The sequence below is a fragment of the Semicossyphus pulcher genome, unplaced genomic scaffold, assembly GCF_022749685.1.
Source record: "Semicossyphus pulcher isolate SPU_LCO1_2020_fin unplaced genomic scaffold, fSemPul1.0.p SCAF_15, whole genome shotgun sequence".
NCBI classification, from domain to species: Eukaryota; Metazoa; Chordata; class Actinopteri; order Labriformes; family Labridae; genus Semicossyphus; species Semicossyphus pulcher.
In genome coordinates, this window is record NW_027211659.1 from 4,021,930 (window position 1) to 4,151,635 (window position 129,706).

General features: G+C 40.7%; 5 protein-coding genes across 7 annotated transcripts; 2 read left to right on the forward strand and 3 right to left on the reverse strand.

Moving 5' to 3' along the window:
* Positions 1-11,068: 11,068 nt before the first annotated feature.
* nms (neuromedin S) lies at positions 11,069-15,952 on the forward strand. Its single transcript, XM_069662562.1, has 7 exons — positions 11,069-11,141; positions 13,018-13,064; positions 13,557-13,607; positions 14,686-14,712; positions 14,797-14,853; positions 15,210-15,284; positions 15,799-15,952. Exons 1-7 carry the CDS (start codon positions 11,069-11,071, stop codon positions 15,826-15,828), a joined length of 360 nt encoding a protein of 119 aa, XP_069518663.1. The 3' UTR covers positions 15,829-15,952.
* A 209-nt stretch (positions 15,953-16,161) lies between these two features.
* pdcl3 (phosducin-like 3) lies at positions 16,162-18,984 on the reverse strand. Its single transcript, XM_069663242.1, has 6 exons — positions 18,926-18,984; positions 18,239-18,356; positions 17,889-17,979; positions 17,568-17,711; positions 17,197-17,405; positions 16,162-16,722 (listed from the first exon to the last, which is right to left on the reverse strand). The coding sequence occupies exons 1-6, from the start codon at positions 18,929-18,931 to the stop codon at positions 16,574-16,576; spliced, it is 717 nt and encodes a 238-aa protein (XP_069519343.1). The 5' UTR covers positions 18,932-18,984; the 3' UTR covers positions 16,162-16,573.
* A 1,916-nt stretch (positions 18,985-20,900) lies between these two features.
* Positions 20,901-45,757, forward strand: LOC138592543 (TBC1 domain family member 8). The gene is made up of 20 exons (XM_069663375.1): positions 20,901-21,206; positions 28,982-29,092; positions 29,297-29,415; positions 29,505-29,733; positions 29,988-30,228; positions 33,692-33,899; positions 36,955-37,152; positions 37,350-37,499; positions 37,600-37,750; positions 38,705-38,919; positions 39,032-39,149; positions 41,023-41,308; positions 41,535-41,682; positions 41,806-41,904; positions 42,061-42,129; positions 42,223-42,493; positions 42,846-42,911; positions 42,994-43,080; positions 43,180-43,289; positions 43,449-45,757. Exons 1-20 carry the CDS (start codon positions 21,080-21,082, stop codon positions 43,830-43,832), a joined length of 3,387 nt encoding a protein of 1,128 aa, XP_069519476.1. The 5' UTR covers positions 20,901-21,079; the 3' UTR covers positions 43,833-45,757.
* Positions 45,758-46,360: 603 nt separating this feature from the next.
* neb (nebulin) lies at positions 46,361-114,784 on the reverse strand. 3 transcript variants are annotated; one of them, XM_069662925.1, is made up of 143 exons: positions 114,724-114,784; positions 113,908-114,009; positions 113,483-113,575; positions 109,641-109,697; positions 108,205-108,312; positions 107,943-108,050; positions 107,567-107,671; positions 107,375-107,479; positions 107,148-107,252; positions 105,539-105,643; positions 104,804-104,908; positions 104,597-104,704; positions 104,023-104,139; positions 102,878-102,979; positions 102,676-102,783; positions 102,468-102,572; positions 102,262-102,360; positions 101,596-101,700; positions 101,365-101,472; positions 101,138-101,251; positions 100,168-100,365; positions 99,931-100,038; positions 99,151-99,249; positions 98,958-99,062; positions 98,671-98,778; positions 97,559-97,870; positions 97,250-97,456; positions 97,035-97,139; positions 96,816-96,923; positions 96,411-96,722; positions 96,086-96,292; positions 95,840-95,944; positions 95,625-95,732; positions 95,219-95,530; positions 94,898-95,104; positions 94,696-94,800; positions 94,506-94,613; positions 94,108-94,419; positions 93,792-93,998; positions 93,579-93,683; positions 93,384-93,491; positions 92,957-93,268; positions 92,649-92,855; positions 92,450-92,554; positions 92,146-92,253; positions 91,737-92,048; positions 91,421-91,624; positions 90,449-90,553; positions 90,225-90,332; positions 89,654-89,965; positions 89,338-89,541; positions 89,065-89,169; positions 88,763-88,870; positions 88,354-88,665; positions 88,041-88,244; positions 87,803-87,907; positions 87,590-87,697; positions 87,120-87,431; positions 86,806-87,009; positions 86,564-86,668; positions 86,112-86,219; positions 85,714-86,025; positions 85,415-85,618; positions 85,213-85,317; positions 84,624-84,731; positions 84,219-84,530; positions 83,916-84,119; positions 83,723-83,827; positions 82,859-82,966; positions 82,430-82,741; positions 82,112-82,315; positions 81,886-81,990; positions 81,603-81,710; positions 81,189-81,500; positions 80,913-81,017; positions 80,166-80,264; positions 79,940-80,041; positions 79,705-79,812; positions 79,299-79,610; positions 79,103-79,207; positions 78,904-79,008; positions 78,707-78,811; positions 78,504-78,611; positions 78,276-78,386; positions 77,885-78,082; positions 76,799-76,903; positions 76,603-76,707; positions 76,412-76,516; positions 76,210-76,317; positions 75,997-76,110; positions 75,677-75,874; positions 75,326-75,430; positions 75,126-75,230; positions 74,927-75,034; positions 74,661-74,768; positions 74,430-74,537; positions 74,215-74,319; positions 74,007-74,111; positions 73,825-73,923; positions 73,623-73,727; positions 73,404-73,508; positions 73,200-73,304; positions 72,265-72,369; positions 71,817-71,921; positions 71,592-71,696; positions 71,374-71,478; positions 71,086-71,190; positions 70,607-70,708; positions 68,281-68,382; positions 68,093-68,200; positions 67,884-67,988; positions 67,693-67,797; positions 67,490-67,594; positions 67,272-67,376; positions 67,024-67,134; positions 66,836-66,946; positions 66,588-66,689; positions 66,175-66,279; positions 63,507-63,620; positions 63,264-63,368; positions 62,600-62,704; positions 61,339-61,443; positions 60,371-60,481; positions 58,797-58,907; positions 57,805-57,918; positions 57,622-57,726; positions 56,924-57,028; positions 56,417-56,521; positions 55,876-55,968; positions 54,900-54,992; positions 54,252-54,344; positions 53,554-53,646; positions 53,133-53,225; positions 51,668-51,760; positions 51,260-51,352; positions 50,808-50,900; positions 50,003-50,095; positions 49,475-49,582; positions 48,336-48,522; positions 48,089-48,181; positions 47,636-47,776; positions 47,422-47,525; positions 46,361-47,238 (listed from the first exon to the last, which is right to left on the reverse strand). In XM_069662925.1, the coding sequence occupies exons 3-143, from the start codon at positions 113,552-113,554 to the stop codon at positions 47,065-47,067; spliced, it is 19,290 nt and encodes a 6,429-aa protein (XP_069519026.1). In that variant the 5' UTR covers positions 113,555-113,575; positions 113,908-114,009; positions 114,724-114,784; the 3' UTR covers positions 46,361-47,064. The 3 variants fall into 3 exon arrangements, with proteins under 3 accessions (XP_069519026.1, XP_069519024.1, XP_069519025.1); XM_069662923.1 differs by lacking the exons at positions 46,361-47,238; positions 47,422-47,525; positions 47,636-47,776; ... (9 more) ...; positions 54,252-54,344; positions 70,607-70,708 and adding an exon at positions 70,004-70,108 and having other exon boundaries at positions 54,582-54,992; XM_069662924.1 differs by lacking the exons at positions 46,361-47,238; positions 47,422-47,525; positions 47,636-47,776; ... (10 more) ...; positions 54,900-54,992; positions 70,607-70,708 and adding an exon at positions 70,004-70,108 and having other exon boundaries at positions 55,657-55,968.
* Positions 114,785-118,861: 4,077 nt separating this feature from the next.
* Positions 118,862-128,720, reverse strand: arl5a (ADP-ribosylation factor-like 5A). The gene is made up of 6 exons (XM_069663150.1): positions 128,395-128,720; positions 122,002-122,062; positions 121,710-121,857; positions 121,372-121,455; positions 119,701-119,852; positions 118,862-119,512 (listed from the first exon to the last, which is right to left on the reverse strand). The coding sequence occupies exons 1-6, from the start codon at positions 128,438-128,440 to the stop codon at positions 119,464-119,466; spliced, it is 540 nt and encodes a 179-aa protein (XP_069519251.1). The 5' UTR covers positions 128,441-128,720; the 3' UTR covers positions 118,862-119,463.
* Between the last annotated feature and the right edge of the window lie 986 nt (positions 128,721-129,706).

A 129,706-nucleotide genomic window follows, 5' to 3' on the forward strand; every position in this document is an offset into this window, starting at 1 on the left:
CGCACTCTGTACGATAAATTTACAATTGAGGCCAAATTACTTCACAGGTTATCAGAGATGAGGTCTATTTGCTGTAGAAATCTAATCAAGGACTGTCTGCACCTCCCTGTAAATGCAAAAGGAGGTTGTAGAGGACTGATGGCTCTTTTTGAAGAGGCAGCAGCCAAAGAGGAAAATGAGAATCTTACTCCATATTTTGCATCTTTACAATTCAAAAGAAAAAGTACCCTCTTGGATGCCTCTATGGTAGATAAAGTATGATTAAGAGCCTTCTACTGAGGCATGATTGGCTGGGTGTTGACACATCACAGCTAATGCTCCTACGTGTCACCAATCAACACTGCCTCTCAATGTCTGCCGGTGTCAGAGGGCACACTCTGCACTCCTTCAGTCGTCCACAGTGACAACACCTCTGACTCACATGAAAGAGAGCTTCTAATTAGCCTGGATGTCAGACCTGGTGCTGATGTGAACTTTACAACAGGTTGAAGTCCACAGGTCAGAAAACCCAGAAAAAACTTGGATGGGACCAAAAACTTAAACAAGAAGGCTGCTCATTGTGTTTCAGTCATGCACTTCTGCGTGCCCCAGGAGACCTCAATGCTACACCATGTCATCGCCTTGCCCTGCTAATTAGCTCATGTGTTTTCTTCTATTGCATTATTCAATCATTATTTCCTGTTTTATTTTGTGTTAATCACTTCCTTTGATTGTTTTCACCTGTATATTTAGTCTGTCTGTCCCCATGGCAACATTTTAGTGATGGTCAGACCTGTTTTTCTGATCTTAGCCTGTTTTTTAGACTTCCACTTGCTGTTACTTTTCTTCGTGTTGGTTCCAATAATACAACTAAGCAGAGTCATTTGTTAGCTACTCCCTGCCACATTTCAGTCCCCCAGTTTATAACAAAAAATGTGCGTACAAATGTGTCGTCTCCAATCCCAAACTTTCTCAAGTGTCGACATTTTCTGAATTTTCTCCAATTGGAAAGCTGCTGCAGAACCACAGAGCACATTATATAACGTCAGTTTAACAGTATTTGTAGGCAATGTAGTGCTAACAATGACTAGTGAATCAACTCTGACATGTGAAATCAACAGAGGGCCCCTTTTTCATGAGACTACATAACATAAGATTAACTTTATTGTTCACCTGAGTGGAAATTCATCTTTGGCTTTCCCTAATGTAAGCATGACACATCACTAAAATATAAAATGTACAAGTTTATCCAAAAATGATCTGTATAGGTTATACAAGAGGTCGTCTTGTCTGGAGTCCCACGTCCTGTGTTAAATGCCTGTATGGTTGACCCCTGCATCCCTAAATCAACAGGAGCAGCTCAACTCAACCTCTGAATGAAGTGGCTTTGAGGTATCTGCAGTTATATTACTCTATTTATCTGTAGTATCACTATTTAACTGAGGTTTCCTTTACTAGACTGCTATTAAGACTCCTCATTTAGCACACCAGCCATATAATGTAAGTATGTGTCAATGGACACAGCGGGTCGGAGGAGTGTCTTTGTTTCTAATTTAAGCTCTGGGGGTCATTTTCTATCCTTTTATATGTGTATTTAGTGTTTTTGCAATTTCCTTTTTTCATCTTTACATTCATGTATTTGTCTTGCTGATGTTGGAAAACGCAAAATAGAAAATTGATCACTAAAGACTCCTGATTTAGCCTTAAACACAATTTACCGTTCTCCAGTGCAGTTTAGCCACATATCCAGATCCTTATACAAATAAATGTTTTCTTGATGTATTTATAGCTAAATAAAAGACACGTCTGCATATAAATGAGATGAGACTAGTGTTCTAGGACTTTTTTCCCCTCCATAGTTAATTTTGGCTTTGAGATGTATGGTTAAAGTTCCTTTATATAAGCTGTGAGTAAAGTGCTTCATCAGACTGGGTCAATACTGTGTTAGTGTGTTGTTAACTTTTACTACAGGTCTAAAGATTTGTTATTAAAAGTACAAATCATTCTGCAGGTTGAACGGAGGATTCATGGTCGTTTTTATCTAACAAGTTTGTCAAACTCAAATAAAACACCCTGAAAGGCTTCGGTTTGGCACTGCGAGAAGGGAAGTTAACTAATGTACTACTGAAAACAGTTTAAACAGACATGGCATGTTTTCTAACTGTCACAGTGCCTAATGTTTACATGTGAAAATACCTTTCATGTATATATTAAGTTAAAAGTTTCAGCACTCTGGACAAATGTGGAGTTGTATTACTGTAAGTCATTTGTTAAACTTCCGAGAAGACGCCCCGGCAAGTTCGAAAAGCAAGTGGTGGCATGCGTCACCTTACTACTCAGTGTGTTGATTTTTTCACCCCTCTGTACATGATGATATTAAAACGACGCATGGGAAATGATCAGGCAAAGAACATGTCTGCTTTCCTGTTGTTTTGTTCTTCCATCCAACTGTTGCACAACGTACGTCTGTCTCTCCTCTCTCATTTCTGCCTCCACCTCGACAGCAGAGGTTGTTTCTGTCCTGTGACTCACGCTGACTGCTGACGCTACTTTGGTCACTGTGCTAATGGAGAACATCTGTCTCCTGCCACATATCCGAGCCGCTGCTGAGGAAGACTCTACAGTGCTGATGATGCAATGCACGCTGAGACGCAGCAGCAAACAGTTGCTATTTAATTAAACACACATTCACATGTTCAGTAACTGTCTCCTGGTACAAGAAGTTAATTAGTTTGGTTGTGGCTTGATGAGGTACTAACATAAAAACATCTGATGCTTTTCTGCAAAGAGCACATGTATAACGCATTAAGAGAGCCACTGCTGTGTTAGACTGCAATAATACTGCACTGAGCTTCACAACAGAGGAGCAACCAATCATATTTACTCCAGTAATTTGAGGTACTTTACCCTTTATTCTACTTTATACTCCCCTACATCACTAACAAGTCCAGATCTTTGCAGCAATCACAAGAACTCGTTCCGAGTGTCCATTTTTAACACTATTCCCCAGAGTCTTATTGACAAGTTAATGTTAAAAAGGCCATCCAGACGGGCTCTGACACTGACGTCTACAGCTATGTCTCAATTCAGGGGCTGCATCCTTCGACGGAGCGGAGGATGAGCCATTCCTAGCCTGCGTAAAACGCTAAAGCTGATGGGAAATGAGTCTGGTCTACGGAGGATTTCCTGTTTGCGTCACCAGCTGTTCCCACCCTTACCCTAGCGTCACCAAACAGCGTTGTTGTCGCCTAGCAACAAGTAGCTTGCGGGCTAACTAGCTAGCATAACTAACGTCACATAACCTTATATTTTAAAGATAATCTGTTTCAAGGCCCCTTTCGTTTTTTTAAAAGTATATTACGCTAGCTGTTCGACTGAGTTAAAACCAAAGACATTTACATTTTAAAGTGTATTCCTCGCAAGAGTCCACCATCTCGTTTGAATTGGCACACAATGAATCTCATGATAAGCTGGGAAAGGAAAAGGAGGACGCATTTGTCAGTTGCTCCTGAAGGCGCCTTCGAATTGGGACAGCCTTCAAAGCGCCGCTGTGACCCGATTGACCTTCAAATACGTCCTTCGAAGGATGCAGCCCCTGGATTGGGACACAGCTTTCATATGTGTGCTTTGCAGCAGCTAGCAGTTTGCACATCCCAGACATTCATACAGCATCTGGGATATGCATTGTGCCTTTTCACTTTTACTCTTAATAAGTCTTTGTTGTCAGCTATTTCAGACTTTACAAGTTATAACCAGTGAATGGATATGTATTTTACACTGAGGTCCAGGGCATTTGAATGTAATTGCGATTATTTTGACTCATATTGCAATTTCGACATGATTTGCGGGAACGATCATTTTTACATCATTATTTTCATTTAAATTGAAAAACATGTTTAAAGTGGGATTATGGGTTTCTTTTTTTGCAGGGATCTGTACCAAACAAAGATATTTGATACTTATGTCTGTATGTGTAGAACATCTCTGTGGCCGATATTCAAATAGTCTTACTTTGTATTTTAAGCTGAAAATGTTTTTAGTCTCAAATGTTGGATTTTACTTACTTCAAAAAAAGATCACAGCTGTTGTAGCTATGTGCCTTTTCCCCATCATTACTTTTGCACTTTCTCCAGCAAAAAAAAAGAGTCTAATTTGATCACAAATCAAGGCCATCAAAAGTGTTGAGCAATGTCCTCTGAGTTGTGTGTGTTTTAACGTTCCCTGTGCGGCTCTTGAGCTGCATCGACCCATGAGGCGCGACTTTAAAGGTGAGGTCTGCCGGCAGGGCAAGCTGAGTTATGGGGTTAATAAGGGACAGAGCATTGATGTGCCACAACAACACAGTCATGTGGACCCGCTCATTAATGCCAGAGCTTGAAAAACACCCTGAACAAAAACAATAATGAAAAATCCTACTTTTCTGTGAAAAGCCAATGCTGGAAAAGAGCTTGTTGTTTCTTCCAAAGACAAATTTCTTTTTTCCACTGACATTCAACTGGAATTATTTACATATAAAGATTGAGAGGGTTTTTTGCCTATAGGATAAGGCTGGTGTTGTGCCAAGAAAAGTCCGTCTTTAATACTATCAGACTTTTAGCCCCCTTCTAAAACTGTTAATCCTTTCGGAATCCACATCAGATAAAAACTATTAGACAATGTATAGAAAACAGAAAGAAAATGGGTTTTCTAAAAGGTAAGACTTATACTGAAAAAGTGTGCTACAGATGGGTTCACTGATGTATTTGACACATTACACAAAATAACACAAAAAGAGAATTATTGTTCCATTAAATTCATTGGTGATTTTGATCTTTTCACAAGTACAATTTAAAGCAGCAAATCGACCAGAAATGGAAAACGGAACGTTCATCTGTATTCTGTTTTGTCAGTTTGAGGAGGACATTGTGTGTATTCGCACAATCATATGCAATCAGACAGCAACACTTCCGCACTTTGGGAGGATGCAGCAGCAAATCAAACACACTCACACACAAGCACAGGCAGCAATCAGAGACTATCTAACATCTGAACATCTGAAAAAGCACAAAACATTCATACTGATGAAGCAGCTGCTGAGAAAAAACAATCAGTCTAAAAGGCTGTACTGGAAACCACCAGCCTGTGGGACGCTTTCCCATCATGCTCTATTGCTCATGAGTGTGTCCCACAGGTTGCAGCTGCTCATGCACAGCACATGTGTGTATATGACCACAGATTGATACATCAGGGGTGGTCGGAAGCTAACGGCTTCTTTTGTAGATGAATTCATAAGTCACCATATTGCCCTGAGACGCTAATGCCGATGTTACCAGCACACATGTTCGAGTTGTTAGCTGATGGAGGAGATAGGAAGGAAACAGAGAGAGAGAAGGTGTTCAGCATCTCCATATTGCATTTAAAAGTTCTTTCACTCAGATCTGATGTTTTTTTCCTAATCAAATACTAGCAGGAGCTAGAGAGTTGCAACAGGTAAATAATCATAGCCCTGATAACCAGGGCTGGCATTTTTCTTAAAGTGCTTGTGATTACTCTAATTTGGTATGAAAATATAGTTAATCTGAAGGATAAACATCAACATGTAAGGCTTTCCATCTCAGTATTCTGACATGACTGTACATCTTATAAGCAGCAACCTCCAGTACCCAAAAATAAAGCCAAGGCCAAAGTGCAAAAACCTGCAGTTCCTCTTCTGGCCACTTGAGGCTGGCTCCAAAAGTGAGTCAATCCCCACAGACCCCATAGTAAAATGCCGAACTTTACAGCAGAATGAAACACGTTTACAGCCTGATACAAAACATATTTCTGTCTGTATGGCCTATTTCCACATTAATGACAACTGTATGGGGGCCGAATGTTTATATAACTGACCCATCTAAATTATATACGTCTAATTGCTGTCCAAAAATAAAATTGAAGTCCTCGAGCCAGTGGGTAAGGTTTTTTTTTACTTCACCTATGCTAAAAATTATTGGAGATGCTTCCCAAAACTGGCCATAAAAAATTGATTTGGAAAAATAAGGCCCTATGCATAAAAGGGACACGGTTGGTGGTGACAGCAAGGCTGCTTGGTATCTGTACATCCACAGTCACATTTATGCAGAAGCCTCAATGACTGTTATGCTGCTTGTTAGCTTTCATCAAACAAATCCATAGTTTTCTTATCTTAGGAGAGAATCGGTCTGCCCAGAGAAAAGTACAGACAGGTAATGATTCTGATTATGTACATGATGGACATGAGATAAAATTAATAAAGAAAATAACATGATTATCATACAGTGTCATGACATTATCTCTACATTTTTACTCTCCCATTCATCTTTAATATCCTTTACTATAAATGTTGTCACTTTAATAACTGAGGCTCTTTAGTAAGATGTAATGAATGAGTGGATCTGCAGAGCTTAATGAAACACTGTTCACACACAGAAATAAGTGTGATAATGAGAAACCCCATTATACCTTAATTAGGGCACCGATATGACACAGAATCAGTGTTTACTGCATTGTCATGAAGGCAAAGAACTCTTTAAGGAGCATCTTTCAGGCTACTTGGGCTTTAGACTCACATAAAGCCCAGTGGAAAGGGCTAATTAATAAATTGGGTTAGTAAAGACAGGTGTAGTTAACAAGCCAGGGGAGACTAATGCTCCTCATTAATTCCACTGCTCAGGACAATATTTCATCCTGTGCAGAATAACATCATGTGGCTTTAACACATGCCCCTGCCTGTGACACAACAAGTTAGTAAAAGACAGGCTAAAGCATGGATTAAACTAACTAAGCTTAACTGAAGCTCTCACTACAGCATAATTATCTGAAGTTCCAGCCCCCTGTGCTTTATCATTGTGTTATGTCTTGGCTCTGTTCAGTTGACGTTCAACTACAAGTGAGGCCATTCTAGTGATTTAATGATTCTTTCATTGTTCTCTGCGTCCCAATGGACAGAACAGGCCTGGAAAATATAACAAAACAATGACAACATTTGTCCTGCAGTATGTGAGGCAGTGTCACATTTATGGGTTCATACAAGTTATGGGAAGCTCGTTGCAGGTCACCATAAGGCCTGTCCAAACATACATGAAAAATGACATATATGGTAAAGTTGTATTGGAGCTTTTAAAGAAGAGTCAATAATACAGTGGTTTTTCTGATCAGGGTGGATCATTCCGTAACTCCTTGGTTGGGTAAGTGCCACAGAAAGGAGCGTGTCCATCTTTTAAAATGAGAAAGTCAACGAGAAGCTCTTAAGCTGCTTCTCCGTGGCTCAATTACTCATACTTCCTTTGCTTTTGTGCAGGCCAATCATACAAGATGTGATTACCAGATCCTCAAACAGGCTGAACACAGGGAAGATTCAAGAGTCAACAGTGTTTGAGTTTATTTGCTTTTTTTTTTTTTTTATCTCTGCGCCACAACAGGGAAACTGGCTCAATCTGTCTGCTGAGGATTTTTTTACAGTTTACAGACATGGTTGATTTGCATGTAATACTTGTAAATCTTAGCCATGCAAAATGAAATAAAATGGGTGGGATAGTTAGACAAAATAAAATATTAGATTTTATAAACAAGTCCTTAAAATTTGAATTATGAAATTAAATGTCACGAGCATGTGACAGTTTAATGATTTTTATTCATTAAATGCACCTTTAGCCCTTTTTAAATGTGTTATATATTAAGACCAGTTCAGCTCAGTTTAATTTGTTACATAAGTTTGTTAGGCTAATTTAGCATTTTTTGGCTAATAAGTTAGGAATCATTTACTTAATTACACATCCAGAAGACACAGAGCTATAAAGTCATTTTTATTAATGTCTTTTATGTGTCAACCTGCTGAATAAAAGTCCAATATGTACTTTTATTTTAGCTCAATTTTGGTCCCCAACAACTTCTGCTAAATCAAAATTCTCTTGATCTGTTAAATGTGACACTAAAAACACTATGTGTAATGCAGAATATAAGGCCTAGTTTAAATATTATTTTTTGACTTTTGCCTTCATTATATAGGACAGCTGAAGAGAGACAGGAAATGTGGGGAGTAGAGAGAAGGGGAGAACATGCACCAAATGACCGGCAGGCCAGAAGTCAAACCTTCAATCAGCCTCTATACATGGGGCCCCTGCTCTACCAACTGAGCTAAACCAGTGCCCCTTAGTTGATAAGAGAGGACTGAAACCATAATGTGCCATAATAATAAGAAAATGAGCTAAAGAAGGCTAATAAACATGGCAAAGCTGAAGATAAAAGAACATTTTCTGACTAGAATAAGTGACGCAGAGGAAAATAGGTTTATGAAAGTCCAAGTGTGAAAAGGCAGGGACTCAAACTCTTCTATGGAGCTATTCAACTAAATATTGTCACCATTGACTTGCCTGTTATTTCCACAATCACACCCAACCAAAAACTACCACAAAGCAGAGCAGTGACCTGTCTGACATGGAAGCTAAACTGTGTGACAACAAGGCATCTTTACACTCTCCATTAAAAGGTCAGATTTGGGTGTATATCAAGTGCCAGTGTCGGGGGGAATGTGATTCTCAGTCTGTCTCCAGTCTACCCGATCTGAGCAGTTAATCCCTGAACAGAACAACATACAGTACAGTCTCCACAAATGAGCATAACCTGACAACAGGTCTGTTACCTGAGCAGTTGAATAAAACAACACAGGATCAGACTGTGGATCAACCTGTCTGATTTACTTAAATAGAAATCTTTTTTCACTTGTATCACCTAACAGAGGCAATGCAAATTAGTTTACATCATTAAGGCGTAAATGTGCCAGATTTAGCCAAATGGCTCTTTAAACTGTCCAAGGGCAGGGGATTATTCTCAGTTAGTCTCCATGAAATAACATTAAAAATCCAGTAAAACAAGACAATCAAATTATAATTAAATGACAATTATTAGCATACTTTAAAAACCCATAACATATGAGTGATGCTCAAAGCTGAAATCTATTACATCTTCAGCATTATTGCCCTCAGATTAAATGTGTCACATCCATTTCTGCTTTAAACATCCAGACACATCACAAAAGGAACATCACTTATTTTTATATAACAACAACTTGAACCAATGCACCTGCCACAATGTTTTTATTCAGATTTATTCACTAGTTACATCATACAATAAAAATCTACTAGAGCACAAGCGGGACTTAAAGCTTCATACCATAAAAATGCCATCTTCCTTGTCTTTCTATTAAATGTATCGGCATTATTCAGCATATTAAAACTAAACATCACATCATGGAGGGCATGTTGGTTAAAAGCTTCCCATAAAACATGCCTGAGTCATGTATGACTCACTTTGTTTATTTTTCTTACAGTTAGTCAGTCATTTTCCGTGTCAGTGGTAGTTTGAGTGTGTCATCTATATATATATATATATATCTCGGGCAAATTCAATTCTGTGCAATAGTTGACCAAAACAAATACATACAAAACTTATACCGCAGTTAAGTAAGTAATAAGTTGCATGTGATGTCGAACTAAGGTCGAACATCCAACTTCAAACTAACTTCACCGCGGTACAACAGCCACGAATCGTCACGGTACAAATCAAAGTCACCACAAAGATCATCTGTATAGTCACAAAATACTTCAGCGGGGAGCTAATACGACTGTAGTACTGCTTGGGTTGAAAACTTTATGGTAAAGCAGAGTCTTCTTAGGCATTGTGGAAACAGCGAATACACAAGTCCAGCTAGCTAGCAGCTGCCTGCTAACTTTAGCTAACATTTGATCGAGTTACACAGCACATGACAGAAGTACGGTAGCTTTCTTTCAGCTAACAACACGTACTTACCATATTATTGCTGCTCGTCCAGACAGTCCTCTACTTCTTCATCCTCCTGATAATTCTCTATCGATGGCATCACATTAGCATCCTGATAGTTGGAATTAGCCGTCTGTGAATCCTAGCAACCCACATCATCCACTTACCGAAATCAGGCGATTAGCACGAACTTATTTATTTTAGTGAAAAAGACTCATCCCTTTTAGTAACTTTATAAAGGTTACTACGTACGTTAGAAAATGCAGAAGTATCATAGGCTTATGTTGTCCTACACATTTAATCAAATCGCACAAGTCCAACGGTCAAAATCACGCACGTTACTGGAAACCGTCAATGATGTCATTACGTAAATGAAAGTATGCCTATACTGTAGTTTCATATGTTTTACAGGGAAACATTTGTAGGAAAATTACTGTACATAGTTCCTTAGTATAGTACACACAAATAATGGTGTCTTCTCCTCCTCTCTACAAGTAAAAAAAGGCAAAAAATAAAATAAAAACTGAACAGCTCACTTCCTAATATGCAACTGAGTACTTTATGACGCTATTATCCAAGTCAGCTGAGATGACGTGCATTGAAGTACAGCTTTTACATCACCATGTGATGAACAACAACAACATGTTTTGTCTGTCGAGAACCTTTTTTCTAAATTGTAGTACCTTCTTATAGCCCACTGTTTATCTGACTTTTGGATGGCTGTTTTCATAGTTTTTAAAGAGGCAATATGTGGCTCTTTAGGTTTGTATGACCATTGTTTCTTTTAAATAAGCAACTATTTGTACTGAGGTTTACAAAAACGCTCAAAAATGAGATTCAGATTTCAAAATAAAAGTCTCTTTTCAACTATTCCTTCAATGAGAATAGTTAAATTAGCTGCTTTTCATCAGGGTTGTCATCAGTTTCCCTCTCAAGCTGGATGAGATTCCAGTCATATTATCCATATCATCGACCTGACATTAGCACACCGTCCAGGTTGCATCAGTTCTGTTTAAAAAAACAGCCCAGTATTCCCAGTTCAATTCCTGGAAATAAAAAACGTGAGCGTGTTTAAAAAACAGGGAGGTGGGGGTGGAGGAGGGTGCCTTGGATTTGCGTAAGTTGATGACCGGGTGGGTGTGATTGGTCACCTCTGCGTAGGAGAGGTTGTTCGCTTTTTAACTGCTGCGGGCAGAGGGCACGGCATTCAGACAACAGCTGGTTATCTCAACGAGACCAACGAGGAGAGCCGAACTGAGCCGAACCGAGCAGAGGAATTAAGAGAAGAAAAAGAGCAGAGGGGACACACAAAGTCATGACTCTACCAAGTGTGCGACAACTTTTTCTTCTATGTTTAATCTGGTTTCTTGCATCTTGGAGCACAGCAGGTGGGTGATCATATTTGGATTGATTGACAGGTATGTTAAAACAACAAAATCGCGTCTAATTTAGCTTTTTGTCCTATTTTTGCGAAACATTCTTCTGGGTTTGATGTAGTTATGGAGGTCTTAACGTGGTCAGAAATTACTAAATGGACAATACATTTGGTTTTGAACATTTTTGGTGCAGATTAACTCTTTCTTAAATCACATTTTAGGCCAATCCTGTGATACAAAAGGTGCAAATTCCAGCTTATTAAAGAAAAACATTATCTTGTATCATATTAATAGTTCATTTAAAAAAAAGACCAAGTTGTTGTTGACTTATATTTACATTAATTACTTATTTCAACTTTAGACTGCAAAAGCAGTTTAAATTGTCTCAGATTAGCGTTTCCATATTACTTTACGTTTACCATCCATACAGCAGATGTAAATCAATAACGTTAATGATATTAATTATTAATTCATTATTTGTAGTTATTTGTGGATGCTCTGCAGTTTGTTTTCAGAGGGGTAATAGGTCCAACTGTCCGTTGCAGAGCTTTTCATGATCAATTAAAGAGCTTTGAAAAGGATGCTGTAAGAAGATATACACTTAATAGGTTCTGCGTGTTAAGGGCTTATTGCTGGCTCCTTACTGTAAAACATTAATGAGTCATAATTCAAGTCAAAATGTAAACCATTTATAAATGTTGCCCTTAGTTAATAAAGATGATGTACTTTACAATCCTATTCAAACCTTTTAAAGTAAAATAGAAATAAACTCATTTACAAGTAAAAACCTTCAAACTTGTAATAATGTTTGGATGAATAGCAGGAAACATAGGCAACGACTTCAAAGTAAACATACTCATTATGTAAAATGGCTCCAATCAGATTTTTATGTTACTTTATAAATTAATATGTAAAGAGCATATTCGTATTGTAGTGATCAAACTAGGCCTAATTTAAGTGACATAAAACATTGTGTTGTTAATCAAGTAAGATTGTTTTTCAGGATGATCACTTACATGGAAAATAGAATCTAAATCTACTGAAACCCAGTAGAGCTTTGAAATGAATCAAAAAGTACATTTCCCTCTATGATAAGATGAAATTTAAGTTTTGCGAATGGTCAAACAAAGTAAAAATAATTCCAAATCATACACGGCTTGATTAATAAATTATAACTGTAATTAATTCAAAAAGCAAGTTTCAAGAAAGCATCTGCTCAAGTTGACCTTATAGCAGCAGAGATGTCAGGATGGAAGTAAAGACACCTTGATTAAAAATTTGCAGCACAGTACCAAGGACAGAACTTAACCACATGAGATCAAACAAAACAAGATTTTTAAGTAACTCTACAAGGTGTAACATCAGCCCAACGTCTTGTGTATCACGTGTCACTGCATTGTTTTGAAAAAGGCTGAATGGTCTGCTAAAGGCTGAGGAGATGTCCAAGTCCAACCGGTACGCTTTGGCCTCGCAAGGTTCAGGGCTGATTATAAAGAGGGGATTAATGTAGAGCCAATGTTCATACATACAGCAATAAATGACATTATCAGTATCCTTAATGTGTGACTTTACAGTACTCTACAACTCCACAAAGAAAGTTTGTTGTGTCCTGTTGTTTTGCAGGAGCATAGACTTCATCATAAATGTAGTGATGTACCAAACATATATTGTGAGTTCTTATGGGATCATCATTTTTTAGTGAGTCTTGTAGCTACACGTAATAGTAGAAAGTACAATATAATAACTGTAAAGTCATTATTGTGCAAAAGAAACCAATAGAATTATTATACTGAAGTTTAATTACACAATGTTGCAGAGATTTCTCCCGGTGTATTTATTATCATGATGCCAGTGAGACTAAAAATCTTCACATGCTCTCTTCACTCAGATGCCAGTCCGTTCGATCGGTGGGAGGATGGGATAGCGTTCAGAAAGGTGGGAAACTAACACCCTATCACCTCCACAGTGTATCATTAAAACTTTTTCTCTTCTTTGCTCCCTTTTCCATGTGATTCTTCCGCCAATTATTAACAAATTATTTTCAGGTTGTGAGTAACGAAAGGCATGTTTTTATAAAGTTTTAAAGACGATTAAAGGAAATTCAGAGGAGTATTCTTTTGTCTCAAAACTGGATGTTATTGGGAATATTTCTTATTTCTTGGGGGTGGTTAAACAACACCTTCATGCCTCACAGTCTCATGTGATCACACAGTATGATCTGCTTAAAAGGTCAACATGCAAGAAGAAAAAATGTCCTTAGGTAACATCGATCTTTAGAGCAATGTGAGAGAAAATAAATTACATCTGTAAGGTAACTAGGTAAGGTCATTATTAGCAATAACATTGATCTTTTTCTCCTGTAAACTGTGGATATTGTGCGGCATCCATTTTCCATTATCAGTTTATATGAAGTGTGTTTTTCTGCAGGTGCGAGGAAGTGGTGATTATAGCGATGTTTTGTGGGGAAACCAGAATGAGGTAAGTACAAACACCCAAAACAACAGCAAGTAATGTAAAGGTAATTACATGCTAATGATTACATTTTATTAAAAAAAACACTCACAACAGTCTTTTTTTGCCGTTGTTACGCTCTTGGCTGAATGTTCCAAGTAAAATGCCTTTATAGCTGTTGAAGTCCTTCAATAGACAAACATTTTCTGCTGGGGTAAACGGACTTGAGCGGTTAGATGTGGTTACTCGGTCGGCCATTTTTTTGTTTTGAAAAAAAGTCTTTATTTACCCAGAATTCAATGCACCATAGTCCTGCGTAAGATAGTGAAGAACTAAAGTGCTTTGTGAAACGGATGCATTTAGACGTCTATCTGAAGTCTGACTGTTTGTTATATCTAAGCCATAGTCAGTCTATCTTTGTGAAACCGGCCCCTGTAGTTGTTTGTGCAAAGAATAAATATCTAGTGCTACTGATTACCGATCACCTGTGGTTTTGTTCCTGTAGCAAGCCATCTCCGCGACCGATACCATGACCCTCATAGAATTTTAGATCCCCAATGAGAATCATCAGCCTCCTCGAAAATGTAGTCCACCATCTCTTAACATATATTAAATATATATCAGATTTGTCAAGTATTTAACTGTTTTCATCATCATCACGAGCAATTACAAAGGGGAGAAAGTTGCTATAATGCAAGTTAGCTCACAAAATGTGAAAAGGGGAAAACGAAATAGAAACTCTGCAATGAAGATTCTGATGGGTGTCTGTAGGAAGAGAGATGGAAGATTAAAGAGCATCTGAGAATCAATGTTTAAATCATGAGTCGCCAGTTTTTAATCTCTTATCGTGCAGGTGACCAAACAACAGGAAGACAAAATAACACCATTTTTAACTTCATGGTTGTGACAAGCTTCTTAGAGAGAGGACTGATGTATTGATTGTTGTATTGCATTAGATTGTATAGGAGTCCCTCTGCTGTGCACCATGTGACAAGAATACATTAAAACAATAACAGTCATGCAGTAATGGTAGTAAGGGTGACTGAGTGAATGAATCATACAGTGATTTTTATTTGTTATTAATATGAAATGTGTTTCCTCACAGGAGCAGGTTCAGAATGTTTTCAAAAGAGTAAGTCAGCTCTGTTCATGTCTTTATTTCTGATATTTTGTCCCTAGCAGCTCACTGACTGTCTGAATCTCTCCTCCATTTCAGTTCCTGTTTCATTACTCTAAAGCACGTAACTCTGTGGGGCCTGTGCAGCAGGTGGAGGTGAGCAGAGGAGCAAACAAACATCCGCTGGTGTTGTCATCTTTTTAATGATCCATATCTGAAAATGTCAAGTCAAAATTAATGTCACTGATAGTTCTGCATCACTTTCCTGTTTAAAATTAGTATAATTTCCAATACAAAGTGTCTGACAGAAGTGAAGTGCGATTGGTTCAATCTGAGAGTTGAAACTTTATAAACAGCCTGAGGCCAAAACGCCCTAAATCTGGCATTCACACCTTTATACATTTTTGACACAGTGCTTTTACAGGTCTGATTGCAGCCTTGGTATAGCTTCTTTAGGTTTTATAAACTACATTGTTTCCTCTCACAGTTATCTCTCCTCTTTCCTCCTCTAGTCTCACTCAGTTCATCCTCTGATGCGACTTTCCCCCAAGCTCTCCAAGAGGAAAAATAAGAAGTTTCTACTTTTGGTAAGAAAGCAGCATACATGTTACCACTTTATATTTCAGTAGATTAAGGGATATTATGTAAGCCAGGGGAAATAATGATGTGTGTAGTTCAGGGACATAGGAAGCTTACCTGAAGGATGTCTTGTTTTGTGGGTGGTGCAGCAAATGCTTTGCGGTCTATGACCTTTGGCTGCATACAGCTTTCCTTAATAAGTTAAAAATGTTAAAGTTTTGGACCTGCAGAAACTACTTAGGGTTAAAAAATTACTGCACCTTCGAATTTTTACATCTCGTAACCTATTAGAGACGTCTTGAGCTCTGACTTATAAGAAGGTTATTTGTATATGAACTTCACACCTTTCACCATCAGTGAGGAACAACAGAACACAAATTCAAAGAAAACCAAAGTCAACACTTCCAAAAATAGTGAAGCAATGATTAAGAAAGTCAGCATTAATCACATTAAATAGCATCACTGCTGAGTTCGATTTACCTCTGACACTGACCTCTCTCTTTCTCCCTAATGAAACAGAAGATCAGAGGTCTGCCAGAGGGGATGTTGTAGAAGAAAAGGCTACAAAAACAAGAGAGAGAATCAGGTTTAACAGAAGAAGAGGAGCAGGCAGCCCTGAACATCTCACCCAAATCGACTGGTTGAGCAACAAGTCTCTCCCGACTGAAGTTTTGTAAACAGAGAATAAATTATTGTACTGATGGAAACATAGAACTGCACTGCCACGGCAGCCATGCGTCTTCCTGCGTCCAAAGTCAATGTGAACTGTTCCCAAGTACAAATTTGGCATGTTGGCTCTTCACAAGACACCCGTGTCACAAAATACAAAGTACTCAAAAATATTCCAAAAACATGAGAACTTAGGAAAAACACTGGCACTTATTATTGTGGCAAAGAGGTGAACATTTAATTCAACAGATTTGAATGTACATGTACATTTGTGACATAATTATCATGAAACGTAATAAAAAAGTTAAAATTTGTCTTCGATGCTTTTGGTGATGGAGTTGGCAACTATTTGAATTACAAAAGAGTGACTGTATGGCTGTTCATCCCACATTCAAACAGAGACGTACAGGAGGAAGCCTGGTTATGTGTCCTGTCCATGAGCCCTTGAGCAGGGCAAAGCCCTGTATTAGAGCGCCACCCACATGGTCAAAACATGAAATGTAAATGCTGATATATTTCGCCGTCCTTGCTCAAACCGTCGTCAGATGTTTTAAGGTCCTCTGCTTATTTCCCAAGGAGAAACCAAATGGTTTTTCTGGTTTGGAGAGACAGTTTAATTTTTTTTTGTTTAATAGTCCTCGTCCTCAGAGTCACTGTCTTTTCTTGAAGGTATCGAACACCTGATTGAGGACATTAACTTGTCCTCGATTTGCTTCTTGGGGTTTTCCTCCAGGTCTGTCTTCACCGCGCCACTCTCTGATAACCTCCACTCCAGCTCTGGATGGGACAGACAGGACAAATCAACACCTCAACACTCAAAAAATATGATTAAACAGAAAGAATGTGACTGTTTCACCTTCAATGGTGTAATACGTTTATACAGTTCAACACCCTCTAAAAGGGCCCTTAAATTAAATCCCTCCATACCTCTCTAAAACACTCTGAACACACCAATAAATATTACTGAGCGACAATGCTGAACAAGTCGTGACTTTAGGATCAGTTTAATTTTTTCTATTTTTTCATGTACCTTTATTTTAACAAATTTTAACACTATAACACAGTTATATACATCTTTATTTGCATAATATTAAATGTCCATATAAAATTTCTTCTCTAACAGAAAGTTTCAACAATTCTTCCAACATTTTACAGTTAAATCTGCATTACTTTATATATATATATATGTATATTGTGGTGGCCTTGAAGATTGAGGTTCTGCCGTTTTTTTGTAAGAAAATAATATCCTACCTTCAACTTTGAGGTTCATGCCCCCAAAGACGAGTGGTCCAATGAACTGCGCCTTCATCTCTCCCTCAAAGTAGACGAAGATGGTGGGCAGGTTCCGGTCTGGGTAGTTGGGGATGCAGGTGGTGGAGATGGACCTGAGGAACTTCGTCTGAGGGAACTTTCTGGCCAACATGCTCAGGTGCTGGTTGATGAGGGTACACAGAGGGATGCTGGGAAAGGAGAGGAAGGTTTTCACATCACTGAAAACAAAAACTCAACTACAAATATTTCCTTTACCTTTATATAAAAAAGATGTTTTATAAGCCTTCAAGGGTTGTTTCATTTTGTTTTTGCATACTTGTTTAAGTACTCATGTTTGTTGCATGACCTACCCCTGTTTGTAGAGGTGCAACACCACCCAGATACCCTCTCCAGCCTTGTTAACCTCCTTGACATAATCTTGCCCCGAGATTTCCGACAACTCCCCGAACACATTCTTCAACTGCGTTGCCTTCCACTCTGCAAGACGTTTCTGTCTGCAAGAAGACACATCACATATCAGTGGACTGTACAGTCACATTGAATGGCTTTCCTGTCACCAGAAAATTTCAGTAATCAATACTTTAAAAAAAGATGAAAATATTATAGACTTCTGAAAATACACACGTCAACGACTTTCTATACCAGACCCATGCTCGATAACGTCCACCCACCTGTACATCTCAATGGCAGCCTCATCGTCGTCACCAAACTCATCTTCATTCTCCTCCAGTTCTTCCAGAGTCATGTCCTCATATGTTTTAACTGTTCAGAGAAACAATAACATACACAGCAGCTGATTAAATGTTCTGCCAACAATCCAACCTCAAGTTGAAGGGGGTCAAAATAGATGACGGACAAATCATATTTAATACAATTAACATTATTTTCATAGAAAAATCTGTAAATAAAAGCAGAAAAAATATTTGGGTGACAATTTTAAACATGGTTTCTGATGTGGAAACGTATATCTTCCACATTAAGCAAAGATGCACTGACAGTAGTCCGCTACTGTCTCACTTACCGACAGATTGCTGTTGGAGAGCCAGCTCCTCCTCTTCATCCTCTTTAGGAACCTCTTTGGGAGGCAGAATGCCTTTCTTCCTCAGGATATCATTCCACTCTGTGTCTTCATTTGGGTCCTAGGGTTAAAACAAAGCATATACATTCTTTAACCTCTAGTGTGTGATGTATATCTGTATGTATATCTCTTTGTTGAATATCACAATATTTATGGACACAAACTCCCTTGCCAAATATACCAACTTTAAAACATTTTGCTTTATTTAGGTGGGATTAAAACATGGTGTAAGACTAGCACATGCATCTGAATGAACTACTGTTCAGAAGTCATTTCACATTTCCGCTAGGCTTTATCATTATTCGTTCGCAGCTGTTATTAAAAATTGGAATCAGTCAAAAAGTCCTGTATCATTACAAGTAAACTTTGACTTTTCCGAACCTGTAGTACCAGCTAATTTCATGCGAAAATGTATTTTGCTGTATCTCTTTGGCATGTAAGGAAGATTAGGCAACATAGCTAGCTAACAGAAGAGCTAGCACTTAAAACGCCCTGCTACATCCCTGGCTAAGTTTCAAGCTCTAGTCTGAAATAAATTCAACAAACGTCAGCGACATCAGTCGATTTAAAATCGTATCATTCACAAATGTCGAACAACAGCGTTTAAAATTCAAATAATTCGTTACTGACCTGCATTTTGACAGATAAAAGTTCCTCTCTGAAATCACACCACTGCTCTCCTCTCAGACACGGAAACAGAAGGAGCGTCGACCGACCGATTCCGGCTGAAAACAAAAACCAATGACAGTCTCAAATAACCAACAATACGTTCAGGGTTATAATTTAACCCATTTAATTACATTTATATTAAGTAAGACACAGACATAAAAGTTTCGATTTTTTACATATGGTGCTACAGCTCGTTAATTTTGGTTTAGAAAGACAGGGAACGGACGCTTGATCAGTGGAACAATAATAGAAGGGACACCAACTTCCGTCTGACGCTCAACGTGACCATATATGGAGTTGGAACGCAGCATTCCATTTGTGGAAACCAAACAGGTGCTGTTACTCACACACACACACTCACCAACACTCTCTCTCACACACACACACGCGGCATTTGTCAGCTATTATTGGAAATTAACAGTGTATGATAAATTCTACCTCACTGTATAAATAAATTTAATTTTCCAAAGAGTGACTGTAAATGAAGTAAGGTTTTTAAGGCTACGAGTTTGCCCAGTTCTCTACACAATCATAGTTGATCTATGAGATAGTCTTTTGAATTTTTGCATGAATGTACAGTAGAATATAGTCATTGATCTGTAAAAGTAGCCTGCAATATTTACTTCTGAAATGTAAAATTATGGCCTTCTGAAGTATCACAATATATGCAAGTGCTCATGTAAAAATACAAAATGCTGACAGTGCGTAAATGAACAACTTGTCAACATCTCATTTAAACGAAATTTAAATGACATGTCACCAAACAGAAAAAGCTAAGAGGGGGATATATTGTTAACTTGAAAGGTTTGGGTTTTTTTTTACTTAATATGAAAGCGAACAGGACTGTCTTAATTTGAATTTGGTGGCCTACCATGTTGAGATGTCGTAACCTAATTTAAGCTCCCACCAGTTTTACTTAGTGAACTTCCTCTTTTTCTTTTTCTGCTTTTACACTGAGGGGCCTACACACAGTGCAACTGTGGGCTGTGGCCTGGTAATGCTACTTCAGCAGAAGTAATTGGCCAAATAATTCAACCTGCAATGTACAGTCGGATATTGACTGTGCTTGGTGTGGACTTGAGGATACCAGAATATGAACACAACGTATAGAGAATTGGCAGAAACCTAGTCCAAAGTGATTCTCCACTTTCAAAAGTTTTAATCTAATGACATTCTCCACATTATTGCATATAAATCTAAGGATATGTAACAAGTTACATAAAATAATGCCTAAAAAGTAAAATTGATGTAATTACATTCTTATGCAGTTTGAAATTTATTTTTCAACACCAAGTGAATCAAATAGTCATAGAGCAGAAAATAAGGCATTGTCTTTCCTCATTCATTGAATGAGTTCATACAGTAAGTTTTTGTACGATAATGAGCGTAGTGAACACCTGAACGCTGTGTCAGAAGATCAGCCAATCACAAGAGGGAAAGTGGCTCTCTGCCGGAACTGGCGGAAGAGAAAGTTGGTGAAATGCGGAAGACAAAAAATAAAACGAAAAGCTCTCACTCCGTCCCTGTTTTTCAGGAACCAAAAAACGTCAATCTCTGCTTTTCTCTGTAGTTAAATTTACAATCAGTAGGCTAAATTGTGTTTTTACAATTATTTACAAAGCAAATTAGTTAATATTGTCAACTTTAGCCTACTACATGGGCTTGTTATTTTATTTTTGGCTTCACTGGAGACATTGTGTTTAGGTTATTTTATGTTATAGCTGGTTAAATAATTGTTTTTAATATCAATATATTCCGTCTAAAACTTTGGTTATGTTATTGTGAATGTGACTGTGATTTAAAAAATAATCTTCAGTCAGCAAAACTGCAAGAATCCGATTTCACTACACAGTCATCTTCCCTAATAGACGATCTTTGGTTGGTGTGTACAGCTGCTGTAAATCGGGTGTGAGGGAGCAGCAGACGTGAGGCGAGGAAGTGTGAAACCTGCAGCTGTTTGGAGCGCAGGAGGATCATGGAGAAACCCGAAATCCCGCCGCTGTAGGGTCGAGCGAGCCGCTCCTGAGGTGGAGGACGGGCGGGGAAAACTTTATACACCGCTACAAGGACCGAGACCGCGGAGGGCTTCCTCCTGGTCCCTCCCTGCTGGACGATATGTGGCTGAACCCGGAGGAAGTTCTGCTGAAAAACGCTCTGAAGCTTTGGGTGACCGAGAGGAGCAACGACTTCTTCCTCCTGCAGAGGAGGAGAGGCCACGGGGAGCCGACTGGCAGGTTCACAGGTAAGAAAAAAAACACCTTTTATCATGAAAAATAACAAGAAAAGAGGAGGCCAAAGGGTCAACACAGGCTGGACTACAGGTAAACAAAGACAACTTTCTAGAAGCCAGATAGACAGCTTTCAGGATAAGAGGTAAACAAAGAAAACTAGCAACAAAAAGAACAGGAAAGACCACAAAGAGCCTGCAGGTATGATCACAGGTAAACAAGGGGGCGTGTCCAATGGGGTTTCGAAGAAATTATAGTTAACAACATATTTATAGAAGCTTGTCTTGAATTATACGAAACTCAGGGTTCACAGAAAGCACCTGTTATTGCAGTCTCTGTTTCTCACTGTGGCATCTGCCTTGAAACCAATCACAAAACTATAGTTCCCTTGAGCTCACTCTGTGACTCCTTTGTCAACTTTCAACTGAGCAGCTTACCTCAGTTCAAACTTTGAGACTAGACACATCAAAAGTTTCTCACATCCTACATAATAATAGATTTAATGCGTGGTCTGAGGACCAGTTATTAAAGTAGAGAGGGGATTTTTTTTGCTGCCACGCCTACCTGTGGCGTGCATGGTGAAAGGAAAAAACTCTCAGTGGGTCAAAACTCAAGCAACACCTGTGAAGACTTAAAGAATTAAAGTGGAAATCCCCAACAAACTGAGACACCGTTAACCTTACGAATCCCATCATTTTGGTATAATTAACTGCACACTTCTCTACATTTTACGTTTATGTAATGTCAAGTCTCCTGCAGCTATCGTTACTCTTTAAACCAGGCATGTTTATGTAAGCCTTTGGGGTCTAAGATTAATGGAATGACTTAAATCTGAACCACGTTGATATTAACTCAGATCAAGCTTTTCATATAATGCTTTAGCTTTTCTTAGGATACAGTGCTTTTGGGTTGCTTGTAAAACAAATACATACAATATTCACTAAAACATATTTATAATTCTCTTACCTTTCTTGCTAATATGCTTTGTAATGGCTTTGAACTTGCCCATTTTCAGATACATGATAACAACTACAGCAATCCTTAAAGGGACATAAAGATATTCCTGCAACGATTATTTTCATTGATGATTTATCTGGCGTTTATATTCTCGATAATCAGTTAATTGTTTATAATATATAAATATCAGAAAATGGTGAAAAATGTCTCCTTCAAGCTGTCCGCAAATGTCGTATTTTGTCCTCAACTCAAAGCTTTTCGAATTACTGTCATAGAGGAGAAAGGAAACAAGAAGATTATCACATTTAAGAAGCTGGAATCAGCACATTTAAACTTTTATTGTGTTGAAAAGTTACTCAAATCAAGCAAGCGATTATCAAAAGGTTTTGCAATGAATCTAAAAGTTAACAACTTCTCTACTGACCATTGCATCTCTTCTTAAAACTGTGCAGTTACAACATGCTTATGTTTCAATGTGAATATTCTAGGGACCCTACAGACAATAATGCCGTATATATAACAAGACCATTGTTCACAATACAGACGCTCTCTGTCTTGTCTTTTCTTGGACTTTTGTCTGAAAAATCCCCAAACAAAAGTCCATTTACAATTTATCTATTTGTGGAAAATCTGTCATTTCCTGCAGCAGGATGACATCCTCAGGGATTCTGTTGCATGGGATGTTTGAAGGTGCACAAGTTCTTTCACTTCCCCATGCTATAATGTAAATGTTTGACCTTGTCGAGCAGGTTCTGTCCTTACATTTCGTGATGAATATACAAATTTGTGCCCACATGTTTGTTGCAGCTGTAGCCTGTCTGATTTTTCCCATAGCTGTGAGTTACACACGTTCCCACTGCTGCTTCCTCTGTCTCGCTTCCTCTCTGTGTTTTGTATCTTTACAATCTGACAGTCGACGGTACATTATGATGATGAGGGACGTTTCTTATTATTAAACCAGACGCTCAGCTCAAACAGGGTCTTCCTTATGTCTTCTTGATTGTGAGGAAATGTGGCCACATCTCTTCTCATAAAACAGAATAGTAGGAACTTCCTGTCCGGGGTTTGCTTTGTGTGTGTGTTTGTTCCTGCTGTTCCCATGACGAGAGAGGTCATAGGTCAAGTCCTGTTGTCACATCGTTCAACATTAACTCATTAAACTGCCTCCACTACAGCATTCCTTCCACACAGGCAAAGGGAACAACAGAGTAGAGTTGTCTAAGTATTATCATGAATCACACAGTAACAACTATATACAGTCAAGATTGGTTAAATACCTTACAGAGTGATTCATCTTTGTAGCTATTTTCAGTTTAGTTTTTGAACCTTAAAATAGAAAATATGATGTTTTTCCATTTAAGAGAAATAAGAAGATTTATGTCTAAAAACACACACGCGTACAGTATCATGCATACGTTTTCACTTCCTTTGAATTTTCCACATTTCGTCATGTTCTAACTGCAAATAAAAATGGATGTTATTGGGGTTTTACGTAATTGAACAGCACAGAAGAGTCCATAATTTTGAAATAGGAAAGGGGTTATAATATATTTAAAAAGTGGTACAAATAAAAGTATGAAAGCTTTTAGTGCTTTGCGGTGAAACCTCTAAGATCAGATACAAACAACTTTTATTTTTGCATCCAACAGACGTCTGCTAGTTTGACTGCTCTTGTTTGTTAATTAAACGGTTAAAAGCCCAAATATTAGGCTGCTGGTTTATCTCTGTTGGTAGAGCAGGCGCTCCATATTCAGAGGTGACAGTCCTTCATCGAGCGGTCGCAGGTTCGGCTCCCGCCTTCAGCCCTTTGCTGCATATCATCCCCCTCTTCTCCCCATAATTCATGTCTCTTTTCAGCTTTCCTGTCAATAAAGCAAAATAAATAAAATAAAATAAAAGCCCAAGTAAGTTGGCTTTTGAATTCCAGGTTGTAACGCCTTAAAATGTGTAGAAGTCCAAGGTCGGTCCAAAGCTAATTTGAACAAAATAAGAACGTTTTGGAGAAAAGAAAGTTTCCACTTCCTCCTAACTTTGCTCACATTTTGTTTCATAAAGTCTGATCTGTTCCACTGTAAAGATTTCATATATTATATCAGTTTTCTATAGCTGAGGTGATTGATGAAAGTAAAATCTCAAAAAGTCACAATTTAAAGACAGTAAAAAGTTTTTGTCCCCAAAAACATTTGTTAATTCTTTATAAACCGTACACTAAAAAGAAGTTCTGCATTTTATACTCCACTTAAATTTCCATAAATACAATAAAAACTGAAACTGAAATTTAATGTGGTCTCAAAGCCGTGAAATCAAACTTCTCAGCAGCTTCCCCCTTCACACCCGTGATGACATACTTTCGGGATTTCTGAGCAGGGCTGGGCAAGCAAACATCTGCAGCTGATCAGCACCTTCATACCAGTAGTTGTGTTTTTATTTCTTTTCAAATACTTTTTATGGAGCCTTTTCTTTGTCTTGAATGTGTCTGCATTCACCCTCTTAGTTTAAATATAATCCTCTCGCAAAAATTGATTTTCACAGCACGTTTCATAGAAACAAAGTGCTTCACATAGATTGAAAAACACTGACAGAAAATAAGAGCAAGAATTGACCGTGACAGATTGATTTTTTCCAGACTAAAAAATTACAGCAATGCAACAGAAAATGTTATAAACCAAGCACGACTAATAAGCCAAAAGCAAATCATACATAATAAAGACCAGGGATTAAAATGAATGTAAAAAAACAAATAACAACTCAGACTCAGGCTTCTACATCACTCCCAATTGCACGCTGGAATACAGAGAGAGCTTGCCACTTAAACAAACAACACAACAAACAGACATCACTCATTTTGATGCATTCAAGAACAAACAGACACCCCAGCCTTGCAGAAAACAGATATCTGTTTTGCTGCAGGCCTCTTAAAGGTTGACAGCAGCCTTTACGTCTCCACAGAAACATCCCCCCCCCCCGACTATGTGACCATGAGCAAAAGAAAGACGTTGATTCATATTGACTCTCTTTTTTTTGGAGGCTTCTCAGTGTAAACCCCTTCTGGGCTTTGTGGTGACAGACGGATGGCTTTGTGTTACCAGGCTGCCGGGTTCACAGCTCCAGGCAGGTCGACTCCGACTCTAAGATATGGTTTACAGTTGGCTGAGAGCCAGAGCTTTATCTTCACACTTCTCTGTCATGTGCTCTCTGCAGGCTGTACTATTGTGGATACAGGCTTGTCTAACAGATGCTGATGTTAGGGTGAAATATAATCACTATAGGTTAACAAAACGCATTCTTTATGAAGGAGGAAAAGCTTCTTAAACATCACTTTGACTCACTCTCACCAGACCGTAAAAGCCTCCATTGAATCCCACTTCTGATGACATACTTTCAGGGTCACTATGACAGTTTCATTGCAGGTTTTACAAGCGGAAAACCCTGAAGTTGTTGAGTTAGATCATAAACTCATCCTACAGTATGCAGGGGAACCGATACTCATTCCTCTTCCTCTTCTCTCTCAGTATAGCTTGTGTACATTTTGTCCTGTCTTTGTGTACCAGGCCAGACGAGCTAAACTCAGAGATAGAGATCACGTTCAGTCATACCTTTTGAAATGCAGGGTTTACTTTGCTGTTGTTGTCTGCCTGGATCTGGCTGATAATGCTGCCTTAGAAAGCTAAAAAGTTCAAAGTAAAGCTGGGTGAAAAATGTCTGAAATTAGTGAAAAGTTGGACTGATCTGATCAAAGTCTAAGTGCTGACTGCAGTGACTCCAGTTGTTGTAAAATAAGGACTACAACACTGAGTACCCGCCCTCAAGCACTAAATCAGCCAATAGCAGAGCATGTGTCACGGCTGCATCAGCTTCATACATACTCAGCTGTTATTATTGTATCTAATTTATGCTTTAATATACAAGAGCATGTAAGAAGGAAGCTATAAGCTATTTTCATTCCAGCTATGTTGTTGGATTTAAATCTTAAATGAGTCAAAGAAGAGTTTGGTTCCCTCCAGGTACTCTAGCTTCCTCCCACAGTCCAAAGACATGCTGGTTAGGTCAGTTGGTGACTGTAAATTGCCCGTAGGTGTGAGTGTGTGCGTGAAAGGTTGTCTGTGAGTCAGCCCTGTGATAGCCAGGCGATCAGTCCAGGGTGTTCCCCGCCTCTCGCCCAATGACAGCTGGGATGTTTCAGCCCCCCTGTGACCCTGGATAAGCGGTATAGATAATGGATGGATGAGTCAAAGAAGTTGTTTTACTGCTGTTTTCCCAAGAATACAACATTAACACCATGTTAATATACTTATAAACATTTGTATGTGTTTATTTCATATTCATTGTCAAAAACCCACCAGAACTCCTGTATGTTTGTGACACATTGCACATTTTATAACACCTGAATTTCCCCCCTGGGGATCAATAAAGGATTATCTTATCTTGTACTTTTTTCATGTTGTACAGGTAGTGTGGGTGTTTACTTTGATCAGTTTGTATTCATGCCTTTAGAAAATATTAGAAGTGAGTATGAGCTGCCTCTCTGTGTCATGCATTATTGATCCTGGAGCCCTTTATGAGCTCTCTTTAAAAACATATATTTCTATGCGTACTTGCTCAGGTTGTATGTTGGGTTTAAGCCTTTCTAGGCTCATCCAGTCACATGCTACCACATTGTAATGCATTTCTTCTATATCTCCAAAATAAAAGGGTAGAGTGAAACATATGCACAAATGTAAAGTATTTAATTGTTTTTAAGATCCCAACATGCTGACATTTTCGTCTTTTTTGTGTTTGTATTCTACCTGAAATATTAAAGCCCTGCCAATAGAGCTGTTATTAGAGGAGCATTATGGAGATTAGTGACGCTTAACAAAGATAAAGGCATGGTGACAGAAGCATCCACAGACAGAGCTTCAGGCTGCTCAGAAAGTGTAGATGTGCGTGCTTTCAGCCTGTTTCTTTTTCTTAATGATTTAAAGGCATGAAGTTGTTTACATGAATGGTTTTTAGTGGATGCAGCTCTTATTCCCCGCTGAATTTTTAGTTGAAAAACGGAACTGAATGACTGACTTGGTTAGAAGAAATAAAAGTTTATTACCAGTCTGAGGTTGTCCTGTTTTTATGGTAGACTCATCTAGACGATAAGACACAGAGACAGCACTTTATAGAGGAAGGAACAAACCTTAAGAACCTGTTTCTGCTGCTCCCTGTATTTATTCATTGTGTTTAAACTGCTGAGTAAAGACTATCTGTATATGTCAACAGATTCATTTGCATTGCAGGGACTTGTTGCAATACTGTTTACGTGGCAAAGATCCCAGCTGACAATGACTTTTTGAATCAAGGAATATGTTTTTATTATTGATATGTCTTAACTCTTGCACCAAACTTTACCAAGACAACTTTTTCAATGATTAACAAGTATGAGAAGATATCGTATAAAAGTATATGTTGATAAAACATAAAATGCATTTGTGATATAAGTTCGAACCGTTGGCCTAAAAGCATCATCATAATTTCAGATATAGCATTAAAACGAGAACTAAGCATTTATATTTAAAGGTTAATGGTAAAAAGAAATATTACGGCCGTCCTCTCTCGCCTCTTTCATTATGCATCTGTAAGACCTCTCAGCCTGCTGTGGACCTGTTGGTGTATTTCTGTCATGCTGCTGAGAAATATTGATGTCTGTGTTTGAACTCTTCACGTCTGCTCTCCGCGAGGCTACAAAAAGAAAGACTTAAATATGACACAGCTATCACAAAGCTGTTATATGGTCAGTAGTGAGGTGTGGTTTTTGAATAGCTTTTCCTTGAGTTGTTGAATCAGAATTTGTTGAGAAGAATTAAAATAAATATATGGTATAATCTACTTAAAATGAGAGTTAAAAATTAAGGTAGTAGGCTATGTGTGGATTCGGTTTTACTTTTATCGTCTTCACCGACTGTTGTAGCCATAAGACATCTTTACAGTATCACTCAATATGCTGTTGATGCGTTACAGTATGTTACATGTTTTTGTTACCTTATAAAACCTCTGCGGTGATGGCTTAAACATGTTCAAAGTTGATACGAGTGTAACGCAGCGTCCTGGGTTCGCCTAGCTGTGTACTTACTAATAATTATTTAAATAATAAACGGGACGATAGTTGATGTAACTGTCAGCAGCGAGCGCTGCCCTTTTTAATAATATCCCCCACTTCTAAAACAAACGTAGAAGAAGAACAATTATATCACGCCCTACGGCAACACGGAGGGACACGGTGTCTTACGTACAGGAGCACATCCTATATGTTATATCAAATATTGAACAGTCGGTTACATGAGGCTTGCGATTGCTACTGTGCAAAACGCTTAGCTAGCTAGCGTAGCTAAATAAGCCTATTATGTAGCTTTCTATGTAAGCTCATGTTTATTAGCTTGAGTGAACCATTTCTAATTATTACCTATTCGACTTTGCCAGATAACTTGATAATAACAACTTAAAGCAACATACCGGTAACATACTTTTAAAAAGAACTAATGGATGAGTATGCTACAGCTAGTTAGCTGGCTAGCTATCTCAGTTCAAAGAAGTTTCATATACTCAGTTTATGGCTGCTTATCATATTATTTTCTCTTTCTTGTGGCTTTTAGAAAAAGTAAACTCTACTTTTCTCAGGAGCTTGTTTTGGTTTTTGAGTCACATGGTAGGATAATTTAGGTCCACTTGAATACTGAGCAAACTACTAGAAATGGCTTTGTACACAGGCAGTAAATATATAACTGCTGCCTGAGCTCATGTCTCTGGGATGTGTTTACATTAGTTCAGCCCCAGCCTGATTCTCTGTTATGTGTTGCCTCTGCAGGTCTCCTGGTGGGGGCGCTGGACACAGTGCTGGACTCAAATGCCAGAGTCACACCCTTCCGCATCCTCCTCCAGGTTCCCGGCTCCCAGATCAGCTGGGTGATCGCCAGCGGTGAGCTCAACCGTCCTGCTGTCTTTCTTTATTCACAGCTGTCTTGTTTTATTAGTTCACCTTAGATATTGATGCCTTTTTTTGCACTCTGCAGTTTTGTTTTGCTTGGAAAGATTTCGGTGCTTTCCTGTAACCTAAACTCACTCATTTGATGTTTCGCAGCTGTTAAATCCCCTCCTTTGTTTTGTCTTTTTTGTCCACCAGGAGCTGCCATAGAGGAGGTGAGCAAGCACTGGGACTGGTTGATCCACAACCTGCTTCACTCTCTGTCTGTGTTTGAGAACAAGGAGGATGTCGCCAGCTTCGTCAGGGGAAAAGTCAGGGTATGAAACAAGCCCTTTCTTTGGATTTAAGTTATATGATCATGGAAACATTCATTCTCATGCCTTTGATGATGCTCCCTCCTTCATAGGGCCTTATTGCAGAGGAGGTTCAGGGTCGCCAAGCCGCCCAGGAGGAGGACCCGGCGAAGTTCAGGGAGGCTCTGCTGAAGTTCGAGCTGCACTTTGGCCTCCCTTCGTCAGAGAAGCTGGTGACGTACTACTCCTGCTGCTGCTGGAAGGGCCGGGTGCCTCGGCAGGGCTTCCTCTACCTCAGCATCAACCACATCGCCTTCTACTCCTTCCTGCTGGGGAAGGAAGGTCTGTACACCAAAGTGAGGGCTCTGATTTTCAAAGCAAAAGACTAAAGTCAGTTAACTCCCCTCAAAATATTAATGTATACTGATTAAAGAGGTGTGCGAAGGTAGAAATGATAAAAATGTTCAAACTTCTCAAACCAATCCTGCAAAAAAGTCAATGTCTTTTTGTCAAATTGTACAAGAGTTTCATGTTAAGTACTTGACCACACGATGGAAACACAGCTGGTGACCATCCTTCTCTTCTTTCTTCCCCAGTCAAGTTTGTGATTCCCTGGGCGGAGGTGACACGGTTGGAGCGGGTCTCCACCGGTATCATGACGGAAGCGATCAGGGTCAACACACGGCAGCGACAAAGGGAATTCTCCATGTTCTTGAACCTGGAGGAGACATTCGGGGTCATAGGTCAGCTGGCTGACATCGCTCTCAGGCGGCTGCTGGACAGCGAAGGCCTGGAGCTGGACCGGGTCCTGCAGCAGCCTGCACGCATCACCAAGAGGTCAGTGCTGGTCCTGGTGTCAGTTACCAGAACCTTTAGAACTACCTTAGTTTGTTGCAGCATGTTTTAGTTGATTGTGTTTTTTATGTGTGTTTTTGCCCATGTTTTTAATCTTAAGCACATTGGGTCTGCGCCTGTCGTATGAAATGTGCAGTGTAAATAAACTCGACGAGACTTGACTTCCAAAATGAAGTTGCTTGTGAAACAATGTCAAGAATGAGAAAAGAAAGCTACAGAGAGGTTGAAGCCTTTTCTCACCTCTGCACAGCTGCACAATCACAGCGTGGGGAGGGTGTGAATGTTGGTTTGTTGTGTTTGTAAACTTGCAGAAATGGTCAGACACAGTTCTCTCGCATCTGTTGTTGGTAAAATGTGGGTGGAGGGGGTTTCTGAGTCACGACCATCTGAAAAAAGGCACTGGCATCTAGAGATAAGCCCCACTGAAGATATTTTAAACTGCTCCGTTTGTCGGTGAACAATCGGCGTTGGGTTGCATGTTTGGAAACATTTTTTTTATGCAGTTAACTTTTAATTTATCAGAGAGAGAAATCACAAGTCACACTAGAAAACATCCGCTGCAGCATCACTTGTATCTGGACAATCTTTCAAGCTCTGTCCTGTATAATCTGCTTGCTCTCTTGTATTCCAGCCTTAACAGATAAGAGAAAAGACACGCATGCACACGTTTGATTCGCTGACATGGTGTCTTATTTTAGTTAGCAGATGTTTAGTTTTCTGTAAAGGCAACAAACCTGCCTTTAGTGCACAAGCAACTTTTACTCACGGTGCTCCTCCTAAAATAACCCCTGTGATATACTTACTTCTGTAAAAATGAAAAAACCACAAAAACCAGACAGGAAGTGGAGTTAAAAGTAAACTGAGCTGCAGGACAGATGGGTAGTGAACCTCATCACAGGATCTTTAATTTGTATCTGTGAAATGCAAATGTATTTACAGCAGATAAGGTTGATTGCTGAGCATGTATAACTGAGATGAAAAGTAAAAAAAGGAAGAAGGAATAGAAAGTATGCTGACACACAAACCACAGACATGAAGATCACCATGCAGGTGAAATGTCCTGCGAGATGTGAAAGTAACACAAGTAGGCAAGCTGGTCGTCCAATAAAGAAACAGCAGTTGCTTTATGACGATAAACTTGGGCACTCATTAACTTCTTACGCTAGATTTTTTAATTTATTATGCCTTTTATACACAGCAAATTACACTTGTTGTATATAGGATCTTTTTTGTGCTCAATAGGCATCCTTTAAACAAGAATGTAAGGGTTAAGTGTGAGTCCAAAAGAACAGAAACTGAACTCTGAAACTGAATCTCCTCAGGCCTCAAACCGAACACTGGCTTTTGGTCAAGTAGGGCAGAACGCTTCCTCTCCTGCCCGCCCTGAGGCAGCGCCCCCGGTCCAAATCTGGCCCCTCATTCACCCATATGTGCACAATGTGACTGTTTAATGCTTTTTACAGTGAATACCATGACACTGAAGGCCTCACTTCTCAGAGTTGGTGTGGAGTTACCTTCACACGTTGGTTTGTAGGACAGCAGTGTAACCAGAAAATGTGTTGTGGAACCAAAACCAAGTATCGCTTCAATGCAGTGCAGGTATCTACGTGGCAGCTCTTAGATGTGTTCTCTTATAGAGACTCAACAATCAGCTGATCGATTCATAGGTCAGGTGATCAAGGAAAAATGAATTGCCATATATTCTGGTGATTGATTTGTTGTTTCATGTCAAAACTTTCCCAGTTCCAGCTCCTTAAAGATATAATAAGTAGGATTTTTTCAACACATTCACACTGGGCCCCTCCTCCTGGGCTCTTGGGCGAGAACACGCCCAACAGCATCACGGTTACCTTTGCGCTAGCATGCTAACTGCCGGTTAGCTTGTCCGACCTGGTTTGAGGCACCTACCTGTCCAACAGAAAGAAGGCCAACTCTGCATCGCTCTTTCGCCATGTTCGCCGGTCTGAAAGGAGCCCAGTTGCTAATTTGAACCACTCCCACACTCACCTATACGCTGCGATTGGCTCAGGGAACCACAACAGCTCCCCTCCTGAAAACGTGCAAAGCAAAACAACAGAATAGATGCAGAGGGAAGGGTCTCACAAGGGAGGGAAGGCCCATAAGTGTACCTTTAATTAACCTGTAAGGATTTGCTTGTTTTTTTATATTCATGATAGTGAAAGAAGAGTCTTTGAGTTATGAAGTGTTGACTAGAAAAAGAGATGATCTGGAAAATGATCAGAATCAGAATCAGAAATACTTTAATAATTAAATTAAAACATATGTGAACTATACACAGTATACTGAATGATATACACATTAAATGTTGCACAGTTGAAAAAAAGTGTCAGACAGTCAGAGGGAGGAGTTCAAGAGTTTGATGGCCACAGGCTGGAATGACTTCCTGTGGTGTTCGGTGGTGCATCTCAGGGGAATGAGTCACTGAACGTGCTTTTGTGCTTAACCAGCACATCATGGAGTGGTTGGGAGACATTGTCTAAGATAACCCGTAATTTGGACAGCATCCTCCTGTCTGACACCACCGTCAGAGAGTCCGGATCAGTTTGTCCAGCCTGCTGCACTAGCCACCACAGATTCATAGAACATCCTCAGCATCGTCCTGCAGATGTTAAAGGACCTCAGCCTCCTCAGGAGGCACAGGCAGCTCAGGCCTGAATACACCCCCAAGTACTTATAGTCCTCCACAATGTCCACACTGACCTCCTGCATGGAAACAGATGATGAGCTTTTATAAATTATAAACCATATAATTGTTAGATGAAGCGATTAATCATGAATTAAATCTGCAGAGTAATTGATAATGAAAATAATCATTAGTTCCTGTCCTGTTGTTTAAGGAACTACATGCCAGATGGAGGAAATCACAAGAGAGAAACACTGGACTAGAAAAGACTGACTGCACAGACTGTGCAAGACACACTGTAAATGAGGTTGTGCAGAAATACCGGGGTGATTTAATAGTATGAAGTTTGTTTGCATGGACTTAAAAAGGCTTCGGTTTTAATTGGAGTATAAAAGCCTGTTGTCTTCTAACAAAGGTCACATGATTTAGTTTTGGCCATCTGAGTTGAAAATTATAGACCATGCGTTGCTCCACTTTTCTGTTACTTCCTTATACTGTAGTAAATTATTATGCACAACAGCAAACTAGGCCAACTGTTTCATTCATGCTGCACCAACAGTTGCAGCCACATTTGTCCACCTTTTATATCAAGTAACAGACAAGTAATGGTTGTAATATAAAAAGAAATGAACAGCTTGATCGCCATCAACCCAAACCAACATCCTCTTCAAGTTTTGATGCTGTTCATTCAGCTTAAAGTAACCTTACAACAGTAGCACTTTTTTACGGTCAGCTAAAGATATTCAGAGTTTTCATCTGCGTGTTACAGCCTAACTCGTCCCCTCACCATCTTCTTCCCAGGATCCTGGAGGAGCAGGCGTTACGGGAGTACGTCCTGGCTCTGTTTCGGCTCCCTCGTGCTGAAAGACTCCACGATGTGGCCTCCTGTTCTGTGTGGACTCCACACGCACGCTGCCATACAGCCGGCACTCTCTACACCACTGACAGCTACCTGTGTTTCTCCAGCCGAGAGGAAGGCAGCTGCATCCTGCTCATACCGCTCCCAGAGGTACGGTACCTGCAGCACAGCGTCACTGAGGCTACCTGTTCACATACACTATTCTGAGCCAGTGTGCATTAAACCTGCATTCTTACTAATGGCCAGCAGGGGGCAACTCCACTGTTTGAAAAATAGGTATAAAAGTAAAAATGACACTACTACTCACTCGATTGAAGCTCAGGAGTTTTTTTCGCTGGTTATGAAACAGACTGAAAGGCAGGACAAAAACAGCAAAGAGAAAAGAGGTACGGCTTTTACCACAGGGGGCGCCAAAACTACCTTTAACCTATAACTACCTCATTAAACCTTTTCATACATTACATTCATTTTGCAAACCGTTTTAGAATAAAATAGACAATTCATCAAGGTATGCTTTAAGACTTTGCTACCTTGTGATTCACTACTAATAAATATCGTCACTTCGAGTCCAAAAAATATGATTTAGTGGCCAAAACGGCAAAATCGAGGCGCTTCACAAACCAGTGGTTGACATCATGGTGGTTAACTTTTATAAATCTAGAGCCGTTTATTGCAATCCTCCTTAAATCATAAAAACACAGACACTAAAGTGATCCATGTGTTGCCAACACATACCAGTACACTATGGCGTGTGTGTGCAATTTCTGACCTTCTAAAGGTGTAAACTTCGGAGTGGAACTTGCGCATCCTGACCACATGAGGGGTACCACTATAATCTAATAATGTATATTGGAATTATTCTATGTTGTCTTGCAAAACAGAAAAGCTAACGGTGCATGTCGGTAGTTTTCTTCAAGTTGCCTGCAGGAAGGCGCCTTTGATTACTCAAAATCATGACTCAAAAGATGATGAAAACTAAAGTAAACTAAGATGGTGCCATGAGATACAACATTTCCGGTTAAGCTCAGTGAACCTGGTTCACTGGAAATACAGCCTTAAAATAGTTTTTAGTCTGTCGTAATGTGGGTCAATTACTGCAGAGGCCTTCAAGGAAATAAGAAACAACATTTACAGAATGTTGGTTCATTGCTTCACTTCATTTGACATCATTAGTAGTAAGAAACAGAACAAGAAAACCTGATGGATGTGCTGGGATGTTTTCTGTGTTTATAAGTTGGTAAATTCCACCGTTGAACAGGTGACAGATCTGTCTGACTTCATGGGGACGATCTTTCTCCTCATCTTATCCGACTTTTCCAGCCTCTTAGTGAACGAAACCAGAGACGTTACAGTTACACACATCTCCATCTTTGTCTTTAATGGTTTTATTAAAGAATCTTTATCTGAGTGTGTCTGTAGGAGGTCTGTGTTTCCTATGATGTATTTTAGGTGATAAGTTAAACTTCCAACTGCTGGTTAAACAGTAATTCATGAACCAGTTTTATGTGGCTGATATTATAAACACACTAACACCTAAAAGTACAGAGAGATTTTAGCTTGCATTTTAATGGATATCATTGTATGAACTGTACTTATATAGTGCTTTTCTAGTCTTTGCGACCACTCAAAGCTGCTTTTACACTACATATCACATTCACCCATTCACACACTGATGGCAGAGGCTCCTATGTAAGGTGCCCAACTGTCAACCAGTTATCACATTCATACCCGTTGGCTATGCCACCGGGAGCAATTTGGGGTTCAGTGTCACCAAGGACACTTCGACATGTAGCCTGAGGGAGCTGGGGATCGAACCTCCGACCTTCCGATTGAAGGACGACCGACTCTACCACTGAGCCACAGCCGGTGGCAGGTGTAAACAATTAGAAAAATGATATATATATATATATATATAGAATAATGAGATATGAACCATTTCAATGTGGTGGTTAAAGAAGAAGCTTTTACTTTAGAATAACACTTTTTATTTAGTTAGTTTTCACATTTTTATAAAGACACAAAGAACAAAAGTAGAAAATTGAAGAGCAAAATAATAATATAAAAAAAGAAAGAAAGAAAAAGTAAAACACACACCTTGTTGGGGCACCTTAACTTCATATTATGTCAGACGTCCATTATGGCCAAAGACAGTCACAAGAAGATAGCATCCTCCTCTTCTGCAGCCGAAGCACTCCCAGCATTTCTCCCACTTCTTAGAGAAGGTTGCTTCTTTAAGTCTCAGAGAGAAACTCATCCTCACCATTACAAAGATTTCTTTAACAATTTTCATCCAGTCGCTGAGGCTCGGAGGTTCAGGTTTATGCCATTTCTTTTTAATGCTTTTTTACAAGCAGTAAATCATATTTAATATTTATAACAGTCCTTTTTCATGACAACATCCTCTCTCATTAAACCAAGGTAAGGTGTGGGATTCCATGACCCAAAATCTTTCTCAGAGCTGAGCATATATTCAACCAGAATGTTTGCATTTCTGGACAAAAAATATGAGAGCACCGTCTCCAGCGTTGTTGTTGCGACTGAGATTGCTTCCTTTCAATGTGTGGACCAGCCAAATGCCCTCCGCTTCTTGGAGCTTGTAGATTAGACACTTTACAGATGTATTTTAACTGTATGTGTGAAGCTTATTGTCGGCAGAGATTAGCAGCCAGATGGTCAGTCTGTTCATGAACAATGTGAGGATTCATGCAGAGACTTCTTTCCTCCTGTGTGGCAGTTTAACGCTCCGCTTCCTCTGTTTTCTGTTGAAGCATTGTCTTTAGAAAAGTGTAATCACTTCCACCCACCTCATCTGTGAAGGAGGAATCCCATCTCTGCTCCTCCAGCTCGCCTTTTACCTTAAAAGTCTCTGTTCCTGCACACTTCCTGCAGAGCTGGGCTTTAATATTGTAGTTTTTCTCAACTTTAAGGCTGTGTTACAGTTACTTTAAGTGATTTTTCTTTCATTTTATGTGTTTTAAGCTTCAGTAAAAGGAATAACTGTGACTTTATCTGACTTTATCTCTTAGATAAGTCAGATTTAGTGCTTATTTTACGATATGATTGAACACAAAAAGTAGCAGAGAACTTGGGTATCTAAGTAGCTTAATAGATTTAAAAGTACACCCTCTTAATTCCAGTTGCTCCTCTTCCGCTAACTGTTTATTTTTTGTGCTTTGATGTCTTTTCCCTCCCTTTTTCCCATCAGGTTTTGTCCATAGAGAAAGCGGAGAGCACCAGCCTGCTTCCGAACCCCGTCATCGTGAGCATCCGCACCAAGAAGGCCTTCCAGCTGATCGAGCTGCAGGACAGAAACGAGCTGGTGGAGAGCCTGAACTCCAGGCTCCGGGCGCTGCAGTGGAAACAGTCCATGTTCCGCAGCAAGAAGGACAGCAAGAGGAAGATGGTACGTCACGTGTTCGAGCACTCTGAGTAATCTGAATCAACACATATAGAAGCTCTGTGCCGCCAAAAGGGACATGCTACCCGATGCTACCCGGTGTGAGCTCAGTTAGAGTCTCGAATGAAAGGAATATAATAAAGTAACAATAAACAATAAAATGAAATCAACAGTTTAGTTTTGGTCCTCATATTTTTCCACAGAGCGCCCCGACACCGTACTACACCTTCTACTACGACACTGGTTACTCTGACGAAGAAGAGATAGAGGAGCAGGTTCTTCGTAACACCGTCAACAGCGAAGCTCTGATGACGGCCTTTCACCAAAACCAACCGGGAACCAACGGCAACAAGGTAGAGACGAGTCTGTCAATCAAAGTCTGATATATAATGATAAAATAATATGCTGATTACATTGTGTATTTACCTGTGAATGTGTGTGTTTGTGTGTCAGAGCATGGAGCAGGTGAAGGAGCGGCTCTGGGAGGATCACTTCCAGGAGTTCGGTCGGGGCGTCCACATGTTCCGCACAGAGAAGATCCAGAGGCTCATTGCGATGGGGATACCAGAGTCGCTGCGAGGGGAGCTGTGGATGACACTCTCTGGTAAAATAAAGATGGATATTGGATGAAATTATGTCGACTTCTACATGTGGGAGAACAAGTTTTTGACGTTTTTAGACAACAACTTGACGCTTAATTTTCCTGGCTGACGGTCGCTTTCCTTTTTCGACTGTTTGAAAATAAAAAAAACGTACAATAATGAGCAAAGGAAGCTCCTCCCTTCATAAAGGTTATTATGAGCTTTTAAAAAATATATGATACATGTTCATTCAGCTTGATCCTTTAGAGACTGTAGTTTGTGTTGCTGTAAAATTGTAATGCATTATAGTGAGAGATTTTTACAACATTTAGTGCATCTTCAATTCTATAAATGGGGTTGGGGAAAAGGTCAGAATAAAGAATAAAGTAAAGGACAAAAATAATTCACTGATATGTTCGACTGCTGCCGTCCTCTAACAATGGAAAGTGATAACTATGTAAGCAAGAACATCTGTAATGTAATATCACAGGAATATGAAGGACACTAAACACTGTAGCAAAAGCCCTCCTCTTAAAGGGCCGGTACGTGCTGGCTGTAGTGCACGGCTGTGGGCTTCACATCCTCTTCTCTCCTTCTGCCGCACCTCCAGATAGGCTCCACACGACACCTCCTCAGTCAAAACCAAACTGCCTGCTTTTATTTTGGTTTGCTGTCGTTTCCTCAACTCTGGTCTCACAGAGGAAGAAAAGGGTTTTAAGATGCACACTGAAAGTAACTGAGCAGACACTTTTGTGGAACTGAGACTAAACCAAAAAAAAGAATGAAACGTTGAGCAACAAAGAAGAGCAGTTTTTTGGATGTTTTCTAATGTAGACTTATATTAACATCATTATTCTTGTTACGTTCACTGCCTATGAATCGTGAAATGTGATTGTGAAAAGGAAGTCATTTTATTCTTGGTTAAACATTCTGCAGCCTCTTTTTTTTTACACCCTCTGTCCCTCCTGTTTGTGCAGATGCGTCCTCAGAGCTGGAGTCCCACCAGGGCTACTACACCGGCCTGGTGAAGAAGTCCATGGGCCACAGCAGCCTGGCCACAGAGGAGATCGAACGGGACCTTCACCGCTCTCTACCGGACCACCCTGCATTTCAAAACCCCACCGGCATCGCTGCACTGAGACGAGTCCTCACTGCATACGCTCACCGCAACCCCAAGATCGGATACTGCCAGGTAGGGACCCTGTGATCTGAGCAGTATGGTGGCATCCAGTATGACAGCCGCCGTCTCGTGCATTATTACCCACGTGGATTAAACGTTACTGCAAAATGTTTCTTGCATCCAGTCGATGAACATCCTGGCGTCGGTGCTGCTGCTCTACGCTAAAGAAGAAGAAGCTTTCTGGCTGCTGGTGGCTGTTTGTGAGAGGATGCTGCCCGACTACTTCAACCGCAGGGTCATAGGTGAGAGATCGAAAAGAAGAAACAGCAACGAAGTATTTTCTTACCTTCAGTTATTTAAAATTACCTGGAAGTCATGTAACCACAGTTTGTTTTGTTTAACCGAACACTCTGCACGCTTCTGTTTTATGTTGTGGCTGTTTTGTCTGAGCGTCGCAGATGGCAAACACCCGAAGGCTTATTTTTGTCCTCTGTTAAAGGGGCTCATTTCCTGTGTTTGTGAAGCTGTTTATTTATGACCTGCAAGGTGCATTTGAAACAATTTCCTCTTCCTTCGTAACGTCCACATGTTTGTGAGCGTCTTACCACCTCTGAACGGCATTTTCTGAGAACCCAACATCTGATGGGTAAAGCTGGAGAACCGTGTGCTTTTTTTGGTATTAACAATTTCCTTAACCAGGAAGAGACAGAGGCAACATTTTTGTCCTGATGACTCTGTTTGTCTGTGTAACCACATTTGTAATTTGAGAATTGCGTCCGTTTTTTTAGTTTTTTGTGATATTTTAGTATAACAGCATATAAGCATCTGACAAGGTTAAAGGGCCAGTTCGCCGATTTTCAACCTCAGTGCTATCATGCTATTATGGGGAGCTAATGCCATCATGGTACGCTCTGTGCCTTTAGAGGACGCTATCCACTTCTCCAGTGGGCCCTGGAATACATTCGCCAGACTACGTAAAACGCACCATCTGTTGGAGGTCAGAGAGCTCGCCATACTACACTTCCTCAATCTAGGACGCCCGCCTCCGATGTCACGTCTATTTCAAAGTCGTCAGGTTTGAAATGTAGACCACAGACCTGAAGATGTTTTAGACGATCCAACGGTATATTCTCGTCGTATTTCAGATTCTGTACCTCTCTGAGCGAAAACGGTAGTATTTCACTCCAGCATCTCTCTCTGGGCCGTTCCTTTCAGAGGGAGGGGCACAATGCATGCTGGGTGTTGTAGGAATGTAGAATGGGCGTAACCATGAGCTGTTTGTACAACTTTCTCAACAGCTATGGAGCCAATTTCAAATGTTATTGCTTCTATTGATTACAGAGAACACCAGCTTTGACTGACAGAGGCTTTTTCCAGGGGCGAACTGCTTCCAAGTTAATAATTCTCATTTTAGTCTTTTATTTTCAGAAAATGACAACTGGTTAAGAAAACCAAAAGATGCAGAAAAAGATGTATTTCAGAGCTCGAATGATGCAAAGAAAACTAGCTCATGTTTAAACATCAGAATACTAAGTTTTTAGTTACAGCGTTGCATCTCTGCATGCTCTCCACCAGTCTGTCACAGAGCTGTTAGGCCGCTCTTGAAGCAGCTCAGCTTTGTTCGATGGCTTGTAACCATCCATCGTCCTCTTGATCACATTCAGGAGGCTTTCAATGGGGTTCAGATCTGGATTGGGCTGGGCATGACATGAAGAGAGAGGCTGATTTAAGGAACATTTGGAGGGGTCTTTTCCGGAGCTGTAGACTAGGTTTAATCCCAGCAGTTATCCCAGACTGAAATGATTGTCCAGCTTTTGCTGCCATCTGGTGGACATTATTGTCTACTACCAGAACAGTCTAAAAGCTGCCATCACATTTTACATTCCTAATTTTGTTTTCTAACTCTTTGATTAGAAAGTTGCAGATTTTAGTCATAATTTACCAATTGTAGACTGTATATCTTTTAGTCAACGCTTCTGTTAAATTCAATGAAGAGGGAGCTCTTAGAGAGTAGCAGCAGAGTCTGCTTTACGGTGCGACGTCTATTGACTGGTCATGCATTAGATTTTATTATAGAGCATCTGACATTTTAAACACAAATGATAAACTTTGACTGCTTGTGGTCAGACACACAACATTTAGATTCCTGCCTGACTCCGTTGTCTCCCCCTGCAGGAGCTCAGGTGGACCAGTCCGTGTTTGAGGAGCTGATCAGGGAGCGTCTCCCCGAGCTGGCCGAAAACGTGCCCGACCTGTCGGCCCTCTCCTCCGTCTCCCTCTCCTGGTTCCTCACCCTCTTCCTCAGCGTGCTTCCCTTCCAGAGCGCCGTCTGCGTGGTCGACTCTTTCTTCTTCCATGGAATCAAAGCCATCTTCCAGCTGGGTCTGGCAGCGCTGGAGGCCAACGCCGCACAGCTCTCTGCCAGCACAGACGACGGACAGGCACTCATGATTCTCACAAGGTAGATCTGTGTGTTGATGAAGCACTGCAGGAAAATCTTAATTCATCTATTAACCTTTTTTTTACTGATTTACTGCATTGTAAAAGAAGATGAAGAATGTTCATCATAACTTGGACATTTCTGTATATGACGCAGTAAATTAAGATTATTCAGGTGGTTTTCTGTTGACAGCTGCACATTTAAAACCTGGTTTTATATTACAAAAAAGATGCTCTATGCTTTGCAGTTTTCTGGATCAGGTTGGATATGAAGAGTCGGGTTGCCCCCCGTCCCCTCCGCCTGCTGCTGCAGAGAGGAGCAGCATCAGCAGTGACACGGATGTTCCTGCTGTGAGACACACGAACATCACCGCCCTCATCAACGACTCCTACGAGGTTAGACGCACACAAATATTATAGTTGAGTCTAAAATAGTCATGTCTTTACCCACATAAGATCTTTGATGTTGTTGCACTGAAGTTCCAATTACGTTCTGCTGTTTGTGTTTCTTTGTGTCAGAAATTTGGAGACCTGTCGGTGAGGCACATTGAGCGGCTTCGCTGCCGACACAGAATCCGAGTGCTGCAGGCTCACGAAGACACGATCAAAGAAAACACTGTGAGCAGACGGAGAAGATACTTTATATAGCCAACTACTTAAAAGACAATTTAAGGCTAACATACAAGTTTTTCTTGAGCCTTGTTGCAACCTTTCTATCTTGTACTTCCTGCGCTCAGACATCCACCTCTTACCTGTGTGTGCGTGTCTTTGCAGTTGAGGTTGGTGGCTGCAGATGTTTCCATCTCTCCAGAAAACCTGGCTGATGTCTACAACCTCTTTAAGGTAACAAATAATCACTTGTGTTTTCACTGAATTTGGGATTTAAGCAGAAACTAATTATTTCCTAATTTTCTTTTCTTTGTCCTTCCCCTGCAGACGGAGCACTTCATCAGTCTGTACTGGGGTGACAGCAGCTCTGCAGCGGCGGCCGAGGCGGCGGCGTGGCATTACAGTGACACCGGTCGCTCCTTCATCGAGCGGCAGTACCGGCTGGACCGACCTCAATTTAAGAGCCTGTACGGGCTGATGGCGCCGTGGCCCGGGGGCGGGAACCAGCATGCCGACACGCTGGCCAACCGCACCTTCACCCTGCTGGACCAGGACCAAGACAACCTGGTCACCTTCAAGGAGTTCGCAGGATGGCTGGGTAAGTAAAGGGAGGGACAGGTGGGGAGAATCAAAGTGGATTCAAGTCTTACTGTCAAATCAAACTCCATTAGAGTTTTTAGGGTTTTTCCACTGACAAGAGACTTGTCACTGGTGTGTTAATCCCAGATCAAAATTTTAAACCACATTAAGTGTGTCAAAAAACCCTTTATCCTTCCCTGAACTTCAGCTCCACTCTGACTCCTCAGAACTAATGCTTTACAAGACTGACAGAGAAAACCTGTCCAATTGCAAAACCTTCAGCCTCCCTGTGTCTCTGTGTTAGAGTTTAAAGAATCACACAGGAAAGGTTATTTCTTTATTTTTAGCCGTCTGTTCTTTCCCCCTCTCAGACACTTTGTACTGTGAAGACCTGAATGAGAAGATTCGGTTGCTGTATCGTCTGCACATCCCTCCAGGTCAGTCATCCTGTAAACAAGGTGAAAGTTACAAACTTCACGCTGCATTCAGGACTCTAAACTTTACTGTGTGTGTCTGCAGCTCTGACGGAGAGTGAGGATGACCCCTCCCTGATGAAGAGCCCCCTGCTGTCCACAAACAGACCCCTTTATGTTAACCTGCCCTCTGGTAGGTAAAAACTGCCTTCAGCTTAGCAGTACAACCAAAAATACAAAGCCCATACAAAATATAAAAGTACCATGTTGATTGTTTGAGTTGTGCTTGCAGGTGTTGAAGGTGAGGTAAAGGATTACCAGGAGCAGCTGAAGCAGATGCTGCAGGATTTGGCCAAAGAGAGGGAGAAAGATGTGGAGAAGCCTCTGCCTCTCATGAACCAGGTACTCCGAACATGCTGTTCAAGTGTTGACCTGCACAGTACAGGTCGCTGATCCTTGTTAACTGACCTCTTTTATAAGTACTTCCCTTATTTTTGGTGAGATGCTGCTTTCCTTTGATGTAACACTCCTGTAACCCCCCCATCATCCCTCTCTCCACAGCGTGAGTTCATCCAGTTCTGTAAAACGCTCTACAGCATGTTCCACGGCGACCCCGAGGAGAACGACCTCTTCCAGGCCATCGCTACCGTAACCAGTCTGTTGCTGCAGATCGGAGAGGCGGGCCACCGTTCACACAGCACGGGGTCAGAGGTCACGGAAGCGGTTCCCACAGATGTAGCTGCTGAGGATCCTGGGGTTGATGGGACGGCAGAGAAGGAGTGGACGATCAGCTTCGCTCAGATCTTGGCGTCGCTGCTGACTGAACAGGCGCTGGTGTACTTCTTCGAGAAGCCGTTGGATCTGACTGTTAAAATCTCAGAGGCCAAGGAGAAGCAGTATCACCAGCGGGCCGGTCTGCTCTCACTGCAGCAAGGGACCAGATGACTGAGAAGTGAACTTAACGTAAACCAAATTTCATATGAAGAGAACCACAAACGTCAGAATCATTTGACACAATGTGACAGGATGCAGCAGCTTCAAGTTCAGAAGCCAAAGAGCCTTAAAGTTATCCAAGACGTTTACTATTAGAACTTTCGTCTGCAGCGAGACAAGTCCCAAATTACTTTTGCCTGAAACCGATGACAAAAAGGAGCTTTTTTCAGAACATTTTGAGCCAAAAAGACAGTTTGAATCTCCAAGTTTCAGCAGCAGGACGTAAACTGGTTGACTCACTGGTATCGGCCAGCAATATCAGGAACGTCAACATGTGTAATTTTGTGCTGAAGGCCTGGAGAAATGTTGCCGAAAGGATAATTATTGCCTTCTTTATGAGGATGCCTGCAAATACACTTTCTAAAAAGGCATCCATTATAAAGCCTTAATCACTTTATATAAGGTTAATAAATCATTCACTAACTCTACATAGATCAGCTAAAGGCCTTAATTTGATTAACTTATTGGTTGGCAGATTGTGAAGCATTTTTGGTGGGTCATTCCAAGTCATTGATTCATTAATAAGTCATAAGTAATGTGATTAATAAAGCTTAATATGTGTCTGACTTTGTAATAAACCATAAAGGGCCTGCTAACAGAGTTTTTTGTACTGGCAGCGATCACAACATCAATTTGAACACTTCTCATCGGCGCTTACTGTTGCTAGGTTACGAAAGTTGTCTGGCGGCACTTCCGCTTCCCTTGTAAATGACCGTTAAGTCTGTTTTAAATTGCTCTTTCTACTTAATATACAAAGAAAACAAGAAAACAAAGGACGGAATCGTGTCCTGGCATTAACAGCAGCTCTAGACCTGGATATTGTACCCTCGAAAAACCGAAAGGATTAGCGTCACCTCCGCCATTGTTGTTAACAAACTTTATATCTGAAGTCCCGCCCCTTCTTGATTTTGATTGGTCGGTGAGGGCGACGTGACATGATGAGCCCGGCGGTGTTCCAAAAAGTTTAAATATTTTCAACTGAGAGATGGGAGAGTTTTTGCGCTGAAAACGCTGAACTGTATTCGTTTTGTTTAGAAAATAGGCGCACAATTCTCATTTGTGTATAAACCCAACAACCAAAGTTAGGAATAAATCTGCAACTAAAGATGTAAATAAGTTAATACAAGTTTTTACAACTTTGCAACAAATGTTGATAAATTTGTTAATAAATTGATTTTGATCTAGATTCTTATTTTTCCAGAAGGTCAGAGTTCAAACATTAATCGGTGGACAAGTGTCCTGCTTGAGGAGGACTTCACAGAGAGGTTTTCACAACCTGACAGCCGGCATTATTTTCTAGCTTATTGCTTAATTTACTCGTGAACAATTGAGCACTTGTACAGTAAGGCCATAAAATATTACTCCATAAAACCCTTTATAAAAGCTGCCTGATTAGACAGCTTCATTTAAAAAAACAAAGCAGCAACAGGACAGATCTTGCATGCATCCAGTGATGTTTACTATTGATTTTATAACTTCTATTTCTTTAATATGACATTTTTTCACATGCAAGCACCACAAGAGAAAATATTTTTTAGGTTTTCTCAAATTACTGGAAATAATTTACAGTGATCTGAAACCGTTGCGGGAAGCAGGAAGAAAGACAACACTGCTGGAATTGTCCTGAATTAAAGGCATTGTTTAAAGACACGCCTGTTTGTTTGTTTTTCTGTTTAAGCAAAACTTGGCTCCTTTTTTATTTTATTGATTTTTTGTTCTTTGAAGCTGTTTCTGGTCCTGGTTAGGATCATAGGTGCAAGTTGTCATGAGGAGCTGTAATGTGAACTTTTGACGCCATAATCGGAGCACCTGGAGCATTCTGGGTAGTTAAAATTTCACATTACAAACTTTCCACATACTGAAGACAAATATATAGAAATGCATCACTTTTTTTGCTCTTATTTTGCATCATTAGAAATAAAATATCTAAGACTTTTCTTTGCACACTAAAGGCTTCTTTCTCTTTCTAAAATTAACACATTTCTTATATCCTTCTTAGTAAAAACCTCTTCTTTACCAAGATAATCTATCCACCTGACAGGTGCGGCATACCTTGCTGCTGATGAAACATCATAATTATTGCACAGATGTTCCTAAGGCCTGTCACAGTAAAAGGCCACTCTAAAATTTGCACACATTATGGATTTCACAAGTTTAAGAGGATTGTGCCGTGGTCAAACTGGCTTAACGAATCTCCCCCAGACAGATAGCTCCTTAATTTTACGACTTTATGTCGCCTCAAAGTCACTTCTAAATAGTTGTCAGCCTGAGACCTCCACATGTAGCTTGTGTCCTTTTATTGTGACCAGCCTAAGCCACAACTGTATAATAGTCATACCCTTAATCATGCTTACTAAGATGGATTGTACTTGATTAGGGGACCTTACTTCTGTTATAATTCTATATTTGCTTCACCTGCAACCCCTTAAAGACGACTGAGAGTGAAAGTGAGTAAAATGTGTGAAAGAAGACGCTCAGAATGAAAAGCAGGAGGCAGCGAGCTGCAGGAAGTTGGTGTGCTTTATTAGCTACTGATTAAAGGTAGAGGACGTGCTTGACTCCACGACCTACATAATCGGAAGACACAAAACACACATTATACTTGTAGCAAGCCTTCAGTGTCAAGGAGGGAAGACTGAGGCTCGTCTGTTACAACTCTTCAGGGAGTGGTTTCATCATGGAGGAGGTAGGTGGTGACTGACTCCTTGTAAGTTTCATTATTTTATTATTCCCTTTTTTCTCTGTAGAATCAATAAAAGGCATAATTTTGAGCTAGAACTATTTGAGCCCATTGATTTGAAGAGAATCAGACAATAAATGTTTATTTATATAGAAGTATTTTTGAAATTTACACAATAAAGGGCCAGGACGTTTGTTAGTGAGTCTTGATTTTCCTAGTGTCTTAAAACCATATAAATAGTCTCTCTTTTATGGTATGTATCATCAGAAGTATTTATATGTGTCACGTCATGATGCTTATGTCACATCCACAGGCAAAAGGGCAGCAGCATATGATTGTAAAAGACCAACGAGAAAAACAACACTTTAAATACAGAAACAGAGCTAACGGGAGCTAAAAGCTAAACATTGCACTAAGCCACAGTTGAGATCACAGGAGGACCGTTTAGTTTGCCTCGTGGATGTGTCTCGCCCACTCTGGAGGGATGATGGGCGGGCTTTGTCTTTAAACTGCTTCAACGTAGTTGGCTGGCAGCATGCCGGTCTTGCCGGTGCGCTGCACAGTGCCGTACATCCAGCCCTCGTCGATGGACTGCACGTTAACGATGACGTCGCCATCTTTGAAGGACACCTCGTCGTTGTCGGCTGCACCGTAGTCGTACATGGCGCGCACAGTCTTCTGCAGAGAGTAAAGGTCAGAGGTCAGGTAGAGTCAGTTTGTGTTAAATATATGAGGGTTGTGTGATACTCTATAGTCTTAGACATTAAAACACCAAAACACAGCAATGAAATGATCATTTCTTCGTGTGTGCTAGAAAGCTCCATTGCTGTGTCTGCAGTGTAAAGTGAGTGCGTTACTTACTCCGGTAGTAGATGGGTGTGAGGGGATGGAGGAGACGTTGGTCTGCTGGGTGGCCACTGATGATGACCTCTGCTGCACCTCCACAGTCTTAGCATGCTGGTAGCCTGCAGAGGAACACAAGAAACAACAGATAAAGCACTACTGCAGTGTAAAGATGCTAAACCATGCACACTGTATTTGCTGAAGTATGTTAAGTGGGATTCTGTATCATTACCCGTAGAGGAGGCCATGAAGCCGTTGCTGTAGAGGGACAGGTGGTGGTCGGCGTCCTGGGACACCTCAGACTTCTCATCGGCCAGGCCGCTCAGGGCGCTGGTGGAGCGGGAGTGCTCCTTGCTGCGACGCTGAGCTTGAACTGTCAGAAGAGGAAAGACAAAAATGGTTCTTTAAGACTGTTTCTATAGAAGTCTATGAGAAAATGTCCCCACTTCTCACATGTATTACCCAAGTAATAAACAAGATAATCTTAATAAGATTATGTTTTCACTCGCTAGTTTCGAGCCTTACTCAATACAGCATGATGCTCAATTTGTAAGTAATGTTTCCATTTAGAGTAAAATGAACGCTCAGCTGGATATGCTTGAGGGCTTGCCTAACTGTGACTGACAAGTCGCTACCAAAGCGACCTGAAGAAGACCTGTGAAGTGATCCTTCTGAGTTTTCTCACCTGACATCATGTGCAGACTCCTGGACTGGATGTTGTCCTCAGCAGGGTCGTAGTCGAACACAGAGCCGGGGTTTGTGCGCCACACACGCAGATCTGAGGACACGATCGGTCAAGTTAGTCTTTAAAGTAACCAACCCTCTCATAGATAAGCTTTGAGTCGTCTCATAGAACAACAAATATGTCTGCCAAGACACCAACAGGCGCCCAGGCCTGAAACCAATGACTGTGTGCGTGCTTGTAAGTGTACCAGTGATGGTCTCCTGGTCGTGCTCGATGGCACGTCTCCTCTCCATCTCCACCACGCGTCTCTGGATGCCACGGTAGTTGATGTCGCTGAAGTCCTGAGTGTTCTTCTTCACGCGCTCGGTCACAGGGTCAGAGGTGGTGGGAGTGAAGCTGCCCTTGCTCTTCTCAAAGTCCTCGTGGTATCTCACCTGGAGAGCACGGATCGCAAACACAGTCAGTCTAAACCACCATTTCCTCCCTTTTGAAGGTTTCCTTAAATTTACAAAGCCCAGCTACTTTAGTAAACTACTAAGCCTTTGTTGAAGACCCTCTCCAGAGAAAACCCAGTGTTTAACCTAGTAAACATCTCCACGTGGTGTTCTTCATGTGCTACAAGACATATCAGGGACAACATCAGCAGTCATCTCCATGGCTGGGCCTGTCTGCTTTTAAACTGCAGTGTACCAAGGACAGGCTGAACAACACGTTTTCACATTGGCAGGGTTTGTGATGTCACAAACCTAAGGCGCCAATCCCGTTAATGGACGGGGTGACGCTATGCATATCATTATGTGGAACCTATGGCGACCACTTTGGCGATGCGTGAGCCAGCTGTAACCAACATCGGAATTTTTGCAAACTCACGACTGACTACTAACTAGGGATGCACGATTTTCGATACCGATATCACATGACATGACATTTTCAAGCCACAGATACCGATAACGTGCAGATAATACCGTGCATCCGTCCTACTAACGTTAATGTTGCTACTAATAATGACTACATTTCAAGCTAGGTAAGTTTCAACAAGTTGCTGCTAAACGATGGCAGAGACGTGTTTTGTTTTCGGCTGTTATTTTATGAAAGGAGAAACGTAGTGCACAGTGGGCGGGGCCTATGCAGATTTGGGAATTTTTAATGAGGGAGAAGGAGGAGATGCCTTGGGAGGATTTTTACAAGGTAATTAAACGTATTTTGCAGAAAAAAAACATATCTGACACAATTAATTATTTCAAACAGAGCATTTTATACGTCTTAAAACATGACTGGAGCTGGTCTTTAAAGTAGAATATGTTAAGCTCTAAGTAGAGAAGTCTGACTGATGTAGAAATAAAACTTGCATAAACACAATTAAACAACAAACAACAAATGTCTTACTCCAGAAATGATGCGCTGGGTCTCCCTGACGCGCCTCATCTCAGGTGTGTCCAGGACGAAGGCGGCCTTACCCTGCACCTGCTTACGGAAACTGTCAGAGTACAGCACCTGGGGGAAAGCGGGGTCAGAGCAGTGGGGGAACAGACAGGAAAACAATGAGCGTCCGAAATGATTCACACCTGAAGCCATCACACATTAGCCGTTAGCTTCCACAGCACAAAGGGTGTGGCTTTGGACACACAAAGCTGCTGGCACAGTGAGCCGAGGTATTATTGGGATTTCAGACAAATGAATTAGAAGGGAGATTAAGAAGGATTAAATCAAACAAGATTCAATCCCAATCTTCAGTAAAGGTGTGAAGTGGAGTAGTTTCAACAACAGGAGAGGTTAGCAGTGATGATACCACAGCGCAGTGGGGAGAATTAATATAATTAACTAGAGCCGGGAGACAACTTAGTTGGGAAAGGGTTAACGAAGGGTCAAAGAAGAACTCAGGTAGAATATCTTCTTTAGTTGTTCTGAAGGTACCGAGCTAATGTTTTCTTGGTTCCTTTTGACTCGCTCCATCTCGGGTGTAAACACCACAGGAGTTCCCTTGGCGGAACTGTCTTTATACAACACCTACAGGACAGAAGCACAGCACCCCGAGGGGCCAGTCAGACACTCTGAGACATTTACAGACCACACACCTATAGGACTGGTTTCATAGACTTGGATTGGGTCTAACAAATCTTATTCAAAAGGTAGAGGCAAGGAAATGTCCGAGATTAAATCATCTCGGAGAACGTATTTCCTTCAGCTGAAGTGTTGCTTTTGGAAAATTTTTAAGCAGCGTCTGAGAAATTGGTCCTATAGAGTGACTCATCCTGGTAGCTCCCGAAAAAAAACCAGCCAGGATCAATGTTGTCGAAACAAACACACAAGATTTAGCGTGTCATTTGCTGCAAAGTGGAAATTAATTTAGCTTCTTGGCTGCAGGTTAGAAAACATTGTAAACAAAAGGAGGGGATGTCACACGCTAAAGAGGGTGGGCTCAGTCAGCTTGAGGGGTTGATGGGTGATTAAAGATGATTTGAAAGAGGTAAAAACAACAAAAAAAAGAGAAAAGCGTGGATGAAATTAAAGGTTGAATTAGAATCAAGGTGGTGATGGCAGGGCTGGAGCTCAGGAAACTGTAGTCTGTGCCTTGGATGAGGAGGGATGAGATGAGCGGGAGGTGATGAGAGGGTGAGATGATGGCGGGAGGGAGGGGGAGAAGCGGTATGAAAAGCTTATGATGGGAACTACTGTCCACTCTCAACAGTTAGGAGCACACATGGTTTTGTTCCACTACCGAGCTGATGTGCTTCTGGGTTTGTTTGACCCGCTGCACCTCAGGGAGGTCCGGTATGGCTGTGCTTCGAGCCGGAGAGTCCTTGTATTTTATCTACCCAACAGTGAGTTTGGGTTTTCGTACGAAGAAAAGTGGAGGAAAAAAGTAAAGAGCAGGTCATTTGGAGACATTTACAGGAAGAAAGAGACACAGCACAGCACCAAAAAACCACAGCAGATTTGGAAGTTTAAATCAAAACACACGCTTTGTTCCTGAGAAATGAAGGAGCAGGTTAGGCGAGAGCCACGGTGGAGTTAAGGTGACCCCACGAGGCTCGTTGGTGTTATATCTGCGCGGCGGGTTTGATGTGAAAAGCGTTGGTGATCTAAGTGAGCTGTGGAGGTTCAGGAGAGTAGTTATGGAAGAGGGGCGGATGGAGGCGAATGAATGTACGGGATCACTCTGAGGAGTACCGTGCTAATATTGAGCTGATTGCGTCTAACTCTCTCCATCTCTGGCGTCTCTGATACGGACGTGCCTTGTCCCACTCCTGCCTTGTATTGAAGCTTTGAATAAGACAGCAGAAAAAAGTCAGATATGGTTGCAACAAACACTCAAAGTCAGCTCAGTTCTTAATGTGGAGGATTAAAGGATTAAAATCCAACATGAGGGGAACTGAAGACTAAGGAAACCGGGGAGGAAATTATGTTTTTGTCATCAATAATGGTTGAAAAAAAAGGGAATGATTTATGAAACTTTAGGAGTTAGGATGGAGGAGCTGAAAATGTGGGAGGACTTTTAGACAAGTAGGAGAGGTCAAAGGGCATTTTGGGAGATGATAAGGTGATAAAACAGGGGTCACTGCAGTTCTTTTTCTCTACCAAGCTGATATTCTTCTGGGTTTCTCGGACCCGCTTCACCTCAGGGGGGTCTGGTATGGCTGTGCCTTGACCCACAGATTCCTTGTACTGTATCTGCCCAGTGCAGAAGTCACACAGGTACAGAGTAAGACAGGGACAAACAAAGCACAGTATGTACAGTACACACAGACATGTGCATCCATTCATAACAACATGAACACAACAACTGACAATAACAAATTATAACTTAAAATCTTCAAATATTTTAGTGGTGTTTCGGAAAAAGGTTAGATTGTGATAAACACAGAATAAGTTCTTATTTTTAAAAGGGATGATACTTTATGGAGTTTATTACTTCAGGGTTTAGATGCAATGAATTATCATGAGAGAGAAAAATCCAACGGAGGCCTAAAAGTCCCGGTAGATGATGTACGTACACCTGTGGAGCTAAGTTTTACACACAGGGGCAATAAAATCCTATTTTATTGTTCAGTAATGTATCGCATTGCATTGTTTCATATTCTATGGACTTTATCATACCGTAACGTACCGTATAGATCGTATCGTATCGTTAGGTAGGGTATGGTACCGTTTTGAATCATGTTGCATTGTTTCATATTCTATGGTCTGTTATTGTATCATTTCATATCGTTTCGTGTTGCAACATAGCATATTGTATCTTATCGAATTGTATCGTACCGTACCACAACATACTGTAACGTACCGCAGCGTTTCGTATTGTTGTTAACTGTGTCTTACAGTGGAACCAAGAGTTGTACGTAGATGCCAGGCCAAAGATCTTCCGCTACAAACTTGGTGTCAGCATGACGGGGGATGGGACGCAATTGCAAGCGATTATATGGGAGAGGGGAAAAACCAAAATAATAGCAAGCTAAGAACAAACAAACTCCCTTCACAAAATGATGCTCTGATAAGGGGAAACTAAACCACGGCTGCCAAGCAGCTGACAAGAAACGAAACTTTTAGGGAGACCAAGGAAACACTTCAAAACCGGAGCACAATGGCTGCCAAGAGAGACACAAAAGGCCGGGGTAGAAAAGACCTACCAAGCACCAACTACACTAGAAATGGTCAGCAAAGCACACAGAAAGGAAACACACTCAGAGAACCTCTCACTACCTCTGATGGTGAGATAATGAGTCAGCACAGAGCACTGGAACCCAGGGGTATATGTAGGCTTCCCACACCTGGTCTAAATCAGGGGCAATTAGACACACACACACCTGGCCCTGCACTGAGCTGATTCCCCTACCACACTCAACAACGTCTTTGTGTTTCCTTAAGTTGACAAAAAATACAGAATACAGAAAACATCAAATTAAATGATGAGCATGAAAAAATGTCTTTAAAAAGTTGGACTGACGTTACATGGTCTGGTTATCTTCTGAGGTCAGGAGGGGATATGGAGGGAGGACTGGTTGAAAAAGGGGAATGAAGTAGGTTACAGGATCACTCTGGGGAGTACCGTGCTAATATTCTGCTGATTGCGTTTAACTCTCTCCATCTCTGGGGTCTCTGATACGGACGTGCCTTGTCCCACGCCTGCCTTGTATTGAAGCTTTGAATAAGACAGCAGAGAAAAAAGTCAAATACGGTGGCAACAAGCACTCGAAGGCAGATTAGTTTTTAAAGTCGGGGGCAGGGAAACACTTCAAAAAACCACAAGAAATCAAAATACCAAGGGACATGAAGACTTATTTAGGGAGGAAAAAACTTGGAAAATGATGTTTTTGTGTAATTGTGGAAAAAAATCAAGTCACCAAACGATGGCGATTAAAAGGAATGAAACTTAGTTAGGATGGAGGACGAAAAACCAGGAGAGTAAGAGAGGTCGTTTTTGGGAGATGATTATAAAGGGATAAAATAAGGATCACTGCAGTCTCTACCAAGCTGATATTCTTCTGGGTTTCTCGGACCCGCTTCACCTCAGGGGGGTCTGGTATGGCTGTGCCTTGACCCACAGATTCCTTGTACTTTATCTGCCCAGTGCAGAAGTCACACAGGTACAGAGTAAGACAGGGACAACACAGGCATTCATTCATAACAACATACACTTTGACACAATGAACAATAAGACATTATTACTCAGACTGTCACATATTTCAGTGGTGTAAGGTTGTGATGAATACAGTATAGGTTTGTATTTCAAAAATAAATTACTTTAATTATTATAAGATTTTAATTGTTATCAATTATAATGAGAAAGAAAAAGCGTACAGAGCCCTCAAAGTCTCAACAGATGATGAGGATGTCTTTCGTAATAAGCTCTCCTCATCCTGAGAATCAACATGTTGTTACATATATGCAGACAACAAGATTAAATAAACCGTCTATCACACAAAAGCAATTGTTATAGGACAACTAGACCATCTGCCTCGTGTGTTGGGGGCTCTGTAAAATCCTAAAATGAGTAAATAAATGTATCAAATGTATTAATAAAATCAACTAAAAAGTTGGAATGATAATGGTCGTTTACGATATTACATGTCAGGACTGGTCTAGTTATTTTCTGGAAAACTAAATAAGTAGGGAATATGGAGAGTAAGGAGGAGATGAAGGAGGGCAGGGTCACTCTGTGGAGTACCGTGCTAATGTTCTGCTGGTTGCGTTTAACTCTCTTCATCTCTGGAGTCTCCGGCAAAGCTGTTCCTCCTCCCAAATCCTCTTTGTACTGAATCTTTAAGTGCACGAGGAATAAGACCTTTCGTTAGCCTGCTTATAACTCAAGAATAAAGAGGACTAGGTGCTTGATTTAATTAACTAACTATACGTGATTTAGCTGTGCTTGATTTGAAAACACATAAACAAGAGCACAACACATATAAAAACAAACATTTAAACAGACACAAAACCATGAACAAAGTATTTAAAGTGATGATCTTGAAGATTTTCGTGTACATAAATGTCTGTTAAGTCTCTATCTGTCGCCGAATGAGGTAACACAATGGTGATTGAGGTGAATGCCATCACTTTAAGCACTGCCATTCTTAGCTCTTTATAGACATGGCAGGGCTGTCCACATTGCGGCAGTTGGGGACTTCGTAAAATCCTAAAATTAGTAAATAAATGTATCAAATGTATTATTAAAATAAAGTAAAAAGTTGGAATGATAATGGTCGTTTACGATATTACATGTCAGGACTGGTCTAGTTATTTTCTGGAAAACTAAATAAGTAGGGAATATGGAGAGTAAGGAGGAGATGAAGGAGGGCAGGGTCACTCTGTGGAGTACCGTGCTAATGTTCTGCTGGTTGCGTTTAACTCTCTTCATCTCTGGAGTCTCCGGCAAAGCTGTTCCTCCTCCCAAATCCTCTTTGTACTGAATCTTTACATGCATGAGGAATAAGACCTTTCGTTAGCCTGCGTATATCTCAAGAATAAAGAGGACTAGGTGCTTGATTTAATTAACTAACTATACGTGATTTAGCTGTGCTTGATTTGAAAACACATAAACAAGAGCACAACACATATAAAAACAAACATTTAAACAGACACAAAACCATGAACAAAGTATTTAAAGTGATAATCTCGAAGATTTTCATGTAAATAAATGTCTGTTAAGTCTCTATCTATCGCCGAATGAGGTAACACAATGGTGATTGAGCCTATGGCCCACTGATGAAAGCCTTTGCATTTGCAGGATTACAGACTGAGTGTCTGTGGCGACATTCGCGGAAAAAAATCAGATGCGGCGCCCAGTTAGTGACGCGTTTTCCATCAGCCAGCAGTGGTTGGTCTGCCAGAGAGGGTAGGCGGAGCTAAGCGGCTGCTTTTCCGCTCTATGCAAATGTTGCGAGTAAACAGTAATCTACTATGGCTGAACAAACAAAGAAAAGATGGATGACTACAGATACAACTTCAACAAGAAGTGACAATCCAAAGAAAAAGAAACAAACTCGACGCTCAGATGAAGCAAACAGTCTGAAAAGGAAAGCGACCGTCAGCCAGGAAAATCAAGAGTTACAACCAGAGCCAACCGTGGACGTCACACATGCAGCACTGTCTGGATATCTGGGAAGTGTGCTCCCACAATTACCGTTTATCGCCATAGGTGCCGCCAAAGAGAACAAAGCTGAGATCTTTCGAGATTATCACTTTAAGATATTACATGTCAGGAATGGTCTAGTTATTTTCTGGAAAACTAAATAAGTAGGGAATATGGAGAGTAAGGAGGAGATGAAGGAGGGCAGGGTCACTCTGTGGAGTACCGTGCTAATGTTCTGCTGGTTGCGTTTAACTCTCTCCATCTCAGGAGTCTTCGGCAAAGCTGTTCCTCCTCCCAAATCCTCTTTGTACTGAATCTTTAGATGCGTGAGGAATAAGACCTGTGGTTAGCCTGCTTTTAACTCAAGAATAAAGAGGATAGGTGCTTGATCTAATTAACTAACTATACTTGATTGAGCTGCGCTTGATTTGAAAACACATAAACAAGAAGACACCACACAAGAGAACAAACATATAAATCAACATTTAAACAGACACAGAACCATGAACAAAGTATTTAACAACACACAAGCTCTGCACTAAGAAGTATAAATGTTACTCTACAGAAATAAAGTTGTCAAAAGTTAGTTGCATGAATTAAATTGCTTCATATTTATGGTTAAAAAAAAACATGTTTGGTCCAAAGAAATATGGGCTGCATGTCAGGGTTTGTTAAAGATGAGAGTTACAAAAATAAAATAAAGGAAAAATGTGATAACACAAGTGTTATTTGAAACCGTTAAAAAAATATTATGGAGTAGATACCAAGCTGAAATTCTTTGTATTCTCTTTAACACGAAGCATTTCAGGAGTGTCCTTTACAGTAGACACTTTGCCCTTTATGTTTTTAAGGTCAATCTGGTATTGCAGCTACAGAGAGAAAAACAAAAAGTGCAGTTAAAATGTTTTACAGTGAAAAAGAGGTCAGATAAAGGAGAAAAGAGCGAGAAGAGAAATGAGGAACAAAAACAAGTACCGTAGTTTCATCTCAGGATTTGCTTGAAAGCTATTTTTACTTATATGCCTGAGTAAAACATTATTTACTGTTTCGACTTCGACACTTAATTGACTGTTTTCAACTAAATTAGAGAACACCAGACATTACAGTAACAAAAGTATTAAAAATAATACTTTACAGCAGACATGGAGACATACACAGAGCAACCAGACACTGAAGGAACCTCTGACTTCCCACTGTAGAGCCTACAATGGTCACAGACATGCTAACCTAATAAGAACTAATATAGTTAATCAATTATACTTGTTACTTACAGTGCTGAAGTTCTTCTGGTTCTCACGCACTCTCTGCATCTCTGGAGTGTCCAGCACTGGCACGTAGTGAGACATGGTCTTCTCAGCCTCCTCCCTGTACTTTTTCTGATGGACAAGAAAAGAAAACAGCAGATTTTCATTTAAATAAATGTCTGTTAAGTCTCTATAGCCGAATGAGGTAACACAATGGTGACGGCGCCCAGTTAGTGACTTGTTTTTCATCAGCCAGCAGTGGTTGGTCTGCCAGAGAGGGTAGGCGGAGCTAAGCGGCTGCTTTTCCGCTCTCTGCAAGTGTTGTGAGTAAACAGTAATCTACTATGGCTGAACAAACAAAGAAAAGATGGATGACTACAGATACAACTTCAACAAGAAGTGAAAATCCAAAGAAAAAGAAACAAACTCGACGCTCAGATGAAGCAAACAGTCTGAAAAGGAAAGCGACCGTCAGCCAGGAAAATCAAGAGTTACAACCGGAGCCAACCGTGGACGTCACACATGCAGCACTGTCTGGATATCTGGGAAGTGTGCTCCCATAGTTACCGTTTATCGCCATAGATGCTGACGAAGAGAACGAATCTTCGAGATTAGCACTTTAAAATAGATTTAAACAGCATTTCTCGACTTCTCAGTTGTTGTTTTTTAGATGGGAAAAAACAAAGACACAGATATTTTTTTAAAGAAAAGTTTTGTGTATTTACCTGGCTGACAATGTTCCTCATCTGCTGAGCATGGATGATATCCGGGGTGTCGATGACGCTGGTGTAGCTGGCCCTGTCCATCTCAGCGGTCTGCTTGTACTTAGTCTAAAGAGCAGAAAACAACCAGTCAGCACAGGTACTACTCTTAAAGAAACCGTGATGAAAACACAGCATAGTTCAGACCTGACTGAGGATGTCAGTAGCGTTCCTGGCCCTCATGAAGTCTGGGGTGTCTGTAGCCAAAGCCAACATTCCCTTGCCCTTGATCTCCTGCTCCAACGACTTCTTGTACTCTCTCTGTAATTATTACAGGTGATGAGGTGTTAGTAAAAGTTCAATATTTGCTTCAGGCATTATAGATAACAGATTTTAACTCATTCATATCAGGGGTAGCTTGGGCTGCAAAACCAAAACACCTGGGAGAATGGTAATAAAGAAGGTTAGAAGAAATTAGGATATTTTAAAAGAACAAAAGGGGAAATTGGACACCAGAATTTGCACGCTTAAAATTTAGTTGAGGACTGCAGGTTAAAGTTTCTCGAAGAAATTTCTAGTAATTAAGTTTGTTTAGAAAAATATAATAACTTTTTTTTACATTTCACTCCAGAAATAAACCTCAAAAGCAACTAAAGCATTGACTGATAACAAATAAAGTCTTTTGCACACAGCTTTGAAGCCATCTCAGCCACAGAATGAGAGCTTTTGTTGTTCCGTCTGTACTGTGAGTGTGCTTAAGCTGCCTTAATGTGCTGTCATATCAACAGTTGAGCTTTTTAAAACTAAAGTACAAAAATAAAATTCTGAAAAATAGTCAAAAAGTTCATTAAAAATATACTTTGACAAGATGCTGCTACATATGAGGTTGATTCTCAGAATAATTAGACATTAAAGAACACAAGTGTAAGAGAAAATCAAGGGAATATCCAAAAGGATGGATGTGAAGGTGAAGCTGTGCTCAGGGAACAACAGAAGAGAAAGGAGAGAGCCGGAAAATTAGTGATGTCATCAAGCAGGGACAGGAGTAGGAGTCAAACTCAGCTGCTGCCCTTTTAGTGTGTTCATGAAGCTTTGTTAAGGGAAAAGGGTTCAGCAGATGATGCACCAAGAGCAGGATTGTGGGAAGGCATTCGTTTGAGGGTGTGATGCTGTTTCCATCACCGCTTCGTCTGCCGTACCTCACACAGGATATGAGTTGCATTCTTTGCTCTCAAAAGCTCCGGAGTTTCCTCCAGTACAGTAAGCCCTTTACCCTTCACTCCCTCCTCTAGATCCCTCCTGTACTCTCTCTACAGGGCGGAAGAAGAACAGAGAGACTGCAGAGAATGAAGGGCACACAGGCAGGCCAGGCCAAGGCAAACAGACAGACAGTACAGCGGGCAAGCTCTGTCGCTTGCCCTTTTGAGCTCAAAGTCACCAAGACTCCCAAAAAAACTGAAGCAGTTACAGTTAAATGTATCATTGTAGAACTGTGAGGATTGTTACAATCAGTCACATTTTAATAGAGAGAGTGGAGACTTCAGTGACTTTGGCAAGAATCCTGATAAAACTCAAGAACCACATTTTATCACATAGAGCATTGAAACAAAACATTTCAAGTCATTTAAGAATCGCAGCATCACTCAAATGCATGCAGATTTTTTACACATAAATTTGTTATGCAGATTTTGAAATTAGGAGCTCAAGATATCAGTGGATAGAGATATAAAAACAAACAAACATGACTAATTACTCTTATAGAAGTGAAAGAGTGGGAAGAAAGAAGGGAGATTGTTGGAATATTAATAGCCTAAGAGTCAAGGGAGACGAGTCTAGTCTGATGAAGACGGGAAAAAACCCAGGGGATTAAAAAGGAGAAGGTGTAAAAAGAAAGAGGTATCATGGGTATGAGGTAATCTTAGTATTAGAGCCTGACTAATATATCAAAATTACCGACATTATCGGCAGAGTTGCGCCTGTTACAAATATTTGATATCAGTTTTACAATATGTGCCAATAGGAAAACGTCACACATTAAGCAAAAAATAATGCTTGGGCTTAACTAGAAGGGTGTCATCATGTAGATAGTCCAGCAGAGGGCGCTTTGTTTTTAAAATACTCTCAGCAGTGTCTGCAGCACACGTAGCATAGCATCACAGCTAAGAAGACATTAGCCCTTTTTACACTGCGGTTCCGCCTTAGCGTCCTAATGAAGCTCCGCCGTCATGCAGCCTTTGACATTTTACATTGGACCAAGCAAAACGTGCACGAGGTGTACACAAACAGCGCGTGCTTCACGTACACACACACGGCGCTGTTGCGCCCTGCCGGCTCCTCTGTTAACACAGACGCCGTTTTGCCTTTGTTACTCCCTCTGATGCCGGCTCAGAGGCGGAAAGACTTCGCCCCCACCGTCACGCCTCTGTGCATTTTACACAGAAAACGGAAAGTAACAGAAGCGTAATAATCCCGCCTTGAACTGGCAGTGCATAAGGGGCTAGTGGCTCATACTTGCATTGGTTGAAAATGTAAAATAATGTCCTTTGCTTTAGTCACTTGTTAAAGAATGCAGCCTTCTAAAAAACTTTGCATAGTCATATTGGGTGCAAATTCAATGTGCTTAAAAACTCACTATATCAGCCGCAATATCAGTAATTGTAGAATTTTCGATATCGGTATCAAAAATCCTCTATCAGTCAGGCTCTACTTAGTATGATTTTAAAGAATGGGTGAGGTAAAAAGGGGAAGTTTTCAGGTATAAATCATCCTTTACCTCACTGGCTATTTTGGTGGCGTGTCTGACATGTATCATGGCAGGGGTGACCTCCAAGCCTGAGAGGTTCTTGCCCCTCATGTTCTCCTCAAAGTCCTTCTTATAGTCTTTCTATTTCGCCGTGAAGATAAGACAAGGGACAGACAGAGCACATGTAACAACATGCAAGAAGCGCTGATACACAATGCAGTTACCTCATCCTGGTTTGTGCGATTCTCCTTATCGGTCTCCTCACGACTATTTATGTATGTGCAGTATTTAAATGTGCGTGTTTGTGCATGTGTACGAGTGTGTTTGTAAAGAGTAGGAGCTGTTTAGTGTGAGAAAGAACACCTGTATGTTTTAACTGTTAAATGTATTGATTTATTGTGATTTAAAACAATAAAAATATCAATAATCTCGGCTCTTAAGAAATGTTCACAGGCTGAGACAAACAAATACTTTACCTTTGCCATCTCTGCAGCATGGGAGTCGGATTAAGCGGTCTGAACTTAAACTGTACACAGTATTGCAGAACAACAATACATACATCACTGTTTTATTTTAGCACATTTTACAATGCCTTCTTCCAGTTGTTTTCTTAGCGTAGCTGATTATGAGTAGAAAATAGATTTTAAAAAAGCTGGAGGGACAATTTAATGTGATCTGAATCGTCAAAAAATGTAAGCAAAAAGCAAATCTTTAAATATTAACTTAAAGGTAACAAAACAAGGTCTTGGTTGGAAAAAAATGGCATGAAAGGCACTGTAAAAAGTAACTCGAAAAATTAACAAACGTTCTGTAAGCAGCAGAATATATAAACAACAGCTGGACATCCAATAAGCGTGGGCATACCAATATATAGCAAGAAGCCTCAAATACAGATAAGCAGGCACAGTAGAGTCTTCAGGCTGAGAGAGAGGCGTGTTGTGAAAAGTGTTTTGCATTTGTAGCAGCTTCAACAAAGAGGAGACGGACAGGTTGTTTACCTGGCTCTGCATGTGCTGGGCCTCCTTGGCACTCACATATGTGGGTGTCTCGAAGTCCAGCATGGCCTTGCCCTTCTCCTTCTCATACTTCTCCTTGTATTTCACCTGAACAGCCCAAACAAATATAAGGTCAACTGTTTGCTAATAGCACTTTGAATAGAAAATCAGAGCTATAAAGCTTATTGTGATTAAATTACCGAGGCATTGCTGTACGCTGCAAAGCTGTATTTTTAAATTATACTGGAGATGTGACAGCCAAAGTAGGGACAAGAGTTTAAAATTGATTCTATGCTCTTTAACTCTTTGATTGCATCATTCTTTTTAACATGAAGATACAATTCATGAAGATAAAAATATACTGGTTTGCTTGCATTTCAGTGTGCAAACACTATCAAACAGAAAAATGACGTGTAAGTTGTGTAATCCATCACCGCTAGTATCAATGTAAATGCATGAATAGATTTGAAAAGTCTGCACAGCCTCATCTCTTCATGTATCAAAAATAAATAATCACTTGACAACTGCAAAAAAGGTGACAGCAGCAAAGTTAATACAATTTGAACCCTGTTGTGTTTCTGTAAAATATTAATAATTAATATTTAAAGGGAGGGGTATTATGATAACCTGTGGAGTAGCTTAGCATAATTTACAGTTAATAAAACTCCTCACTGCTCTGTGCAGGCCCTCATACAGCCTCTGCCTGAAACGACTCAGTCAGCTCTGTCCCTTTAAGAAACCCCGCCCCTACAAGCCCCCTTTCTTCTGATTGGCCAGCTCTCCGTGGCATGCTGAGGCTGCACTTTGTGATGTCACAAAGTGCACAGGCTTTGTGATGTCACAAAGTGCAGCGTGTAGAAAACACTGTGTGAAACCTGGCGTTCACAGCAGCCTGCAGACTGAGCTGAGAAGCCTGGGTATAACTCCAACCTACTTTTACCTGCAGATTTGAAACTTCACCAACGTTTAGTCTGGACATCCAACATTGTAACATTATGTAAATGTCTTAAAATGTGAAACAGCATAATACCCCCTCTTTAAGTTGCAGGTTTTAAGTAACCCATTTATTCAAATTGCAATGTGCTTTATTGAACGTTACATCACCGACTGATGTTTTCCCCATATTAAACTTTTGAACATATTAATGCAACACAACCCTCCTGTCAGTGCAGGTAATTAAGCTCTGGGATGCACATATTGCACAAACTGCTGTGTTTTCAGTTGGTTGGTGTGTGTGTTGACCTCCGGTGTCTGTTCCACTTACATTGCTCTGAAGTTCAGAGGCCTCCTTGTGATGGAGCTGTTCTGGTGTGTCAGGAATCATGTGGTAGTGACCCTTACTCTCCTCAAATTTCTTCTTGTAGCAGTACTACAGGGATGACCCAGTCAAGTAAGAAAGCTCAGTACAGATTACGAGAGAAAGGGCTTCTGTCTGGTGTTTACTCCCATCCAGAATATAGTATAAAAAAACTTGCTTTATGAGAGAAACAATAATATTAACATTATATCTGTGAAAATTAGGTTTTAGGAATGTCAAAAAATATGACAGAAAGGTGAAAATTAAAAGAAGTTGTTGTGGGAAAAAAAGGAGGGAGTTTTGTTAAGTGATAATTAATGAAAGACTAGTTTAATTCACCCTAAAGGAGGGGGGAAAAAATCAAACTGAAAGAGCAAAGGAGTGGAGGTTACAGAGAGTGATAGTATGGGAAGGTCAAAGGTCAAACGATGATGGATGAGAAGGGTAAGGGTCACTACCAGATGGGGTCAGAGAATAATGGATGTTTGGATGATGGAGTTTAGTGCATAAATTCAATAATCTGCAGCATGTTGATTTTTACTGTGGCATGTTGGATACGCTGAGGCGATGGAGGGAGGGTGTGCTGAAACTGAAGGGAAAGTGAGAGGGTTAAAGGGCGATGATGTCTTACCTGGCTGGACAGTTTGCTGGTGCTCAGGTTGTGCTGCATGGACAGAGACTCTGCCATGTCGGTCACAGGCTTGTGGAGCTTCTTCAGGTCACCCTTGTACTTCACCTACAGGTAGGGTTAGCAGACACACTCAAAATTATACACAGTTGTTGATATTACTCACATGAAAACCACAATCTAAGAGCGCATGTTGTACTAACTCTTGCAGATGCATCACGGAACGGTGTGGAAGTGAGCACCTACCTCACTAGCCAGCACGTTGGCATCCTTCAAAGTCTTGTAAATCTTACTGTCCTTCAGGTCATACTGGGGTTTCTTTCCTTTCATCTCCTTGTCAAACTTCTCCTTGTACTTCAGCTGTTGGGACAGGGTGTTTGCGAGAGTTAGCGCAAGTTGTAGCTTTTGAGGAGAAAACCAAAACCAGTGGAAAATGTACCGACTCCATTACACCGGGAACATTTAAAGAACAACACAATGCTTTCTTAAATGATGTATAAAAAGGGATGAGTAACTCTTTTTTGTGTAAATGTTGTGGACATGCTGTAAACCGTATGCTTCACAAGATTAGCACTCAAAGTTTAGTTTACATCCCTTGTTATACATGAAAGATAACTGCAGTCGAACATCGTATCCTCTTAAAGTGATTGTTTTCATGCATTGATTTAATTTCCTCTTTCATTCTGCAATGATAGTGCTATTAAATCCTAAGGGAGGTGTCTATGGGTGGGATCTCTTCTGCCTTAAATTGTATTCCTAAAACTTGTTGTTTGGGTTAATGGCACAGTTTCCTGGCAGCATTCTCAACTGTAACAAAGGGCATTAAAAAATAAAAACATCAGGGTTCAGATGTGGAAATGATGTTCAGACTAATCTTCTTGCATTCAGGTAAATCCATTTTCTGCCTACATTCAGCTGAGATGGATTTTCAGTTCCCACTTGGCATTAAAATGCATTCAATCTGAAGCAACAGTCTGTGACTGGCACATTTATACTAATGCTAAACTATGTGATTGCACTTTTTCTGCTCACCAGTCCTGACAAGATGCATTTTAGTGCCATGAGACAACAGAGCCCTGTAATACAGCATTCTGTGATCCACATAAACACATCAGGGACTTCATATATAATTAAAGTGATAATCTCTGAGACTTTCATTTAAAGAAATGTATCGCCGAATGAGGTAACACAATAGTGGTTGAGCGCCTTTGCATTTGCAGTATTACAGACTGGGTGTCTGCGGTGACTTTCGCAGAAAAAAATCACAAGCGCCGCCCAGTTAGTGACGCGTTTTCCATCACCCAGCAGTGGTTGGTCTGCCAGAGAGGGTAGGCGGAGCTAAGCGGCTGCTTTTCCGCTCTCTGCAAGTGTTGCGAGTAAACAGTAATCTACTATGGCTGAACAAACAAAGAAAAGATGGATGACTACAGATACAACTTCAAAAGAAACAAACTCGACGCTCAGATGAAGCAAACAGTCTGAAAAGGAAAGCGACCGTCAGCCAGGAACATCAAGATTTACAACCGGAGCCCAACGTGGACGTCATACATGCGACACTGGAAATCTGGGAAGTGTGCTCCCGCAGTTACCGTTTATCGCCATAGGTGCCTTCGAGATCTTCGAGATTATCACTTTAAGTATATATGGAAAAAGTAATGTAGTATGAAGGTACATAGAGTACGTCTTCATGTTTCAGAGGGGGATTGGGCTGTCGAGTAAATCAACTTTAAAAAGGTGATACAAAACATTAGCAGTGTCTTAGATAAGACAGGTGTAAATCCAGTAGCAATGTTTGAACACATATATAAACATGTACCAACTTAAAACTTTTCAAAAAGAAAGAAACTTGGCATGGATGATTACTGGATCTACACGTGTCTTAAAGAGGCATTCAGTTGCAAGCTTGTTCATGTTTTCTTTCCATTTCAAGATTCAGAGACAAAGTAAATGACACAGGAGAAAAGTGGTAAAATTATAAAGATATTGAACACAGCATGTAAACAAGATTCATTAATACAGAGTTTTTACACCAGTGCAGGGATGCAGCACTTGCCTTTGTCTAGCAATGAGCCAAAGCGTGTAAAGCAAACCATAGAGCAGAGGGTGCACACAATGCTTAACTGTGAGTTTGCGAGCCAAAACAAAATAATAACTTTATATGATTTGATAATCTGAATCAAACCACTTTTAAGGAAGTTCCAAATACTTTGTATCATGGAACCACATTTTAAAATTAATTATCAGTCATTCAACAGATCGACAAATGAGACAGACATATAGTAGCAGCCCCTTCAGTTTCAGGGCATGAACCTCCTTACATCACTAGTCACGGCACTCATTTTCTTAATGTGGCGCATCTGGGGGGTATCATAGGAAGCTGCTCCATGGAGGGAGGGCTTGGCCTCCACCTACAAAGCGCAGTGAGATGGATGGATGAGAACACACAGACTTGGACATTATGGAGAAAGAGGAGAGAAGGGTAACGAGGTGAGGAACAGGGAGAGTAGAGTATAAAAGGACAGAAGAAGAGGAAAGGTTTGAGGATGGGGGCGGGTTATGTTCAATGATATGAGCAGTTAAACATGTAAATATTCTTTCATGGAGTCACAACGACGGATTAAGGCTTGGATTATAATGCAGGATGGCAGAGGAGGCGCTATGGAAAAGCTGCTATAGTTAGGAATACAGGACTGCTGCTAAGCATCTACCACAGCAACACTAGTCTGCAAACATTAGCTTATGGAAGCTGATGTCCTCGGATAATATGGCTTCCATATCCTGAGTCCAGCCATCTTGTATGTAATATAATAAGGAAACACTGTAAAGGTGATGATAGCTGTGGGGAAATAGTTGAAACACAGCATGACTGGCCCTGGGGCTTCAGGAGAGACATGGTTGATTTGCTTTGGTGTACCTGGCTGTTCAGCTTGGACACCTCAGTGGCCAGAGTGATGTCTGGGCGGTAGGCCAGGGAACCTCCGCGGCTTGCCGCCTCACGGGCCTTGTCACGGTAGCCAACCTGATAGAGACGAGACAAGAATCAGTGGACCATGCACAAACTACATTGGATGTCTTGACAGATTTTATTTCCCAGTCAAACTGTGTTAACTTTTAATTTTTCAATGAATGTGGCTTCATCAACTGCATTTTTGCGGGGGCCAATCCAGTGTCTTCTTGGTTGTTCCTCTTACTAAAAGGGCTAAATATAACTTGCAGATTAAAGGACTTATCTATAGGGGAATATATTTATATGGCTAACTGTACAAGAGAAAATCCGACTTGTAAACATAAAGATCTATGAGTTTAAGCCATGTACTTGATGATTACCTCACTGATGAGTCTGGCAGCCTGGGTCGCCTTCTTTATGTCAGGACGGTCAATCACAGAAGTGTAGTGTAGGTTGGCTTTGGCGTCCTTCTTGTAGGAGACCTGTGCGATTTCACAGAAGAGCAGACAGAAATCAGTATGAGGCAAAAGATGACTAACTCTCTGACTAACATAAGAGGCTGTGAAGCTCTCCCAATTTGGAGACTTCATGCTGTTAATAAATTATTAGCATAATTGCGATGACTCACATTGCTCTGACACTTGGCCACATCCATGGCATGCTTAACATCAGGTGGAGCAGTCATCTGGTTATATATCGACTTGCCCTTCTCCTTCTCAAACTTTTGTTTGTACAGTTTCTGTAAAGGGCGAAAGAAATGTCAGTGCGAGATGCACAAAAGTAATTATATTGAGGATTATGAGATGGCAGCTTTACCCCGCTGACAAGCTTGTTGATCTGCTTGCTGTGGACGGTGTCACGAGTCTCAGACAGGGTGGTGAATGAGCCGGACTGCATCTCCCTCTTACTGGCCTCCTTGTATTTGCTCTGAGGGTGAAAATTTGCAACTTATTACATATTCTAATTATTAACAAACAACATTAAGAATTATATATCTACTTCTTAAGATGTACAGAATTCTTAAGTATATTAAAATTGGTTGACTTATACTGAATGACTCTTACCTCTGATGCCAGAGTGCGCACTGCCTTGGCATGGAGGATTTGAGGAGTGTCCTGGACGGGCACGTAGTGACCCTTTGCCTTTTCATACTTCTCCTTGTACTTCACCTGTAGGGCAGAAACGTTAAATTAACTATGTGACAACTGCTGTTTGACTTCTGGAGCTCCTCTCCAGTGATCATTCATCATAGATATCGTAAGGAAGAAGTAGAAACACGTACTGTGCTGGCCATTTCGTTATTCTTCATAGCCAGGAGGGTGAACTTGTCATCAACTACAGGGATCACACAGCCCTTCATCATCTCTTTGTCATACTTGTACTCAACCTGTGGGTGAAACAATGACAGCCAAATGAGAACAACAGTGTTTGATGTTGTTAAATAACACAACATTTGAACACACGTTTAAAGAAGCATCAACTCACATCGCTCTGTTGCAAGGAGTTCTTGGCAGCATTGAGGAAGTCTGGCCTGTCTGTGGTCCAGTTCCACTTGTACTTGGTGGCTTCATACTTCTTCTTGTAGTCAAGCTAAAACAGCAGAACAAAAATATTAAAATGTATTCATTGATAAAAGGAAAGTGGTGTTACCTGATGCAGTCATTAAAGACTCTTACATTGCTGATGTTCTTGTAGGCCTCCTTGGCAGCGCGGATCTCATGAGCCTCAGGGTCGATGTTGATCTGGGCCTTGCTCTTCTCATACACTTCTCTGTACTTCAGCTGCAGGATGCATGAAAAGGACACCATCAATCACAGAAATGTAGGTCACATTTTGGCTTTGTATGACTCTTTAAAAAAGTGGAGCCAGTGTGAGCGAGACTTACATTGCTGGTGAGCTCCTTGACCTTCTTCATGTGCTGTTGGTATGGAGTGTCATAAGGCAGGGTGTATCCCTTAGCCTTAGTCTTGTTGTACTCCATCTTGTAGATAATCTAAGGTGCAAGCATCATATAGTCAGGAGCAATTCAAAAAACATTTAACCCACTGCACAAAAACAAAAAGAAAAACTTACATCGCTGATCTTCTTGCTGCGTCTGTGGGCCTCATACTCAGGAGTCTCCAGAATAGAGGTGAACTTGTCCTTGGCGCGTTCATACTGCTCCCTGTACCTCCACTGATGGAGGATAACGTGCAAACACAAGATAGTTAGCATCACTCATAGTACATTTTCTGCTGTAATTATTTGCTTTCTATTTTATGTGTACTCTGACTTATTGTGCTTCTAATTTATGTAGCTAAATTAAAGACTGTCCAAGACAAGGGGTGAAAAGATTCCTGAATAGAGCTGCAGAGTGCTCTTTAAGAGATTTCACAGCTCAGGATCAAACAAGAGTCTCTTCAGAGTCATTTTAGATCAAGATAATTTGACTTTAATATCCATTTATTTAATAATATTATAATACACTGTATATTATTCTATTACATAATAAAGATGGGGAGTTAACACATTTAAATTCTTGTGTGTTTAATAACTGTTCTTGTTTTTCTTGGACAGTTCTCATCAGTATAAGTCAGAAACAGCTGACTAACATGTATGTTCCTTTTTACTGAATAATAATAGTAATGCATGTGTATTGAGTGAAGTGGTGCAGTGCATGTGTTTATAAAATCATGCTTTATGAAACATGCACACACATGGAGGCAGTTATTTTCTGCGTGAAAATGAAGTCGAGGACACACAAAGTGTTTCCAATGTTTGGTCAAGAAAGTCTGCAGTGCCCTTATAGGCCATGGGGACCAATCAGGCGCCTGAAGCTGAGTGGTATTTGATAGGACAGTGAAATTTGACTTTCAGATGTATCAAAAAAACAAAATAAATTGTGGCTCTTTATTCATTTAAAAACAAAAATAATGCCAGGAAAACTAAAATCTACACATAGGCTCTAAATAATGTCTAATTGTATAACACAGGACAAATGTATGGATGAATTATACATCCTGTCTCTGCAGAAGATTCAGTCTTTAATGCTGCTACATTTCTAGTTCTAGACATGTGTGCCAGCTGTTGGGAAACAGACGCACTGCATTTTCAGATTAATTAACGGTTCAGTAATCAATGAGGCATGAAGATAAAGGATGGTAGGATTAAAGCATGAATGAGAATGGTGAAATGTGTGGATATTAAACCACTTTGGAAGTTAGAGAGGGTTGGGCGGTTGAGCTGATGGATGTGATGATACCTTATCCAAGATGATGATGGATGTGATGATATCTGGTCCAAAAACAGCAGGGAGGTAAAGTTACCTTGCGACTATGATGTATACGACTGTAACCCTGCATTCACGTGGAAAAAACATGGACGCTAATAGTGTTGTTGTTTTGTTTTGTTTTGGTTCGGAGAGTTTAAACAAGCTGTTTCCTGTATTTGTGATTTTATTGCTGCACCAGTGCAATCCCTAAAATGACTAATCAATGACTTTTGTAACTATTCTAGGTCCCTCTATGAGGAAAGCAACTAAAATGATATCCTGATACCATATTACAAATAACATATGTGCATATAATTGCAATGCCAAATAGAAATCAACTCGGAAAGGGGAGGACCAAATTTTCTTCGACTTTTCTAGTTGCTGTTCCGACTCAAGGAGGCCTTCACAAAGACTTCCCCCGTCAGGAACAGCTTTTACTGATTATGAGGACACAAGAGGAATGCAGGGTAAGTCTTTAACATACAAGTCTGCTTGTTTTGTGGACATGGACCAGAGTTACCATGGTTCATCACTCTGGCTGTTTACCTTACTGCCTATAGTAGACGAGTAAAGGGCTGTGAGGATGTCTGGGCGGTGTAGCTCATTGCAGCCACTCTTTAGCAGATCCTTTGCTTTGGATTTATACCTTGACTGTCCACACACAAAACAACATACACACACAGCATGCCATACATGAGGACACATGAAAAACAGCAGTAACACTGGGAGGACTGGAGGAGAACTCCGGAGATCCGAGTGTGACGGAAGAGCTGTTTGTCCTCATCTGTGCCTTCAGAGTGACAGAAATCATCATCTTCACTATTGCTAACATATTTTTAATTCATTTAACGGTTATTAAACTGTCTCTCTAACTGCACAGATAGAGGAGAGTCCCGCTCACTCAACACAGTGATCCAGCTGCTATTTGAGTGGCTTTTTCAATAACCTGTTTAGGACAAAAAGAGAGAGACCAGATACAGACGGAGAGAGAAATCTATCGTGTTGGTAGAACTATCACAGACATGCGTTGACGACCACTGGCAGGCCGTCAGCGACCTCATGCATCAAGTGTCAGAGGTCTGGAGGACCGGACTGGAGGTAGCAGCGGAGGATGCAGGTTGGCCCGTACAGCACAACCAGGGCGTTTACCTGGCTCATCTTATTGTTTGCCCTGGCCAGCTGGTATCTAGGATCCTCTGTAGTAATGGTGAACTTATCCTTGGTCTTCTCATAATTAGCTCTGTAGAACCTCTGCTCAGAATGTCAAAAGGTTGTTAAAGACAAATGTCCAGAAAACAATGTACACTGTCATGAGATGAGACGTGCGAGACGTTTTCAGGGGAGAAAAGGAAGGTTAAAACAACAATGAACACTTTTAAAAACCGGGTGTTATGGTTACACGGAAAAGAGCAGGTCATAAAAACTCTAAGCAAAAAAACTAATACAACTTTTAATTAACTCTTTTACCTTTCTTTACTGTGAGTCCAATAGAGATGCACAAAGACAGAGAAATGTCATTAAAGTAAAGGAGTCTATTTGAAAACTTTTTATCATCAAAAATCTATTTTTCAATTACTTTTATTTCTAACAGTAATGACTCCATTAGGTTAAGAAGTAAAGGGACTCACGTCGTTGATGAGATTGGAGGCATTCTTTGCAGCCTCGAAGAACGGAGAGTCGCAGGTATACTTGAAGTTGCCTCTGTTCTTCTCAAAGGAGGATTTGTACAGTCTCTGTTAACAAGAAACGAAACTCGTATTAGAAACGTGCAGAAACAATAAAACTCCATCAACTTTCCCATCAAATTCTAAGTAATATTTTCTATTTTATGAGATTAAAACAAACATTTTTACATCTTCTTATCACTTTTAAATATTTTAAAGAACATTAGTAATAATAAAAAACAGATGATTTACCTCACTGTACAGCGTCTTGTTCCTCTCAGCCGTCACCAGCTCAGGTGTGTCCCACACAAAGCAGCCGATACCCTTCAGCCACTCCAGATCCTCCTTGTACTTGACCTAAGAAGGGACACAAAGGGTGATATAATAAGAGTGTTGCATGATATGCCAATGATACATTCAACCTTTTACCTACTGTGGGTAAACTTTTGAACACGTTCAACAGTACTCACGCTGCTGACGTTATCGTTGACAATCCTGCTGAAGAAGAACTCGGGACGGTCGGGGATGGACTTCCATGTACCCAGACTGTTGATGTACTTCTCCCTGTATTTAACCTGAGGAAGGGAGATGGAAAAAAACAGAAAGAGAGATGAGTTCAAAGCAAAATTATCTTAAATTCTTTACTTTATATGAAAATATATGAATCGCAAATAATCCAGCATCTCATTTCTTACCTCGCTGATGTCATCAGTGACCCTACGGTGGTAGGTGATGTCCAGAGCGTCCTTGACTGTGTGGTAGTGGCCCTTGGCGAGCTCAAAGGTCTCTTTGTAACGCAGCTAAAGATATGGAGAACAAGATGTGTCAGATGTCCACAAATACATACAGTTTTGTTTTAACTATCTGTACTGAATGGCAAAAATGATCCATTAGCTAACGATATTATTAGTCCTTCTAGTAGCTTCTTGCAGTTGGGTAACACAGCTTTAATAGCAAGCTTTATAGCAGAGCAGCTCTGGCCTCTTATAACTCCTAAAACGGCATTACATATCCTTATATTCAAACATAGGTTTACAGATAAATAAAAGGTTCAACAGATTAGAGGAAAAACATCAAATTATACAAAATAAAAAAAGTCCCTATTATTGTTTCTTATGAGCTTCAGCCAACGAGCATACTCACATCGCTGGACTGGAGGTAGGACTTCTTGGCACGGATCAGGATGGGTGTGTCAGCAATGGCGGTGTATCTGTGCTTCATCTTCTCATACTGCTCTTTGTATTTGTTCTGAGGGAAGAAATAATTCAGACAGAGTTAGGAAATTGCTGTGACATAATTCTGACGCACAAGCTCAATGAGAACATTTACAGGAATACTAATCTCTATTTACAGATTCTATACAGAAATGCTGGCGGAGATGTGGATTTTAGGTACGGCAAGTGCTTGTAGTCAGAGTAATATTGATCAATCACGTATCAGCGGCGCAGTGCAGAAAAACAGTCAGTGTAGAGAACGAAAGCATGTGCCGTAATGACATCCTGGCTCCCATCTGACATCGATTTAGCTTCTTATTAATCTCTATAAACAATCTGTTCTAGATCAAAAATTCGACTTGAGATTAATTCCCTTGACGCTGTGTCACGAAAGCCGTTCAGCATTCAGATTTCCCGACTTCCTTGAATGTACCAGATCGATCCGACCTCACTCGACAAACAAGCATTTTAAAAGTAGTTTTCTTCTCCTCTTGACGACAGACCTGACAAAGCTCGATTTTTACTTTTTACTAATCTGCTTCATGATGTTGAAATTTCAGCAAAGGTAAGACTCGTTAATGAAATTCAGTCAAAAGAAAAATGGGTTCTTTTTCTGTAAACAATGCAGCACGCGGAAAAGGAAGTCTTGACTGGAAGTTGTTCATCGCTAACCGCTGGCTACGCGCCCGGCAAGTTCACCGTTGTGACTGTGTGTCCCCAGAGGCTATGTCGTCGTCTGACTATAGCCAATGGGATCTGAGATTGCAGGAATACAAACACTAACGAGATATTCTCATTTTAATTCTACACAGCTCACTGATAAACATCAAGAAAAACTGAGAAATGAGGAGGTGCAGGACTTACATCACTCTGGACAATCTTCATTTTTCTGGTATGGCCCATGACTGGAGTTTCAAATTCTTGAGTGAAATGAGCTCTCTCCTTACTTGCCAAGTCTTTGTACTGGAACTGCAGAGAAACAGAAAAACACAACAATAATAAGATTAACGGGTAAAATGAATGAATCTGTGCGAAAAAGTATATTTATGTTGGCTTAAATGAACTTGCAATGTTAGTCAGCTGCTGGGCCCATTTGGCTCTCTTGATGTCCACAGAATCCACAGTGGTGGAGACCTTAGACATCTCCTCCTTGCTCTGGGCTTTGTAGATCGTCTGAAAAAAGAGCAGAGGAAGAGACAAGTCAAAGGCGTCGTCAAATCCGTTTTCTCTGGCAAATAATATTATGAAATCTTTGGAGACACTGAAAGGTATCTCAAAGCGACTCACGTTGCTCATGTGGGTCTTCAGCTCAGTCACACGTTTGTACTCTGGTGTGTCCAGGACCACGGAGAAGTTGGAGTGGTTCTTCTTAGCCTCCACTGGATAGTTCACCTGTAAACGTGGAAAACAGGCCATATAAATTATAATTATGCCACTGCAGAAAATTGATTGTGAAAGGAAAATTGATGATTGTAAAGGAAACACATACCCTGAATTTGGTGATGTTGCGGACATTGACCATCTCGGGGGTGTCGTACAAGAAGCAGCCAAGGCCTCTCAGCCACATCAGATCCTCTTTGTATTTCAGCTAAAAGCACAAATTTAATTTAATAAAAATTCTTAACAAAAGTTTAATAATTCATTTTGTGTAAGTCTCTTTTGGCCACAAACCTCGCTGGTGATCTCATTGACGTGGTAGCAGTGCATGAGCTGGGGTGTGATTGGCAGGGAGATCAGCTGGCCTCTGCTGTTGTAGTATTTCTCTCTGTAGCACAACTAGAATGAGAAGGATGAAAAAAGGATGTTATGAATAGAGCATTTATACTCTGAAGCTTAAGAAATAACAACAGAAACATGAAGGGAATAAGTTGTTCCGTACGTCGCTGAGGTGCTCCTGGTTCATCTTGACTTGTCTGATATCAGGAGTGTCGTAGGTTGTGTGGATCTTGTCCTTTTGCTTATGGTACTCCTCCCGATACAGGCGCTGGGGGAAGGTAAAGGGGTTAGATATGAGACCTGTTAATCCAGTAAAAGTCTAAAAAGGTGGTAATTTAAGTCTATTGTGATTGCGTGATCAGCAGTGTTTTATCTTACATTGTTGGTGATCTTGTTCGCCTTCCTTGCATTGACGAAGTTCACACCCTCTGGATGAAGAGTGTACCCCTTAGCCTTGGTCACCTCATAGGCATCCTTGTACTTCACCTACCCACACAAGAGTAGAAAAATATGTGATTCATTACATTCAAAATTAAATAAGCAAACAGGGTATAATTGCTGGAAAAAAAAGGGGATAACCGGTTGACTCAAGAGACAGAGTGCACTTACACTGCTGGTGACAATGCTGTTCTTCTTAGCCTGCTTGATGAGCGGGGTGTCATGAGGCAGGGAGTAACCAGTGGGCATGAAGCTCTTGTTGGCCTCCTTGTACCAGTTCTGAGAGAGGGGGTCAAGACAGCATGGTGAGGTGTGAGCAAAATAAACAGACACAGAAGCACACATACTGACTGAACAAACGTATGTTCTCTCTTAAAAGTAAACAATAATAATTGTTGTGTAGAAACTGCGTAGAATACGATGGAACATCATCTTACATCGCTCTGGATGTAGTTCGCCAGGCGAGCCCTTTCTGTCTCGATGGTGACAGCTGGAGCGGTGCTGGTTCCCTTGACGTTGGCGTTGTAGTCATAGCGGTAGTGAAGCTGGAAAAAAAGATAAGATGTAAGGTCACGGCTTTTAAAAAATAGAAAGTAAAGAGTAAATATTGTTAAGAACATAAAAGGAATAACTTACATCGCTCAGGTTCTGAGCGTTCTGCTTGGCTGTCTCGTACACTGGAGTGTCTGTCACAACTGAATAGTCCTTGAAAGCCTCAATACCCTTGGCTCTGTACTTGTTCTGCAATAAAATAGGAAAACAATAGGAAATCAGCATCACTCCTGATCAAACGCTTGCTAGCTTGAAATGCTAGGGTATCATAATAATGGGCCTACCTCGCTCTGAAGATTCCCGGCATGCTTAACACGCAGGATCTCCGGTGTGTCCCAGGCATAGCAGCCGATACCCTTCAGCCAGTTCAGGTCATCCTTGTAGAAGATCTGAGGAAAGACCACAAGAAAAATTGCAAGTCAAGTGACTTTGTAAGATGTATTTCTTGTAAGATGTATTATGTATACACTTCGGCTCTGAAGATGTGTTTAAACGGCTGCATCGTTTAAGATTAACCCAAAAAAAAGCGAGGTCAATTAGAAGTTATATCATCACAAATTCTATACCTTTGATCTGCAGCTACTGAGGCTACACAGTTAAAGGCAAAGAATTACAAGCTGCTGGCCTTTACTCACGTCACTGAGCTGCTCGTTGACTTTGCGTGCCTGGACGTACACCTGCATGTCAGGGAGGCAGATCCACTGGTGCAGATACTTGCGGTAATGGATCCCGCTGACGGTGGACTGGGTTTTGCGGGCAGACAGGATCTCCAGCATGTCTGGTGGGATGTGGTTCTTGGCCTTGGTCTTCTCATAGTTCTCCTTGTACAGACGCTGCAAAGATTGACGGAGAGGAATTTTTATCTATTCAGTTCTCAAATAATGCATGGTCTAAAAGCTAAACAGTTGGAGGTAATGTACCTGCATTTTTGTTAATATAGAAAATTCAGACTTACATCCAGGACCAGCTTTCCGGCTTTGACGCAGCGAGCGGTGCCAGGATCGTCTTCAAGACACTTGGGCAGGCTGTAGAGGGATTTGAACTTCTCATAATCCTCCTTGTACTTCACCTAATGGGGCAACAGGATTCATTGTTTCAACTGTCAAACAAATATATGAAGAGAACAGAAGCATGGGAAGAAATAAACAGCATTCAAAGTTAAACTCACGCTGCTAAGAATGATCTTTTGCTGTTTGGCGTGTTTCAGGGCATGTGAGTCATGTGGAATCTGGTAGCTCTTGGCTTTGATTTTGTCCCAGGCATCAGTGTAGTTTTTCTGTTGACAGAAAAGCCAAAACATTATCAACGTATTGTTGCAAAGGAAAATGTTGAAACCATTACAGTTGAGGGATATGTCCCTCCTCACTTACGTTGCTGAAGAAGTGCTTGAAGTTGTGGCATCTGGCGTAGTCGTAGGTATCCAGAACGGTGGTGTACAGGTGCTTCTCCTTGTGGTAAGCCTCCCTGTAGTTGAGCTGGTTATAAAAAAATGTACGATTAATGATGACATTTTAAACTCAAACACAATATATATATGTTTCTAAAAGTCGAGCTCACTCACATCACTGGCCCAGGTGTGACCCAGGACAGCTGTCACGTAAGCTGGGGTGTCCGTCACAATGGAGTAATTGTTGAATTCCTTCTTGGCTTCATCTCTGTATTTAAGCTGCATGGGAAAATATAACATGTTTAGTTACAGAATCAATCAATAAACCATAGATTATGAATAACAGTGCTGAATGTTTGTTTTTACTCACTTCACTCTGCAACTCGTAGGACTTCTTGGCACGCAGAATCTCTGGTGTGTCCCAGACAAAGCAACCAATACCCTTCATCCAGTTCAGGTCCTCCTTGTAGAACACCTATTGATTGAGGACAGCAAAAAGCAAAGTATATAATATGTTTAATAATGGAGAGAACACGTAGGGGAATTCACTAAATGATTGCATGGCTTTTGTGCCCACTAAACCTGTGCGAATGACACAAAAGACTCATTCTCGCCTCATTCTTGAAGCACACGCAGAGGGTTGAACGCACCCCAAACAGCGTCTCTGCGCTCCAAGCTGTGTGCATGTATATAAGTCTTTATGTAGACATTCAGGGCAAATGTGGCCCCTTTCTATGTAAATGAGCCTCGTGGCAAAAAGCACCTAATTCACAAACGGCAGTGCTAACAGCACCGCACAGTTAGAGTGAAACTTTTACTGTTTGCAGAGAACAGGTGGTAACTGCGGCGCAGTATTAAAGGGGCTGTCACGCTCTGAGTTTCCAGAGATCATGACGACAATTCCACCTTTTGTGTGATCAAAAAATGTATTTATCTGTAAATACAGTCTGTTAATAATATATGATCATCATTATTATAATGGGGAGATTAATCAGTCCGGGGCTGTGCGAGGCTCAACCCCGGCACAGAGGCACACTATTATTATATGGATTATTAAAAAAATGAAGCTGCGTTACAGACAGTTAAACTAGTAAACACCTGTCGAGTCTGGACTTTACAATAAACTATTAAAAAAGAAGCCCCCTCCTCTTCTGGCTCATCATCATTATGCATGGAGTTGAGCTCCGTCAGTGTGCGCTCAACTACTACCTGAGAGCGCAGCACCGCGCAGCAGAGAGTGGAGGTGCAGACTGCTTCTCTCCACAATCAGACACAAAACAAGAGCAACCTGCACAGATCTGCAGAACTCTATGGGCGTGTTTGTGCTTGAATATCATTAGTGCAATGTGCTTTGTGAATCAGACCTTGAAACGGAGCAGATAGCTGGTGCAAATGATACTAGATTTTAGTACAATCTCTTTCCTCCAAACAGATACACCTATCAAGAAGGACCTACATCACTGAGAATCTCGTTGGTCTTGCGGGCACGGATGGCGTCCTCCTGTTCAGGGTGGCAGGTCCACTGGTGCAGGTAGGTGCGGTAGAGGACGTCGCTCAGCATGTCCTGGCAACGTTTGGCCACCTTGTTAGCGATGATGTCGGGTGGGAGGTGGGTCTTGGTCTTGCTTTGATGGTAATCCTTCTGGTAGAGCCTCTGTGTAGACATTCATATGAGAAAAAAGTTATTAACTTCATGCAACTCTATACCAGAATTATACATCTTGTGTAGCATGAGTCCTATTTGAAGTTGTTTTATCAATTACATTTTTGCATTTTGCAGCCCTTGCTAAAGTCTTACAATGCTTGATATGTATGTAATTAAAGGACAAATTGATTTCATATCTTACCAGTCCCTTATTCTTCTCCTGGTCTCCAAGGCGCATCACTTCAGGGAAGTCCACCAGGGTTCCAGCCATGTAGTGACCCTTAGCCTTCTCATGCAAATCCTTGTACTTGACCTAGAAAAAAATGGGATAATAAAACTCTTACTTTTTTTTTTTACATGTAAGAGGGAAAACATTAATCAGTGTGCGGGAAACAGCTCTAACTACTAAAAAGGACTATAAGACACTCACATCACTAGCGATCTCCCTGCCCTTCTTGCCGCTGACAAGTGGGATGTATTGATGGTTCAGCTGGTAGCCTGTGGCCTTTGAGTCGTCCCAGGTCTGTTTGTAGAGTTTCTGAAATCAACACAAAGTAGAACAGAGTTTAAGTACAATAAATCACAACCAACAAATAGAAGAAATGATTGATTTAGCTTCATATTCTATTTTACCTCACTGATGATCTTGGACACCTCCCTGCTGTGGGCCAGTTGAGGAGTGTCTTCTGATCCAATGTAATGACCCTTCTCTGCATTGAACGTCTCTTTGTACTTCAGCTACGGGAGGAAGAAAAGAACAGAATTTGGATTATTGCGTATTCATATTCTTTTTTAAAAACATGCAGTTTAAATGTTATATTTTAACATACATCACTGAGGTTGGCAGCATTTGTCCTGGCCAACAGAAGTTCAGGTCGGTCCACAATCAGGGTGAATTTCGCGAAGCAGTCTTTGGCATTCTTCTTGTAGTGCCTCTGTAAGCAGCAACAAGGTGAGACACATTAAACTGACGCAAAAATGAGCAAAATGTGCTGAAAAATAAGACTGAATGAAAAACAGCAAACGTACCTCATTGAGAATCTCCTGGGCTTTCCTGACCTTGACGTGGTCGACGGACTCGGCTGCTACCCAGCCGCAGCCACGGATCCATTCCATATCAGCCTTATAAATGTACTAAAAAGAAAAGACACGTTAGGAAGTTAAAATATTTCCTGATAGATTATTGTATGAAGATAACAAATAATCCCTTGGCTGGTTCACTTACATCGCTTTGAAGTTCATAGGCTTTGCGGGCCTGGATGACATCGTTCTGGTCTGGCATACAAGTCCACTGGTGCAGACGAGTTCTGTAGTTGTCATCATTGACCTGGATCTGGCATTTCTTGGCCAGTTCAAACTGCAGCATGTCAACTGGCAGGTTGAACTTGGTCTTGGACATGTTGAAGTCTTTCTTGTACAGAGCATCACTGGCAATCCTGGCTGAGTTCAGAGCCAGCAACATCAGAGGATCGTCTTGCACACAGCGAGCACCGATGTGGTGACCGACCTGCTTCCGGTATGACGCGAGGTACTTATGCTACAGGAAAGAAAGGTATAAAGTGTCATACTCACTTAGAAAGCGTCATTAAGTGTTATTAAAGGAACAGATTCAACGTTGTCTCACTGCTCACCTGACTCTGCACTTTACTATTAGAGATGCACTGCTTGATTGGTACAGCGTCCCCAGGCATGAAGTAGCCTGTGGCTTTGACCTTGTCCCAGTCTTTGGTGTAGAGTTTCTGAAAGAGATAGACATTTTTATATAGGGTTATGATCATGTATTTTTTCTAAAGCTGATAATAGCTGAGGATAACATTTTTGGATATGAAATAGGTAGAAAATCTGTCCCATGACAAGTCATCTTACCGGGTGAACGTTCTTAGCCACCTCCCTGGCTGTGGCGAGAACTGGAGTGTCCATCATCGTGTACTTGGTCTTGTCCTTGTGCCAGGCCTCACGATAATTGGCCTGAACAGACAGAAAAAAAATCAGTAACCAAACAACCACTTTTCTGTCAGAAGGTTTAACTGCAGAGATCATGCGTATAACACTATATCCAAACAGCATCTAAGAAGCAAAAAGTCTTCTTCACCTCATTGAGGACAGCAGCAGCATTCTTGGCGCAGACCATGTCGACTCTGTCAACTGGAACAATGAATTTCTGCTCATCCAACTTGACGCGGTAGCCTCTCTGTAATAAAGCAAGAAAGATATGCAAGAACAACAATTAAAGGAGCAATGGTGGTGGAGCTGATGGTCTCTGTAATCGATAGAAGCAATTATATTTGAAATTGGCGCCATAGCTGTGGAGAAAATCGTACAAACAGCTCGTGGTTTCGCCCATTCTACATTCCTACAACACCCAGCATGCATTGCGCCCCCTCCCTCTGAAAGGAACTGCCCAGCGAGAGACGCTGGAGTGAAAAACTACCGTTTCACTGCAGGCAATGGCTCAGAGCGGGACAGAATCTGAATACGACGAGAATATACCGGTGGATCGTCTAAAAAATCTGCAGTCTACATTTCAAACTTGACGATTTTGAACGAGACAAGACATCAGACGTGGGCGTGCTAGATTGAGGAAGTGTAGTTTAGCAAGCTCCCTGGCCTCCGCGGAGGTTTTCCAGGGCACATTGGAGATGCGGATAGCGTCCTCCAAAGGCACAGAGCAAAATATAACTCTTTTTCTACAATAATGGAATTAGCTCCCCATAATAGCATGAAAGGACTGAGGTTCAAAATCGAACTGGCCCTTTAAGCAAAAGATTTCTAGTTGAAATAAGATCTAAAGATATTAATATTTCTATAATAATTAAACTTAAATTGTAGGTGGACTTACATCAGTGATGGCCTGCTGTGCCATCTTCACTTTCATAACATGCACACTCTCATGTGGCATCCATCCACATCCGCGTAGCCACTCCAGATCAGCTTTGTACACGGCCTGAGGAGAGAAAAAACAGGCAGATTTGTACATGTGTTTTCCTTACATTAAAAGATATACAAACAACAGTCAAAGAAAATAAGAAAATAAAAAGGTCTAGAAAATATTTAATCATAGCCACAATAATGTTTGTGATAGAATTATTACAACCAAGCAGTGCTATAAACCTACATCGCTCTGCAGATCATAGGCCTTCCTGGCCTGAACGACGTCGGTGGAGTCAGGCAGGCAGGTCCACTGGTGCAGATGAGTTCTGTAGTTGAAATCATTGACTTGGATCTGGCATTTCTTGGCCAGTTCAAGATTCAGCATGTCCACTGGCAGGTTGAACTTGGTCTTTGACTTGTTGAAGTCCTTCTTGTACAGAGCATCACTGGCAATCTTGGCTGAGTTCATAGCCAGCATGATCAGAGGGTCGTCCTGCACGCAGCGAGCACCGATGTGGTGGCCTACCTGCTTACGGTATGCGGTCTTGTACTTGTACTAAAAGGGGAAAGTTGAAGTTGAAGATAAGGTTGACATGTTGATGAAATTCAGGAAGTGATTTATGAATATATTGAAACTATATCCATATTGTTTTCTTACATCACTAACGATATCCCTGGAAGCTCTAGCCTTCAGCACAGCAATAGCATCCTCCTTGATGTGGTAGCCTTTAGCCTTCTGGTCATCCCATGACTTTGTGTACAATTTCTGCACAGAACAAGAAGTATGATTAAAATTACCCATAGGGTCAGCATATCAATATTAGACTTACTTTGTATTGATTTAAATACATTTCAGTGAATGACATATTCATGTTCTTTTTAAAACATTTGGTTTTAAGCAAGGCAGATCTAGTAAAGTGCTCGTTATTATACCAACTTACATTGCTGATGTTGATAGCATTGGCCTTGGACAGTTCTAAGCCGGGGGTGTTGGGTGGCAGGTTGAAGGAGAGCTTGTCTTTGTCCCAAACTTCCCTATATTTCCTCTGTTGGAAAGTTAAAAAACAAAGAATATTAACTTCTTTTTTTGATTCTCTCATTTATACAGATCATTTTTATATTCACATGAAAAAAAACATTTGCAGGATAAAAGATGCTATTACTCACATCACTGATGTTGTCAGCGTTTTGCTTGGACAAGACAATAGCCGGGAGGTCGACGACGCTGGTGAACTTCACGGTGCTTGGAGGTTGGCGGTAGAGCCTCTCGTTGATAATAGCCTGGGCATTTCTAGCTTTGACTACGTCCACAGAGTCCTGAGGTGACCAGCCGCATCCCCTCAGCCACTCCAGATCAGCTTTGTATACAGCCTAAAAAACAAATATGAACCACATACTGTTATGTTTTTGTTATACGTGTCACAATAGGAGTAGAATATCCCTTATCAACTCTCCACGAGCCTGCCAAACTTTGCATATACTTACATCACTCTGTAAGTCGTACACCTTTCTGGCCTGAACCACGTCACTGGAGTCTGGCAGGCAGGTCCACTGGTGAAGGTGAGTTCTGTAGTTGAAGTCGTTCACTTGCTGCTGGCATTTCTTGGCAAGTGCAATTGCCACCATGTCTCCCGGCAGGTTGTACTTGGTCTTGGTCTTATGGAAGTCCTTCTTATAGATGTTGTCACTGGAGATCCTGGCTTGATTAGCGGCCAACACAAGCAGTGGGTCGCCGCTAACGCTGAGGGCACCGATATGGTGGCCACACTGCTTGCGGAAACCGGCCTTGTATTTGTACTGGATGTTTGGGATGGAAATACTTTCATTAGTTTCATTTTAAAAAAGATTGCAGTGAATAAAAAATGATGGTAAATAATTCAGTTTGTATGATTACAAAGAGAGGAGCAGACTTACATCACTGACGATGTCTCGGGAGGCCTTGGCTGATCGAACAGAAATAGCATCTTTGGGAAGGTAGTAGCCTTTGTTGATGGTGTCCATATAGCCTTCACGATAATATTTCTGGGGAAACAAGAATGATGTTAGACTATCTGGTAAGTATACTGTGATCTATACACTATAATACAAATACAGTACCTACCCAGCTGGAAATGTTTTGTTCAAAGAACGTTTTTAGAATGTTACATGCAATGTTCTGGTAATGTTTTGAGCGGTACGTTTTTATTTGGTTCCCAGAATGTTCCTTTAAATAGTAGAAGAACGTTCTCTAAAAACATTTTCAGAAAGTTGCAGTGAGAATGTTCAAATCACATTTCAGTAATGTTCTATAAATAACGTACTGATAGATCAGGCCGTACTAACATCTTGAAAAGATCTGCAGAATGTCGCAGTAAGCACCTTTGTTTTCATGTAACATTGAGCAAATGTTGTCTAAAAGGCGTTCTGACACCCGAGGCCTCAATAACATCCTGAAAATATGTTGTAGTTAAACGTTTTGTCTTAGTTTAAGTTTTAACGTAACAAGAGCTTTATTTGAAATGATAAACATCCTTAAAAAGTTGTTTGAATATTAGAATAAAACATTTTCTCTCAAACATAATTAGAACGAGAAGGTAATGTTTGCCAATGTTATGGGAATGTTCCCTGCTAGCTGGGTATGGAGCAATAATTTTCCTCTACATTAGATTTCATTAAAAGGTCACAAATTAAATATGAGCACCATTAACTTAATAAAAAGGTAATCAAGTTAACATGTATTGTCAATAATCTGTGATGTTCTAATTGGTTATACAACAACATGGAGAGAGAGTGTGTTACCAGACTGGTGTTGAGTTTATTCTGCTTGGCCAGGATGATCTCTGGGGTGTCGGGCATGACGTGAATGTTGATCTTATCCTTCTCCCAGGCAGCGACATATGCTTTCTGTAAAAATCAAATCATTGCAGTTTAAAGACACGTGACTTTGTGTTAATCAATAATTATTAAATAACATAAGATGAGCAATCCCTACATGGTCCATGGTTTGGGCATTGGCCTGAGCAAGGGCATATGGCATGTCAGTTGTCTTTGCAGTAAATTTGAAGTTCGTGGGATGCTGGCGGTACTTGTGCTCGCTCAGGATCTCCGCTGCTTTCTTGGCTTTCTCCACCTCAACGGAACCAATTGGCACCCAACCAGTTCCCCTGATCCATTCCATGTCAGCCTTGTAAACAGCCTACAAATCACAGGGGGAGGAAAAATGTATTACATTTTTTGGGGGGAAAAAGCCTTGTAGTCCTCAGGAAGCACAGAATAAGAAATTGCCATTGCTCACATCACTCTGCAGGTCATACGCCTTCCTGGCCTGAACGACGTCGGTGGAGTCAGGCAGGCAAGTCCAGTTGTGCAGACGAGTTCTGTAGTTGAAATCATTGACTTGGATCTGGCATTTCTTGGCCAGTTCAAGATTCAGCATGTCGACTGGCAGGTGGAACTTGGTCTTTGACTTGTTGAAGTCCTTCTTGTACAGAGCATCACTGGCAATCTTGGCTGAGTTCAGAGCCAGCACGATCAGAGGGTCGTCTTGGCAGCTGAGGGCTCCAATGTGGTGACCGACCTGCTTACGGTATCCTGTTTTGTATTTGTACTGTGTTGAGACAAACAGTGAAGTAATAGTTAAAATAACTTTGTACACACGAGCACAAGTTGAAGTCAATGTGGAAAGGATTCTTTTACGTACATCACTGATGATTTCTCTTCCACGTTTGGCAGCAATAACAGAGACAGCATCGGGCTTCATGTCGTAGCCCTTTCTGAACATCTCTTCAACACCTTCCCTGTACAGTTTCTGAAAAAGAAAATAGTCAATTATAAAATGAAAATACTGGTGCCAATAACGCTGATATTTTGTGAAATTAGGACTGTGTATTGACAATATCTAATGCTATGATACATAACGATACAGCAGTTATAAATCAATATATCGTATTATATTGCAATATTGTAAGCGAGGCGATATTATCCGCCCTTTATGGCTCAGCCTGGTTTTGTAGGCCTTATTAATTAATGTGCTCATTCCTGTCTCACTGTATGTTGTCATATTGGAGTTGAAGAGTCACATAAGACATATTACAACTCTGCCAGTGGTCAGGGCTTTAAATACAACTCAAAATGAACAACCGCCGCTAATTAAAATTATTAATCAAATTTTATACGGTTTTTATGAATCAATATTTTATCACAAAACATTAAATTGCCAATCCGGAATGTATCGATTATTCCTAATTGACATGGATGTAAAACACCACTTTAATACAAACCAAACATACCCTGCTGATGTTGTAAGCATTAGCTTTAGAAAGCAGAAGCTCAGGTAGGTCGGGGGTTACATGGGTCTTAATCTTATCAGCTTCCCAAGCAGCGGTGTAGTTTTTCTGTGGTAAGATAAAAAAAAAGTAAAAACACAAATTTTAATCATCAGGAAAAGGTTGAACATATGTGCAATGTGAAGAAAGATATGACCGTGTTTACCTTGTTGATGGTCTCAGCATTTGTTTTGGCCAACACCATGGACATGGCGGTCATGTCAGTTTTATATTTGAAGTTTTGTGGTTTCTGCCTGTACAGATGCTCACTGAGGATGTTTGAAGCATTCTTAGCTTTCACCACATCCACTGAACCAATGGGCACCCATCCTACGCCAATGACCTCATCCATGTCAGCTTTGTACACAGCCTGTTGGAAAGAGCGTATACATGTAACATTAAAACATATAAGCACGGTCAGCATGGCATGTTTGGATGCGCTGAAAATGTCACTGAATGGCTCACATCACTCTGCAGATCGTACGCCTTCCTGGCCTGGCGGACATCGTTGGAGTCTGGCAGACAAGTCCACTGGTGCAGGCGGGTGATGTAGTTGGCGTGGTTGACCTGAATCTGGCATTTCTTGGCCAGTTCAAGACTCAGCATGTCCACTGGCAGGTTGAACTTGGTCTTTGACTTGTTGAAGTCCTTCTTGTACAGAGCATCGCTGGCAATCTTGGCGGAGTTCATAGCCAGCACGATCAGAGGGTCGTCTTGGCAGCTGCGAGCACCAATGTGGTGGCCGACCTGCCTACGGTATCCTGTCTTGTACTTGTACTAATGATATCAGCAGAAAATATATGTTACAACTGGAACATGCCTCACAATGTGTCTAAAAACAGTTCATAAACACAGTCACTCACGTCGCTGACGATGTTTCTGGAGGCCTTGGCAGCCTTGACAGAGATTGCATCCACAGGAAGGAAATATCCTTTCTTGATGGTAGCATCATAACCTTGTCTGTACAGTTTCTGAAAAGTAAGACAAATATGAATATATCTGGAATACTTCTGAAAGCTTCAAGCTTTTCAAAACAGGCTGGTAAAGTTCGCACAGGATCACAATTGTAGAATTCATTGCAAGAATCTTATCTGGCTGCTAATTCAAGTAACAACTATCTGCATGAGGCTTGGAACTACATAACAACAAGAAAAGACAAACAGGTTTCCAAAATGTTTGAAAATGATTTTAAACAGTTGGAAGGTTGTCACACCACCAACACAAACCCCCCTTTGTTACATAGACATGGCCACTATCACATAGCAAATAAGGCAGGGGTCAGCTTTTTGACAAGCTGTGTAAGAATGATACTAACCCTGCTCATGTTGATGGCATTCTGCTGAGAGAGGATGATCTCAGGAGTGTCGGGTTGGATGTGCACCGTAGTCTTGTCCTTCTCCCATGCCTCGGTGTAGAGGCGCTGGAAGAAACCGCAAATAATCCCAGTTTTAGGTGATGGTACAGATTTAAGAAATTTCCAAAAGGAGATCTCCATTGCAAATCAAAATAATCATTAAGTACTATAAGACATGTACCACAAAAACACATTTCCTCTACCTTGTTCATGGTCAAAGCGTTGTTCTTTGCCAGCACAATGTTCATGGCATCAGTGGTGCTGGTGAAGGGAAGCTTGCTCGGGGGCTGACGGTACTTCCTTTCACTCAAGGCGTCTGCAGCCTTCTTGGCTTTCTCAACGTCAATCGAGCCAATGGGGACCCAGCCCAAGCCCTGGAGCCACTTAAGGTCAGCTTTGTAGACAGCCTGTGAAGCACAGAAAGGCAAAATTCAATTCCTGACATTATTAGCTTTGGTAGCATAAATATGAAATAAGAGGTTGAGAGAAAACATATTAGCAGGGAAGCTACACTCACGTCACTCTGCAGGTCATAAGCGTGCCTGGCCTGGCGGACATCGCTGGAGTCTGGCAGACAAGTCCAGTTGTGCAGACGGGTGATGTAGTTGGCATGGTTGACCTGAATCTGGTTCTTCTTGGCCAGCTCAAAGGCAATCATGTCCACTGGCAGGTTGAACTTGGTCTTGGACCTGTTGAAGTCCTTCTTGTACAGAGCATCACTGGCAATCTTGGCGGAGTTCAGAGCAAGGACGAGCAGAGGGTCGTCCTGGACGCAGCGAGCTCCGATGTGGTGACCGACCTGCTTGCGGTATCCTGTCTTGTACTTGTACTGAAAGAACATAATATAATTGTTTATAATTGCAAAATAATGGGTAATTTCTTTACAAACGATAATCCTTTAGTTAAAGTGATATCACATTTATATTACAATTAACTGTCACTTGTCACATTTCACTTGTCAATAAATAGCTTAATAGAAACACTTACATCACTGGCAATGTCCCTGGAGGCCCTGGCGGCTCGGATAGAAATGGCATCAGGGCGGAGATCATAACCCTTTTTCTTCGCATCTTCATTGGCCTGCTTGTACAATTTCTGTAGACAAACACCACAGAGATGTCAAGTATATACATTAACCATTGACAGTAATCCAGAAATAAGAGTTGCCATTACACGATAATTATTCAATTTTTCACTTACAGAGCTGTAGTTGATATTGTTTGCTTTGGCGAGAAGAACATCCATAGCGTCAGGCATGATGTGGATCTGTGACTTCACATTGTCCCAGGCTTCCACATATGCTTTCTGCAGTCACAAAAAACAACAGAATTACAGTTTAGATACATATGAATCCCCGTAAGTCCCTTATTATACACAAATGCAGTCGATAGAGTTATTAGATTTTTACAAAGTCATTCTTTCTATTATGATGTCATACCTTGTTCATAACCTGGGCATTGGCCTTTGCCAACACCATGGGCATGTCTTCAGTGGTGATTTTGAATTTGAAGTTGCTTGGGGATTGACGGTACTTCTGCTCACTCAGGGCATCACCAGCTTTCTTTACCTTCTCAACATCAATTGAACCTATAGGCACCCATCCGATACCCTGCAGTGACTTCAGGTCCTCCTTGTAAACATTCTGTTAAGAAAAGAGGGTTTGCTATGATGACAGATGTTCCACAATTGAACAAGAGAAATTCAGAAACATGAGAGGTTCTTAGAGTATTTATGTAAATAATAATACTCACGTCACTCTGCAGGTCGTAAGCATGTCTGGCCTGGCGGACATCGTTGGAGTCTGGCAGACAAGTCCAGTTGTGCAGACGGGTGATGTAGTTGGCGTGGTTGACCTGAATCTGGTTCTTCTTGGCCAGCTCAAAGGCCAGCATGTCCACTGGCAGGTTGAACTTGGTCTTGGACCTGTTGAAGTCCTTCTTGTACAGAGCATCACTGGCAATCTTGGCGGAGTTCAGAGCAAGGACGAGCAGAGGGTCGTCCTGGACGCAGCGAGCTCCGATGTGGTGACCGACCTGCTTACGGTATCCTGTCTTGTACTTGTACTAAAAAGCAAGTTTGAAAGTTTTCATGAGTAAATTATGGTGAGGGGAAAAGCATGCTGATTGGTTAATACAACAGGTACAACAAAGAGATACTTACATCACTGGCAATAACAGTGGAGGCTTTGGCTGCGCGGATAGAAACGGCATCATTGCGCATGTCGTAGCCCTTCTTCTTTGCGTCTTCATTTGCCTGCTTGTACCTTTTCTGTAAATGAACACAAAGGCAGCAGAGACATAAGTTTATGTATTTACATTTTTAGATGCACTATGAGATAATCAGACATATATGTGTTAATAACAGGTAAATATCATAATTATTATGGCATATCTTAGAGCCCCAAATTTAAGTTATCCATACATGATAGTTGCTTAACCTTACATGTTTGAATTTTTACTCACCAAGCTGTAATTGGCACTGTTTGCTTTGGCGAGAAGAACATCCATGGCATCAGGCATGATGTGGATCTGTGACTTCACATTGTCCCAGGCTTCAACATATGATTTCTGCATTCACAGAAGACAAAAATGTGAGAGCTTATTTAGAAAATTAACTCCACAAATATGCATAATTATGAGAGGATAATTCCCTTATCATGTCAGTATCAGTAGTTGAAATGAGTAATTCTGCATTATTTTTACCGAACAGCACATCGAGGATTTTGGATTTCATACCTTGTTCATAACCTGGGCATTGGCCTTTGCCAACACCATGGGCATGTCTTCAGTAGTGATTTTGAATTTGAAGTTGGTTGGCAGTTGACGGTACTTTCTTTCACTCAGGGCATCACCAGCTTTCTTTGCCTTCTCAACATCAATTGAACCTATTGGCACCCATCCGATACCCTGCAGTGACTTCAGGTCCTCCTTGTAAACATTCTGTTAAGAAAAGAGGGTTTGCTATGATGACAGATGTTCCACAATTGAACAAGAGAAATTCAGAAACATGAGAAGTTCTTAGAGTATTTATGTTAAAAAAAATAATACTCACGTCACTCTGCAGGTCGTAAGCATGTCTGGCCTGGCGGACATCGTTGGAGTCTGGCAGACAAGTCCAGTTGTGCAGACGGGTGATGTAGTTGGCGTGGTTGACCTGAATCTGGTTCTTCTTTGCCAGCTCAAAGGCAATCATGTCCACTGGCAGGTTGAACTTGGTCTTTGACATGTTGAAGTCCTTCTTGTACAGAGCATCACTGGCAATCTTGGCGGAGTTCAGAGCAAGGACGAGCAGAGGGTCGTCCTGGACGCAGCGAGCTCCGATGTGGTGACCGACCTGCTTACGGTATCCTGTCTTGTACTTGTACTACAAATGATGAACAAAACAACTCATCATAACTTTGTGGTTATTGTAGAGCCATAATATCAGTAGTTTCTAGACTCTGCTGCATGTCAGTTTCAGTGTACATAATGTAATCATGAGGATAGAAAATGTTAGCATGAAGTAGGTTTCTACAACACAAATATTTTATCCAATATTTAAGCAAAATATCATATTTCTGACACGTTATCACATTTTTAGATAACATATTATTTGTGCTATGATTGGAAATAAATTATTTTACATCGCTGGCAATGTCTCTGGAAGCTCTTGCTGCAAGAACGGAAATGGCGTCAGGGCGGAGGTCGTATCCCTTCTTCTTGGCCGCATCATATGCCTGCTTGTACGTATTCTGTATAAAGAAGGAAGATACAAAAAAAACCCCTCAAGCATCTGTTGTTAATCATCAGGTTTGTTGTTTCAAAAGCTAGGACAACAACTTTGTAAGAATGTTTCAGAAGGACTCACCAGACTGTAGTTGGATTTGTTTGCTTTGGCCAGCACAATATCCATGGCATCAGGCATGACATGAATGGTGGTCTTGTCCTTCTCCCAGGCATCAGTGTAAGCTTTCTGTAAAATTCAATATATTTGGTTTAGTTTCCATCCAAAAAAGTAAAACATTTATGTATTTATAGTTAAGTCAATACTCGTATTCGGCAAATATTTTGCCAATAACACGAGACAACTCCTTAATGTGATTTTTATGGCTGAATATAGTAAAGCAGAGAAAGCTTTTTGGCTGAGTCTCTATTTAGTACACATTCAATTTCATCCAAAACCTACTGAATAAAGTAAAACTGACCTGTATCATAAAGTGCATTGATTGAATAATCTTTAACTTTATTTGCAAGAGAAAAAACAATATTTTATATTTAATCATTAGTAATAATTCTAAGATAAAAGGGGAGTATTATGCTAATTCCAAGTGTCATATTTCACTCTGTATTACCTGTGGAGTAGCTTAGCATAATTTACAGTTAAGAAAAAACTCATAATGTTTCTGACACTGGTGCTCTGTGCAGGCCCTCATACAGCCTATGCCTGAAACGACTCAGTCAGCTCTGTCCCTTTAAGAAACCCCGCCCCTACAAGCCCACTGTCTTCTAATTAGCCAGCTCTCCGAAGCCTGCTGAGGCTGCACTTGGTGACATCACAAAGTGCAGCGTGTAGAAAAAAACTGTGTGAAACCTGGCGTTCACAGCAACTTGCAGACTGAGCGGACTTTTACCTACAGATTTGAAACTTCACCCACGTTTAGTCTGAACATCCAACATTGTAACATTATATATATATGTGTGTTAAAATGTGAAACAGCATAATACCCCCTCTTTAATCCAAAAGGCAACTGGACATGGTTGAAGTTGCCTTCTAATGTGTAACGAATGTGTAATTATTAAACACAATAAAATATTCCGTCAATAACTGCAAAATAAGTACCTTGTTCACAACCTGGGCATTGGCCTTAGCCAACACCATGGGCATGTCTTCAGTGGTGAGTTTGAATTTGAAGTTGCTTGGGGATTGACGGTACTTCTGCTCACTCAGGGCATCACCAGCTTTCTTTGCCTTCTCAACATCAATTGAACCTATAGGCACCCATCCGATACCCTGCAGTGACTTCAGATCCTCCTTGTAAACATTCTGTTAAGAAAAGAGGGTTTGCTATGATGACAGATGTTCCACAATTGAACAAGAGAAATTCAGAAACATTAGAAGTTCTTAGAGTATTTATGTTAAAAATAATAATACTCACGTCACTCTGCAGGTCGTAAGCATGTCTGGCCTGGCGGACATCGTTGGAGTCTGGCAGACAAGTCCAGTTGTGCAGACGGGTGATGTAGTTGGCGTGGTTGACCTGAATCTGGTTCTTCTTGGCCAGCTCAAAGGCAATCATGTCCACTGGCAGGTGGAACTTGGTCTTTGACATGTTGAAGTCCTTCTTGTACAGAGCATCACTGGCAATCTTGGCTGAGTTCAGAGCCAGCATGAGCAGAGGGTCGTCCTGGATGCAGCGAGCACCGATGTGGTGACCGACCTGCTTACGGTATCCTGTCTTGTACTTGTACTAAAAAGCAAGTTTGAAAGTTTTCATGAGTAAATTATGGTGAGGGGAAAAGCATGGTGATTGGTAAATACAACAGGTACAACAAAGAGATACTTACATCACTGGCAATAGCAGTGGAGGCTTTGGCAGCTTTGACTGCAATGGCATCACCACGAACATTATGGCCCTTCTTTTTGGACAGCTCATTATCCAGTTTGTACAGTTTCTAAAGAAAGACAGAAGACATATTTTTATACGTCTATTTTAAATGAATAATAAAATGCACCCATTTCCTTTATATCTGGAACCAAACTGTAAGGTTTGTACTTACCACGGGATGTCCATTTGCTTTAATGGCATCATGACAGATCTAGAAAAGTTGTGTGGAAATGATGTAAAAGAATGTAGGTGGAGCACTGTACCTCACTGACGTTCTTCTTGTTTCCTCTGGCGAGAACAATGTCCATTGCATCAGGCATGATGTGGATGGAAGTTTTGTCCTTCTCCCAGGCTTTGCTGTAGGATTGCTAAACACAAAACATTGTTATGGATTGATATCCAAGACATAAATGTTTGAAGAGAGATGTTTGGGTTGCTTTTGCAGAAAGTCCTATTAAGTACCTTATTCATAATCTGGTTGTTGGCTGAAGCCAGTACAAGATCCATGGAGTGCATGTCCTTAGTGAATTTGAAGTTGGTAGGAGCTTGACGATACTGGCTCTCACTGAAGATCTTTCCAGCTAATTTTGCTTTCTCAACATCCAACGACCCAATAGGAACCCATCCTATTCCTTTGACGAAGCTTTCATACTCGCTCTTGTACTGATTCTGAGGGAGACAATCAAAAGAGTCAGCTTCACAATGCAGCACAGCTACATACAGTTGTGGTAACTTTTATATAAATTATGATTTCAGTTTTAGTTTCATACATCACTGGCGATGAACTGCATGTTACGAGCTAGTGCCAGGTTCATGGCATCGGGCAGCACAGTGTAGTGGGGGTTATGCTGCTTGTATCCAGTCATGGTCTGAGCGCGGGAGGCCTGCTTGGCATGGACTAGACTGACCATGTCCACTGGGGAGTGATACTTCAGCTTGGACTTGTGGTAGTCCTTCTTGTAGTTCTTGTCACTTTGCAATCTTGCAATTTCCATGTAGTGAACCAGCAGAGGATCGTCCTTGATGCTGCGGAAGCCAACGTGGTGGCCTCTGGCTTTCTCATAAGCCAACTTGTACTTGTACTGTGACAGCAAACAGATACCTTGTCATTCTCATAGACTTTAATGTGTTATTATATGAAATTTGGAAGATCTATTGGGAGTAGTGATTTGATGCAGGAGACTTGTAACAACTTACATTACTGGCAATCTTGGTACCAGACTTGGCAGCCAAAATTGAGATAGCGTCTGCTTTGAGGTGGTAGCCCTGATTGGCCATCTCCACAACACCAGCTTTGTAACGTTTCTGTAAGAACAAATTACATTTATATGAGTAAACACAATGAAATACAAAAACAAAATTATATAAACTGTGATGATTTTAATGCCTTACACTGCTCATGTTGAGGGCATTAGCCTTGGCCAAGACAATCTCGGGAGCATCTGGCATGACGTGGACTGTCAGCTTGTCCTTCTCCCAAGCTGCAGTGTAGGCTTTCTGTTAAACAAGGCACCAGAAAAACAAGTTGATGATGATGGACATGAAAACATGATTCACAACATTTCTTTGGCCTAGCACTTTTGAGTACGAGTGAGCATGCTGAACCTTGTTCATGATCTTGTTGTTGGCAGTAGCCAGAGCCACATCCATGGAGTCCATCAGCTTGCTGAACTTGAAGGTGGAGGGATGAGTGCGGTACCTATTATCACTCTGAATCTGACCGCCAACTTTAGCAGTCTCAACTCCAATTGAGCCAATAGGGACCCATCCAGTACCTCTGACAAAGTTATTCCAATCAGATTTGTACTCCCACTGGGAAAAAGACAAGGAGAATATGATGCAAATTAGTTCCAAAGTTTATATCACTTCATTATTTCTGAACATTGTTTTAATTCTAAAGGCACAATTCAATGTCACTCACATCGCTTGACTGGGCGTTCATTGTGCGAGCCAGCACTAGGTTCTGGGCATCAGGAAGGAGAGAGTAACTGTGCTGGATCTGTCTGTATCCAGTCATAGTCTGAGCACGGGAGGCCTGCTTGGCATGGACCACGCTCATCATGTCCACTGGAGTGTGATACTTCAGCTTGGCCTTGTTGTAGTCCTTCTTGTAGTTCTTGTCGCTCTGCAGTTTAGCCAACTCCATGTAGTGAACCAGCAGAGGATCATCCTGGAGGCTGCGGAAGCCAACGTGATGGCCCCTGGCCTTCTCATAAGCCAACTTGTACTTGTACTGTAAATAAATAATTGTTTACCATGTATGTTAGGTTGTAGTAGATAAACTTCTTGTTTTGCCAAAGGGATTATTGTCCAACTTACATTACTGGCAATAGTGGTACCCAACTTGGCAGCCAAAATTGGGATGGCGTCTGCTTTGAGGTGGTAGCCCTGATTGGCCATCTCCGCAACACCAGCTTTGTAACGTTTCTGTAAAAAAATACATTTAGATCAATAAAACACAATAAGATTAGTAGAATATATAAAAGTCTTATGTAATTTAATGCCTTACATTGCTCATGGTGAGGGCGTTAGCCTTGGCCAAGACAATCTCAGGAGAATCTGGCATGACGTGGACTGTCAGCTTGTCCTTCTCCCAAGCTGCAGTGTAGGCTTTCTGTTAAAAAACAGATAAACAAAAGAATGATTATGATGCTTGGGAACACAAATATTTATATTCTATTGCCTTAACTCCTCATGTTAGCATGCTGCACCTTGTTCATGATCTTGTTGTTGGCAGTAGCCAGAGCCACATCCATGGAGTCCATCAGCTTGCTGAACTTGAAGGTGGAGGGATGAGTGCGGTACTTATGCTCACTCTGAATGTCACCGCCAACTTTAGCAGTCTCAACTCCAATTGAGCCAATAGGGACCCATCCAGTACCTCTGACAAAGTTATTCCAATCAGATTTGTACTCACACTGGGGAAAATACAAGGAGAATATGATGCAAATTAGTTCCAAAGTTGAGATGAATTAATTTTTAATTTCCGAACATTGTTTTAATTCTAAAAGGCACAATTCACTGTCACTCACATCACTTGACTGGGCGTTCATTGCGCGAGCCCGCACTAGGTTCATGGCATCGGGAAGGAGAGAGTAACTGTGCTGGATCTGTCTATATCCAGTCATAGTCTGAGCACGGGAGGCCTGCTTGGCATGGACCACACTCATCATGTCCACTGGAGTGTGATACTTCAGCTTGGCCTTGTTGTAGTCCTTCTTGTAGTTCTTGTCGCTCTGCAGTTTAGCCACCTGCATGTAGTGAACCAGCAGAGGATCATCCTGGAGGCTGCGGAAGCCAACGTGGTGGCCTCTAGCTTTCTCGTAGGCTTTCTTGTACTGGACCTGAAAGAAAAAAGGAAAAGGAATTAATTGCCCGCAGAGGGTGACATGAAAAAAAAAGTGGTAAATTAATTCTGTGTCGGGTAGATTAACATACATCACTGGCAATATGTCTGCCTTGCTTTGCATGCAGGATGGAAATAGCATCAGGCTTCATGTCGTATCCCTTGGCAATAGTTTCAAGCCACTTGTGCTTGTAGTGACTCTGTTGGTAAAAAGGAAAGTGAAATTCAATGTTTTGTACACAGATTATGCTGATATTTCTTTGACTTGCATATTTGACTTTGACTGTATATATAAATGAGCTCTAACCTCGCTCATGGTCTGAGCGTTGAATTTAGCCTGAAGGAACTCAGGGCTGTCCGCTGGCAGATTATAGGTGTGCTTGAACTTCTCACCAGAAGCTTTGTAGGAAGACTAGAGGGACGGAAAAGAACAAAAACACATTGGAATTATTGTCAAGTTCTTCTTGAGGTTTGGTCAGATATGCATATACATTTCAACATATTTGAGAGATGCAAAGGTATTGCTTCTTTGATAAAGGGAAGACAGTCTTACGATGTCCATCTGCTTTGAGTTGGCCATAGCCAGAACCATGTTCATGCTATCAGTCTTGCTTGTGAACTTTAAAGTGCTGGGATGCTGGCGATAGCCGATTTCATCAAGAGCAAATTTGGCAGCTTTGGCCTTCTCAACATCCACAGAGCCAATAGGAACCCAACCAGTGCCTCTGGAGAAGTTGTTGTAATCTGACTTGTAGACATTCTGTGGGTATATAGACAAAAACATGTTATTGCATCACATCGCATATTGCTTTACTGCTGTATATAACTTCAATTTAGCAATACACCATGACAAATAAAGGTGAAAAGTGTAAACATACATCACTCTGAATGTCCATCATGCCGCGGCACAACCGCAAGTGCAAGTTGTCAGGCAGAAGCAGGTAGTTGTGAGGGATCTTCCTGTATCCAGTCATGGTCTGAGCGCGGGAGGCCTGCTTGGCATGGACTAGACTGACCATGTCCACTGGGGAGTGATACTTCAGCTTGGACTTGTGGTAGTCCTTCTTGTAGTTCTTGTCACTTTGCAATCTTGCAATTTCCATGTAGTGAACGAGCAGAGGATCGTCCTTGAGGCTGCGGAAGCCAACGTGGTGGCCCTTTGCCTTTTCATAAGCTAGCTTGTACTTGTACTGTACAAAAGAAAAACATTAGGTATGAATTGATGAAATAAGTAACATTTAAATACATTAAATACTATAATTATGAGCACATTCACTACTTACATTGCTGGCAATGTCTCTGCAAGCTTTTGCTGCAAGAATAGGGATGGCATCTTCCTTCACATGATGCCCTTTGAGCAGATCTTGACGATGAGCGTAGGTGTAGTAATTCTAAATAAAATGGTCATTGGTTATTTTCGAAATTCAGACACAATTTTATTTCTTCAACATTTTGAATGTACGCAAAGGTTGGAAAATACTACATAAGAATCTGCGACTCACCTGGCTGATGTTGACAGCGTTGTATCTAGCTTGCATCAGTTCAGGGGCATCAGCAGGAAGGTGGTAAGTGTGCACGAACTTCTCTCCACTGGCCTTATACTCTTTCTGCATTATGACAATAAAGATATTGGTTAATGTCTATTCTGAACAGGAATTCAAGGCTAATATCACAAGATTAAAGCGCATTAAGAAGTTTTTTGTTTCCTGTTTCTCACCGCATTCATGATCTTGGCATTGGCCTTTGCGAGTTCCATGCTCATGGAGTCATAGGGACTGGTGAATTTGAGGGTGCTTGGGTGCTGGCGGTACTTGTGCTCCTCCAGAGCTGCTGCTGCTGTCTTGGCTTTTTCCACCTCCAGGGAACCAATAGGAACCCAGCCAGTTCCCTTGACTGATGACTCATATTCTTGTTTGTAGTTATACTGAAAATAAAAAAGAAAAGTGAGAAATGTTCAGAATAAAACCTACGGAAACACAACAATTTGCCTACATTATGACACAAAAGAAAGGAAAATTAAACTCACATCACTGGCATTGTAGTTCATGGTACGAGCAAGGCCCAGGCTCATGGCGTCAGGTAGGAGAAAATACTTATGGTGGTGCTGCTTGTAGCCAGCGTAAGTCTGCACCTTTGAGGCATGTTTGGCGTGAGCCATACTCATCATGTCCACTGGAGTGTGATACTTCAGCTTGGCCTTGTGGTAGTCCTTCTTGTAGTTCTTGTCGCTCTGCAATTTGGCCACCTGCATGTAGTGAACCAGCAGAGGATCGTCCTGGATGCTGCGGAAGCCAACGTGGTGGCCTCTGGCCTTTATGTAAGCCTTTTTATACTGGACCTAAAGGTTACAGAGAATATAGCATAGGTAAGAATTAAGCAGTTAAAATGTTTTAATAACATTATCCAACAAGTATCTGTTACTCAGGGAGCAGTGTGTTTAGTTCCTACATGTACCAGGATGCATTGTGCTCAAGCCCTGCTGTATTTCTTTGGCCGCATACTCAAGCTCAAAAAAGTCTGAATATCTGAGTCAGCCATAACACAGTAAAATGTATCCTCTTTTAACACAAGCCGTGCACTCATATTTTGGGATGCTGTTTTGACTGTTGTAGCGTACTTTTTAGCTAGTATGCAATAAAGTTGAAGGAAAAAAGTTTGCATCTAGTGCCCTGGTTCTCAACTGGTGGGTCGGGACCCAAAAGTGGGTCTCTGAGCTGTTTTCAGTGGTTCACGGACGTGTGCTTGAAAAGAAAAAGTTGTGGCCAAAAGAAGGACAAGGGTGTGCGGTAGTAGTGTAGTTTATTCACACTCCATGTATCCACTGATTAGGTAATCCCAGCTACAGTTACATTTACATTCTTGAAGCCCTACAGTAGTTGCATTTATGTAGCACTTTTTCCAATTTACTTCTGTTGAAAAAAGGCTGTTAATTGAATGAATTGTAGAGGGAATATGTTCTTCTAACGTGCAACCAGCTGCTGGTCATTTTGCTCGACTATATATGTTTAATGATGTTGACATATTGTGATGTTTCTTATCATCTCAGGTCCAAACTGCACAGAATTTAAATGAATAAATTTGACTGGTTAAAAGATTTGGGTCATTAAGGAGGTGGTGGTGGATCCTGTGGAAACTTACATCACTTGCAGCATGTCTGGCAGCTTTAGCGGCGAGGATTGAGATTGCATCAGGCTTCAAGTCATAACCTTTAGCAATCACCTCCTGCCAGGCTTGCTTGTAGTTTTTCTGAAATGACAGATATCAACATCAAAATAATGAACACTGAGTTTTTGGTCAAGTATACATACACTCTCTTTCACACTTACAGTTAATGTTGGTGCATAAACACACATTTATCATTACATTTAGCGAAAAATAAATTAAACATATCCATAATTACTACTTAGAAATGCCTTATGCCTTACGTTGCTCATGTTGTAGGAATTGCACTTGGCCTGGAGCAACTCCGGCACATCTGGAGGCAGAGAGTACTTCTGATGGATCTCCTCCAGACCTCTCTTGTAGAAACGCTGTAAGGCAGGAAAGTATTATGAGCCAAAGTCACCAATGCCAATGTGTTCTATTACACCTTCAAAAAGTTCAACGTAAAACACTCACATCACTCCTGTGAAGCTGGTTGACTTTGGCCTGCAGTTGGATGGGGTGGTCGTCAATAGCAGTGAAGGGGATGGTGTCAGGGTGTTGTCTGTATTTTCTCTGTAGGAAACAAGAAAAATTAACAGACGTGCCAATCCAGTCAACTACCAACAACTGTATGTCCTTTTTTAAAGAAGGGGTATTATGCTCATTTCATATTTTACTCTGTGATACCTGTGCAGTAGCTTAGCATAATTTACAGTTTAAAAAATCTCTTAAGAAGACCTCTGGCACACCTGAATTGTGACAGGTGCCTCGTTCAGAGGTGCAGTCTTGAACAATAGATGAAGAAACTCCTGTTTCGATCGTACAGATCTTCATCAGGTTGGTCGACCGAAACGTTGATGATATCAAATTAATATAAATAGCAACAAGCGAGACAGTGTGCGGGAGTTTCTTCATCTATAGCTAAAAAAAAATCCTTGTTTTTCTCACATTGGTGCTCTGTCGCTTTAAGATACCCCGCCCCTACAAGCCCACTTTCTTCTGATTGGCCAGCTCTCGGAAGTCTGGTGAAAAAACTGTGTGAAACCTGGCGTTCACAGCAGCCTGCAGACTGAGCTGAGAAGCCTGGGGATTACTCCAACATACTTTTACCTACAGATTTGAAACTTCACCAATGTTTAGTCTGAACATCTAACATTGTAACATTATATATATGTCTTATAAAGTGAAACAGCATAATACCCCCTTTTTAATGTCAACAGGGCATCTGTAAATAAGGGGAAAGTGTGTCCTTACCTCACTAAGAATCTCAGCAGCTTTCTTATTCCTTTCCACGTCCATGGAGCCAAAGGTGACCCAGGGGCTACCTCTGGTGAAGTTGTTGTAGTCAGCCTTATACTCATTCTGTGAAGAAAAACAAATGGTGTCACAAAAAAAAATAGCTAATCTCATAATAATAAGGTCTATATAATGCTTAAAACCAAAAACCAAACTGAAAGCTATAAGAGAATTGTGAACTCTGTCTATACTCACATCACTCTGGATGATGTTGGCTTTCTTGGCCAAGTCCAACAGCACACTGTCGTAGGGCAGGAAGAAGTTGGTGCTGATGCTCCTGTACTTGGACATGCTGGCAATGCCCTGGGATTTCTTGGCCAAGGTGACTGACATCATATCCAGGGGTGTATGATACTTGGTCTTTATCTTTTCATAGTCCTTCTTATATTCACGCTGTGGAGACAACATTGAGAGATTGTTCACGAGTGCCCTCTTATAAGGTCTAGTATATTAATATTAAAGGAGCAATTCGTCAGTCAAAGCTGGTGTTCTCTGTAATCGATAAAGGCAATAATATTTAAAATTGACACCATAGCTATGGAGAAAGTTGTAGAAACAGCTCATTGTTTCGCTCATTCTACATTCCTACAACACCCAGCATGCACTGCACCCCTCCCTCTGAAAGTAACAGTCCAGCGAGAGACGCTGGAGTGAAATACAACTGATTTCACTGCAGGCAACGGCTCAGAGCGGGACAGAATCCGAAATACGACGAGAATATACCAGTGGATCGTCTAAAAAAACTTTGTGACTTCAGTCTACATTTTAAACCTGAGGATTTTGAATACACGAGTCAGTTATAAATGTGGAATATCTGGGAGGGAAAACAGGAGGGCAGGCAGCATTTCAAGGCACCTCACAGAACAAATGATTACATTTTACGGTTTGTGTTTTTTTTTCAACTAAAAAATGCAGACATCGTAGTCGGGTGTAGAAGTGTAGTTTAGTAAGCTCCCTGGCCTCTGCCAGATGACGTGTTTTACGTCGTCTGGCGGAGGTTTTCCAGGGCCCATTGGGAAAGCGGATAGAGTTGAAATTGCATGTTCTTTCGACCATAATGGCATTAGCTCCCCATAATAGCACGATAGGACTGAGGTTGAAAATCGGCGAACTGGTCCTTTAAGGGAATTGTTAATTATGTAGTCCAAGAGCTACAGTGACTTACATCACTCTGGATTTTGGCCACGTGAACGGAGTGCAAGATCTTGGGATCGTCATTAATGCTGAGGGCTCCAACCATCTGTCCCCTCTTCTTCTCATACTCCTTCTTGTATTTAACCTGCAAAAAAAGCAAAAGGTTATCATTAAATGCATGAAAAATTGTATATAATGTAAAGAAATAATAAAGCAAGAACTACTGAATCACAAAGGCTGATATTATGGTTTACTTACATCACTAGCGATGTTTGTGTGAGCACGGGCAGCAAGGATCGAGATAGCATCGCCCTTCATCTCAAACTTCTTCGCTTTGGATTTCTCCCAATCGTACTTATAACAGTTCTGCAAGGAGAAAAAATACAGCGTTCAGGTAACTAAAGAATGTAAACCAAATTAAAGCTGATAGAAATTCAGTTATGGCGATTGGTAAAAATGAAAAGGATTGATAAAAGAGCGGTCACTTACATCACTGAGGTTAAAAGCGTTAACTCTGGACTGGATGAAGAAGGGATAGTCCGGGGGCAGGCTGTTCTTGACCTTGATTTGTTCGTAATCTGCCTTGTAGTTCAACTGCAAAAAAGTACAATGTGATTATGTTTTGTTTAAAATAAAACTCTTTATTTCCTTCTCTACCAATAAAGTAGTCTCATTTTACAATGATAGTAATTTCAAGACAAACTGAAGCTGAGATGAGGTGTTATCTGACTTCCTGTCACTGGAGGGCAGCAGTGCATTAGCTGTACTCTATTTCAGACACATTGACTGTCCCTTTCCCTGCCTCCCCAGCCCCTCTGCGATCACAGGGTTTATTCTGGGCCAACTGAATGCTTGTTGCTATTTATACTACAGAGAGATGGCTCTCCAGTTTCCATGGTGCCCACAGAAAGACAGCTGGGCTACGTGGATGATTGGGCACATTTTAACGTGATCTGCACATCCAGGAGAATTTGATCTCGAGAGTTAGGAGGCAATTGTAGCAATTTCAGTCAATAAATGGATAATGTTCACATGAATCGCTTATAGGATTTATGTGAACATACAGGAACTGTTTATGAGACATATGGCAGAAATTTCAGTTCTAATGTATTGTGTGTCAGTATTAAGAGATGAGGTCAATCCAGTCATACATACATCACTTAGCTGCTTGGCGTTGATGGCGGCTTGAACCTGAACCGGGGAATCCACCACTTGTGTAAATTTCACGGTGCCAGGATGTTGGCGGTAAGTTTTCTGCAAACATGAAGATAGAAAAACATTTTTCACTAAACATATATCCAAACAAGAGAAATCTAAAGCCTTAAATATAAAGGAATATTTTACGAGTGAAGACTCCTTACATCGCTGCACTGCTGAAGCTTCTTCGTCACTTCGTATTCAGGCGTCATCGTTTGAGGGAAGAAGCATCTTGTCTTTATGTCTTCGTATTCAGATTTGTAAAGTTGCTGTTAGATATCAAATGCAAACGTAAAGATATAATATAAGTTAATTATACATTTTTACACCAGTGATTTCATTTAGAAAAATAAAATGGAAAAAACTATTTACCTCACTCTTCATTTCCTCCATTTTCTGGCAGTGGAGCATGTACAGATCTTCATAGCTGCCAATGTAGTGTCCCTTCACCTCATTGTCATACTTATCTTTGTAATGTGTCTAAAAAATATATCAAAATGATTTTAAAAACAGAAACATCAACATCATTAACTTGAAATTAAATAAAAGTTTTTTACTTATTGATTAATCTTACATCAGAGAACTTTTTAAGTACGGAGTCCATCTGAAACTTGGGCGTGTCACAGTAGTTGATGCTGAAACCCCGGGATTTCTCATAGTTGGCCTTGTATACTTTCTGCAGAGGAGATATTAAACAAACAATTAACAGCAATCACAACAAGATCACATCTTACAGGGGCAGTCCGCCCCTAGGAAAAGCCTCTGTCAGTCAAAGCTGGCGTTCTCTGTAATCGATAGAAGCAATAATATTTGAAATTGGCGCCATAGCTGTGGAGAAAGTTGTACAAACAGCTCGTGGTTTCGCCCATTCTACATTCCTACAACACCCAGCGTGCATTGCGCCCCTCCCTCTGAAAGGAACAACCCAGAGAGAGACGCTGGAGTGAAATACTACCATTTTCCAGTCAAGGACATTGATGGCTGCAGGCAATGGCTCAAAAATATGCTAAGAATATACCGGTGGATCGTCTAAAAAATCTTCGGGTCTACATTTTAAACCTGACCATTTTGAACAAGATGAGTATAGTTTAGCGAGCTCCCTGGCCTCCACCAGATGATGCGTTTTACATAGTCTGGTGGAGGTTTTCCAGGGCCCATTGGAGAAGCGGATAGCGTCCTCCAAAGGCACAGAGCAAAATTGCATGTTTTTTCTACCATAATGGCGTTAGCTCCCCATAATAGCATGATAGAGCTGAGGTTGAAAATCTGCCAACTGGCCCTTTAATTATGAGCACATGAAGTGGATGTCAAACTCACGGGCTAACTTCTTGTCAGTAAGACGAGTAACTTGATTCAATTAAATACTTTTCAGCAACAAATTACTCACTGTCTGCAAAGTAGCATTGCAAATGACTTCTAAATGGTGTAAATTAGCACCACTAATAAGACATCCACTTAGAGATGTTGATGCCAGACACTGTAAATAACACCCACAACCACCTCAATCATTTGAGCAAACATTTTAGATAATGGCCTGATAATTGTCAAATTCATGCAACATCTCTGCCAGGGAAAACAGAGATAGAGACCAGTAATGCTTAATTTTTAGAGTTCTATGGCACTGTACTGCATACATCTAAGATTTTATCATTTGTTTTCTCCAAAATACAATCTTTAATTTGCATCAAACCTGCTGTAAATGAAAATTCAGACACCTACATCACTGAGGATGGTGCCAGCATATCTGAGCTGTCTAAGGAGCGGGTTCTCTGTGGCGGGGAGCGTGTTGTAGTCGCACTGCGCTTTCGACTTCTCATATTCCTTCTTGTAGTGGACCTGAAAGTGAAAGAAAACAAAGCGTGTAAATGATGTTTAATCAAGTGGTTGATGCACGACTCATATAAAGTAACATAATGTTCGTACAGTGAGTCAAAGTGGAAGACTACATGTCTCTACCGTTTCCTGAGATGACGCATGTTTGCATTGTGTGTGAATGTGTGGGCCGCTGTGAGGTACACAGTGGCTCGAAAGCCTCTTCACATAGTCTGATATGTTGTCACTGAGGTCTAGAGGAACTACATACTTCCACAGTAAGAGAGAACTGAATGTAGATCTCTCAGTCACGCAGTGCATGTGTGTGGGCACAATACATTGAGTCCCTGCGTCACAGTGTGTTGACTCATATTCTGCTCTGAGACACGGGTCAACTCTTTGTCGTGTCTTCCACATGAGATAGGACCTATAAAAATAATCCAATACCTTTGTGTGTTTGTGTGTGTTTGTGTGTACTTACCTCACTAACGGCAATGCGAGCCTTCTTGTTCGTGTCGTAAACGGGCGTGTCTGTTTGCATGAAATAAATTTGGTCTTTTTCATTCTCAAATGCTTGCGTGTATTTCCTCTGAAAAAAAAGGTAAAGGTTCGACAGTTAGAAGTAGAAAAATGAACAAACAAACACCTTTCTGATTATTGTGAGCCATATTCTTTAGTAAGCTCTTACATTGCTGAGGTTGTCCATCGCCACCCTGGCGATGGCCACATCGAAATAGGGCGTCTCGCACCACTGGCCCTTCACATTTTTATTATAATCTTCCTTGTACTTGAGCTGTGAAGAACAAATAACAAACAACATTAGAAGATGTATTTGACACATGAAATATCTTGATGCAGAGTTATATGTAGAAAATATAGAGGGATTTATTACGTATGTTCATATTCTGTGTGATAAAACACATAGGGAATGACTGGAAGCCATGCAATTTCAGCCTATTGTTAGCCTGTCCCTTCCAGCTTAGTACAGCCATTTATATCAGAGAGCAGGTGGTCGGTTATCCCCAGCAGTGGTTTGGGGTTTGTTGGTCTCTGAGGGCCCTGTTTCCATTTGTGCTCTGTGCAAAATGCAAGCTCCATCCTCTTAAATGGACCTAACTGCTAATAAACATTGAACCAATGATATAAAACAATGGAGTCTTTCTGGTCCAGCACCATTACCAAGCGCGCTGTGGGTTAACTACACATCTACAGGCACAAATATAACGAGTGTGCTGCAACGCACACTGTGTTCTTATAATAATAATAACAATAGAGGGTTTTTACATGTTACTTTTGTTGAATATTTTTATCAAAAATTACTAAAGAAAGAGGGCATTATGCATAAGGTGGGAAAAAAAACTTTGTCTGTATCTATCTGTCTTTATTTTCTCTATGTGTTTTACACTTTTATAACTCTGCTTACATCACTGCGCTGATGGGCCACTCTCTTGGCCAGCTCCACCTCAGGAGGATCAGCCAAGGAGGTGTACTTGGCCTTACGCTGATCATGACCCTTCTTGTAGTGGATCTGCAGGAGGAGGACACACAGAAGGAAATTAAATGAGGCATTTAATTCTCCAACATCAATAGCTGACCTTGGTGCGCAGTTTGCCTCAACCAGATCGTATCTACATTGACCGGTGACTTTTTCTACATCAGCAGAAAAGGTTAAAGGCAATTGTGTTCCAAATGGCCATTGTAGCGACAGTGGAAATTGTCACGGAATGAATTGTGTTACATCTGACTCAGCAAAAATGAATAGACCCTGGAAGGAAAAAAATATATTAATAGGCAATTTTGTTCCAAAAGGACGGTGGGGCACAAATGGCTTTTTTAATTGCCCTCATGTGAGAGGAAATTGCCAGTTATTTTTTATGATATCAGACTCAGCACAAACGACTGACCCTGAGTGGAACAAAATATAGATAATATGCTTGTCTGTGTCATAGGCTGAATAAAAAGATGGACGACATGACAGACGTCAAATACATTTTTCTCAAACATGGATTCTGTCATTATAGTTAGTTCTTATCACACTATTTAAGTGCTCATTTTTCTGACAAGTTCAATTAGTTATTTGATTTTATAAAAAAGGATGATACAGCTGATGACAGCTCTGTTGACAAATCCGGCTCCTGCAGCCGGTTTGTTCTGGATTAGCAGAGTAGAGGAGGAACGGCGAGAGGAGACGTAACTAAAACAATCACTGCAGTCATTGAAGTTTCCAAATCTGAACAAGAAGCTGTTCTGTTAAACACGCCGACATGCAGGATCCTTGCTCTTTTTTTGATTAGTTAAGTGTGTGTTTATGTTAGCAGAAGTGGCTACGGCGGCTCCACCGGCCGATCTCTACTGCGCAGACTCTGGCTCCAAATGACGTCGCCGTCATAAGATGGCAGCGCCCGTCACAGGGGCTATTTTGGCTTCAATTTTGTACAATGAGAGCAGATGGAGACGCGTTGTCCATCTTTATATACAGTCATTGGTCTGTGTGATGGATAGTGAATGGAAATCTGCCAGCAAATTCCTTTATTAGCATTAAAAATTTGATAGTTATTCTAAATTGCTTCATATTACAACACTGTAAGAAATGGCACCAAACAACATCCAATGATAGAGTCACCAGGGTGATCAGGATACAATCCTAAATCCATGTACGTCATACAGCAGATTTAATATAAAAGAAACTGCACATAGATAAATAAACCAGATGGAAATTTGTACTTTCAATTTTTTGACTGAATTGAATACTTGAAAAATCCTAAAAATACAGAACAAATTGACACTAAGTAACTCCAACATACTCTTTCTTATTGGTCTGCTCCATAAATTAGCATGGAATAAAAAAGCCAGCGATATTGAAGTGTGAGCTGCCTGGCTAAAAAGGGTTTGCAAAACACTCTGACAGACAATCGTATGTCATTTTAGGTTTTATTATTCGACCAACCAAAGCTGTTTTTTTTCACCTGGCAAGTATTTGAACACACACAGGTCCAAAATCTGAAAGTGTGTTGTCAGCAAGCTCAACTTACGTCACTGAGGACCTCCTGAGCCTTGGCCACCCTGCGCAGCTCGGGGCTGTCGCTGTACGGGTAGTACATGGTCTTCTCTTCGTCCCAGACTTCAGTGTAACGTTTCTGAGCGAGGTAAAGTCAGGAATTAAAATAAAGACTATACATATTAAGTCATAGTATCAGATGTAAACATAATCCTCTTTTTGGACATAAAATACAGTGCTTTAATGCCACATTGTGCTTACTTTGCTGTAGTTAGCAGCATTCTTCACAGCCAGGACCAGCTCAGGAGCATCAGGAGGCAGCAGGTACCTATCCTTAGTCTCATCCCACTTCTGCCTGTACAGAACCTACAAGAGATAAGCAACAGTATTGCTGTTAACATTGAAATTATTTGTTTTATATCATGGTTTGTGGTTTAAAGTTAGTTAACTTACCTTGCTGATCAGGTCAGATACACGCTTGACATGGGTGACCTCCCTGGCCTCACCATCATACAAGCTTGTGTTCCGAGCCTTAATTCCCTCCATGCGGTATTTAACCTGTTGATAATACATGTATGTTAATTTTATACATGACTAGAGCAGGGTCAGATCAAGACTTTTTTCATACTCATGTTTTTACACCTTTATTTCCTCCAGACAAACAAATCAAAATGGATCAGTTCAGCCTCTCTGCTTCACATTCATATTGCCACTCTCAATCTATTACTGGCATATGGGTTAAAGAGAACAATCTTCCATTCCTAGAACATCTCAGCCTTAAACCTTATTCACACGTGATGAGCGAATAAGGCAGAGTCATCGGTGGTACCTCGCTAAGCTGCTCCTGGGCCTTCCTGATGCGAATCAACTCAGGGGTATCAGAGATGAATCCTGGAGCCTTTCCTCTGGACAGGTCGTAAGCTTGCCGGTACTTGTTCTGTTACAAAGAGAGATCGTTGAATTAAATACAACAGACATGATTAAACGGCAATGACTGAAAATATAATGTCTGATGGCTTAAAATCACAAAGAGTCAGTGGATAGCACTTAAAGAGATAATACGCATTTCAAAATGCGAACTTGTTGCTTACATGGCTGAACTGCTCCAGCATCTTCTGGCTGTGGGCCAGGTACGGAGTCATGAACTTGGAAGTATCCACCTTGACCTTCTTCCTGACTTTCCTGGTAGGCAAGCCAGTCTGGTGAGGAGGAAGACAAAGGGAAATACAATTAACCACTGGACCATTTAAAGGGCCTACATTGCTTGATTAGAGGACACATATTGCCCACAAAGTAAAACTACACCAACTTACAGACGGGTTGTCATAAAAGACAAGGAGATTGATTCAATGACACTTAAAGAACAGGTTTTTTGCAACTCTATAGCAAATTTGTTGATTAAATATTGATCAAATCAAATTTATATTGACTTTTTGTGAGTTGGCAGTATACCTTTAACGGGGAATCTACACCAACACTGTCGCGTCAGACGAACGTGCGCGTGAATAGGGGTGGCAGTGACGCCAAAAAGTGTGCAGCCTGCTGGAAACTGTAGAAGAAGACAACTTTGCAACCGACTTGTAAACCTTTCCTAATTGTGCATAAATTCTGTGTTTATGTTGGATGTAGAAGTCAAAAGAGAATGAATTAATAGGCTTGTTATACCCAGATCTTAAGGAAATGTATATCTATCAATAACTTCAATAGGAAACTGAAATTGAAGTTGGCCAAAATGAAGAGATCACATGGTTTAACATGGATTCCTTGGTTGTGGGCATGTATTTACATATCAGTCAATGGCTTTCTACGCTTCACTGACGCGCAGCAGCGAGGAAAAATAAACAGCAGGAGCAGCAGAAAATGACTCATGTATTACGCTTGCCTCCCGCGCAGCATACGCTGCTGGTGGAGATTGCAGCATTGAATAACATTGGAGCGGTTCTGTCCCTACATACGTGTGTCAAAACTTTGTTGCCAGTGTAGATTCCCCGTCACTCTTATAACTCACCTTCAGTGATTAAAGTGATTCAAGACTTAAACAGATATAAATAAATCAGTAAAATACTTTACAAGGACCTGGAAGTAAGAATAATGGCAGGATATATGTGCTAAAATTATACTAAATAAAGGGCGACTGAAGGACAAACAAAACCAAGTAAAGGGGAAACTGAATATACAGTTACACACAGTTGCTATATGAGCATCTTGCCCTGCATGCAATGCCAAGCTCAGCAGCACATATAAAGACATAAGGGTTGCAATATTTCAACTGTTTTGACTTAAAGCCACAGGGAACTAAATTACAAGAAGCACATTACTGCATAAAAAGCAGCCATTTATTTTTGAAAGTCACATTAAAATGCAGGATTTAACAATAAATGTATTTTAAATGGCTGCAAAGGGCTTTAATGCTCATGCAGATTTTTAGCAATGTTGCTAACTTTAAAGGCTTCAACATAAAAACCTAACGAGAATGAAACTAGGCCCGTAATGAAATATATATCCTTGGGAAGGGGGGGTGCATTACCTGATCGAACTGACTCTTTTGCTCAGTGACAGTCGACGTTGTACTCTGCTCAACATACTACAAATATAGGAAACACTCTGGGGTTTCAAAACTGCCAGAACAGGTTATGGGAGAAACAGCACAATATTCTTCAGGGATTGAGGGTGATTTTTCCACAGCTCTGGTGCTCATCAACAACGGACACTTCCAGCAATACAATCTCAGCTGCCCTTAAACTATCAATCAACTGCATTAAAGCAGAGAGCGCTGTCATCATGTTTCTTTGTCCTGACCTGTAATAAACGGATTCCTCTGTCGCTGAAATAAAGGTAAAAGCCCTCAGAGTGAATGAACTGTAATTGTGTCTGCAGTCTAATTAAGCCTGTATTCTACAGAGGAAAGAGACACATTAATATCCTCTCTATGCGAGGCAGACCGCTTTTAACTCTGTGACCGAGTCTATAATCACCAGACGCTCACATGGCAATAATTCTATTCTGACTTTGTCATTTCACAGGCTATTGTTTCTGCTATCAGTTGCTACAGCAGACAGCAGTATACAGAGTGTTTAGACAGCTTTATAATCGTCATGTCTGTTCACACACAGCTCTCACTGGCTTAAAGGAACAACAACACAAATAACTATATTTTTCTGATTTATCTCTTTACTTATATCTAGCCATGCAGATAGTTTTTGGCTTATTATAAAAAAAATGGAGACCTCTGTTGCAAAGTTTTCTGCCTCCACTCAGATTAAGTGAAGGAGAATTTAACTTAATTTTGCTTCACTTCTGAATGATATGTCTTGGCTACCGGCTCCTGGGTACCAGAAAAGACCTATTTTTGCTGGCCTTACTGCGGCCAAGAAACTGGTTGCTATGAGGTGGAAACAAGCTTTCGATGAGCAACTGGATGTTATTTACTTGGAGCTCTCCACTGCTCGCGTGATTGGAGTTAAGGAGTCCAATATTGGTTTCTGGGTGTCGGTAGCTGAAACATTAAAAGAAAGAATCTAGCCATCCTACCTAGGTTTGAATTGGAGATCCCTGGGGTGGGGGGAGGGAGTGAGGTTTTAATTTAATTATTATTTTTAATAATTATTTTAATGTTCTTGCCCTTGGTTTTGTCCTACTGTAATTTTGCATTTATTTATTTTTTGTCTGTTCATGTCTGTGATTTGTGTCATATTGGTCATTATTGCACATTGTCTTTATTAAAATTTTAAAATAGAGAATGAAATTTAATTTGTGGCATTGCTTTGAAGAGTGCCATTTAAAAATTCAACATCGGGCTGTGCCCTCAAGTTTTACACCAGTTCTGAATCAGGTGGAAAAGATGGATGCCTCGGACGTCTCAAATATATAGATATAACCACTCCTCCCTTTTTATTTATTTTTTAAATGTTATTTATCTCTAAGTTTATTTCTGTACATTTTTTGCATTTTGTTGTTTTTGTTTTAGTGTTTTTTTTGTTACGCTTTGAGATGTTATATGGAACATTTGTAATGGTTAAGGTTAGAGTTAAATTAGGGATGGGATCTGGGTAAAACCTGCAATCTCTCAAACTGTATTTCAAATAGTTTTTTGAAAATTTCAAAAAGTAATAAAAAAAAGCATCCAACATCCATTCTAAGAGCTTTCTTAGGAACTAGGAGTTTTTTCCGTGGATTATCTGGAATAACAATTATGCTGTTTTTAGTGAGAGATACCTGTTGATTTGTCAAAGCTCTTGGCACCCAAAATAAAATCCCCTTCACCTCTTTTATATTGGAATAAAGGCAGAAATCTCACAAGATAAATACACATAAATCTGGTTTTAAAATGAAACATTTCTGCATGGTTAGATGCCCCTGAAGTAAGAGAGAAAGCTTTTAAGTGGGAGGGAAGCATCTATTTAACTAGAAGTACCTCAGAGTACAGTAACAGCCAGCTATCCCACATTTAACATACTGTTCCATGAATAGCCGGTCTAACTTACAGCCTGCCACAATTACACTTCCCTCTACTTAACAGTGAACATTTACAGCTGCATAAGCTTGAAGTGGAAGCTACCCAATAGACCTTCAAATGTACCTGAAATCTAAGAATAACCAGAGCTGAGGGAAAGAACATCTCAATCGTTTTTATCAACATTTGTAAGAGGCTTCAATATCCAAATCTATCAGACAGGAGAGAACCATAGGTGTGGACCAGGGTGTTTTTTTACATCCCTACAAAGCAATGTAGAAACAACTCCAGCCTTCACACAGTTTTTCCATGCATCCTCCTCTCCTAAGCAAATTTCTATCGCTGTGACGTCAACACGCTCCGGGCTATCCGTGTGATTTACAGCACAGTAGCTCGTCTCATTTGCCCCCCTCTCTCACTTTCTCTCCCTGCACTCCATCTCTCTGCCAATGTGCCGTAGATGTCCACTTCTAAATTTGTCTGAATGCCAGACGGAGAACTCTACACTCCTCCCCCTAATGACCTGAGGAGTTCGGTAATTTTTTAAGTTAATTTGAAGAAAACACCCGTGATTGTTGTGAGTTATGAAGTAGATCACTATCACGTAAAAGTTCCAAATAACTGCTCTTATTTTGAAATTATTCTAGTCCAAAACCTTAACTGTATGTATATTTTCCTACTGTATATGACCTGAACAGCACTATGTTTCTCCCCATTCTGTAGATTAAATATGAAGCCGTCTTACTTTCATCAAAACAATTCAGCTTTTCTCCACAGTGCAGATGAAAGTGTAAGTGAAATCAGAGTGTATGAAGTTTGTGAGTGTTCATCTGTTCTGCCTCCCAAATGACTTACATCTTTGCAAAGACGGTAAATCCATTTGAAGCAGTTGATATGTTATATGGGAGATGAATGGTGAAATAACAACTAAAAGTTGGGTTTGAGGACGTCATACTGTGACAACCATTCAACCCCCCCTATAAGATATCAGCAATATTAATTAGGGACAAATACAAGGCTTGCTTTAATTCTATTTCACCAGGAAATAAGGAATTAAGCTGTTAGCCTTCTGCTTTCACTCTTCCATTGGACACTGACGGGGAGCAATACAGTAATTCAGACAGAATATGTTGTCATAAAAACATCCTGAAATCTTAAGGAATCACTTAATCTGATAACAAGTATGACTGGAAATTGGTGATGAACATGAAGTCCTAGAATGGCACTGAAAAGTAACTTCAAGAAACATGCACAGCCCTAAATTACATGTAATCCAATCTTCACACTATGAATGCTGCAGAGGAAGGACACCATCATGGGATGGGTAACATTACAGCATTGCAAATTGTGTGCATTGATAGGATAGATATGTTGGAGAGAGCTGATGCACTGCTACAAAAGTACAGTAAGATGATTTAAAGTCATCTTCAGGAATAAATTATTGCCCTTCTGGTAGATGTGTAATGATTACATCATCATTTTATTAAGGTTGTGTGGCTGTCTGCCAAAAGGCAAAGCCTCTAGTAAAGGCATCTGGACAATAGAACATTTTCAAGATAAAACATTTACATCATCTGTTTGGAATTGTTTTGAGTTATAGGTGGCTGTTGAGGGAAATCCAGGACTTAAAACCCATCAGAAGGTGTCCGTCTGAAACAGGATCCACCAGCAGACATGGACGACTGGTTCCCTGAACTGCTGACTGGAGGGGGTCATTAACTTAACTATTCATAGGCCCCTGCCACAGGACCTGCAGACCGGGTAGGTAACCTCGATCTACTGGATCCAATGAAATCCTAAGTCACTTATGTATAATCATATTTAAGCTTTAAACAATGAAAACTAACAAAAATAGTGATAAAAGAAAATTGTCTAATTATTTGATTAATGCACACAGTGAGTAGGCATCCACTTACCTCCTGCACAACCTCCTCCTCCTCCTCCTCAAATTCCTCATATTCCTCATATTCCTCCACAACTTCCGTCATTTTGGGACGGGTTTAGAGGGTCTACACAAAACACAGATCACATTTTCAGACATTCATCATCAAGAAATTTGGCCTCATGAGCTACAAAGGATATCTAATAGAGGAAGATCACATCATAAACATGTAGTAGACTTAATTTAAATGTTCTACTAGTTGTACTAAATCATAACAACAGCAAACACTGAGGCTAAGACCAAAGAATAAAGAACAACTACAGGAGGGACATTTTAGGATGCTGGCAGCCGTGCACTGTTGAACCCAATTACCCTGTACAAAAATAGGAATAATAAACAACATATGACAGAAAAATAAAACAATAACATAATCATATTTCACTTAAATGCATGCCATACCAGTCAACGATTGATGCAGTATTTCCTGATTGTAAGGAAGCCTCACTTGTCATCCACTACGGTCTCAAACTGATAGTCCAACTTTCTGATTTTCCCCCAATCCTGAACAAAACAATCACAATATGTAACAAACTGTGCAACAAGTGCAAATCAATTACAAAGGGAGAAATTCAGATTAGGGGAGGTGACACGGAGTGCATTAAAACAGGCCTTGGCCACCCCTCCTCCCTCACTTGCCACAACACAGTTCAAAGACCTGTGCCTCCCAGCTGAAGGTTGGCGACAGCTGCCCAACAGTGCTTCAGCTATTTGACATGTAAGCTAATGCCACAGCCTGATTGGTTGACTCTGTTTAGCAAACGGAGATGCAATGCCTTCTGAGGCTGCAGGTTAAATATAGGATGGCATACTAACTCCCTTTTTTTAGCACTTGATTGCCCACTCTTTAAAATAAAACATACTTTTTCTGTAAAAAGAATAAGAAATGGGTTTAACAGTTGAGATGGAAGCATAAAAATAGGCCGAAAGGTGCTGAGATTATGGAAAGGAGACCGAATGGCCAGACTGTTGCTGAAATTTAAGATACATCCAAAGGTAGGGCTGGTTTGGTCTTGCTTGGGTCTTGCAGTTCTGGACTGTTTCATTACTCCATCAAGGTGCAGCAGAGCCTCCACACTCCTTATTCCTCAATCAGCAGTCCTCACGGATCCATTTGGCAGCAGTGGAAAGAAATTATGGAAGTCCAAGCAGATGGAAAGCCATGCAGGGTGAAGAAAATATGGATATTGGTGCTTTTTCTCCCTTTTTTTCTCTTACCGGTAATAATAAAGTTAAAGGGTCTCCCAAGCCGCCAATGCCTCCCCAGCTTCCCTCCAGAGAAACGCTGGGTGACAGCACACAGCTGCAATTTCTACCCAGGTTATCATGTGGCCGACACAGCCAATCACAGGCCACTCCTCTCAGGTTTCAAAATCTAAATATACCTAAGTGATCCTCACAGAAAAGAGCACCTGTTGAGGCTAATGCATCAGCGGTACAGTTATGAGGAAGGCAGCAGGGCACTGGTGGAGTGGGGGGTCTCGAGAAAATAAGAGTAAACCCCAACTACAACAGAGCCATCCTGCATGCGTGTAGTTGTTGTGACGTTGATAAATGCAACAGTCGTTTGGGATAGGTTTGGAAAAGGTCACACACGGGTTAAGATACGAGTATGATCCAAGTGAGGGAAGTCTAGCTGAAGGCCTGGCAGAGCTGCGAGTGCCAGATCTGTTGGGGTCATCTGTTAGCTGACCCTGAGCTTGCGAGGGCCTGTCAGGAATCAGGTCAAAATCAAACTGAGAGCCTGCGAGACAGAAAATAAGAAACAAACACATGCCCTAAATATGTGCATCAAGATACTGGTTGTGGTTGTTAAACATAACTGTATCTGTTTCATTGTGCCCCTTAGATTAGGAACAAAGCCTGTAAACGTATTATGAGTCACCCTGCATAAGCCCTGACATTTGCTTTGGTATGAAGGTTGAGGACATCTGACATGATACTTGTTAGACCAATGAGGGCAGAAGCACTAATACACTAATACTGTGGAAACATCTGTAGCTTAGCTTAGCTTAGCTTCACAGTGGTTATGACTATCACATTTAGCCTAATTCCCTTCATGTTAAAGCTCCCGTGAGGAGTTTTTCGCTGGTAATGAAACGGACTGAAATTAATTCTGATGCCTCTTTATGACCTTTAAAAGCAAACCAGACCATCAGCAACAAGATTGATTAATTCTGTATAGTTATGTTGAAGGCCTGAAACTGCTGGCGCGGGTTAGGAGTCAGACAAAGCGATTAGTTCACGCTGCCTTTTCCAGGGCAAACAGTTAAAGTGAGTGATGCATAGGACTGTTAAAAGTAATTAGGATGCGATTTTTTTGTTTAAAACCACCACTTAAGCATGCACAGGACAAAATCAGCAAAGACGTAAGAGGTACAGCTTTGTCCACAGGGGGCGCCAAAATCGACACAAATCAAAAGTTCCTCACAGGAGCTTTAACAAAAGCTTTAAATAGCTAACTCCAGATTAAGTCCTACTGTATATATCTTCACTTCCTGTTATAAAATAGACGAGAAAATTTCATTCAATATCTCACCTGACGTACGCCTAAAAAAGACAGCACCTTATTTTTGACACAACCAGAGAGCATAAAAACAGACAGCGCATTAGTAGTATTTTTAGATAACATACACCATACAGTTGAGCCAATTAATGGGCCGCATTTTAGAGCCAAATTGTATCAACTCTAAATTATGGTAATGGTGACAAAGAATTAAATATCCACTGTATTTACATTTTCTGTCCTCAAATGATGTGCCTCTATCTCTCTGGTATGTCATATCTTTGCTCTCACTCTTAACGCCAGGAGCAGGGTGCTGCCCTGGGACCCAGATGGACAGCAGCAGCTGACTCTCTCTCTCTCTCTCTCTCTCTCTCTCTCTCTGGAGAGTGGCAATGGCCCTCCGTTCTGTGATGCACTGGATCACTTGCCGCTTGGGGCCTCATTAGCAACGTCGCTACAGTCTTCTTTTAATCTGCAAAACTGAAAAGTAGTGATGTTTTAAAGGGATAACGCAAATAAAAAATATGATTTAAAGAGGAATGGTGTTATTGCAGTTCACTGAACTTTATCAAGACAGAGACAGGCAATATGTTTCGGCCATTAAGGTTTCATTTCCGTTTCCATCCAAAAAAATTACGGAGGGGAATTTCATTTTCCTAGAGGCAGCAGCATGGGAAAAAATTCGAAAATAATCACATTCCTCCAGAAACTCCAGATTATATCGACCTCACTATAAACTGTTTCATGCAAGAAAAGTCCTGTCATGGCTTATTGTTCAGTGGATTGGCCTGAGTTTAAAAAGACAGAAAATGTAATCTTACAACGCCACAAATTAAATTGCATTTAGCTCGACTGCATTGAAGGATATCCCGAACGATTTTCTGTGGTTTGGTAGCTAAAAAGGACTTTCCAGGCTATGTAAACATTTGGTGCGTTACACTTCAACTTCAAACGGGGTCTCACACTCTTTTAATGATTCTAGCAGTCCAAAGAATGACTTCCCAAAGCCAAGGACACCCAGGGAGGGGGAAGGGGGGCTACATGATGCTTAGTCACTGGAAAAATTGACGGATGACCGGTGAAACCAGAACACAACAGCTGCAGGACAGACAACCAAAACATAAACACTGCCAACAGTCAATCCTAGCACATCAACACCAAGGGATGAAAACAATCAATTCTAGTGAGGTAAAGGGGCCTAAAAAGAAACCAGTCATAACGTGACTTTGCAAGAACAGGATCGCTTGCCGTCTACAAACAGGCAGATTTCCAGACGAAGACGAACATCTGCCCTGACCTTTGACGCTCTATAAGCAGCAAGTGATGTCTTAGGTTAGTTTATCTTTTAAATATGAGGTGAAATTATTAATAAAAACAACTGATCATAACTTATGTTATCAATTCTGGACTAGATTTGCTAAATTGCGTCAACTTTTGGCAGACTTTCATTGTTCTAAACATAAGGTAGACCTGTGCAAACAGTAGATCGGTCAACTACACAGTGATATCTTTTGGGTGATTATAGTGTCTGACACCATCGCTAGCACATTACTCAAAATAAGCACACAGGTCTTCAGCATTGAAATGCAGATTGGGGGCAAATGGATACAAAATGTCCAACAATTTTTTTACTGTGTGTTGACATGTTATTGACTTGGTATTATCTGGGTTTGATTTACCTGCTGCCATACCTTGATTGTTTTTGTACTTTATTGGAAAGCAATTATTGATGTTTACTAAATTGCCTATTTATTTTATAATACATTTTTTTAGCATTTTTAATTTTTGCCTGTGTACTTTCTCCTGATATGTGCTATTTATAAAAAGTCCTGTTAATCATAATAACAACAAAGCATTACCAAAAAACATTTAGACTGATAGCAATTCACAGATCATGGGACGATCCCAGCAGCAGCTAAACCAACAACTCCAGTTTGATGTTGTTTCAATCAATATAACACATAAAGACAGAATTCACTATTGTGCAAGCTGTAGGAACAAAGAAATAATGGACATATACCGCATTCTTAAACGCGTGTATCAATGAATTGAGAAAGAATGTGATATGAGGCAGAGGAAAGAGTTTATAAAAGTTCACTTTCTGTAACTTTCTGTTGCTTTTGTGTTCCCTCTGTCATTGGCAGAGCGTGAGCATTGTGCACTTGGCATTAATTGATTATTATCCACTGTTTTCAATTTTATTAATGGTCATTTTTATGAGCTAAAAGACACTTTACTTCTTCGAATCACCCTTTTTTCATTACAGCAATAGTATGAAAATACTAAGCATACCTGTGTCATCATATAATTGTAGTTTCTACACTAAAGATGACAAAGTTCATGGTTGGCTGTTTAAAGAAACTTTCTAATAGCAACATTACTGTGACATGAGATCATAGGAGACAACTGATTAGGACTCATACCTATAAAATAATAAAGGCAGCAGCAACACCACAAATAAGGTGAATACTTCGTTTGTTTTGTCTTGTCAATACTTTCAACTTCATATTTTTGACAGTCTTACCATCCAGCCCTTCCTATTTTGCTTATTTTATTCTTTTCTAACCCACTCACTGTTTTCTGCTCACATTTTGGACCTGACCTCTCCTCTTCGTCTTTCCTCCCTGACGTCTTACTCTCTGGCTCTCCCCTCTCTACTCCTGTGGCTGCTCATCATGCTCCCTGAAAAGCATCAGGGAACATGAGCTCAAGTGACACACTCTGCCCCCTAAAGGACTAACAAAAGAACAACTCAAAAACGTTTTATAGGTGGAACTATACCTGGAGTAAATTAAATCACACAATCTGGTGAGTCACCTTAAAAAAAAACTCATTTATGACACGCTGAAATTCACCTGAAACAGATAAAAACACTTTATTTCACTGATTATTCATAATGACTGAAAGGAGGAGGAGATATTGTGATTTAGCCCTCCCGTCTGCACGTTTCAGTCAGTATCAACCATCATCGCTTGAACATTCTGCTGCAGGCACCACGTTAAAAGAGAATACTGGACTGTACACACAGGGGGGGGTAATAAAAACCGCCACAGCCAGTCCGGCAATACTGCAAGGCCACGGTGGGCTAGACTCACACACAACTGAAGAAGAAGTCCAAGTACAGTTCCAAGTCAGACGCTTTGCTGACTTCTGTGTTTGCTGTAAAGAAAACCGTGCAAGAAATTTCAGTTTTAAATAAATTTGAGTCTTTTTTTGTTGTTGTCCAGAGTCCTTCTGAAAAGTTCACGTCATTTGTTCAGAGGTCTTTTGTAAAATAAATTACGACAGAAGAATATAACGTCCCGGCAGCGGCCTGCCCACGTCAGCATCACAGGAAACAGGAGAGCGGCCGTCCATCAAATGACCTCACCCCCTCACCCTTGTTTCAAGGTCATGTCTGGAGGCAAAAAAACAAAGAGCAAGGGCGCACTCCGGATAAAAGTCAAAGGTCATCATCTCATGCGCAGCCGTGACATCATCCACTCGAGACCCTGGCACAACCTGGAGTTAAACGAGATGATGCAGAGGAATGGGGATGTGGAGGAGGGAGGGACAGACGCAGATGGACAGGCATTAAGGTTAAAGCTCAGTCTGTATACTTTACAAGAACAAAACAGTGGTGTGAGGGCACCAGTAAGTTTTATCTTTACAGTCTAATATGGAGAGAGAGTAGTAAATGCAGTTCTCACCCCTCCCCAGTGAGGGCGCAGCAGGCCTGGATGTGCCACTGGTGATCTTTGACGGAGGTAAGCTGGAGGCTCTGGGAGATCTCGGCCACAGACATGCAACCATTCACATCCTGCTTGTTGGCAAAGATCAGCAGTCCTGCCTTTCTTAAATCCTGCAGAGCAGATAAGAAGAGAATAAATGTAGATGCATTCAAAGACACAAAAAATATATCCCATGTATCAGGAATGTAAGGTATATTCACATGGGGCTTCACAAGGCTTTGAGTTATAAAACAATAGTACATTAATTTAAGTGTTTGTGTTAACCAACCATAGTTTAGGCTATAAAGCTGTTTTGTTTGTACATTTTCTTAACACTGTATTGTGTTTGACGTGCTAAATAAATACAGTTTAGAGTTCAGTTTTACTCTCATGTTAATTAGAAAAATCAATATCAGAAGAGATTAAGATCTCAGATGTACAGTGAAGTACAGTCAAGTGTTTGCAAAAGTGGGCCAGTATAAAGATGCATGTCGTTTAGCTTTACTTGCATCTGGTGTTTGTTTTATTTATGCAAACTGTGAGATTTCATTTGTTTTATGCAAAATGACTCAAAGGAACTTTGCATGCTGTTTTTTGAAGCAACATTTGAGCATGTTCTTCTATAGACATTAAAGAACAGCATTAGTGGACTTGTATGCCTACAATTTGACATAGTTTTTTTTTTCTTACAGCTCTGTAAGTGATCACATATGGCTACGAATGTATACATTAAATGGAAAATGGTAAATGGACTGTACTTATATAGCACTTTTCTAGTCTTTGCGACCACTCAAAGCTGCTTTCACACTACATATCACATTCACCCATTCACACACTGATGGCAGAGGCTGCCATGTAAAGTGCCTAACTGTCAATCAGATATCACATTCATACCTGTTGGCTATGCCACCTGGAGCAATTTGGGGTTCAGTGTCTTGCCCAAGGACACTTCGACATGTAGCCTGAGGGAGCTGGGGATCGAACCTCCGACCTTGGTGATACACTTGCTGTCAGTTGGTAGTCAATTCTAATTGGCTCAGGTGTTCTTAACTTTAGTTTCACATGACTCTTAGTTAAAGATATTTTCTGTTTTTGGTATTGGCATGACATGATATTTGTCTAAAACAAGACCTTCAACATTTACTGTAAAATCCAGAATATGAGTCCCACCTGAACATAAGTCTCAGTCTGTTTCGGGGTTTTCTATAGCTATTTATTGATAAAACCTTATATACAAGTATTGTCAATACTATTTCAATCTATTTATATATGAAACACATTCAAAACTCATTCAAATTCAAATTATAGCCGACCATCTGTTTTCGCCGGTGGTGCGGTAGTTGAGCTCAGCCTAATGTAACGTTGTATTGAGTATGGCGGCTGCACTGGCGATCATGACGGCGCATGTCCGTGACGAATAACACACAATAACACACCTCTCTCTGCATTTTCTACTGGTATATTGGTCGCACCGGTATATAGGACGCAAAAAAAAGGTATTAAATGTGCGTCTTATACATCGAATTTAACATTATATCTAAAAAGATGATTAACTGTATGGCATTTTTACTTTTCACATTAATTAGTGACAGAAACATTAGACATTTATTAAATTCCAATACAAGTCATCACTTTTTTCCTGATACTCACTTCATGTGCTAGCATTCTGTAGAGTTCCTCTTTGGTCACTGAGATCCTTTCTCTGTCTGTGCTGTCAACCACCACAATGACAAACTGATAAAGAAAGAAGAGAGAAACAATAGACAATAAATACAAAAATATTCTGCAAATCAACTTGCCAGACTTTAGACAGAGCGCCACACAGTGGGGCCGCGGTTTCTAAATTCCTTAAACGCCAACATATTAACTGAAACTCTATATGGCTCTAAAAATGATGTACTGATCTAGTTGTAACTATTTCAGTTGGATGCTAAAAGAAGCAAAACAATCTTTTTGAAAAGCAGTGAGACAACATAACCTGCTGTTACCTCTGTGTTTGTGTAATATGTATTCCAAGATGACCTAAGAGACTCCTGGCCCCCGATGTCCCACATCAGGAAGTGAGTGTTGTTGACCACAATCTCCTCCACGTTGCTCCCAATTGTCGGAGAGGTGTGAACCACCTCATTCATTGAACTGTAACATACAACATAGGAAATAAAATATTTTTAGGTTGTGGCTGATAAAATAAACGTTCACATAAGACCTTCATCCTTTTATTATACATTATATTGATGGATACAATTGTGAACACATACATTAGAAAGTTTGGATACTTACAACTGGTAAAGAATGGTGGTCTTGCCAGCATTGTCCAGCCCCACAATAATAACTTTGTGCTCTGAAAGGCAATAAAAAGACACTTTACAAAGAATTCACAGAGCAAACAGTGACATCAATATGTGGGCTAAGTGCTGGTGACTGACTGATGTATGACTCTTATGTAAACTCTGCCAAGTAATCTGTTTTAAAGATGTCTTTTGATGTGGAACTGCATTGAGCGATTCAAACAACGGGCCTTTTGTGTTCGGCATTATTCTTCAGTACCGAATTGTGTGGCTGCTTCACGAATCAGGCATAACTGAGACATTGTGGTGCTGTGAACAGTGCACTTTCACAGCGACAGATGACTTAGTGGGTGGTCTTAAGGAAGCTTGTACAATCGGACTGAGGCCGGCAGCAGCTGTGGAGACTGCATACATCTTTCTTACACATACAAAGCGGCTGTACGTATGAAAAAGATGAACAAGATGTGACAAATGGGCCGAATTGCTGTTTCGCTGTGGGTACACCAAAGTGACAAGATGTCCTTTGGTAAGTACAAGGACAGGATCGAAGCGCTGCTTATTATTTTTGCCATATTCAAATCAAAATCAAATCAGATTTTATTTGTAGCGCCAAATCATAACCAGAGTAATCTCAAGACACTTTACAAAAGAGCAGGTCTACACCGACTCTTTGTTATGTTATTTAAAGAGAGGCCCAACATGAATCACCATGAGTAGCACTTAGCAATATTCGGCACATGGGCAAGGAAAAATGTCCTTTTAACAGGCAGAAACCTCGAGCAGACTCATGTTGAACAGCCATCTGCCTCGACTGGATGGGCCGAAAATGGGATAGAAGGAGATGCAGGATAGAGACAGGCAAAGAGAGCAACAACAACATATGTCCTTGTTACATGAACAACAACATATGTCCTTGTTACATGAACAACAACATATGTCCTTGTTACATGAACAACAATAGCTAACACATAATTATGGTTACAATGCCAATAATAGTGGTACACTAGTGTGGCAACGATCCCCAGGAGCTACAAGACAAGCACAAGAACTCCCGGGAAGATATATGGTAAGTAATGTTAATGGGACCAGAAGATACAGAGTTAATGAGCTGCATTAATATGACAGGGAGAGAGAGAGAGAGAGAGAGAGAGAGAGAGAGAGAGAGACAGATAAACAGAGAGAGAGAGAGAGAGAGAGAGAGAGAGAGAGAGAGAGAGAGAGAGAGAGAGGAGCTTGGTGTGTCAGATCCCCCCGGCAGTCTTAACCTATAGCAGCATAACTCTGGGCTAGTCCAAGCCTGAGCCAGCCCTAACTATAAGCTTTATCAAAGAGGAAAGTTTTAAGTCTACTCTTAAAAGAAGAGAGGGTGTCTGCCTCCCGGACCTTGACTGTTAGATTGTTCCAGAGGAGGGGGGCCTGGTAATTGAAGGCTCTACCTCCAACACTACTCTTAGAGACTTTAGGTACCACAAGCAGGCCTGCATCCTGGGAGCGCAATGTTCTAGAGGGGTAATATGGCATTGAGAGCTTTGTAAGAAGAAAAGAAGGCACTGATATGGTTGATTTTTCTGGACAATTTCCTGAAAAACGCCCTCGACCTTCCTGTTGACAAAGACCTTGGTATCGAGCGAGCCCACCGAGCCCTGGCACCAAAGCCCAGTGATCCGAATACAAAGCCCCGGCCCATTGTGATAAAGTGCAGGAGGTAGCGGACAAAAGAAGAGGTTCTCTGACGGCCATGGCAGAAAAAAGGAGTGTTCTTTGACAATGTCCGCATCTATGTTGACCATGACTTCCCTTCTGAGGTGATGAGAAGACGCTCTGAATATGCCGAAGCCAAGAAAGTTTTGAAAGCCAGGATGCTTCAGAAGCGACGAGGGACATGGCATCACGAGGATTGGAAGTTAACTTGGTGAAATCTACTGCTGATCCAGATCGGGAGGAGGTCCAACTCCTGTCCGCCTGGCAGACGGTGGGGAGACGGCAGGACCGGAGCGGAGATGCTGAGCTTGGAGCGGCCACCGACAGCATACAATCCAAGAAAAGACAGCGATCTCAATACAAGGAAAAACTCAAAGAGTTCAGAAGGCAATCTCCCACGGCGGGGAACTGACTTCTGCAGTTTGCATGGGTTTTTTTTTTCCATTTAAACCTACAGATTTGTAAGTAATACACATCACCCTGGTCTCTTATCCGGGAGATTGACATGACACTGCACACCGGAAAATGTAGGTCCTTCTTATTATTCTGATCTTTATCTAAGTCGGGTCTCGCGAATTGGCAAATTATTTTTAGTTTGTATTCCTGACATTGAGGAGTATGCGGCCACAGACTAGGGCCCCACAACTGACGCAATGTGGGACATCCCCTTACGGGAGCCTTGGCTATACGAGGCCCTACAGGGGAAACAGCTGTTATATACCTGTGCGTTACAGTTTTGTTTCAGACTTGTTCATTTATGTTCATGTTTCACGTTGGTTCTCTGGGGGAGAGATTAGTAGTTTATTACTTCAATATCACAAACAATAACAGGGGAGATTTGGTTTGTAATAAAATCTAGTCTAGTCTTTTTTCAAACAGAGAGCATGATAGTAAGCGATCAGGCCCACATTCTACCCTCAGTTCCTACACTCATTTTAAAGTAGGGCTTATCAGATGTATCTTCTGGTCTACAGAAAAGCAAAGCAAAACACACAATAAATACATAAAGGCATGCACACCAGGTATGTATGTGTGCTCTTGCTGATAAGAGCTTAAAGGGTTGTGGATTGAAAAACATACTTTCCGGCATTTAACGCTTTTGTGACTTTGTGAGCTTGCAGATAAAAGTAATTAAGTGAATCAATATGGGTGGCAAAGGACCTCAAATATTTGTTACAAGTGAGTAACTTCTTTTAAGGAGCACTTAGTACAGCCATGCAAATTATTTCACTTGGATAGAATTGCCCAAAGACACAACCACAGATGTCACCTTGAATCTCAATGATGGGATACTTCCTAACAATCACACCATCAGCCGCTTTATTGTGACTGACTGGTTCTTAAGCTTTGCATTCTGCGATGCCTTAGAGCCAAATGTAAATATAAAAACGTATAGACTTGTGTGTGCAGACAAGAGCACGCTTTTTTTCCACAGAGATGTGAAACAGAATCACAGATGTACAGATAGGATTAAAGAAATGGGCAGCAGTTCATTCCAGTCCTTAACAGATTCAGACAGTGAAGATAAATTCAACAAAATGAAATGATTCATAAGATGTGCCCCATACTGTTCACTGAACTGTGAACAGATAATAAAGAGCTGGCAAACAAACATTTATTCACCAGCTCTAGTAGATTCATGCAACTTGATCTTTTTGCTCAAACCACGCTCTCTTTAAAAGTTTACAAAGCTTTTCTGTTTTACATCTTACGATTCGGTAAAAAACAACATACAAAACAGTACAAAACGCCCACAACCAGAGTGAACTCTGCTGTACATTTACCACTTACAGTAAGCATCCAGCTGTCACAAGAAAAACTAAAACCGTAAAAACATAATCTGAGGAAGTGAAAGCAGTTACAAATATAAGTGTGAGCCTTAATCATGCGACTCCATGTTGAACTGAACCAAAACAAACTGCTTTGTCTCATATTTTCTCAGCAAAACCATAGCTTTCGCCTGCATGCGTAGACATAAAATGCAGTTTAATACACAGTCTGCAATGCTATGAGGTCAGATGCAACTAAAAAACATTGGGATTTTTTTTGCATAAAATAAAAAGGTCACACAGGTGCAGGCAAAGCTGTTGCATACACTCTACGTCAATAAACTGGTATCATCTTTGAATGTGGGTACCACAGTAACTGTATGTGTTTCCTCCCAGACCAGAAGTAGGTCTGCTAAAAACGGCTTATTTTCTTTTATGAATATTACACCAATTACTCTCTCTATTAGAATTTGGTTTAAAAGATTTCACAAAATTGTGTCAAAATAGCCATCGTAACTTCAGATGTAACCTGTTCAACACAACAAAACTTAAACATACTCGGATTGCTATCAAAGAGGCCAACAAAAAACAGGAAATTGTCTAATTTGATAAGAAGGACTTCCAAATATTGGGTGCTCTCTCTCTTTAGAAATGATGTCAAAATTGATCCTTATAATTTTTATTTCCATTAAATTATTTGATGAATAGCCTAATTCTTTCAACTGTAATCATAAGACATGAAAGCTAGTTAGTTTGTCAATATTTAAAATTTGTCCAGAAACATAAAGCTTTCAAACAAACATAAGATCATGTGGAAGCAAGTCTGTGACCACCATGTCTAATAAGACTTTGCTATGATTGCCTTGAAATGTTTTGACATTAAACTGTTTGGAATACAAATAACCAGAGTGTAATCACATGTCCTCCTCACTGTGTTCCAATGGGACGAATCAATCAGTGAAGCTGGGGCTAGATCCAGGGGTTACAATAAAAGCCTCTCACAGACTCCAGTGACATGATGGGTGGAAGCAAAATGGAGCCGAGAGCAGAGATGATCTTGGTGAATAGCCAGACCAAGATGGCAAACACAACTTATAACAGGTTTTGCTTGTGTTTATGCCAGAAAAAAGTCAAAGGTTCGTTGTGGGACATTTTATAAGGAAATAAAGTGTTTAGAAGGCTTGCAACTAACAATTTATTTTAGACTTCGAGTAATATAGGATTATTGAGACTTGTAACAAGGGAACAAGACGAACAACAAAGGGAAAAAGACAGAAGAGAGGAAAGGATTACTATAACATTACTATAAGAATTGTGCACAATATTACTATGCAAAGATACTCAGAAGCCTGATTTCTTTAGAAATAACTTTTATAAAGAAATTCTACAGTGCAGACCAACTTCTGCTCAGATGTGCTGCAGACAGCGCTGGGAGTATTGTTAACTATGGAGCTGGACTGGCTTTGCTGGAAAACGTGCGAGATTTAACAAAAAAATCTGCCTTCAACATTGATTGTTCTCTAAGAAAAGTTTTTATATCAGCAAATATTGGAAAACATACACACCGACACTGATATATGTGGATAGACCCATGTCCGGAAAAAAATAACAGCCCACAGCCCAATGTTTTGTTCAAGCAACAGCCCACAACCTCCTGATGGACTTCTGAATTATGTTTTTCAGCTCTAATGTAGGGCATGTTAAAGGCTAAACAAACTTGTCTGTCTTGTAATACAGCTCACAATGTTCAGTTCAATGTGCAGATGTCACTGTACAAGAGCATTTACAGGATCTAGAGGATAGACAATGGGCCTAGTTTAAGGAATGTTTTTACAGCTGAATGCCTATGGTATGAGTGTCTTGTGGGATCTTCAATATTTTGAGTAATGGAAACTAAATCTAGATGGTAAAAAACACATTAATTTGTGTAGAGAAACCAAGCCAGGTGTAAAATAGGGATGCACAATATTAACGTCCGTTATCGGTATCTGCCGATTATGGATTGAAAATAACATATCAGCATTTTCCGCTGATAAAACAACGCTTTAATTATGCCTAAATGCTTGATGATTCCCAAAAAAAGCTTGCTGCATATTACAGTTTTATTTCAAAGAAGATTTCTGCATCTGCCAGTGGGCCACAACAGTAAGAGTAGGCATGATATCAATTCCACTAGAGGGGAGACTTGATGTTCTCTGCAATGAGGTGGGAAAAAACGTGCCTATATATCAGTATCGAAATCGGCAAAAACGGTTAAAAAAGCGGCATATCGGATATAAAAAAAATCCAGTATCATACATCCCTAGTGTAAATGGATGTTACCTTACCTGTACTCCTGACACTACACTGATAAGGTGATGTGATCACAGTGGCAGTACAAAGTCAAAATGTGATTCACTCTGAAGTCATTCATTGATCCTCATTGGCCCGATCATTCTGCTGATGTGGCCGACTTCAGCGTGCTCTGTTTGTGTAGCTATCTCCAGTCACAATACCGATGAGCCGAACGCTGGACCATACGTCCGGACTCATGTTACAGAGGTTTCGCAACGACTGTTTACTGATTCAAGAACACTATCATGGGAATCGACTTAGTGTCACCTAACCTTCGCTCCAACCCCGGAGAGCATAAATAATATAACAAAAACTGAAAACGACACTCTTCCCCCAGCTAAAATATGTAACGATGACATTAACGCAATCTATACAGAATAAACGCAGAGGTACAACGTGTCAAGATATAAACCGAATGTCATTATGATAACAAAATAAGCCTCATGTGTATAAAGCTGTTCCCCAGGCTCCTATGAACGGAGCAGTCCTGTCTTCCAAAGGGGGCCTTCACTGACCACCGAGCCCACTTAGCACCCATTTCTTCGACAGTATTATAATAAATGACACACCACCATTCTTACCTTGATGATTAAAAAGCCTCCATAGCTTTGTGAATATCTGTCCCATGGCTGACGACGAGGTTTTGTGATGCCAGCTTGTAGGAATTCGCTGTAACTTAGCTAGCTAGCGTTGATGCTATTCAGTGCTATCAACTTTTACTAGCTAGCTACCTAGCCGACTACACAGACGAAGAGCCGTTGGAGCTTTTAAGAACAACCGCCATACTTGTATGAACTACTCTTAATACAGTCTCTCACATAGGACGTAGGTTTAAGTCGCGACGGTTAATGTGTAGCTGAAACCGAAACGTATGCCACTGTGGCTGGAGGGTTGGTATCAGCTGGCTGTTGTGGTGAAGTGCGCTGCGCTAGTTAGCTGTCATTATTGCGCATGCGTACTTTTACTGTCCTGTTGGCACAAATTGTATTGAAAAATAAGTGAAAGACAACAATACAGCTAATAAAGCAATAATACAATTTATATTAATATGAAACATTTCAATAAATCAAGGGCGTTTAGATAATACAATTAGAACCATTAAAGAAGTTCAGAAACAGTTATATAAATATTGCAGAAAAATAAGAATAATATGAATTTATTTTGAATTATAATGCTGTACTAATCTAGGAATTGTTCAATATTTAGCAACTGAAAACTCAAACCATTATTTTTGGTATAATATATAATAAATAATCTTAAATGATTATATTTAATGATAAATAAAATATTCAACTACCTGATCTTCAAGAAGAAGAATGTTTATGAACATTGTTTTAAAAGATAAACTGCCAAAATGTATCTGGTTCTAGCCTGTCAAATGGGAAAATTTGATGGTTTTCAACACTAATAGTAAATAGGGTTTGGGCTGTCTGTAGGCATGACTTTAGGCTCTTAGAAAGTTTAACTTTTGTTTATTTCTGACATTTTATAAACCAAACTATTGATATGAGGTTTCTCCTTGTACTAAACATATCCAATATGACATATGAAGAAATAAAGGCAAAGAACAAGTGTGTGAAGCCTTTTGAACAAAAAACAGTGCAATCCATACAACAGCATAAGGGCAGTTTATTTCATTACAATTGTAAAATGACAGTGCACACAAACTTCTATCAATGCATCATTCTCTCACAGGCAGTATTTAACTCTTCTTTTAGATTGTTGCTCCAGGGATTTGAAACAACAACAATAAAAGCTACTGTATATGGCAGATAAGAACAGAAGTCTCTTTGTTGGTCCTCATTTTTGATACTCAGTGATGACCAATGAGATCTCTGGCCTATGAACTGAACAAAAAGTCAACAAATATTAAGTACAAGATTTAAGGATATG

Bases quoted from the DNA above. Each gene is read 5' to 3' on its own strand.
- nms (XM_069662562.1), top strand. From the start codon at position 11,069: ATGACTCTACCAAGTGTGCGACAACTTTTTCTTCTATGTTTAATCTGG. The intron at 11,142-13,017 runs GTGGGTGATCAT...CTCTTCACTCAG, and splicing joins TGCATCTTGGAGCACAGCAG to ATGCCAGTCCGTTCGATCGG. The intron at 13,065-13,556 runs GTGGGAAACTAA...GTTTTTCTGCAG, and splicing joins ATGGGATAGCGTTCAGAAAG to GTGCGAGGAAGTGGTGATTA.
- pdcl3 (XM_069663242.1), bottom strand. The intron at 17,980-18,238 runs GTAAGTGAGACA...TTCTCTGAACAG, and splicing joins TCTCCAACAGCAATCTGTCG to TTAAAACATATGAGGACATG. The intron at 17,712-17,888 runs GTGGGTGGACGT...GTCTTCTTGCAG, and splicing joins GCTGCCATTGAGATGTACAG to ACAGAAACGTCTTGCAGAGT.
- LOC138592543 (XM_069663375.1), top strand. From the start codon at position 21,080: ATGTGGCTGAACCCGGAGGAAGTTCTGCTGAAAAACGCTCTGAAGCTT. The intron at 39,150-41,022 runs GTGAGAGATCGA...CTCCCCCTGCAG, and splicing joins CTTCAACCGCAGGGTCATAG to GAGCTCAGGTGGACCAGTCC. The intron at 41,905-42,060 runs GTGAGCAGACGG...GTGTCTTTGCAG, and splicing joins ACACGATCAAAGAAAACACT to TTGAGGTTGGTGGCTGCAGA.
- neb (XM_069662925.1), bottom strand. From the start codon at position 113,554: ATGACGGAAGTTGTGGAGGAATATGAGGAATATGAGGAATTTGAGGAG. The intron at 73,728-73,824 runs GTATGTGTTTCC...CCACGTTTACAG, and splicing joins GCAACATCACCAAATTCAGG to GTGAACTATCCAGTGGAGGC. The intron at 66,690-66,835 runs GTGAGTCATCGC...GAAATCGCACAG, and splicing joins TGGCCAAGTGTCAGAGCAAT to GTCTCCTACAAGAAGGACGC.
- arl5a (XM_069663150.1), bottom strand. From the start codon at position 128,440: ATGGGACAGATATTCACAAAGCTATGGAGGCTTTTTAATCATCAAG. The intron at 119,853-121,371 runs GTGAGTATCAGG...TCTGCTCTGCAG, and splicing joins ACAGAATGCTAGCACATGAA to GATTTAAGAAAGGCAGGACT. The intron at 119,513-119,700 runs GTGAGAACTGCA...GTTTAACTCCAG, and splicing joins TGCGCCCTCACTGGGGAGGG to GTTGTGCCAGGGTCTCGAGT.